The sequence below is a fragment of the Scatophagus argus genome, chromosome 1 (assembly GCF_020382885.2).
Source record: "Scatophagus argus isolate fScaArg1 chromosome 1, fScaArg1.pri, whole genome shotgun sequence".
Classification (NCBI taxonomy): Eukaryota; Metazoa; Chordata; class Actinopteri; family Scatophagidae; genus Scatophagus; species Scatophagus argus.
Window position 1 is genome coordinate 5,794,182 of NC_058493.1, and position 144,179 is coordinate 5,938,360.

Consider the following 144,179-nt stretch of genomic DNA (forward strand, 5'->3'; position numbering starts at 1 on the left):
ATGAACCTGTGACCCTTCAGTCACATGCTTTCCTCCTCTTCCTCCAGGCCAGGGCTAAAACAAATATCAATAGATCAGTTATACTGGGCTTGTGTTTGAGCTGTGTTCTTTTTGCCAGCTGAAACATCTGTTATAAATACTTTTAGTATGATGAACCAAGGTCTATATTGACCTCATTACTGCAGTATTAATACACCATGAGTTACAGTATGAGTACACAAACAGAGAAATTTAAAACGTACAGGTAGTCATATTTACACACTGACTGAAAAAGGTGCACACACTTACTTACCACACTGTAATGCATAAAAACACACATACATTACATGCACTTTATAAACACACTCATACCCATCCAGCAAGGGGGATGATCCCAGTGCACGCTCGCGCGCGCGCACACACGCAGCCCGGTGGGAGGAGCTAAACCACTCGCTGCTCTGAGTTTGTCAGTTTCCTAAATAACATAGACGAGGGTCCGTCCGTGTATGTCTGCTGGAGACGCCTGCGTAGAAAACTATCGTATTTACAGAAGCACTGGGAGGACAGAGGGGTAAGTAGAGTAAACTCACCTGTCTCAGTGTGTGAGAAAGTCTCTGTGCTGTCTGTCTCTGCTGTACAGGCTGAGAGGGAGGGGAGCCGCTAACGTTAACGTTACACTTCTCATGTTGTTGTGGCGTTCTTGTCAACACACTGGAACTCGGTCCGTTAGTTTCCTGAACAAACTAAAATAATGACAGTAATTCTCTTGTTGTGATTTGTGGCCGAGAGGCTTTACATGTTAGTACAGCAGTCTACCTACGTGTACTGTGCATGTTGTGATAAACCCAAGTGCCTTAATGGACAGCTTTTTAAAACTTTGATGAACTCTACAACGCTGCAAAATATCACTGTAGTTGGCTGTTTTTAGCCTGTTAGCTGTCTTCTCTTTGGGATTAAGTTATATCCTGTTTTTCTGAATGTAATGGAATCGACCTGGCTCTTGAACAAAGCGTAGCTGCTATTTCGATTATAATTTCTGAAAAGGATACTAGAAGGGCAGCTGTTGGCGTAACGTTGCCAAAAACACAATACAAACAAGTGCATTTCCAGTTCAGCACCGCATTCACGTTGGGCATCCCTACAGTAGTGTCACAATACCATTACAGTAACACAGAGGGCAGCAGGTATGTGAACTCCAAGAGTTTTATTCCAAAATGCTATCAGTATACCACCTCTGAAATGCCAACCTTATGTTCGCTCAAGGACCTGAGGGTCTGCACAGTATGAAACCTGAAGGAAATTACTAACAGAAGCAGGATCAGAAAGGTAAGCAACACCACAAACATCAGTTTTACAAGTAACACCAACACCACAAAATGTCCTCTTTACGTTCTGCAGTGTAATCATTGCCACAGACAGAGTGAGGGGATCAGTGTGAGAGTCACAGTAACTGCAGTCGTAGCAGTTCTGTGTTCAGATGTCACTTTGTTTTGAAATCATACAAAACAAAGTTGGATGATGATGATGATTATTTCATTCATTTGGATAAAATACTTTGGTTTTCCAGGATAGGTTCAAAGTTTTTTTCAAGCTTACCTTAACACAATACTTGAATGCTCATATGGGCTTGAAAATGACTATTGGGTGCTGTAACATTGGGTGCTAGTATATTAAATTTGCTCTAAAAAGAGGTCTTGACAGGAGGACCAATTGTTGTTGCTTTAATACAGCCTGCAAACTTACCGTCACTTAATATCCCTCTCCCCATTGGCACAAATTTTGAGTTCTTAACTTTCATGTAAATGGTTCATTTTTAAAAGTTAAAGCACTCTTTTATAATGAATCACAAGACGACGATGTCTGACTTCAAATATAACGGAAGTGCTGCTCATCAGTAACAAGCTGATGCAGGTTATGCTGCCTAATGTTGTGTAACAGTAAAGTCTCATTTTGATCTGCTGTCATTTGCCCCGTTAAACGTATTGCAGTACACAAATCAACACTTTCTGTATGTGTTTACTTCTTACAGAAATGTCTAACTAATATTAGATGACATGAGCTAACAATGGCTACCGGTCGTACGTGACAGAGTAAAACTGTAAATTCAGTGGGAACTGCTAACCAGACGAGTCTGAAGTGAAATAATTCAGAACTTGCCCTTTAAGAAGGGGAGTATTAATGCATTGCCAATATATCTCTCAATAATGAGTTTAATAAAATAAAATTCATCACTATTCTGAACAAACTCAAGACCAGTACTTTCAAAAACATTTTTCATCTGGAAGTATTTTTGAAACTCTCCACAGTCAAAAATTATTTAGTATGCTTTATAAGTTTTGTGTTCATTCCAAATCTTTCAATCTCCCTTATCTTATTTACTACAGAATGGCCCTTTTTGTTGAGCTTTTTGACAGGTGCAGGGAAATGATATGGACAGTAACAATATCAGTAATAAAGAGAGAATGAGAAAGCTCAAGGTCAAAACCACAGTTCTTTATTATATGACTGTCTATTTGGTTTGTGGTTGTTTACAAATGTTTGTTCATAAAGCCGATGGCTCACCTAATCAAATCATTAGTATAAGTGATAGGCATTTGGACAGGAACTTTTGTGAGCAAAGGATCCACATGTCTCAAGGCAAATATAGTTTTAACATTTCTGAATGTTAATCTTACAGTATAATTTAACAAAACTCATGGTTCTCAGAGAATATACCCTGTCACAGAAGGTATATTTAAAGGGCGTGGAGGTCTAACTCTGGTCTAACTTGCCCGCCAGACCTGTCGAGGCCTAGGCCTCAGGGAATTCTGTGGAAGTCGCTTTTTGGAATGAATGCCTTTATTTATTCACTTTCGCCATTTCTTGGCCTTTCTTCCTTGAGGCACTTGAGCTCTTCGATCAGTCATGGAAGATTTTAGCAGGTTGAGAAATATTCTCCAACTTTGTCTTTTAATTTAATTTGATTTCTGTTAATAGACAGTTAATTGTTAAGAACATAACCATGTTTGCTTGCTGTTGTATGGCAGCTGTCTCAGCCAGTTAGTTCATAGACCTAAAGCCACACTTTATAAGGTCCCCTCAGAATGTTATGGATGACATCACTGATGCCGGATTAATGTTTTTTTTAATAGTCTAAGCTGTAGCTGTGGAGTCAGGCGAGGCACTCTGCATTTCATCATTTTATTACAACACCCTTTTGTCTTTGATGATGATTTCAACACAGTTAAAAGTAAAACCTGAGAATTTCTATGGGAAAAAGGGTAGTCACTAAAAAAGCTATTGTGTAGGCTTACAAGGGAGGGTTAGGGTTATGTCATCATCCAGCGTAGACCAATATTTTAAATTTCTGATTGGCAGGTAGAATGAAAAGGGGCTGGTAAATAGACAGAAATTGTTCTACTCCAAAGCCCAGGCCTTGTTGGTGTCCTGCTGCCTTGTCCCTGCTCTTTGTTTTCATATTTCATTAGCGGGACTAGCAGCATGTAGCATCACCTTCAATTATCCTCCCTGTCAGCGGACTGACAGTGCCTGTCTGCTGGCTTTAGTGATTACAGGCTTCAGGGAACAGGTAATCAGGTCATGGTTACACTGTCACCCTGTCAGACTGCTGAGACCACAGGGAGCATATGGGATGGAAGAGGTCTCCCATCTCCAGTCAGGTACCCCTTAGCAGACTTAGATCTGTCAAGTCTAGAGCACATACACTTTACACTTTCATTTAGCTGCTCAAGGGTAATGGCCATTGTTCACATGTCTGTACAGTGTAAAACTTTTTGAGAGAAAAGCAACAATGGCCAACTCTGTATTGTCTGCTTGTGAAACCATTAACAAGATTGTGTGGCTGTGGATAACTTAGTAGAAAATATTTTAAACATGCATTCATGGATATTATATTCTATCTGCCCTAATAAAGCAGAACACCTCCAAAAAACCTTTGGTTCTCATACCCACTAAAGGTTGCTGGATGTTTCATATCATTTCATGAGAATGACAGTTAAAACTTCACTGGATGGAAACGTTTCTGGGAACCCGCCTGTGTAATTAACCACATTTGATTTGCTAGAGATATAGATGTGATGCCCACCATTTTGTTGCTGGTGAAGGTGTCAGTTTTGTTTTTGTCATTGTGGTTACTGATAGGTGTGAGAGTTTATGAAGTCACTCTTAAGACCTGAATTTGGCATATGAGCTCAGTTACAGAAGTGATTCATGGCAGCCAGTTGTTTGTGCAAGGTATATAATCTGAGAAGAGAAAGTAAATTCAGACAATACAGAATAAAAGAGTTAGGTGTACAAACACTAACCGTAATAGTGCAGATTTTACGTGTTAGACGCTCTATAAATAAAACAGTTCACATAGTGTTTTAATCCTATCTTTGCATTTTTTTCAGTCATACATCACCATACATGACTTCTGCCTAGTTTAAGTCAAACTAAGGTAAATGTGTCATTCTTAATGTTGAACAACACTATACAAAAAAAGACAAAAAAATACTGTACTCTTTCAAAATGCATTCTTATGCAAGCTGCATTTTTCTGAGCGTTAGCATGTAGCTGCCATCAGTGCTACTGCATGTTCAAGCATTATGCAGCTTATTTCAGCTACCAGCTGACGACACCGCTGTGTTCCTAGCTGTGCTTGCTGCTCATGCTCACTGTTGTTGTTGCTCACCATAAATTGTGCTGTTTTTCCTGTAAAAGTTACACCAAATTCTGTGTACTTATAAGTATAGCTATGAAAACTGATGACTTGGACAGAGGTTGATCAGTTAGTGACAGAGGTGATTTCATACAAGATATGAGAAAATGCCACTTTTGTCACACTTTTATGTTTATGGACACATCATTGATATTTTAGAAATAAAACCTGTAACGTGACAGTGTACCCTGTCAGTTAGGTTCCTTTGTGTGACTGTATGGAGTCCATGTGTTCCTCAGCGGTATTTCCTTTCCCTCCTCATTTCTCTAATGATAGAATATTTGGAGCCTTGTGGTAAACAGAAATAGCAACACTTCTGAAGGACAGGCTTCTCTTTTTGCACCACATGCTGAAGAAATAGAGGCTGCACTGTGTGTGTATGTGTATTTTATTGAGAGGTTATTTCAAGTCCTCCGTGACTGACTGACTTAGTCAATTACATGGCCTGCTTTAGCCCGAGCTAATGCAGGCTCCTCCTGTGTGGACTAATGCATTTCTTATCCACTTTGATTAGCTGTGGCGATGCCTGGCTAACCGAATGACATGCTGCATCTCGCACAGCAGCGAAGATGAGAGGTGTAGCTTGCTCTAGCTGGCCGTGGAGGCCTGTTGTGTACTTGTGCTGGTGCTAACATCCAGACTGATGTGATCAGGGAACAGCACAAACTCATTTTATTTTGGTCTACTGTACTGTCTTCATGCTTAAGCTTTTATGACCCACATGGAATATCCCTCTTCCATTTGGTATGATTATACCAACATCACATCTGCTTTGGAAAAATAATTCTTGTGTTTTCATTGATGGTTACATTCATTACAGGTGTGTTTTCACAATGGAAAAAGAGCAGTTACTGCCTTTAATCTCTAGAATAACAGAACTGGATCCTCACTTTCCCCCTTAAACATAAAACATCTTTGTCAGTTGCAACTACAGTTTAAATTTAAAATTTAATTGGGCACTGTTTTGCTTAGAAAGGAATACTAAGAGATATTGGGACTTTTTTCTCTTTCAGAATCTCAGAGCTAGAAGAGAATTGCTGTCTGTAATCGTGTCACCCCTGTCGCCATCCTTCAAGTTTGATATCGAAAGGAGTTTCTTCTCCTGGTGGAGGACTTGCCAAACATTTTCAGGTAATATTTGATACCACTTTACAAAGTCACCTTTTCTTAATTTTTCATGCAGCAGCATGTGTCTTTTATTGATGGGTCCACTTTTCGTCTGAGGATGACTATGACTACTAACCTTTACTTTGGGTTTTTTTCATGTTATAAAGCTATAGGTTTTTTATGTCATAATAACGCATTTTCAGTTCACTGAAATAATCCACAGTGAGCCCAGTTCCCATCATTACAATAGTTCACAGAATATTTGCTAAAATGTTCAGAATTACATTATGCAACTCTGCTTCTCCTAATTTAAATTAGCTACAGGCAGTATTGAGGGGTCAGGGGAAATATGAGATGTGTTTTAGGTGTTTCTTTATAGGGAAGTAAGATTGAAATCATGTTGACTTTGCTGAGCAATATCTAGCGGTGAAGGCTTTGGTTCCTCTCCTCTCCTCTCCTCTCCTCTCCTCTCCTCTCCTCTCCTCTCCTCTCACTGTGGTTTATGGAAGAGCTCCTAATCAGTTGAACTGATCTCCAAAGATCAGTTGGACTTGAGATCTCTTCCTGCAGGGTCACTCCAGTAATTAGGCCAGAGCTGGTCCTTCCAAATAAGCCAAACCTCTGGCTGCCTGTCGTCTGACCACTGGGCCACACAGCTGCACGTTTGATGCTAAAAATGCCGCAGAGGAGCTCGGAAATTACACTCAATAAATACAGAAATCAAATAAAACAATTTCCAAATATTAGCCTTGCAATCTACTTTCCTGCAGTCATAAAAACTGCCTTTGTTGCGCATAGTAAATAGGTTTCCCTCAGCCCTGCCAACTTAAACACTAATGTTGGGTCAATGGCAGTGTGGCTTGGCTTAATTAAACTCAGTGCTGATTTGCAGGGACAGGGTCCAGACCAGAGTGTGGTTTGGGTCTGCTTAGTGTCCTGACACTGTTCTTAATTGTGCCAACACTTCACTAATGCTGACTGAACATGAAGACGCTCGCTCTCCTTACTTAGTTGAGGACTAGGTCATACCATCAGCCTCCAAAGACTCAAGACTATGTTTAACTTAGAGCACTTCTGTCTATAGAACAACTTAAATGAGAAATTATTATGAAAATGAAAACATCCTTAAAATCAATCTTTTCGAACTACTGCAACATAACCACAGTTAGAGTCCAAGACCCTCACATCCTCAATACAATACAATATAGTAGCTAAAAGGCTGTTCTGGTTAAATCCAATCTCTGGCTTCATCTGCTCAGCTTTGACATTACTACTGGTTATTGTAGCTCTTTTGAGCTGATTTATAAGGGATTCAGATTATTTGTTTATTAAAAAATTTGAATATGATTAGGTCAATACTAACAAAGGGAGCCAATTTGGTGAAGTGAGGTTGCCACGCTGCCAGAATATCCAGTGTGATCTCACATTGGGCTTTCAGCCAGTATACACCCTAATCCCAGGTGACCCAGCTGAGCCCAGCTATAATTTCTTCTAAGTTCACATGCCAGCAATTTAGTGAAAGAGAAAGTAACAGTGTACAGATGCACCAAGTTGTGCTCAACTTTTGTCATTCTTCCCCAGAATAGTCTGCAGTCAGTGTGTAGGAAGTACAAGCTCTACTATTTGCCTACAAGTTCCAACTAATTTTGAAATTCTGCTAACATTTTCTCAAGAAAGTTTACATTATTATATCCATTGACTAATACTTAAACACTGAACAGCTGTAGGCTTGAGTCATGGTTGTTAATTTACCAAGAACAGGAGCAGTGGTAGAAGCACTAAACTGTCTATCTGTATGCTCAGTACTTTCATTTTAGTCCTCATGTTCAGCCTTATGGGAGTGTGTTCTGGCCTAACACACCTTTTCTGTTGATCAGAATAAATGGTTGTCATTTACATTATAATTTGAAGAATGAACTTTAAATGTCCAGAAGTAGCTCCACGGCTTACCATACAAATTTTCAGCCATATGAAATGTATTCTTTGAGATTGTGTCAGTTATTCATCTCCATAATCCACTCACGCACCACCTAAAGCATGTAAAATGCTTACTGGGAGAGCCACTTGCAAGGAGCAATTTTTGGCACTTCTGTAATGTATGTACTGCTGATGTGAGATACATGATGAATGCTTGTGGAAAGACTTGTATAATGGCTCCAGCTGAACTCTACTTGTCCTGTACATATACCACACTTGGAAAGGAGTTCACTGTTTAATCAGTAATCTGAGAGAAAGATGGCAGTGTTGGAGTGTGTCTGGGTGTGTATACAGTATGTGTGCAGAGGGGGCTAAGGGTGGGGGAGATAGGAAATTACATGAAAGACCCTCAGGATAGAGGACTCAGATCTACTTGCATCTCTTCACAACATTAAAAGGATGATATTACTTTGCTGAAAGCACGGAATTTCAATGAGAGTAGGAACAAACAAAAATGTTAAAGAATTCATTATAATATGATTTAGTAGATCAAAAGATTGGGCTGAGGCTAGAGGTACTTGCTAGTGATGAAGTTACTGTATGTGGCTCTGCTCAGCCATCTGCAGTGAGCTTAGAGCAGGAGGGAAGCAAAGGCTGGCTGTGCAGATCTACAGTGTATACTAGCGTTTATGTCTCTGTACTGTATGATTTGAGAGTGCTTTCTGATTCTGTTGATATTATAGTGCCATATATCTGTTACCTTGCCCTCTTGCATTGCTGTCAAGACACTTTTTTTTCTGGGGATCAGTGTTCCCAAACTGGCGTCTAGTGTTCCCCTGTTGTCCAATATATCAGTGTTTTTCAAACTGTGGGGCTTGAACCGCCGAGGGGTGTACAGACAATGTAGGGAGCCACACATGACCAGGGTGAAAAATGTCGAATGGAACTAAAGTTGAATGAATCTGTTTCATATTGAAACAATAAACAAACGAGTTCTTCCACACCAGCGGTGAAGTTAGGAAGTGGGAGGATTCGCTGCTTTAGGAAGTGCACCATTTTTTTATTTACTCATACTTTTTCAATGTTACTCTTCATAGAGACAAGGAATTCTCCTGGATAGTGTAATGACCTATGATAAGGTCACCAGTTTTAATTATTTATAACTATTTGTAATTATTAGTTTTCAATTATTTCAGCTTTGTTCTCATTAGCTGCTAAATGCTCCAGTGTGTTCACCAGTTAGTCACTGACTGTGTTTGTCCTGCCTTTTGGTGTTGAACTGGTTTTCAGAGCAGAAAACAGCTGCCTGCCGTGGCCAAAAACAACAGTGAGAGAGAAGTTGCAGCTTAACAGTGAGAAAGTCATCATAAAGCTCTGTAAAGCTGATGGAGCTGCAGATTGGAGTGATAACTCTCTGTATGTCCAGACCTTGCACATGTAAAAGTTAAAAAAAGTTGAAAGTTCAGCTGAAGACCAGTAAGTATTTTTTATGAAAGGAACAGAAAGTATGGAAGTATAACCGTACTTTACAGGGCAGCTTGTGTTTCAATCTGTGTTGCAGGAATGACATCAGTGTCTCTGTGTTGAGACAGGAAAATCTTATCCCACTGCCACTGTCATAAAAGCAACACAATAATGAAATGACATCACAGTGGGCCAGTAATTAAATGAGCAGACTGCTGTCTTGGAGTTTTTACTAGGCTGGGAGATTGTGAGTAACTGTGCAACATGCTGGAAAAAAGGAAAGGTGACAGTGAATGCAGTCCCAAAGCTATGGGCTCACTGAGTGTAAAATTCACTTCTTTATTGTCATTTTGTAAGAACATATTGTGTTGTGATCATGCTTTGACCTAAATGTGTATATACACACTCTCACATAGACCTTTCTATACCCTCATCTTCTTAATAGTGCTAACTGGCAATGGGAGTTGGGGGAGGTGGTATAGGAGATGACAGTTTAAGCCATCTAATCTTTCTGGCCTTCAGTCTGGCATTAAATGGCAAGGCTGTTGGTGGAAAGAGATGAGTTTAATTATTATATTTCAGGCAAAAACTCATTAGCTTGGTGACCTGCTAAGCAACAGAGGCCAGTGTCCGTACTCGGGCTGCATGATACCGGGCTATGTCGTGTGACTGTGGGCGATGAATTAATCACAGTCTACGTCCTGCCATGTCTGGCAGCAGACAACAGCATCACTTGGTTTCTTTGTTCGCGTCTTGCCATGAAAGGCACGTTTCTGACTCAAAAAGCCACAGAGGAGGGTGAGGTGGAGCATTTTAAGATTGACTTTTCTGAATCTCAGGTTTTGTCATTGGGCGGATTTACAAGGACATTCATTAGCAGCTGTTGTTGCTGATTGTAACATGTGCATTAACTTTTTCTTATTCAAACATTGTGCATTGTGCCAGAGCTTCATTTGCATAAGAAAATGCTAATTTCATTCATTCATTCTTTTAAGTAGCTGCAACTCTCTTATGTTTTTACATAAATTGTCATTCGCTTTCCCTACATCAAAGAAAACCCATATTCACAACTGGGCATTTGGGGAGGCTTGGCACACACAGTGCTGCTCTAAACAGGGAAGTGTTAAACACTTCAGCCAGTAAACAAGATTGCTGATCTCACTCCACCTCCCTCAGGGAGCAGGTCCAGCATGCAGCTTGTCTGTTTACCATGTATAAGTTCTCCTAAGAACTTTTATAAAAACTCCATTTATGAGAACTTCAAAGAATGTCCGGGCTCGCTGAGGGGAGGAAGAATCTTGTACCAGTCCGCCTCTTTATGCCTTGAGCAAGAGAGCCTCTCTCTTTCTCTTTTTCTCTCTCTCTCTCTCTCTCTCTCTCTCTCTCTCTCTCCCTTCTGATGGATATGATGCAAATAAGCTGCTGGAGAAAGAAGGACAAGAGTGAGCAAAGAAGGGAAGTAGGGGAGAGTGAGGAGATGAGCAGAGCTGCAGGGAAGGTAAAGACATGAATAAGGAATGTGATCTGTGTCATCAATCCTTAACACTTTTGCAAACAGTGATGAAACAGAAACTCTTTCATCTTCTACCAAGTGGCCATGAATCTCACCATGGCTGTTTCCGTGCTGAAAACCATGATCATCTCTATAACCTGCCACACCAAAATGATGTCTTGCACATACCAGAGACAGTGGTTACTTTATTCTACTGGTAGCAGAAGATTGGGGTGCTGCCTACTGGTGCATGCTGGGTAGCATCAGCTTGAAGCCTCATTGATTCACTGTTGGAGTGACTAGAGCAGAGGTCACAATGGGTTCATCGCAATTAGAGATGAACCCATGCTCTTTAATGAGGAGGAGGGATGAAAGCCTTGCCAATTACTCTGTGCTGTTTTGTACTGAAAACAACCTGGTGTTGTTAAGACCCAGCGTGATTAACCTTCTGTAGCTCTTACTTTGGTCATTCTTTACATGAGAAGACATTAAGGTGGGTTGTATTGGCTTTTATTAATTAGTGCTCATGATCTTAGAACGGCTTTGTTTTTGTTTTGTTTTTTAGAATTTGCTATTTTTACACTTTCTGTTGACCTTGTTTTTAAGGATATACTGGAGTCAGTGGGCCAATGTTATATGGGCCGTGCCATGTTCTCTTGCAGACTGCTTGCTAAAGATGTAATACATGATACCATGTGTGTACACACATGCAGTATAGGAGATAGGTGTAAGAGTAGTAAGAATAAATGAAATAGATGTAACCATTTTTGAAGACAGTTTAAAGTAGCAAAAGTGCGCTTCCTCCATTTTTTTTATCATTATATATGACAGAAACACCAGAATCAACTCTTTTGTTCGGAATTTTTTGCCATGGTAAGGCACCGCAGCAACAACAACAAAACATTGTGTTTTCACTCATCTGATCTGTTTCCTAATTGGGCAACAAACAAGGTTGTTGTTGCTGCCCAACACCTTTATTCTATTTCTAAGAGAGCCAAGCTGCCCCTCTTTCATCTGAGTGGAGGAAGAGGGAGTGAGACAGCGCCTGAACAGGGACGATAGGTGATCTATGATCCAGATTATTATAGTTTATAAAAATGCATCATAGGATACATGCATTTTATACACATACATCCATCCATATTTTAGAACACATTCTACTTGCCAGATCTATATTATAATGAGAATATTTAACCAAAGCTCACATCTTATAGTACAAAATGCCCACAAGTGCTACTGTACAGAGCACTAATAGCCATTATCTTCTGGGGTCTGTCTTCAGTGAGACAGCTGAAAAACTTTCTCTAAAACTCCTCAATGTTTTGTGTGATTGAGTCGATTTCACAAGGAATCTAAAGAAGGACTGATACATATGATAAATAGATAAAATTCCAGTAAGGAAGTGGAAACTGTAGTTTTAACAGTATTTAAACACAGCTAGAATTTTTTTACTTAGTTATTGCTTTTGTAATGTCTTGTTTCAGGAGGTTATGTTGCAGGCTGTTCATTTTCACCCGCCATAGATGGTAAAATAGTGTTCATGTGAGCCAACACTTGTGTGCATCGTCACATTATCTTACAGAGGGGGTAAAGCATTAGTGAATTTACTGAAAACTCAATTCGCTATACTATTTTTTAGCAAACATAGAAGACAATATGTTCATTTCCTACTCATCTTGCAATCAGGTACAATATTCAGTATACTTTATGTGTGGAAAAATGTAAGTTGGAAACCTTTAGGCTTCATTTACTGAAACCACAGTAAGTGACGGTGTGCTATTGTAAATTGTACGTGCATAAGAGATATAAGATCCCATGCAATCCAACCTTGGAAAAATGTATTTCACAGCCTCACAAAGTATGGTCACATTTCCAAAGATCCACAGGAATTGGATTTCATGGGTGAGATCAAGAGAAGAGCGTTTGGCTATGAGGTTTGCTCGGGGAGCTTAGCACTTCTTGTTAAGGATACAGCTTTGGGGTTGGGGGGGGGAGGTGTTGGTTGTTTGTTGAGAAGGTCAGAACAAGAAAACTACAGAGCTGTCTCATTGATTTTTGGTCATTTGGCCTTTTATAAATCATTAAAATACTAATATAAGAAATATAGAAATACAAAGAAAATATAAAAATAAGATACCAAAATAAAAATACTAAATATCCACAAAGTCTTATTTCTTCATGAGCTGGGGGCTGGAGATACCAAGAGACCCCCCAGTATTACCGGTATATATATATAGAAGTATTTAGAAGTCAGTATATAGAACTCAGACTCATGCTGTATGTGACTCATTTGTAGATTGTGTTTCAGTCTGTTGAGCTCAGTGTGAGACTGTATAACCAGTGGTTTTGTACCAAAGTGCTTCATATCTATTTTAAAAACTCCTGTGAAGACACTTGAAAATTGCTCAAAATTGTTCAAAAATATAAAGAGACCTTCAGTCCTAAATCACCATAAAAATGTTTCTAAATTGTACTTCTCAGTGATTCGTTATGACTTTTCTTTTAGAAGTAATATATTGCTCAGCCTTGTAGATTTTTGTGTGAGTGCTGGTTGGTGCGAACTGTTGGCTCATCTCCTGGCTTGTATTGATTTTCATGTCAGCCGGATAGAATTTCTGCCATAGTAACATATCACATCTGCACTGATCAGGACAACTTGTTTGGTAAGCACGTGTACAGGAGATGTAGAACAGGAAACACCATTACTTCGTAGACTCAGCAGCCTGAGACATATACTTACAGTAGTAAAGACAGAAAATAAGTCAGTTAACAGTTGGCAAAACTGTATTTTATGTGTGTGTTATGTTTTCTATACGTCTTCCATCACTTATCACTAACTAAGGGCACCATGAGGACACTAGATATATACTGTCAGTGTAAACAGTATGCATGAATCTGCATCACAAATAAAATCATGAATTAGGTGAAACCTGACTCCTGGAAATGACATTTACATACTCAGGACTGGAAATTTCTTGTCCACCTGCCTCTGTGACTGGTGGCTTCTAAAAGCAGTTGGAAAGACAAAGACAGATCAAGAAATGCACTGGCCAGCTTAGCAAGTCAGACAGACTAGAGAGACATGCACTGCAAGCTTGAACATCAACTTAACATTAGTGATATTTACTGACAACAAAGAGGAAAGAAAGAAGTTTACCTGGAGAGGAAAGAACACAAGTTTACCTGATGGCTGTTCGCACAATTCACTCTTGTGTTGTTTTTTTCCCTTTTCTAATGACCGGAACGATAGTTCTGCTCCATCCTCTCATTGACATTGTAAACACTCACAGCTGCTTTGACATGAGATGCAGACAGGACTTGTTTAGTGAGCATAGTGCTGCCCTGTTCTGCTCCTCATTAAAGTGCCAGACTGACACAAGCAGACCTGTGATTTAGTCTGTGTTGTGGTCTGTTCTAAATCACTCTGCTATGCCACCTTTATTTACCCATTATGTTTTTGTGGCTGGTAGATTCAGCAAATTTGCTATACTACACTACAAATAAATAAATAAAATCACCCACCATTCCTGAAGGGAGTTCCTAATTCCATTACTAATATACATTTTGTAAGCAATGTAATGCCACCTGGATCAGCACTTTTTATCTACATGATGAAAAATGAGAAAAAGCTGTTATTGAACATATCTGAAAAGTCACAAAATATCAGTAAAATGTTCACTGGCTGTGTTTACCGTGTCAAATTTTGCCATACGATATCCATTTGTAGCACCTCAGCATTCTAAACCTTTTTCATGGATGTTTACTCACTCACAGCTTTTGGTTAAGGTTTGGACAACAGCATACACTAAACCATTTACCGCCCATCAAGTAGGCTTGACAGGCTTTATTAGGGACATGAATTGAGTGTTTTATAGGAATTTGCATTGCATTATGTCTTCTAGCTGATCAATGGATGTTTATCGTCACAGTAACTCAGTTCTTACAACCCTACACTGATCCAAAGATTTAGCTGATTCAAACTTAGCAGTATTACATAGAAATTAAACCCAATCATCAAGACCACATGCTGAAAGAAATGTTTGTTGTTTCCTGTCTCATGGAAATACCACAGGAGATTTGTTGAAAGCTTTTTTTTTTCTCTTTTCCAAAATATTTGTGTCTTGTCATCAAATCATCCCGATTGTAAAACACATAAATCCTTGTGACCTTTAAATCCTAAATATGCAAGGAGTCTTTATCTGTTATGTTGTATACCCTGAACTGACCTGGAAGGGTCAGCTGAGATCTGGGCTGATGGTGAACTTGATGGGTTAGAGCAGAGCGTGCAGTCTGTTGTAAACTAATTGCTATTTGTTCTCCGATGTTCAAGGACAGAAAAGACATTTAGGGGCAACAGTGTATTTTCAATAGGAGGCGCTTAAACAATCACTCAAATGGAAAAGACCATAATATTGTAAATAGACTTTAGAAAATAGAAACTAGGTTCTTAATGCATTGTAAATCAACATTGGATTTTTGATTTAATTTTATTTATTCTTCATGTATCTGCTGCTGTATGGGATATTTAAGTTACTGGGATGCAATAATATTATATCAAATATAGATGCCATTTAAATCAGCAAATAAGTATGACAAATGTATTTGTCCCATCTTCTAACCCTATGAACTGGGTCTGCAGTGGGGGTTTTGGTGGCTCAGCTCTGGTATCCACATGCTGCAGTAATCCAGAGAGGGTTAGGATAAAGCCTGGCTTCGCCTCACGCTCTGCCTCCTCCCAGATCAGATGAGATTAGGAAAGAGCTAAGGAGCTCTGGGGGAAGGCAGGGCTCAGAAACACTGAAGCTGGGGAAAGGAGGGACACAGCAAGGTAGGTGGGCAATCCTGCAGGAAGAGAGAGTAGAAGAGCAGAGGCAAGTTCACTTAAGACTACCAGAATGTTCATGTTGGTATACCTGAAGGAGTGTTGCTGTCGAAAAGAGTTTGGAGCCAGCTAGACGAGGTGTCTGATGATGAGGTAGATGCACAACAATTGTCTTCATCTTTCTTAATTAATTTTCTCTTGAGTTCCTCTTGATGTCTTGAATCAGAATTCCTTTATTTACCCCAGAGGGGAAATTCTTTGAATGTAAATCCAGTGGTCACAGATCAAATTTCAAAGCTAGAGACTACTCAAGCCTAAAGGACTGTGGAAGACAGACTCTCAAGAATAGTATAGCACTACTCCGCTCCACCATGGCAGGTATACCAGTTCACTCTGGTAGGAGTGCATTTTGTTTGGTTGTGTGTTCCAACAAACACAGTTGGAAGTGCTGGTGGTTGGGGAACCGGTGAGAGATGTCCTTGTTGCTGGACTAGCAAGTCTTTGGTAGACTTTATGCCTTCCCGTTGAAGGTCCTCACTTATCAGGTGAAAAGAAGCAGCAGAGTGGGGTTTCAAGTGAAGCAGAATGGCAATACCAAATTGAGGAGGAAATTGACAAATTAAAGAAGAAATAGAGAGACTGAAGTCCCATTGCAGGAATGATCCATCGGGTCTTTCCAAGGTGACACAGGAAACGTTGTTACTCGCATAGTTGGTTGCACTTCATAGAATAATTTGAAATAGTGAGTAAAAAATGTCTTCAGCAAATAGACCATAGTAAACTGATGTACCTTGCTCATTGGTCAAGGACAAGATCCACTGTTTAGTCCACCACAGACTGCAAAGATGTTCTGTCCAAGTATCAGCTTGGATTTCTTGATGCTACCTTTCCTCTTGTGCAGAGAATCTACAACTTAAATGTAATGCATTAAAGTAATACCCTTGTGAACGTGAACTATATAATTTGTTCAAGTATTGGAATGCATTTGCTGAAGGTAACTGCTTATTTCACTGTTTGTACTGTGATAAAGTCTGTCTCTTAATAACCTTTTTTTCAGCAAGCCATGTCAAACTGATCCTGGAGTAACAGAACCGACAGCGGAACTATGTGTTAAGGGTTGTCTATTGACCTCTTAACTATCTGGAGCCCACTGTTAATCTTCTTTGGCTGTTAGAGGAAGTTCTTTTGGCAATGGGGAGGAAGAAGATCCAGATCACCCGGATTGTAGATGAGAGGAACCGCCAGGTCAGTGTTTTCTTCTGTCATTTCATTTTGCTTGTAAGTCATTTAATGGTTCACGAAATAAGGTGTCCTCAGGGTTCAGGGTCTGCTCCCACATGTAAAGAGTGTTGTAAGTGCATCCTTATAGAAGAACTATGTCTTGTTTGTTTTCTTCCCAAAGTTCTTTGGGTGAAATATCTCCCATGCACATAAGCTTCTGTATTATTTAAGCTTCTTCTCTGTGGCACTAAGTATTTTCTCAGTCTTCTGTAGTGCTACGTGCATTCATACAAAGGCAAACTTTATATCTCTGATGTGGTAAACAGCATCTTGTGGGAGCTTAGTTTTCATGGTATCTGATGTGTTGTTTGGGCCCTAAATCCTGCTCAGATTGCACTCTGTCAACTAGGGATTCACTGCCTTTATTCCAAGATATAAAGGAGCAACCAATTGAGCTCTACAGGGGGCATTATAGAAAGACCAAATATGTGGATGTGCGGGTCTTGACAAGTTCATGAACACTTCATGAAGGGATTCCTCCAGGAATCCTCTGTGGATCACCTAGGATTTCAATCCAAAGAACTCCTGAAGATTTCTCTAAGCTGTTTTACTTTTGAGAGTGGAGTGGTCACAGCTGGTGGCGAGGGCAGTAATTTGGGGTTAGCTAGGTCCGGACGGCACCCTGTCATTAGCAGGGTGGGTCAGTGTTAGGGACACACAGTGGCCTTCTCTCCTCACCGTCTCCTTGTGCAGCCACAATGCTGCCCACTGGAATCCCTCTCTGTCTGCCTCCTCTATATATATCACCCCCAACAGCACAACAAATACCAGCCTGTCTGGACGGAAGGCGCAGGCTCTGGAAATAGGGATGTGGCTGGAAAATAAATATCTGGGATGATGTTTATATTTGATGTTTGCTTGTCTTGGCCAGAGCATTTTTAGATAGACACTGCTTTAGCTGTCGGCTGTGCATCACTGGAGCCTGCTGTATATTTAGGTTCTTGTACTCTATTTTGGGAAGTTGGTTTGTATTCTCGTTTTATCTGTCAAGTGTTTTTAGCTGTTTCTTTCTCTTTTTGAATCATCACACTATTAAATATTATGCAGAATATGTACTGACCATAGAAAGATGTACCAGCGATATACCAGCAGTTAAATATTCTTAAAGGAGGATCAGTCAAAGTAGGGAACTTTTCACAGAGATCTATTTGGAAGTCAAGAAATAATGAATATAATTTCAAGGATTGTTTAATTAACTGCCTTGGAATCACAGTGAGAACTGTGGTGTCCATTTAACCGCTATCATCTAACCTAGCTACAGTAATGAGATGCACCATTTTTACTGTGACTTCTACTGTTCCAAATATTTCTGGCGTTAGTGCATATGTTCAGCTTGGCTGACCATGAACTTGGTTGGCCATCTGATGCAGTCTTCCTAACTGGAACATGTTGATGTTCCATGAACATGTTGGAACTGATGTTGCAGGAGCTCCAACATCTTGGCTGAAGACACTTTGCTCCTTGGACATTTTGAAAGCAAATTAAATTGCTCTAATGCAAAATATGACATCATATCTTTCCCACTGGGCCAATGTTAAAATTAAAAAAGTTTGGAAAAAAAAAATTTACTATATATAAAAATTTACTATACCAAATCAGAGACTATTCACTTGTAACAACACATTCCTTCTTTAAAATATAATTGAAATATAATGATGCAATAGCTCAAGACAGGCTGTGATATATTGTGGTTATATCACAAATACGTTGTTCAGCCCAACATGAAGATTTGCAATGAACTGAAATGCTTAAAGACTTACAGGATTTGATGCAGGCCTCTCTGTAAGAATTTTCAGTACCTGGCACAACAGCTTCTAATTTGATCAAGTGTACATAACCTTTACAGTTAAATGTATTTAGATAAAGAAATAGGTTCTCCTGCTGGTGCAGTGGTTAGCACTGTCGCCTCACAGTAAAAGGGTTCCAGGTTTGAATCCCAGCCTTCTGTGCAGAGTTTGTAAGTTCCCCTTGTGTGGGTTTTCAGGTACTCCGAGTTCCTCCCACAGTTCCAAAAACATGCACATTAGGTTAATTGGCTACTCTACATTGCCCCTAGGGTTGAGTGTGTGGTTATTTGTCTTTGCCGGCCCTGGGATTGACTGGTGACCAGTCTGGGATGTACCTTGCCTCGCCATAGCCAGCTGGGATAGGCTCCAACAAAAACCTTTGGAGAAACTGAAACTATGAAAACTTCTTTTCATCAATCAATTCTGGATAGAGTATGTGTCTTCTCAGAGTGCAAATTAGTGTGCTTTGCATCCATCTGTCAGTATTGAAGTTATGTAGAATGTGAATGTTTTCAGGGGTAACTGGAGCTCTTTTTAGTGTTTATATTTTAGTTTTGGGGCAAATATTGAATAAGTAAAACTCCTTCCACAACCTCTGGTACAGTGACCTTGAGCAAGTACCTGACCACAAAATTGCTCTTTTCATCCATCACTAGAAGAGTGTGTTTGAGCTGCAGAGCAGAATGTGTAGAAAAATGAGAACATGAAGCAGGCAAACAAGAACCAATCCACCTGATACTCAGCATTGCCCGGAAATCTTGGAGGTGTGAGAAGGAGTGAGAGTCAAAAGCAGCTTCTAGATATGTGGTGACATGAGTCAGGATCCCAGTGGTCACGATGGAAGGTAGACATATCCAGATAAACACACTGACTCACTGCAGGGAGTCAGCTGCACACCAAAAACAGGGATGAGAGAGTATGATCGATGTGTGACTTGCGGGTAGTGTGTGGGTTGAAATGGTCCACTCCAAACGTTTCATTTCAGCCTGATGATAGAGGTGCATTTTTTGATTAAGGGGAACATGGAGGTTTCAAGAACGACTGTTATTTTAGATGTTGCAGTACAGTGTAACATGTATCCAAGGAATATTTTTAGTGTTGTATCTCCAAGAAAGGTTTGCTGACAGTTGATAGACCTGCAAGGAATATGATTAGGCCGAACTTGATTTTAATCTTTACGGGAGGGGAAACATTGCTCACTTGCTTTCCCCACCCACAATTCCCACTCATTCAATCGGTGTCATTGAACTAGAAGCCATTATAGGCTGCTTCCACCCTGTTTTGGGAATTTGGTGTCAGCTCTCACATGGGAACCTCCCTCTTTCCACCTCCTCCTTCCTGCTGATCACACACTTTGAATCACTTTAAATTGTCTCTATAGACTACATGAGTTCTGTCAGCAGCTGAATGTGTGTTTTGGTGTCAGTTAATTTTGGGGCCATTTGATTTTTGGATGGTGATGCCACTTCTTTTTGTGGATTCAATATCCCAAGTTATGTTTACTGCTGAAAGATAACTTTATAGCAACTCGCGGTTTGCTGCATTGGGGAGGATTTTGCATAAATCCCATCACCTTCCATCTCCCATGCACATGCCCATTTAGTTTATTATTATTATTATTATGATTATTATTATTATTATTATTATTATTATTGTATGTCTTCTACCATAATGAAAAATGGCAAAAGCTTTCAAAATAATTCAAAAATGCAATTAGAGAAATACAGTTTTGCACTGCTAGAGGGATCCACTGTGTTCTCCCTGCATGTAAACTGCTTGTTTGTCTGTCCAAAAACACACTTCTGAACTTGTGTTAGACAAACTCTTTGTAGTTCTTCCCCCATCCTTGTCTGAGGACAGGATGAGATTAAAAAAACAACTAAAAAACTAAAAACTAAACTGGTCCTTGTCTTTCTAGGTGACTTTTATGAAGAGGAAATTTGGTCTGATGAAGAAGGCATATGAGCTGAGCGTTCTGTGTGACTGTGAAATCGCCCTTATCATCTTCAACAGCTCCAACAAGCTGTTCCAGTATGCCAGCACCGACATGGACAAAGTCCTACTGAAATACACGGAGTACAACGAACCCCACGAGAGCAGAACCAACTCTGACATTGTAGAGGTGAGGAACAGTGTAATTTAAATCAGATGATAATTGGCATCTTATGTCAGAATGACAGTGCTTATGTTGTCATTAATATTGTACCCAGGATGATGCAGCTACACTGTATGGACAAAAATATTGGGACAGCTTACCATTACATCAAGAGCAACCAAATGACATTTGACTCTAAATACATAGATATTAATAGGACCTGATCTCCCCTTTGCAGCTATAACAGCTTCTACTTTTCTGGGAAGGTTTTCCCACACGATTCTGGAGTGTTTCTGTGGGAATTTTTGCCCATTCATGCAGTAGAGCGTTTGTGAGGTCAGACACTGATGTTGGACTGAAAGGCCTGACTCACAATCTCTGTTCCAGTTCATCCCAAAGGTGTTGGATGGGGTTGAGGTCAGGGCTCTGGGTGGACCAGTCAAGTTCTTCCACACCAAACTCATCCAACCATGTCTTTATGGACTTTGCTTTGTGCACTGGGACACAGTCATGCTGGAATAGAAAAGGGCCTTCCCCAAACTGTTGCCACAAAGGTGGAAGCATAGCATTGTCCAAAATGTCTTGGTATGCTGAAGCATTAAGATCTCCCTTGTAAGTAAGGGGCCGAGCCCAAGCCCTGAAAAACAGCCCCACACCACACGTGAATTCAATAATAAAGAACTCTGTCCTAATATTCTTGTCTGTATAGAGTATGTATGCATGCTAACACTTGGTCAACAGTTTCCACTGCTGATACCAAATGGATATAACTAATATTTAAGACAATGTCTTGAATTTGCAGCAAACAGATAGTAGTAGTAGTACTTAGCAGAAACTGGAGACCTGTGTTTTCAGTGATAAGATCCAGCTGTTCAACCATTTTGTGGGTTCCTGCAGCGTCATCGGGTTGCTGACGTTCGTGCTGTTGCATCATGGTCCCTGAGCAGCACTGTCGTGTCTCTCACAGCACGTACTCATTGCCACTGCCATTAAAAATGAATGGTCATCGTGACTCATGTTCTTACTGTTTATGTAAGCTTCTAATGTGTGTTTGCCTTGCTGAGAGCTTGAATTTACTACTCCCACACACACACACACACACAGACAGGAGTGTTGTACCAATGCAAACTGTCAACTGAAAAAGAGTAACCGTGTTTATTTTCAAAATGCCTTGTCTCTTTTCCAGGGACAGAAATTCAAATCTGTGTTTGAGTTTGTTTCAGGAGAGTCCAGGCATGTTTTCCAACTGCTTTCTGACTTCTGTTGGTGTCATCTGTCTTACCAAAATTGTAGACTCTTAACCTCCTCAAGTAAATCTAAGAGTGTATTCATGCCAGACTCGTTTGGAGAAATTGTTGTGAAACCGGGAGCGTTTCACCCCAAAGATCGGTTAGTTTGGGTATATGTGAACGCAGCAATCACTCTTAAATGCAGGATGAAATGGCCTGCTTCCATTGGAACCCTTGAGCAGCTTGTTTGTGGTATGAAAGCAAATAGGCCAACCAGCAGTCTTCTGTGATGGTGCATGTTTCGAAAGCCAGGTATATATTTATGTTAATTTGGTGATAATGGTAACACATGCACATGTGTTCAACCTGTGTATTTTCCCAGATGAACTCTGGTAAAAGCAGGTAAAATCACTGTGCTTCTATCCTTCTCTATGTACTTTGTCAGTTCATTAAGTACTACAAAATGTGTGGCAGCAATCCCACAGTAATGAGTCCTGACTCATTACTGGACAAGATGCCTTGTTTTCTACTTGTCTATCTGTTAGCATTTAATAATAATATGTAGTCGATTTGCAGTTGAATAATACTAATAATGCTTATAATCAGTTATATCTTTGTGACACCAAAGAACGTAACAACAGATGCATAAAATTCTCAAATGTAGAGTTAGAGAAGAGTTTGATTTCCAACATTGTGATGATGCACTGATGATGGTGACAGTCACCAAAATGGTCCAATCAGTGGATTAACTGTTGGTCTGTGTAAGTTCATATTGAAGTCTCTTTGGCCGTTTGTAAAAAAATCAATGTGAAGAGGAACAGGATCAGAGATACGATGCAGCAAAATCTACTGAACTCCAAGTGTGAACACACCCTAACGTTGTTTCTGAAGGGAAATAAGACTAAATCCAGTCCAGGCTTAGGGAGGAACGGGAATGCATGTGAAACAGTAAAGCTTAATTCAGGATCTTTGTTGTTGTAATAACAGTGGTAGAGTTTGTTCATACGCATCATTAATATTGCCCGTAATGATTCTAAATGGCATAATTGTGTCTGTTCTCCTGCTGCAAACCGTAAACAGACACCTGTGTCATCTCTGTGAACTATTAGCCAGGCTTGATTTGCCTGCCTTGAGACCTTATTTGTTTTTTCCTACAAATGTCATGCAGACAGACATGATGATTGAAACAAAGCCTGGAAAGTAAGAGGTTGATATTTTACATAGTGGTCAGTCCATTTGCAACATTAAGCATGAGATTTGACTACAGGTAAAATAATACCCCACTGGCTGCAACAGACTTCCCACGTCGGGAGGGACTAGCAGAAAGCTTCTTTGGGTTCATTGTTGTTTTTCAATGGAACTTATCTGCTGATGCGCATCCCTCTGCAAGAAATACACAAAGAGCTCAGACATTTCTTTGTCTCACAGTTTTCACACCAGTATTAAGACATTCAACATGTATCTCTACTTTGTGTAAAAGTTTGAGTATCTTTTAAAGTTGAATTGAACTGGAGTTTTTGTGCAGACCTGAACCCGTATTTCCCAGTCTGTGTTCACTCAGTGGGGGAGAGCAGTTGTGCCTTCATTTGACCTTCAGCCAAAATGATTTGACTTAAAAACAATAAAGAAATAGACAGGGTTTCTAACTAACCTAAGTCAGAGGTAGGTTTAAATGCATATTGATGAGGTAGTCTGTCTGATTATGATGATGGCAGACTCAAAACACCTATTGAAATGTGGTCCTGTAACTTCAGCACTCTGTATGTTACATGGGATTCTGATCACAACATGGAGGAGAATATATGGATATTGATTTTTCTTTTTTAGCAAATTAATTTTCAACTTCAAACAATAAGCCTCTTGAAATAAACTCTGCAGATCTGTTTCCATATGGAGCAGATAAGTGTAATGTCAACCTAAAATAAAGCTGAGCCGACTTTTTTTCCTTTTTCTTTTTCTTTTTTTTTCTCTTTTTTTTTTCCAGTCTTGAAGGTTTGCCAACTAAAACAACTACAAAGTCCTAACTGGTCAGCTAATCTCACTGACAGATTACCTTTGTCATAATAATGAGGCAGGTTTGTGTGCAACAGAGTTGAATTTCAACAGCAACAGAGCAGCTGTCCAAGGTATGCAATGCAGCAATTCCAGCCCACAGAACCCAAGATGAATGAGAACCATAACAGAAAGTGAAAACTACAATACACTGAAAACTGACACTGTGGGATACAGGCGCTTGATTTGGTTTAGTTCAAGTCAAGTATGACAGGATGCCTCATAAGAAAACAATCTATTTCTGAAACTGGGTAGACCGGCCTTTGAAAATTTGTGAGCTGAGCTTATCTGCCAGTTATGCGTCAAATCACATCTCAAACACTCCCGTGCCTTCCCTATTCTTAGTCCACAGGGCAGTCACCCAACTGGAAAAGACTCACTCCAGGGAAAGGGTGGGGGGCTTTATTTTATCTTTGATTCAGCCCCAACAGCAACAAGACATCAACCTCACATGTTAAGATGTTTAACGGGGCAGCTCATGCCTCATGGTGGCAATGGGCCACATGCCTGTGGAGATCCACTAAAGCCGACTTTGACATTTGAGATGATAAGGAGGCACGCACCCTCAGATCCTCTAACAGACACTTTAAGATAGTTGTCAGTCCCCAGACATGATGTAGTGGTTTAAACCAGCATCTGTGGAGCTACAAATAGCACAATAGATCTTGGACCAAATCCCACTTAGACACACCTCTCGTAGGTCCACTCTTTGTCCCCCTGTGCCCTCATACTGTTCACTCTCCATTCCCTAAAGTAAACAACTTCTTTCATAGGATCTGGAACTCCTTCGTATTTAAAGATAACCTCTAAAGCTACCTGTCAGTGGTGTGACACATTCAGAGACATAGGAGTGATCACATGATTGGTAACAGCTGTCAGTAAGGTCAAGCAGAGTTTACACCTGAATTCAGAAATGACTGAAGAATAACAAACTCCTGATGCTGAGCAAATAAAATCTTGCTGTCGTAATTTCTCCTCGCATTATTGTTCATGATTGCTGAGTTATTATACATTCAATATCATTGAACTGGAGTGCTGGCTTTTACTCTGGGGTTACTGTAATATTTACGATATACTTTCAGAGCTTACATATGCCTTCACATGCACGTGTTTTTGCAGGTTTACGTAGATTCATTCCAGTGTATTCCAGTGTTATATATCACAGTGCTTTTCTAAGCTTGTTATGATAATATTGCAGGAGCAGCTCTCACTGGACCGTTGTAAGGAAAAAGTATTGAATGATAATGTCGGAACACCAAACGCTTGTGCCTCTACTGACTTACCATTGGCATTTGACGTGCAGTATTTTTATTGATGACAGTTTATAGAGGAGTTTGAAGACTGTAAACATGCAACATATATGTGTTTTGCATTGTCTGTTTTCTTTTACCATGTATGTCACAACATGTATCAGAGTCATGCTATTTCTAATTTACAGAACTTTCAAGTCAGTAATGGATAATTCCTTTGCCACCTGTCAGTTTGACTAATGTATATTTGCTGCCACCGCTACACGGTCACTCACATACATGCATCCCATACCATACTGTTATTATACAAAATGGAATAACAATCAAACATCTACCATACAAACTGCAAATTTAAAGTGGCCAGTTTAATGTTTACTGGAGTGTGGAAATAACTAGCCATTGAGCTGAGTGGGAATCGAGCGTGTGACTTCTTAAGTGGTCACCAGTTGTTAAAATGTAGTTTAAGGCCTGTGGTGAAAATAGACTTGTGAACGTGTGTTTAAAGCTCCCAGTAACTACCAGTGTCTGGGAATGCAGAGGACATGTGGTGGACCGACAGTCCGCTGGCTGGTGTGATGGTCTGTAGGTCTGTCCGTTTCACGCTATGACGCGTAATATAATGAGGAACAGAGATGAGATGATGGATACCAGAGAGGTGATGTCATCATCCAGGCACGCATGATGTCGGTATGATTTGATTTTAATACAATGGTCCCTCTGCCAAAGTGCAGGTGCCGTAAATTAACATCCTTCAATTTCTCTGTCCAGGTTCAAGTTCTCTAAACCTTCTGAACGATGCCAATTCCACGCTTGGCTTCATTTTCATTAACAATAAGAAATGTGTGTTTTTAAAAAGATACATTAGACTTTTAGAATTTAGATATTTAAAAAAGCTCCAATGCATTTTTTAATACACATTATATATATTATATTTACATATATTACTCTTTGGACTTAAAGCCACTGTGGTTGATGTTTTCTAAGAACAGATCACATAATGTGTAATGTGAAAGCAGTCGGTTTCACAGTTCAGCCAGCTTTCTCTCAGCTCTGTGCAAATATCACATTTGGTGCTTTTAATTAATTTGTGCTGGCAGTCTAAACACTAAAAGCCCCACCGTACACTACATCACCACCAAGGAAAGATATGCAAAATTAGTAAATAACTGTCATAGTGGGGCACTTATCATTTATCATACTGATCTTACATTCATCAATGAACAGAAACACAACTGCAAATAAATGCTAATGTTACTCTGTATCTGAATTAAAGCAAAAAATTGGCACATGTAAAAAATGATGTGTATGAAAGTTAACAGCCAGGTGGAAACAGATGGTAAAACATCCTTCCTGGGAAGTCCCTGGAAACATCCTTTATTTAGTTTTAGAAACACAGCATAAATACTGTGTAATGAACCAAACACCAACAATTTGTTAATGTTTAAAGGCAGTTTACTGGAGGGTAAATATGTGTTTCCCCATCTTTGTTGTATTAAGAACAATAGCAAAGCCCTTACCAGGAGTTCAGACTTTCAGAAATGTAAATATGGCCTCTGTGTTAGCATCTGTATACTGTGAATCTCTTGAGAATCAGATCTGGCTTCTACTAGTCATGTTAGGGGTCGGCTGTCCTTCCTGCTCTTTGACCACACATTATATGGGGAGCAAGCAGAACCATTCATATCCTGTGTTCTGCAAGACCTCAGCTTGTCAAATTGACAGATGTTATTATTAATATGCTTTAAGTTTAAACTGATCAGTCTCAGCTTGATTTCTAAACTGATGTGTTGTAAAGCCTGTACATGCTGTGTAACTTGTACTGTATTTTAGACATTGTGGTTTGTAATGCGAGACTTTTCCATCAGGAAGAATTAATAAAAAAAAAATTCCATTAGATATGTAAATCATTTTTAACAGACTCACCCCTCTCTCTGGGACAATGTGGTTTTATTATGAATGTCAGCTGCAGGCCACTGTAAGCCTTGCCAAATCCATTGCTGTAGTTGCATTTTCTACTTGTTGCCAATACTATTTAATCAGCCTTTCTAAACGTAATGCCTCCCCCCCGTGCTTGTTTTACCCACAGGCCCTGAATAAGAAGGAGCACAGAGGCTGTGACAGCCCCGACGCTGATGCCTCCTACGTCCTCACCCCCAACACCGAGGAGAAATACAAGAAGATTAATGAAGAGTTTGACAACATGATGAAAAGTCACAAAATTGTGAGTTGCATTATAGTCTTTTGTTGATTTTCCTCAGCTCCATTATTTTTCAAATTGATACAGTTACATAGATTCAGTATGCCACTGTACCAGATCAGAGCATTGCAACTATGTCTGATGTCTGTTAAAAGACCCATTGGCTACTCCCACCCACATTTGCTCAGCAGGAACATCAACAGAAGAACTTCCACTCAGTATGCTGTCTTTTGTTATAAGATTTTTTTTCGCTTTCTCTTTGTTTCTACAGCACATGTGGAGCAAAATGTCACTTTTATGTCAGTCAGTCTGTTATTGACCATATGCTTGACCCCAATAAAGTTCATCTTATCTTTACAGACACAACAACAGGGCAAAATAAAAGACAAAAAAAAAACAGTGTGTCTTACAGCAAGTATTGTATTCTGTTATGAAACTGATGTTGACTTGTCTCTATCTGTCACTTCCTCTCCAGTCCACAGGACTTCCACAGCAGAACTTCATGCATGTGGCACCAGGCAGTGTGTCGTACAGCTCTGGTGTAGGAGGGGCAACCTCCCAGGCGCTGGCTGCAGCCACAGCAGCTCTGGCTGACAGTGGGATCCTCTCCTCGTCTCACACACACCTCCACAGGAACATAAACTCTCCTCAAAGACCCCCCAGCACTGGAAACACAGGTTGGTGCATACATGTGTGTGCTTGATAGTCCAGGGGGAAATGCAGATAATAAGATATTTGTCTTACCTTGTGGTCACTCATTGTGTGCTCACTGAGGTGAACAACCCTTGCTGTGCATGTAAATGTAGAGATTCACCTTTTGTCTGGATGGGACTTATGAGAGGCCCAGTGCTGAAAAAAACTCAGTCGACAAATCAGACTTATGACGATTAGGAGAAAGTGAAGACCAGCAAACAAATGATGACCAGTAAATACATTTGTTTGGACACAAGCCAGTTTTTGTGGAACAGAAACTGGTGGGAAATGTCATCAACTAACAATGTATGTTTCTGCATGTGTGTGTGTATCTTCAGGTGGCCTGCAGGGTAGTTCTGATCTGGCTCTGCAAAATGGGTCTGGACCAGTCGGTATGTGTCTCTCAGGAGTCATACAGAAACACTTAGACAGAGCTCCTGGTCTAAGGGCCCAAGCTATCCCCTTGAGTCACACACATCAACATAAGTAAATCTGTCATTCATATTATTGTGGTCTCAAGAACTTCTAGAGACAACATAATTATTCAGAGAGAATATATAAATATATAGATGAGATGAAATCATTTCTCATAATTTTCTACATGAATGTATTATATTTTCATGTATGGCTTTTTAAGTTTTTTCTGCAAGGTCCTTCATTACCAGTGTATTACCACTGCACAGCTCATCTACGGTTATTTTTTTGCTGTATGCAGGTAGTTTAGTTCATTATTCTGCTGTGGCTTCCAGTCTACCTTTACGTTCAGTGACAGATCGGCCTGGTCATTGTCTTTTCATAACCATATACAATCCAGCAGCATGCCTGACAGTTTTGTAAATGTTTCACATTTATCATACTGTTTTTCACATTCTGAAGTGTTGAATGATTATTGAGTGAATTCAAAAAATGAGCAACAGGGGGAGGATATAAACACTCAACATGATTTAATGTTTGTTTAGTTCCTGTGCTGTTAGTCATTTTATGACCCCTCGCATTAATTTTGTGAACCCCCAGGTTGGAAACCACTGATCTAGAGGGTCTGCTCTATAAATTTCTTACGTTTCAGCCAAACATTTTAGTAAGGTATTTGCTGATATTTCATTGTCACATCAAAGTCACTATTTCGCAGAGTATTTGAATGGTTTCAGTTTAAGTGCTTGCTGAGGCGTCTTTGTTATCCCAGGAGTTGGGATGCACCCCAGCTTCATTTTTACTGATTTATGTCAGCCGTATTTCTCTTAACTGATGAATCTTCAATCCTCACTACAAACTGTCCTCCTTTCAGGCTGTCCTCACTGTCATTTTGATACTCTCCCTCCCAGAACATCTTGTCTCATATGAACACTGCCATTATGTAATGTCAAGAGCAAGAAAAGATCAATAATTCATTATTATCTCTTGTATAATATATGGCTGTACTTTCACCATTCTAACCATATAACCTCCCCCACGTTTTAACGCATGCTCCAAATCTTCAAATACTTCTGCATTGTGTTGTGCTTTTCATCCAAGGTAAAATTCTGTCCAAGGCTCTGAAATTAGTCCTGGCAGAATATTTATTTGAGCAGATTGCACATACGGTGCTCCTGGCCCAGTCAGCCTGTCAGTCAGTCCTGAAGGGAAAGCGAGGGTTTCCTCACCATCACTTATCAAATGTCTTTGTATTTCATGTCTGTGTTCAGTGAACGGTTTTGTGGGCTCACCTGGTGGAAGCAGCTTGGGGAAGATCATACCACCCAAATCTCCTCCTCCTCCTCCTCCTCTTCCACCTCCTGCGAACAGTGTGATCCCTACCAGCCGCAAAACGGACCTCCGTGTAGTCATCCCTCAGTCCAAGGGAATGATGCAAACACTGGTAAGTGTGTATATGTGTTGTTAACAGCAGCCTGAAAACAATACACAGCTACTGCCTTACAGCCAGCTTATGAAGGTGTTGCCCTTCACAGCTGCTTGTGCACAGCTCTGTAAAAACACAGGCCTTAAGCCTTTCAGTGCCTGAGTTTTTTAGGAAACAAAACCATATATGGTGTTTTTTTTTAAAACAACAACAAGGAGCTTGTTTTGTGTTTGGTGTTGATTTTAGTGGCCCCTGTGGACAAAAGCGTTAGTGTTATTATAAAGATCTTGATGCTGCCAGTCTGTTTTGCAGGATGCATAGTGATAATATATCTGTTTTATACAATGATGATGATACAAAGATTAGTAACTGTAATTCGATGATGGTGACACAAAATAAACTTTGTTTTAGCTGATCATAATTATCCTTTTCAGTTTCTCTTCCCTGTGTACTTTTGCTTTTTCATGCCTCTTTAATTTCAGTATTTATGTGTTGTTTTTCGGGAAACACTACAACTTTATATGAAGTAATATTTTTCATCTTAGAAATCTACATAATGACTGATGTGGCTAAATATAATGTTCACAGCACTAAACAGTGGCCTAATGTTCAAGACACAGGGCTGATAATTCTTCTAATCGTTAGCACAGAAGAGATTTAATGTTTTATAACAATGTGGCATTTAAAAAAATAATTTTGGCAGATTGTGAAGTCAAGGTTTACATTGCCATTGGTAATCATGAAGGTGTCCTGTGTATTGTCTTATAAATAATGGAGGAATTTAGGTCCTCACAACTGAAATTGAGACAAATCAGCCATCAGAAGAAGCTTGAGTGCAAAACATCTAAGAGAGTTTATGGTTTGTAAAGAGGTACATCGTGGAGGGGGTCTTCAGAGCTTCTTGAGTCCGCCTGTCTTCCTTCAGATAGTGTATTCACCATCTGTGCTTTGTTACTAAAGTTATTGATTTGCCCTCAACTCCCTTACTGTTGCCCTTCCCTCCCACACTATGCTCAAACATGATGTAACGATTAGCAAACAATGGAAACTGAGACATTTTTTTTTCTCTTTTATGGTGGCCAGGCGGCTTCAGTATTCTGCTGGCTGTGAGATTCAGCAAAGTTTTACGTTCAGCAGTGATCCATCGGTAGAAGGACAGCGTTTCAGGAGATGTGGCATAATTACTTGAATAGAGTTGATCAAAAAATAAAAAACTTTTTTCACAGCTGTTTCAGAAAGTGAGGGGAGAATTTTGTTGCTTTTTTGAAAATTTAGAGACAAGAAGTTAGAAATGGATTACAAATTGAAAGGACTTTATGGGTTACCTTTAAAGCCTTTTGTTAACACTCATTGAGGGGTAGCCGTTAGTATTAATAAAATAGTGTCTGAATAAAATTCAGGTGATGAAATGACATACAATAATAATAAAAACAATAATTTGTTGTCATCATTAATCGTTAGTATGGCCTTTTTCAGTGGCCCGAGAGTGTTCAATAGCAGCTATTATGGGCTGATACTAGCATGCAGTTGAAAGAACCACAAAACTGTAAACAATAGCGTGCTAATATTTCCGCAGTGTTTGAACCCGCAGAGGACAAGATCTGTACTTTTCAACCTCTCACTCACTGCAGTAAAAGATGTTGAGTTGTGGTCAGATAGCAGCTCCTCCACTTGATCATTTTGAAACTGCCTTTCACTTCCTCCTGTGTGCACATGTGTGCATGTAAGTGTGTACAGTTCGCTTTGTGAACTGTGTGTGTTTTGCACAGACAAAAACAACTCAAGCTGGAGATTTTTTTTTTTTTTTTTTTGCTTGTGTTCCTTTAGTGCAGCATCTATAAAGAAGCGAGCATGTCTGCCTCTCTTCACAGGCCACGTTTGCTAACCATCACCATTACTGGATCACGTCACTGAATTTTCTAGTTCAGCATTTATCGCTCATAGTGACATTCACACCACAGATAATACAAGGAAAGAGGACCGAAACTCAGTGCAAGTCACACTGGGTTATCTTTGATGACATAGTAATTCTGGGCCTGTATCAGTTTGTTAACCCACTGTTTGTGTGGATTTGTGTGTGTGTGTGTGCATGTTTAGCAGTGAGTGACTTCATTTAGGGTGATGTCATTGCTGACATTATCAAGTTGGAATGCCAACACCCAGAGAGGAACAACACTAAACTTCTAATTACTGTTAGAAATATGTCAAGTTAAACTGACACCAGTTTGAATTACGAGCAGCTTTAACATCCAGGCATGAAGTGTGCCAAACCAACTTGAATAATAGATTGCCCGCTTAATTGTTAAAACATGCAATCAAGTAAATTAAGACTGAGTTTGTCGCAGTAGGCCTGATTACGATTTCTTAACAAGACTGTTACTACATTCAGAACACTTAATCTTGCAAAACAGCTCAAAATTTAACCATGCAATTTAGTGGATAAGAAGTATTTTAATTGAAGCTCTGTTTTACAGACTAGGCTTTCGGTTTTAGGGGTACTGAGTAAAGACTGAGGTCTTTTATGTTTTAAAAGTGGGTTTCTAGATTGCATTTAGAATTAGATTTAATTTTACATTATCTTAAGGCGTTGGTGAATTTCTGGTTGACTTTTAATGCAGGTGAATAAAAAATGGACACGCCAGAAGGTCAGTTTTACATAATGCCTACAATGCAGTGTCGGAGTGTTAGAGCTTGGAGTTTTAATACACTCACTGCTGAAAGACGTTATGGGAAAATGAATTTATACTGACATCATGTGGTTGAATTTTGGCATCACAAGCTGTGATCATCTGTTGCACTGTTCACCATAACTGTAGTCTGAGCACAGACAGAGAAAAGACTTGTGACTGTTTTTATTTTATGTATTTATTTTCAGAGTAACCAGAGGTTGAGTGGAAGTCAGTCCAGCCAGCCTTTGTCCACTCCAGTGGTCTCCATCACCACACCCAGTCTGCCTCACCAGAGCCTGGTCTACTCTGGCATCAGCTCTGTGTACAATAACGGTACCTGATGATTATTAGTGTTTGTACTGTGTTGCTGTTCTTAGCCTAGCTCCTGAGGACACAGAGCGTAATAGTAAGAATAGAGTAAAATAAAACATTGAAATGTTGCTGTTTTTCTTTCTTTTTGTTTTTACATCATTTAATGGATAGGTAACATTATCATTTATATACTGTTAAAATTTCAATTGAGAGAACCGTTCAACCAGAATAACACTAGTTATTAGTATAGCTTATTACCCGAAGAGCCCTGCGATTGACTGTCGACCAGTCCAGGGCGACCCCGCCTCTCGCCCATAGTCAGCTGGGATAGGCTCCAGCCCCCAACCCCACCCCCCAACCTGCGACCCTGACGATTTAAGCGATATAGAAAATGGATAGATGGGTGGATGGATGGAAGCTCATTGATGTATCAGTCTCATGTGTCTTTTCTCTATCAGATTTCTCTCTGAACAGTGCAGAGCTGTCAGGCTTCAGCTCCCCTGCAGGCCCCTCCTTAGGCTCCATGGCAGCATGGCAGCAACACCAGCTGGGCTCGCTGGGGTAAGTACCTGACAGTTAACCTTTCTCTCTTCATGACTGATAACAGGCTTTACTCTTTCACAGTTTGTTCACGCAGTTTTGATAACTGACAACTTTGTTCACAGAACAGGAAGAGTAATAAGTATACTAAATGCCCCTCAGGAGTTTTTCAGAATCTGTTGAGTGTGTGTGTGTCTGTGTTTTTTGGACTTAACTTGGTAATGAAAAATGAGGCTAATGAATGAAGTAATAACACTTACAGCAGGTTAAGTATGACCAAGTAAATTTTGCATGGTCATGAACCAGAAGGTTCATTAGCGCCAGTTTAAAGTCCTGAATTCAACATTAACATTTATGTAGGTAAATATAAAATGTGCTTATAGTATCTAAAGTAAATGCACCAAATGGAAAAAACTATGTCCTGTGTGTGTGTTTCATTTCTTTAATTTAATGTATTAATTTAAGTTGTATTTTATTGTTGTATTAGGTTGAAGAGGGTTGTTAAATCTCTAAAATATATCATATTTCAAAAACCCCTCGTTTGTTTAATATGTAATATGTTATACTACTGTTATAATATGTTGTCGAATAACTGGAGGAAAAAGTACAATATTTGCATCTTAATTCTTGTGGAAGCAAGTTTCATTAAATTAAAATTTTTTAGTTAAGTACAAGTACCTTATGCTGTACTTTAGTAAACATACTTAAGTTCCTCCAAAGCACTTGTTTCAGTACTACTTCTGTCCACATACTTTATAGTTTCACCACTAGGTGGAGCCTTCACTCCAGAGTTCCAGTTACAAGATAGTCTCCTCCTCTGTTCTCTCTGCAGGTCATTGAGCTCCAGTCTCTCCGTCAGCACCGACCACAACATAAACATCAAATCAGAGCCAATCTCCCCACCCCGTGACCACCTCAGCCAATCAGGGTACATGACCCAGGCTCATGTCCCCCCACATCATCACTCCTCCACCTCCTCATCCACCCGAGCAGAGCTGGGAAGGTCTCCTGCAGACAGCATCAGCTCTTCCTGCAGCTCCCACGAGGGTGGCAGCGACCGAGACGAGCAGCAGCGGCAGGAGTTCCACTCGCTCCCTGTGAGTCGTTCAGAGAGTCCGACGGTCAAACGAATGCGAATGGACAGCTGGGTGACATAAACCCTACAGTCACATGACCAGACCACACCAGGGCAAACACAGGAAGGACACTGTTATGCAAACAAAATGTGGATTTTTAATAATGTGTTATTTTTAATTAAGCTATCTATTTGTTTTTTTATGGTGGTCAGACTTTTGACAAAAGTTGAGCAATCTTAGTCTGAACATTCGGAACCTAGTCTGATCATCTCAACCTTCAGTGGTACTTAAAACACAGCAGACTGTCATGTTAAAGTATAAATCATTTAAACGTCACAGACTGATAATGTGGGTCCAATTGCAGCACTATCTGTCATGTTCCTATCCAGTGGGATGCAGTACAGTACACAGAAGAATCAAAAAAAGGTGAGATTAATGTTGTCTTTAAGCCTTGTGGCTTCTTGATTTGGTTAGTAAAGCAGTGAAGTGCTTCTGGATGTCTCCCACTGCGTGTCACCCGGTTAATTTCTGATCTTCTCAGGGTTTGAAACATTGAATGAGTCCAACATGAAAGCAATACTCCGTCTACATGATCCCTGTTACTCCTCTTTTAAAAACACTTATTTATATCAGCCAAAGCAGTATGCTGTTTTTATGTTGTTTGTGTGTGTTTTTCTATTGTGCACGGAATACGACAATATTTTGTTCAGATTTAAGACTGAAAGCCATGGACACTTGTTTTGTGTGTACTACCGAAATATATTGCTATGATTTTGTATATACTATCTTTAATATATATCATTTTTTGGTGTAAATCTACATTGTTAATCTGTTGTATGTGAAACATGACAACTCCACCATATTTTACAAAAGTATATTTTTGTCGATGACTGCCATATTTGCAAGGCATCGTCCTTTCTCATCAAGTGTCTGTTGGATAAATCTGTTTTGTGAAGTAGGCCATGTTGCACTATCTTGAAACCGGGTTTCCAAAAATATACTGAAAGGTACATGCACTCTGGAAATCATATCTTAATGAACAAAACAAATCTAGCTCCTCAGACGCTGCAACAAAGATGCACATATGAAAGAAAAACAGTCTGATTTTGCCTGATATCCTCGGTGGGAATAAATCTAGCTAAACTGATTCGGTGAGAATTGCACAGTGAAACTTAACTGACATTTAACCACAGAAAAATACACACCTAGTAAGTACGAATGTTGTTCTTAATGTGGTGTGCATGTCTGTGTGTGTTTGTGTATTTGTACAGGAGGTAATTTCCTCTAGCGTGTGTTTAAAGGTACAAGAGCAGATGGAAGGAAATTCAATGGGAAGTCATACCGTGATGAATATTTACAGGTATTTGCAAGGTTTTTATCTTATTTTATGAGTTGAATACATTGTTTTTATAAAAGAAAAGTTTATGTACACCTTGGTGTTAACTAATCACAGATAAAGGTGGTAAACTGAAATACATAAATACATAAAACACAGATTCTTTTGTCATACAGGTTGATGTTTATTAATATGGCAGTGAATCATTTTATATTTACAAGAGTATTCAGGAGTAGGTTGAAGAAAGTTTTTTTTGATGTTCTTGGATATGAACAGTTGAGTGACTGAGCATTAAAATGATTAATGTTGAGAAAATGGAACATGTGGGTGAGTACAACATAGCAGTTGTGGTGAGGAGTGCAAAAGCTGCAAGAGTAACCACAGGGGTTCATCTGAATGATAGCGTGGATGGGAAATATAGCAGTGAGGGGCTTGAACAGAGCGAGACAATGTCTGAATGTCTGATAACCTTTACATGAAGAAATAAAACATATTTGGGGTTCATTGTAATGGTAACAGCCTTATGGAAAAGGCATGTGGTTTATGAAATGCAGAAGCTAACCATAAATGAAAAATGTGACCACAAATCACAACATGATCATTGTGTTTGGTTTACTAAAATGAAAGAATGGGGAAAAATAGAGAAAAAATAGTAATTTAAGCTGTTCTAAACACAGAAACAGCAGAAAGCCTGGGTAGCATGAGTACATACTGATGGATTTGGGCAGTTATGATCATTAGACTACAATAGCCTGCTGGAAACAGACAGGAACTAAACAGCTCACAGAGGATGTTTTGGGTAAGTTGGACATTGTCTGTGTAAAGCAGACCTGGCTTAAACCATGAGTGTTACATGGAAGAGAACTGGAACAAGAACAAAGGTTGAATAGTTCTGTTAGACAACTGGACGTGAAGTTTTTCTAGAAAACATTTCGCCTCCCATCCAAGAAGTTTCTTCAGAACTGAAGCTTCTTGGATCAGAGGCGAACTGTCTTCTAAAAAAACTTCACGTCCCCTTGCCTGATGGAACTTTTCAACCTTGACCATGACCTGGATGGCTGGGAATCTCCATAAACAAGAATGAAGTGACTACAGTCCATCACAAGGTAATACGAGGCAGAGGGATGATTAGATGTTGTTGATGTTACTTGGGAGTCAATAAAAGGACAGGATTTAGTCTTAAAGCAACACAGCTGATAAAAGAAATAGTTTCAGTTTAATTTGCTACCATTTTATAAACACACATTTAAAATATTTCATGTTAGACTGATTTTCTCGATTAACCACACACGCTGTTTAGTCAAATGAGCAGCACTCACGGTGTACAGAATGGCCTTAGTGCAGTAAACACACAGCTCAGGTAAAACAAACCAAACACATGGACTAATCACAGCTAGTGTTTTAAAACTCTCTGCTTGTATGAAAGAGAGGAGCAACAAGATTGTACAAGCTGTGATGAAGGGTAAACCATCAAGGCCTCACACACCCAGTACACCGAGGTGGAGGACTGGAGGGTGGAGGGATTAAATGTACCAAGGTTAATAGTGATGAGAGCAAACAGCTGTTTGAGAAAGGGATTAGGTTTATGTGAGCCACATGAGATTGCTCTAGACGTAGAGCAAGTCGTTGTTTTTCACATTTCTGGTGGAACAGGACTGGTTGACATGTGACATGTTGACAAATTTGGACATGGGGTCCAAAACTTGCATGAGTCGTTTAAAACGATTCAGTTGTTGAGTTTGTTGCTGCTCGATGATACGACAGACATAAGTAACCGAGTTCCTTCTGCTTGGCTGGAGCTACAAATCATCACCCCGCTGTTTCTGCAAAATGTAGTTTTCACAAAATTCACTAACGTTTCAGTCCTAAATCTGTATAGTGAGACAAAGAAGTGAAGTCGAGGGAAAATGTATTTGATTTAAAGTACTCTACGGAACAAGAATCAGTTCACCCCAAACATATCATAGGGTCTTGGTTCGCTTTGAGATTTAACAAATGTGCTGCTGTCAAGTTAGCTGGAGTGATAGCATACCGGAAATTAAGTACTTTTATATTTATTTGGGGTTGGTAGATTTTAGTACAGAACAAGCATAAAATCATAGCCCACAGTGGATTACTACCATAATTTTATGATACGCTAATTATACTTGATCATTTGCTATATTTGTGTATGAAGGCTATTTGACTGCTAAAAGGTACGTCAACTAGATAAAACACAAAAAACAGGTTTAACCAACACACAGATTTATACTCACAGATATCTAGATCAATTCTGAGATTGTGCTAAATACTTTCAGTTTGCTTATTTAATATTCGCTCTGTGTGCAGTCCATTTAGACGTTTCTTTTTTTAGCAGTCGCCGGAAAAGCTTTTATTTTGAAAGTCCTGTTCAAAGAGATGTTTGTTGTGTGCAGATTGATATTTGGTTCTCAAACACTGAGGAGGAAGTCTGCGCGGATGGGCTACATAATACAATCGATGTCCTGGGCTGCTGCTGTCGTTTTTCTCCACCCCCAATGTTTAGCAATCATGATTTGAATTAGAGACACTCGTCGGAGGATATTAGCAGCGGAAAAAGGTAAAAATTCACTCATTAATTCCGTCTCCAAGGGGGAAATAGCAAGCTACCAAGTTTAGTTACCTGTGGGGGTCTATCAGGTGGGGCCGGTCAGGTGAGGTGCGTCCTTCCTGCCCGGAACTTTTTTTTTTTTTTTCCGGAGACCAGGTGAAAAGTCTCCTTCTTTAATCTCCTGTAACTCGTGGGAATTTTCCGTTTCCGTATGCTCCGACATCTGCATAGAAGGAGGCTGAGGTCGAACTCTGTTCAAACATCTGGCAGTGTACTTTTTTGTGCATCTCGTTTTAAAAAGTTTCTAGAAGAGTCGATCGCCAAGGCGGCTCAGACATCAAATACACCAAACGTGTTTACATTAAAGTGCTATTGAGCATTGATCACACTGCCCCTGTGAAGCCTGCCGTCCGTTTAAACGCCTGCTGCGTGCTGCCCAGTATGTGCCGAATAAAAGCAGCCCTCATCTACTCACTGGAGGTTTTGACACACCGCATTACAATTTCTCTCTTCTGATAGGCGGCTAATATCATTTGCAAGTGTGTTTTTTCAAAGGAGACTGGTGTGGCCTTTTCTCAGAGGGCAGTGAGTGGAGAGCGTTACTGTGGCTTCCTCAGGTATCGGCCAACTGGACTCATGTTTGGAGAAGTACGCTACTTTTACTGATAGGCTACTTTCACTAACTCTGGATGTAAGCTGGAACCTCTGAGTTCATAGTTTGAGTCTTAAAATGGCAATATATATATAATATATATATATATATTATATATCCTACGCAGAGAATCTCAAGCCTGTTGTAGACTCAGAGGCTTTAGGATCTCGTATATTTTTACATACAAAAGCTTGTAGCTGAAAAGTAAGTACAAGGAAAATCGAAAACCCCTGGAACTGCAGTTTTTTTTGTTCATGCATGAGTTATTATATTTTTGTTCTAGTGTGTTTTCTGTTGAAAACTTTAGTCTTTCCACATATCAGAGTGTGAAGTAGTTTCAGGAAATAGCGTTTTGTGCTGTTCAGGCAGGGCTGCTTAGCGGTTGCACAACTCGACCCAACAAATGAGGAAAAAAAAAAATCATAAAAGTGCTTTCAGGAAAGATAAGGTTAGTGTGCAGTTTGTATTTAAAAATGAGGACCTGTTTCCTTATGATGCACAGCTAGTATCCGCTATAAGAATGAAAATTCATCTAGAGATTGTTTTAAAAATTAGACATTTGCTTTTATTATTTGTCCAAGGGCTGCCCGAAGGGGGCCCAGGGGGCCCACGGGCTGCCAGGTGTTCTTTACGAATGATAAAATGAATTGCTGTTTGTGGTGTTTATTTAATTTATTTATTTATTGTGAGTTAAAAATGCTCTTTAAATATGAAGGAACCCTGATTCATAATTGTTATTATTCTGAGCATCGTCACATGTAAGTCAGTCAAGGGAGCTTTGGATCCCAGTACCATTTTGCACCGTAAAAAAACAAGAAGTAAATGTTGCTCACACAATGTAATGGCTATAGATGTAATGACAATTCCATCTAAACCTTCCTTTCAATATGTAATGGTGCTCTGCCACTGCAAACTGCCACTTAAATGCGATACAGTAAGTACAAGAGGTGTTCACTTTTGATCAAGCTGATCAAGTGTTAAGTTTTGTTTTGTCTATTTGTACATGCGAAATCACTACTTGTTCATCATTCAGATGACCAAAGTTTAGAAGATCCAGTCTGTAAAAGTGCTTTCATGTTTAACAACGGATTAACCCAGAATCATTTTCCGATGCTGTCATCTGCTATTTGTTTTCTGTCAGGAATTACGTAAAATCAGTGTCCTTTTTTTTTTTTTCTCTCCAAATGGTCGTGACCTCATTTGGGAATGAAAGTAGAAATATGTGAGCGTGTTTCTAACAGTCATCACAGAACATGCATAAGCCTGTTGCAGCACCACAGTGGCTGAGGCTTACGATCTTGTGAATTCAGCCTGGGTTTAATTTGAAAAAAGGGCATCTTGTATGTACTTTTTTCCAGCTTCCTATCCTTCACAGCATTTCATCCGTTTGTAGCTCTTTTATAGTGTCCTCTCAGCTTTGTGGGGGTCACCCTTCAGTGTATCAATATATCAAGGTTGATTGATTTGCACAGTGAAAAGTCAGTAGTAGCTTCTTCATGCTTCTCATACACAGAACATGTACTTTTCTCTTTTCTCAGTAGGAACATCAGCTAATGTGTGTTCTAATGACATGCACACCATAATATTAATCTGAATATTTGTTTTTTAAAATTGTTTTCAATGAAATAGAACTTATGAACTTTTATATAATTATTTTGTATTTTGTTTTAATTTACTTTTAAAGGAACTAAACTTTTAATTTACTTAAAGTCTTGATCATTTTGTGTTTTGCTCGTAATGTCTGTCATCCATATTGTTTATGTTTAGTTGTTTAATTGTGATCTATGACACAAATTCTGTTTTTGTTGGCCATCCCTCACTGAATTTGTCTTTACGTAAGAGAGGCAGATAAATGACTAAAATGTGTTGGGAGTAAGGTTAGAGAGACAGGTTGTCGGACAGGACGGATGCATCGTCTGTGTCACCTTGAACTGGGCTGGCTTTGGTCCTACAGTCTTCCTGTGTCCACAGATTGGGCTGGCACTAGACATGTACTTTTCCATTTAAACATGAACAGGTCATATTTTTAAATCGAGCTTTGATGAAAGTGTTGTTCTCCCTTAGGTAGCTCGAGTCAAGGCTGGAATCCGGCTGTGCTTTTAGACTGTGTCTGTTTAGTCCAGGTTGAGTCTGGCTGAATCCTCTGGCTCGACTGGCAGTCAGAATGAAACGAATGAATTTTTTTGTGGCCACACAGCTGGTTGTATATCTCAGTTTATTACTGGACTGTTGCTTTGTTGGGACCGCATTTGCACTTGTACGCTTAACTCACTTTATAGTCAAATGCCAAGCCTCCATATCCTGCTCATGGAGTCGCTGTATCTGTGAAAACCAGTGAATTCCTCTGGCTGTTGTAAGGGGTTATCAGTGGGCTTTAAGGTTATTGGGACTATTCAGAGTTAATTATTTATTATTGATATCGTTGATTATTGATATTGTTAACTGATATTGTTGTCTCATTGTCATCAGACAGTCTTTGTTTTAAGACATCAGAATGCAGTGTACAGAGCACAGCTCAGGTCGAAGTGAGTATTTTGGATGCCTGTCAGCAACCAAAGTGCGCACCTGAACAGCTCTGTCATGTAGATGATGGGTAGGACTGACTGTGCAGTAAGCATACACATGATTGGCATGATTGTTTGGCTAAAGGTGCTAAATCTCTCCAGTATATGAACTTTTTCTCCATGTCAATAGGTTTGTGGACTTTTTACATGGTCCTCCTGCGCTCAGAGACATAGTCAGTGTGCACCATCTGTGGTGATTGATGAATTGATAGATCAATAGATTTGACACTGTAGAGAGACTGATGATTACTCTTTAATGTCTGTGACAGTGAGCCGTGTCGCCAGGTATTACTACAAATGAGTTCTCTGTGTTAAGATGTGAGTTTATTTTTCTGTAAGTTAAAGGAATTAGCCTAAGTATATGAAAGCCATCAGTAATGCAGTTCAGTATTGATGGCCTGAAAAGGACACACCTCAAAGGAAATAGCAACATTTGTTATTTCCTTTTCTGTCGGTTTCTTATGAAGTTGTTGAAAACGCAGTGACCGCTAAAGAGATGCAGGCTGTTAACCCTGTTAGTGTCATACAGGGGAACTTGTTTGACTGCTGTGACCAGCACCAATAGTAGATAAAATCCATTCCAGTTTCCTGTTTTCAGACTGATACTACAGACTGGTGCTTTCTGAGGGCTCTTTCTACAGATTAACAGGACTCACTGTGCAAGTCCATCATTATGAGTTTAGTTTTAACAGAAACATTAAAGAATCTGCAATAATGTGTTTAGATTAAAAAGCTCAAATAACAGCAGAATGCTCCAACCTTAACCGCTCATTATTCCACTCACTTTCGGCTGCATTTAAACTTTTAATTTCTTTAAGAAAGTAGACTGACCTTTCATTTTGTCAAAATCTAATGAACGGTTCAACAAAACAGGACGTGCACTTTTATGAAACACAGAAAGATTCCTTGCTTTTAGAGCAAACGACAGTGATGATCTTCAACCTCCAACGTCCTCCTTATTGGTATTATTATTTTTATTGTTGTTGTTGTTTTTGCCACGTGGATGCAGCAGAACCAAACTATAAAAGCACAATGTTGACATTAAATGTTATTAATGTTATTTGTTATTTTGTTGAACCTGTCAGTAAAGAGCTGCAGCATCAATAGAGCAACATTAGCATGATAATTCTTTGTGGGTTTGTGACCACTTGCATTTCACACACACACACACACACACCCACACACGTATGTCTATATATATATATGCGTGTGTCTATATATATATATATGTGTGTGTGTGTGTGTGTGTATACATATATATGTATATATAGAGAGAGGGATAGACAGACAGATCAGTATAATGGTGATATCACAATAAAATGTTTCTACACAGCAAAGCAAACAGGTAGTTAGAGCATCTTAAGCTATGTAATGTGGTCAGTACTCTTAAAAGTACAGATTTTGGTATGCAACTCTAACCTCATACTAAGAGATTACTCCTAAACTCAAGTGTGTTTTTATATAATTTGTGGGGTTTAGCTTGTTGCCCCAGATCACATTTGATATGATGAATTTATGTAACTGCTGTTACTGGTATTGATAAGCAGTATTGATAAGAGTAGTAGTACCATTAAGATCTCAAAGATACTATCCCTTATTAGCATGTGTCAAGTGTGATTAACACAAAGAAACAGGATTTGGATGTTTCCGTTTCACTGTGGCTTTCAAGTTTCAAGTCATCTCAAACCTTCTTGTTTTTTGATGTTTTCAACATGATGCATCCACTGGAAAACTAGCAGTCCAGTAGATTATGACAAAATTGTATTGTGTTCTTTTCAGTCTATATTCTTTCTTTCAGTAGCCATCATCGTTTTCCTCTGCTTGCTGTCAGTCTCCCTGTTCGTTCTAATCCCTGTATGTGGGTCACGAGGGGGAATCCTGAATCTAGCCTACATATATCTGAGCCATTTGTTTGCTTATTTTGAGTCTGATAAGTGATTGTAGACAAACTCATTTTTTAGGAAAACTACTTCAACTCGCTTTTCGCTGTAACTGTTTGTACTAATATCCTGTTTTGAAAAAAATACCATGTCATAGTCTGACAAGTTTAACGTAAGTTGTCACATTTTAAAATACGTTTAAAATCTGTCACTTCCCTTCCCGGTCCTCTTCTTTTTAGCTGGTAACATAACATGTCACCAGTCGCAATTAATGACAATACAAAGTGTGAAGTTAGTACAGCCTTCAGTAGTAAGAGGCTTATGGGACTGTTGTTTTACAAAATCAGGTTTTGTCAGAAGCAGCTGCAGCAGCAGCTCTGTGCAGGTACGGCTGCTGATTGTATTGCAGAAGTAATTTTGAGAGATGACAGCTTAAAGCAAGCATTAATGACACATCACAGTATGCGTCACTAACGCCGCTTTGTCTACCTGAGGCCTGCTCTTTTAACGCGAAAAGGAGATCTTGTTTTACAGAACAATAGTGACTTTGCATTGGGTAAACTGTGATTGCATGATAAGTGACTCAGCCAGATGCACGCATGCGCACATGTACGCACGCACACACGCGCGCACACACACACAGCTTCAGGAACAAGTCATTAAGCAGTGGCTGCATTCCAAAAAATAAGATTAGACCGTAATCACCATGCTCTCCTGACAAACACATTGGACAACCCAAGGTCGAAGGTGCAAAGAATACCTGTCCGGTATGACACTTACTGTTTAGTGGCATTTCATAAAACAACTTGTTGCCCCAGTCAAAGTTGTGGATTCTATTGTATGCTAATTTTTCAGGACACAGTTATTTATGATTGGATTTTGGATTGGATTGTGAGATGACGAGCAGTAGTAGTAAATTGTACCCCACTCTACCCTCACAGTATGCATACTTTGTATAAATGTAGTAATCACAATACATAATGAAAAGCAGGTGTCTAGTTTTCCCCCGCACATGTTTTATATTTTTACTGTGTTTCTAATTTAAATGGCTCCTTTGAGTTAAAGCACTGATTTCAGGAGCAAGTAGGTAGACTTCTGAGTTTATGTTATTTCCCCTAAGGTCACAAAGCATATGGAAGTTGCACTATATAGACAAAACTATTGAGACACCTTACCAGTGTGCCAACAGGGACTTCACATTCACATTCTAAATACATAGACAGCTTTGCGGCTATAACAGCTTCCACTCTTCTCTGAAGGCTTTGAGTGTTTTTGTGGGAATTTTTGTCCATTTGTGCAGCAATAGTGAGGTCAGACACTGATGTTGTGATGAAAAGGCCTGGCTCACAATCTCTGTTCCAGTTCATCCCAAAGGTGTTGGATGGGGTTGAGGTCAGGACTGTGGGCCAGTCAAGTTCTTCCACAACAAACTCATCCAGCCATGTCTTTATGGGCTTTGCTTTGTGCACTGGGACACAGTCATGCTGGAATAGAAAAGGACCTTCCCCAAACTGTTGCCACAAAGTAGGAAGCATAGCATTGTCCAAAATGTCTTGGTATGCTGAAGCATTAAGATCTCCCTTCACTGAAAGCCCATTCTCTGAAAAACAGCCCCACACCACGTGTGAATTCAGTAATAAAGAGGGGTCTCCCAATACTTTTGTCTACATAGTGTATATCTGATGAAGGGACATGTGGAAAAAATACAACATTATTGTGTCATACACATTTTCTCACATTCCTGTTCACCTCAGTCTCTGCAAAATCTCAGTATATGATTATAATTGTAATTTGTGAACTGGACCTGCGGTACTACACATGCTAAGCTTGTTATTTCAGGCGTTTTGAGAATTAGGAATGTCTTTGTTGATGTGTCATTTCATTTTGATTGATTGTTCATGGAGCCATTTCTATGTAGTATGTCTACATATTGACTTTTTGTTTTTTGTTTTTTGTTTTTATTGTTGAATAAGGGTACATTATATGAGCATTTCTAGTCTGATTTGTGGCATACTGTAAGGCCTTTTTGCACAAGAAAGTCAAAGTTTTGAGTATCTTTGGTTTGGTGTTTCATTTAAAAAAAACTATGTCTACAAGTAGTGTTTTCAGGGTTTTATTTATTCATTTATATATGTATTGTATGTTGTTGTGGGTAAACATTTCTGTTTTCGAGGGGTGTAAACAACACACAGTCTTTGGAAACAAATTTCCTCTTTGGGAACAATAACATCTATCTGTTATCATTGTGTTAATGCAGGCACACAAATAAAAAAAGAACATGACAGCAGTAAGTCATTTTGCATTACCTTTATTGTTACAGATAAGTTCAGCATGTGGGGGTCACATATTTTGTTGTCTGAACACTTGAAATAATACGGTGAAAGAAAGCATAATCTTTAGCACTGATTCATAGGTTATCGAAAAAGGAGAAGGGTGAAATTGTTGCATTTATCATCAGTGTTGTTGTTAGCAGCCGTACAGCAGGTTGATCCTCATGATGTCCCAGTAGGACATGCCCTGCCTCTGGCCGATCTGGACGTTGGGGTCGGGGATGGGGGTGATGGAGTCCCTCCCGTACTGGATGGAGAAAGCTGTTCTTCCGTAGTGCATGATGGAGGAGTAGTCGTAGGGAGTGTTCAGGTTGTTGGTGGACTGCTTGTAAAAGTTGTAGGCCATCTGCGGGTCGATGTTCTCCCAGTTGATCCTGACGTAGTAGTCGCGGTCGCTCCTGGTCTGCTCGTGCTGGAAGCCCAGAGCGTGGTTGATCTCGTGCTGGATGATGCCGTGGTAGAGGCAGCCCTGCCTGTTGAGAGAGAGCACCTGTCTGCCTCCCTCTTTGCCCAGAGAGGAGAAACATCCGGCTTTGTTCTCCACGCTGATGTAGTCGTACTGGTTCTGACGGGGGACGAAGCGGAGGCAGGTGCTGCTGTGGTAGGCCTGCATGGCGTACTCGATCTTCTGCCTCTCCCAGCTGGTGAACTCAGCGCTCACGGTGTAGGGGATCATCACCAAGCCGTTGGAAGCTTTGCTCCACAGGCAGCTCTGGGACCAGCACATCATGGCGTTTCTGGTTCTGGGAGCCAGCAGGTCTCCTTCCAGCAGGATCTCGTTGGTGGCGTTGTTGGAGGTCAGAATCCTGGTGGTGATGTCCATGGTGTCTGGGACTTCTTCTTCTGCACCTCCTTCCTCCTGGAGAGGATGTGCCTGACAGAGGCCAAGCAGGAGCAGCAGCAGCAGGCTGGCAGAGGGAGTCATCTTCAGGGTCGGTCTGGAGGCTGTGGAGCTTCTGTGGAGAGCTGCTGAGGAGAGACTCCTTGAGGCTGGATGTCTGAGTCAGTTCAGTCCAGGGTCTTTATACTCTCCTGTACAGGTGTGTCTGAAGGAGGATTATGGGTTGGGGTCCACACTGCTAGGCCTAAACAAAGCTCTGAAGGGAGGACTCCACAGTCAAACCTACTTCATAAACATAGAGTCTAATCCCCCCTTTGTGTGCCACATTAGTCCTTAGATATTCAAAGTTCAGCTGCTTTTATTTTTAATTGTTTTACAAACCGTTTTTAGCAACATTAACCAAAGAATATATGTTAAAATTAAATTTATGTGTAATTTTCTAGGGTAACATGAGTTCTTGGGGGGTAGCTGTGGCCTAGAGGTTTGTGGCCGAGGGTCGCTGGTTCGATTCCTTCCCCGGACTGGCAGGAAAAATTTGGCTGTGGTGGGGTGATTAATAATTCTCCCCTTGATGTGCCCTTGAGCATGGCAATTAACCCCTTTATTTGCTCCCCGGGCACCTGAAATGGCAGCACACTGCTCTTGTCTGTTTCACTGCATGTTGCATGTGTGTGTTCAATCAGTCATGTGTAAAATGCAGAGAAGAATTTTGGTGTATGTAAAAAAATAAACTGTCAATAACGGTTTGAAGTTTAAGTTTCTTTCTTTTCTCTTTTGGTTCTAGTCAAAGAGACGATGATGTGGTATCTACTGTTTCTATACAGTGGTTTCTTACATTGCAGTTGACCTCAGATGTTTAAATATGTCTCTTTTTTTTTTAAGAATTTCTCATTTAAGCATTTGTTCCTGAGTTGAGAACTGCTGTGATTGCTTAAACGATGAGATGCTGTATTTTCTCTCAATAGGCTGTGAGAGTTGACGTTACTGTAAAGGTCCCGACTGAGTATTGATTTGGTTACGCACTGAGTGATGACCATGTCTTAAGAATGGTTTACATGAATTACAGGACTTAAAGAAATAGTTAAGTTAAAAACATTTTAGGAATTATGCTTATTCACTTCACTAGAGTCAGGTCATGAGATTGATGCCGCTGTCATATTTCCACACAGCAGAGTGTTAGCTTTCATTTTCATTGCAAATATTTGTTAATTGCAGCTTAATGTCAGCCGTAGATGACGACAGTGACTGACTCCACTCTGTCTCTGTTTGTTTTTTACTCTAGCTGTCAGTGATGTCCAGTTCTTAGACACAGGCTAAACCTCCTTCCCATCATGGACTCCAAGAAGCCAGGTGTGCTGCGGCATTTCCGCCAGAAGGTGCTACCACACTTTCGGCGAGGCAAGACGAGCGCAAGCAAGTCGCCCGTCCTGCTCGAACACACCATGGACCATCGGATGAGTTCCTCCGTTCCAGACATGAGATACATGAGGCAGGAGTACACTCACGTCTCCTCCAGCACACGGCTCCAGCAGTACAACTCCCCCAGCTACAGCAGCCCCTCCTCACCGTTAGTCAAGCCTGCTCGAGGCCTGGCAGGAGGTGGGAGTGGCCTGAAGGTGGGACCCGTTGGTGGAGGAGCTGAGAGGAGTGAGCACAGACTAAGCGTGCCTGTAGACTCTACAGACTGGGCTTCCTCCCAGGAGTCATTCAACAGTCTCTGCGAGGAGGAGAAGAGCTCCTCGGAGTCAAACTACAGAATCGTCAGAGGCATGGAGCCTGAGGAGCTGGCCCTGCCAGAGATGATGACCGTCTACAGTCCAGATGTCCCTTCCTTGGAAGTTTCCCAGGATGACTCACAGGTACAGACACTGCATGTGAAATGTTAACTCAGCATAAAGTTGTGTCTTATGCTTTGACTTGATATACCATAATCAACCCTCTTGGCCAGGCACATGTACACATACAAGGGTCTTGATTCCAGTTCATTTATCCATTTTATTTTTAATGAATAAGGAGCATAGCACTAGAATAAGCTTGTATTGTATTTTGTTTCCCTGTGACACAGCGGTAAAGAGATAAAGAACCTGGTGTGTTTGTTGTACATTGGCGGGGGTGTCAGGTGTCAGGTGGATTTGAACAGGACGGACAAAGTTTAACTTGGAGGGGCTGGATGAAATTGAAATTGGACTTCCTTCCAAAATCAATATTCCACAGCAGCACTTGGCAAACTTTGGTTGTGTGTGTTTTTACACATCCAAGGCATGAGATTTAATGACTCACATCTTTGAAACAGTGACAAGGATGTGGTTTTTAGTGCAGGTGTCACACTGGTATGGTCACATTTAGCATTTGGCCCTCCTTAGTCTTACAGAAATGATTTAAGAAATAGATTCAAAGACTTGTGTCAGGGGCAGACAATGCTTTTGCTGCCAAGTCCACTTCCAGTGAGTATTTACTGAGTCTAATATAACTTTGTGTGTGAATAAATTTGCATTATAACGTATTAATCTTTTTGGTCATTCCTGAAATCTTCTAAAAAAATGAGTAATATGAGTCATGTTATGAGCTCTGTATATATTTCTCATTTTTACAAGCTTGCCTCAAAGTCAGAGTATGTAAACCTTTGTGATGTAGTACTGCCTGTTTTATATACAGAACAAAGTCGAGAGACACACCTGTGAAATCGTAGTTGTGTCTTTTCTCAGTCACAAGCTCATCGTTCAGTAAATACTTTCTTCAGTGCAGAATACTGTGAGCAAAGGAAAACAACTGTTCCTCCAGCTACATTACATTCCACTTGTCGCTTGTCTACGCTGTTCGCTTCATAGCTTTCCTTACTTTGTGAAAAAAAATCTATCCGAGTGATGAATCTTGTAAAAAGTGTCACAGTACATTTTTGTCTTATCTTTTCTTCTGACTGTGCATGAAGTATTTTTTGTCCAGGTTCATTGCCGAGATGTGGTCACAGTGCAGTGAGACACCTAACACGCTGATTGTTCACAGATGAAAGTGACTGAGCCGTGGACGGCAAATAGGGAATGTTGTCTAATGACTTTGTACCACACCCTTGACAGTCTTACCATCATGACATTTGGTTGCAGCAAGCTCTTAAGTTGACACAAAAGCTTTGCTTCACTGTTGAAACCTTTTTAACAAAATGAAGAAACGTAAACTCAGCCATCATCAGCAGGTAGCTTCGGCACCCACCAGATGGATTTAGTTTTGCAGAAAAATCTCAACAGAAGTTTGTCCAGACATTAATTCATCTATTACAAGCAGGAGAAGGCAAATAGGTTTGACTTGATTTGACTTACTGTACACAAATGTATCGTACACAGTGTAGAGAAGCAGGAGGATTAACAGGTGCACAGCAGTTTGTTTTTTCCCCCTGGAGCACCAGAGCAGGTTAATCCACCATTTGTCTCTTAAACTCTGTGCCCTTAAGAATTTCAAACAAAAATAAAACACACAACAAACCAGAAAGTCACCATTCTTATCATAATTCCTCAAATGTTAACTGTTCACATATTTTTTTGGCCAAAATCCACAAGCATGTTCTGGTAGTTACCAGTCCATAGTAATAGTAAATAGTGTTAAATATATAGGATAAAGCTCAGTTGCTTGTGGTTTAACCCTAGAACACTAACGTTAAAATTAGTAACACCATCACTAACGTTGGGTATATTTTACCCGATATAATATCTCGGATAAAATACAGTTTATCACACCAGCGTTCATCATGCCATATAGGACACACAGTGGCCACCTCTTGGTTTTTCTTTCACAGCTGTACTGAGCACACATTTGGTCGAAAGTATCAACACATCCCTTCATTTGGTTGTAAAATTCGATCACTTCAAAATTGTGTGGGTGAAAATCACCCGACGTTAGTGTTCTAGGGTTAAAGTCCACAGGTGGGACAAGACTTCCCTTTTTCCAGTACTGCCATGTGCTCTGAGGTGTAATGCCTTTCAGCTCCCAGGATGCAGGAATTTTTAATAAATGCTCAGGGGATTTCTGCTGGTGGTAGAAATGCCAAAGCAAGATCAGCTGCTGAACCTTTTACTTATCAGAAGACTGAAATGTTCCTCTTTCATAGTTTGGGACTTTCCTTATCACATGATAGATTTCTTAAATGCATTTATCTTTGCCTCTGCAGTACGATAATCATGATTTCAACGTCCACGTGTTGAAAGACGGGGACAACCAAAACGTAAGTGCTGCTGTCTTGTGTGGGTATGTGTTAATTTGTAGTTCAGCGTTGTTGAACAGATATAATTTCGATATTATTTACAACATTATCCTTTGTGTCACAAATGATCAGATCATGTTGAAAAGGTGAGTGTAGGAGCTTTTATCTCTGGTTGCTGTCAAGCGGCTTTGTTTGTGTCGGGCACCATTCTGATCAGCATTGGGCTTTGACTGACACACATTTGTGTCAAAGTTTAATTCCAGATTATTGGGTGTGTTGTGTTCAGGACATGACGGTGGGTAGTTCAGCAGAAAGTGTGCGTCATCCTGGCTTTTGTGGCCGGTCAGAGTTGGGATGCTGAGCAGGGTGATTCCAGGCTACTGGGGTTTATTCTCTGAAAGATGCTTGGTTGGTGGAGAGGCTTAATAGTGATTAAATAATCCACTGGAAGGACATGAAGCATAAACAGCATACAGCTGCACAAAGCCTTCCTCTGAGTGTACTTTTTGTACCGTTTCAAAAACAGCATCAAAAATGCTCAAAGCAATAGAAGCAAAAAAGTATTTCACAAAATAAAGAGTAAGAGACATAACAAGTAAATTCTAATATGTGAAGAACATGTGATGTAACTTTCAACTAAATAAATTAAAGAAAGCAGAACAAAAGACTTCAGCTCTATGTCACAGTGTTGTAAGAAGAGCATTCATTTGCCGGGCTGGGTTGTGTTGCGGTTGTTGTGGAAATGCACAATTTCGACTGCACAATTTCTCTTGCATTTTTATATCATTTTATAGTGTTATTATTCAATAAGCTATAAACAGCTTATTGTGAGTTTGCACATTAGTAGCAAAAATGAGACAAAGGAAATCTAGCAAAAATGTGATGATACTGTATGACTGAATGATGATTTATAATAAAATCAAAAGGAGCAGTTTTTGAGTCAGTTATTTACTCACCCCCATACCAATGGAAAGTCGACAAAACATTTCTCACAGCAGTAACAGTGTTTCAGCTTTCTTAACGCTAAAGCGTAAAAAAGATAGTTAAAACTTAAAAAATAGCTCTGTAATGCTTCCCAAACTTATTTGAAAAGACGTTATTCACACCCAAATCTTCACTGTAGCCACTAAACTGTAAGTGTTAGCAGGCACCCTGTCAAAAGTGAATGCACAAGCTCAAACGTGTGTATGTGTGGCGTGATTATAATCTACAAATCATTTGGGATCTTCGGATCCACCTATCTTTCCACTGTCATGTACTGTAAGTAATGATAACTTTATGATAATGATGTCATTATGATAATAATGACTAAATTTTCGTTTTTATGTGAACTGTTCCTCTAAACATGTCAAATTTAGGAACAGAAAGCTAGCATCAATTGTCCAGCCAGAATTGCAATCTGTCTCATTTCTCTTTTGATCAGAGTTCCTGATTGAAGTCTTCATATTCTTTGTGTAAAAAAAAAAAAGAAGACAACTTTTTAGATCTTTTATTTTTTTGAGATATAGTTTGGCATTTTAAAAAAAAGTACAGTTTGAGTATTTCTGCTGATATTGTATGTAACACAACCCCTTGTATAAGTTACGTCATATTCACATACAGCTGTAGACTTGCTCAGAAAATCCAAATGTAACCAGTGATAATGGTAATAATGTGTGTGTGTGTGTGTGTGTGTGTCCAGAGTGAAATGAACAACGAGATCCCAAATGTATCGGAGAACACCAGGTTTCCTTCCAGGTCCTTCCTGCTCACCATCAACCTGAAGGAAGGACGCAACCTGGTCATCAGGGACCGCTGTGGTAAGAACCTCATCTTACCACTGCTACTACACATACTACATGACACAACAGTGAGGCACCACAAAGGACGCGTGTCATTTTACATATGGGCAATAGAACATATGCAGCAGTATAACTATAGTGTCTCTCTTTGTGTATTATTCATGTAGTGCACACAAAAGTGGCAGCTGTGCCATATGGACCGACTTAGTGTAGGAAGAATGGCAGGATGTTTTAAAAAAACTGGGATGTATTCTGGGTCTGATACACAGACATGTAAATAGTGATGATTTGTAGCAGTGGGTCGTTGAACTGGACCATAACCTCCAGCAAGGGACAGGAAGGGAAAGACCAGGTAGCACAAAACTACAGCAGAGAGAAGACATAGAGTCGGTAACATGTAGTATTGGAAGAATTCATACAGATTTCGAGGTAGAGGAGGAGAGAGGAGCTCAGTGCATCGTGGGAAAGACCCTGGCATTATAGGCCTGTAGCAGCATAACTAAGAGATGGTTTAGGGCTCACGTGAGCCAGCCCTAACTAAAGATTTATCAAAAAGGAATGTTTTAAGCCAACTCTTAAATGGAGAGAGGGTGTTTGAATCCTGAACTGAGACTGGAGATTCTAGGAACCACAAGTAACCCATGCAGGGTTACTTGTGGTTCCTAGAATCTCCAGTTCCTAGAATCTCCTCATAGAGTTTCAGTCAGGTAACGGATACTATGTGGTCTTAGTCGATGTGAGGGTCGCAGGGCAGAGGATGTTGCTATGATGTCATGTAAAGCTCTTTGAGACTGTACAAATAAAGTTGTCTTGTCTTGTCTTTTGGTTAAGATGGTGTCTGACCATGAAGCGCTTCATTAAGGACTTTATATGTGAGAAGAATTTGATTTTACATCAACTTCTGGGCTGTATTGTACAGGGAGCCAGGACAGGGAAGGCAGGATGGGAGAAATATGATCTCTTATATTAGTTCTTGTCAGTATACGTGCAGCAGCTTTCTGGATAATCCAGCCTGGAAGTGGGGAAACGCGTGGTCTTATTTTTCTGTCTCCTTTTGAGACAGAAAGTTTCAGATTTTTGCAATGTTATGTAGGTGCAGCAGCACATTAGGAAGATAGTAACTTTAATAACTTCACCTTGCTGCCCAAAAAAATACCCCCTGAAAAATCAGTGTTTGGTAAGAATTTCAAGTTCTTCCTTGCTAGTTGGTGAACTTTATCTGTCAATGTGTTTTGTCTACCTTGACATTTACTGACGTCTGCTGCTAGTAATGCATATGCTATACTCAGTACTGCATTCCTCTCAGGTCTGACAGCCACAGCAGACACTGTGTCCTCTTTAGGTATTTTTTCAGTAGTTCAGTAAGTGTAGTATGTATTGTGTGCTTTGTTTTTCACAGTGGTCTTATTCTTATATTCCTGTTACCTCTGACACATGGTTTCACTGTTCATCACCAATGTCCTCGTTTAACGACTACCTGTGCTTTCTGTCCCAGTGAGTAAGTGCTACTACTGCTATTCATTTATTCTTTCAGTTGTGTTCTTACGCTCAGTGGGGCTTGATTTGATCTTGCTGTCCTGTCTTTCATTGCCAATATGTTGTGTCAGTTGTGAAACACCAAAGGGATCTCTGAAGTGCTATCAGAGCTCATCTTTGTTTTCCCTTACATCCTGAAACTTTCAGATTATTTGTGCCCAGAAGAGTGTTCTCATGGTTAAACGTACCAGAAGAGCTCCGTCATCTGCCTGTGTGTGTTTAACTTTCTTTAGTTAATAACAACCCTGACTGTCTGTTTACACTCTAATGTTATTGATTCGAGGGACACTGAAGACATGTTAGCTATGAAGCTCCTATAACAGCCAGGGCAGGATTCCACACAGCATATTGGAACCTGTCTGAGCCACACCCACTATTCATTGCAGCCAGCCTTTAACTCTGGGCATGTATTTGGATTACATATTTTCTTTTGTGTGCCTTCATATTTACACAGCCAGGCTCTGGGGAAAGATAATGCAGAGAATAAAAGGAAGGAACAAGTGGCAGGAGGATTTGGTTTCACTGCACTATTGTTGAGTCCGTATTGTCCTTTAAAAGCGGCACATAAATAACCTCTTATTTTTGTCTGTTTGATCAGATTATAAACTCTTCGTGTGGAGCATATGCTGACAGCTGTTTACTGATGGACACCAGGGGTTTGTTGTGTAACAGGATTGTAATGTAATGCCTGTATTGTAACAGCTGAACCTTACAGAGCCGGGAACGATCAGATGAATGCAGAGGCGTGCAAGCTGTGGTGAGCTCACTGCTGCCCTCAGCTGGTCAACTGACTTAATAGTTACAAGTCACGGATTGTTACCTTGGAATGAAAACGATTTGACACAGCAGCAAAGATATAAACATATCAACACACTTTCATTGATGTTAGTAGTAAACAAAAGGGAATGTAGTATTCTGAGTCTGATGAAACACACACAAATGAAGTTGTCAGCTGTTGTCATTTTTCACAGTGGAAACCAAAATGTGATTGGCTTTTAATTCAGGAAGTTGCGGTCCCATCGGTTGGGGAGGAAAGAAACCACATCCTTCGTATAGATGCATGAGAGATTACATTGTGAGCAGGCCCCTCTCTGCCTCTTACTGGAATCCAGTGCATTTCCCCAGACATTAAGAAACATAGCTATATGGCTGTTTAGAAATCTAGCATAGAAATTAGAAGAAGGCTGATTTACTGCAGTCAGCCATTAGGACAAGTCAACCTTGCTCCCAAAAGGTGAAGCTAAACTTTTGAAACAGTTTGCTGGCTATATATATTAAGTTAGGACTGATTAATCCTTACAGTTTGTTACATTTAAATTAACATTTCCATTGTTTTCTTTTAATCAATCTTTAATCCCCAGTCGTTGAAACTCCATCAACAAACCACATACACTGGTGAGGTGTCATTTAGCAACACACCAACCCCCCCATCAACACACCAACCCCCCATCTTATCGGTATAAGCAACGTCAGTAAGTAATCCAACCTGCATTTTTTTATGTTCTCTGTCATTTCAGGTACCAGCGACCCTTATGTGAAATTCAAATTGGATGGGAAAACTTTCTACAAAAGTAAAGTGGTTTATAAAGACCTCAACCCCAAGTGGTATGAGACTTTCTCCCTACCTGTGAAGGATCTGAACCAGAAACTGTACATCAAGGTAACTCATTGTCTTACATGTTATATGCATTATTTGATGGTTTAAGTATGTAATGTAACCATGGGAGAATGACAGGAAGAGCACAGCAGTAAATATGTTAAATATGTTAGATTTATCATGTGGTCAGTCAGAGTTTCTTCATGGAGTATTGCTCAGTGTATCCACTCATTTTATTTAACAGCTCTCTCACTGGGAATTTAACTACCCCAACAACTTGAGAACATTTCAGTTTTGAAAGACATTTCATATGAAAATTTGTGTTGTGTCAAAGTCCATACAGTTTCTGCTGATGGTGGTGTATGATGCTCCACTGATAGTAGTGCAGTCAGCCACTATTAACCATACCTGTGTCTGTGATGCCCTCTGTAACGGTCTCTATGTCTTTGACGTGACACAGGTATATGACCGTGATCTTACAACTGATGACTTCATGGGCTCTGCAAGTGTCACCCTGAGTGATCTGGGGATTGACAAGTGAGTGCATCAGTGATAGTGGTAAGCTCTGATGTATGTGCTGGAAACCGTGTGTGTTAATTAATGGGCAGCTTCTGTCCTGTTAATTATCTCACAAAACCTCAGAATGCATACATGGTATAGACATAAGTATTGGGACGAGGATGTTCTTCAGGGCTTGGGCTCAGCCCCTTACTTCCAGTGAAGACATTTTGGACAATGCTATGCTTCCTACTTTGTGGCAACAGTTTGGCAAAGTACTTTTGTCCATATAGTATATGTGGCCCATCTAGACCCGTTTAATCTCATTAAAATGAAGATGAAATTTGCTGCTTCTGTGTTTTTTTTTTTTTTTAGAGTCAATGAGATGTCTTTGCCTTTGGAGGACCCAAACAGCCTTGAGGAGGACATGGGGGTTGTTCTGGTGGACATGAGCCTGTCACTCAGAGATGGAAGCAGCAAAAGAGGCCACGTATGGCAAGCTTCCTTATACATTTACTGCATGTTAACAAGAAGTAGGGATATTTGTGATGCATTGCACTTTTTGCACATTTATGTTTTCATCCATTATTGCTGTCCATTTCCCACTAACCACTGTGTCATTTTGTTTTGCACCTAACATGCATGCTCCTGCTGACAGAGGTGGCCTCAAAAACGAAAACGAAGTATTAGGGTAAGGCATGATGAAGGGAACACATTGGAGAAACACTAAGCAACGTTTGCTTTGGATAGTGTTCTACAGATATATGCCAAATTTCACAAAAGATGAAAACTATAGTGAAATCTAGAAAGAGAACCATAAAGCTTCCACTCAGCGTTGACATTCCATCGTGCTCAGTGTCCGGCCTCCCTCTGCGCAGTTCACAGTAGTCAAACTGGTACCACAATGTGCAGTGAAGCTGACCTGGCGTCTCCTAACATCTTATTCAGACCATTATTTTGGCAGTTACCTGTGCTAAAGATAATCTGAATCATTGTTGTTTCTTTACACCTACACTAGAGGACAGCAAATCACCACATTCATTTCTTTTGTAGGAAATGTTTGAGACAAATGTATGATGTAACTATAAACCGAGTACTTCTGAGATTAACCGTTAAGAGTAATGAACAGTCAGAGGTCACTGTGGTGTTCTGTAAAGCTACCTAAAATGCCTAATTATACACTTCTTGCTGAAAACAGCCTAAAGTCTTTGCAATATTCATTGAACAAAGTGCTTTCTTTCCATGCTGAATAGATACACAGCTCGATTAGTTATGCATTTCGAGTCACCCCTTGACACAGTACTGCTGGGCCTTGTGTACCTGTGGCCTTAATGATACCTAATAGAATAAATTTGATGTTTTTCTTTTTCTCAATACATGACAGGAAAAAACAACAATGAATTGATCCTATTAAGTATTGTCAGTGCCTTTAAAGCTTGACATACATTACTCACATACATTTATGAGAAGAATATTTTACCTTTTTTCCAAAGTTATGCAATATCTCTATTTAAAAAAAATCAAAGAGAATTTTTAAGGATTTACACTGTGGGATCCAGTCGGCCACGGATTGAGTAGGGACATTCAGACGTACTGAGAGACAGACAAATCCACAGCGCTGTTTTTTTTTTCCCCATGGAATTTGTTGACAGGAACGAAAACTAGAATATTGGCAGTGTTTTCCATTAAACGACTCTGGTCATTGTGTTCTGACTTCTTCCTGACAAGGTGTTTTCACCCACACAGAAGATGCTGAATGCATGCTTTTTTTTCTTTTTTCTTTTTGTATTGCTTGGCATGCCGTTCTCTGCACACACTCCACACACTGCACGACTCTATGAATGTGAGTGGGGCAGATCATTTTCAGATGCTTAAACCATCACATCTGTCATCCTTGCTCATTCCATCCTGTCTGTGTCTGCATGTTTATGGATTGAGCTGCAGCCACTTGATTCTGTGTTTGGACGTTGTTTGCATGACTGAACAGGTGTACGATGTGAAGTAGTCATTGAGTGCATGTTGCCCTATTCTTCAGATACTTGCTGTACTCTGCCAAGTGCATTCGGTGTGGTCTGTTAATTGCAATAGGATTTTCTGCCTGTGCATGTTGCAGAGCATATTCAGACAGGATATCAGTGTCAGCTTGGTCTGCATTAATTGAATCTGGCTTGAACATATGTCCCCACAGTGCTGTGACTTCATGTAAGCCCTGTTAATTATCTTGGAAGAGGGCTCCCTATTACATATGGACGAGGCATGCTGCTCTGCATTGTAGCTACTGTAGACCCTGCATAATCTCTCAGTGAAATAAAATGACTCTCTTTTCACTGGAGAACAGAGATGATGTGGTTTCATGCTGCTGTCTTCCGAGAGTGCTTGTTGTAATGTCCAAAATGCTGATTTGGATCATGTTGCCCTCTGATTTAAGCTTTATATAGTATAGATGTCAGTTTTGACATAAAATCCCCACCCACCCGTGTTCACAGCTTTTCCATATCTGTCTTTGATTTGACTGAAGTATTAGATATCCTAGTACCGCCTGCCACTTTTCTACTAGAATTCCAAATTGTTCTTTTTCCCTCCTTCTTTCCTTGTTTCTTATCCCTCTCTTGAAGGCGGGAGGCTCTTCTCAGAGCTTTCGCCTGTCAGAGACACTGAGGAAGAGTCAGCTGTGGACTTCTGTTGTGTCGGTGACTCTGGTCGAGGGTCAGGAGCTGCTGCTGGACGCTCAGGGAGGTCAGCTCTTTGTTCGCTTCAGGCTGGGAGAGCAGACATACAAAAGCAAGGTACTGGATTGTGGACTGATGCTTTTCATCTCCTCTGCTCCCCTCCTTCTCCTCCTCCTCCTCCTCCTCCTCAACTGTTTTTGTTATTCTTAGCATCCCTTTATTCCCGTTCCTACTTGTGCTCTTTTCTTCTGCTCACACTCCCCTTCCTCTGCTCCTTTTCAGTGTTTTCTAATTCAGTCCCTTTCTTTAATCAGTAAACTTGTCATTTCCCTCTCTTTTCACAAGTGTATTTCGCAAAATATGAATTTTTGTTTCATGTGTTTATCAGTATTATGTTATATTAAGATTAGATTGACATTTTACATTAGAATGTTTTTAATGCAGCCGATCTCTTGAGTGTAATAATGAGAACAACAGTACAATAATCCACCCAGAAGTGCAATAAAAAACTTCTCATGTAAAAGAGAAGTTTGAGGAAAATAAATGGAGTAAGAAAAAGTGGATTTGTGGTGTGTGCCATGAAATGCCTGAGCTCTAATCAGTGCTCATCCTGGCAGCTGGATGATGTCTGATGCTCACTTTCTCGTGCTTCTGGCTCTGTGGGTACTGTCAATGATGATTATCTCACTATTCTGCAGCATCATCCATTACACATCAAAGCTGCACTCTAATGAGAAGCAGTTTTTCTTATATACAGGTTCAAAGTGACAGTAGTTACTTTTCATGCCTTCATGTGTGGTGGGAACTTTTGATGCTGATTTCTGTAGCCGAAACAACAAAACATTTACACACTAAGTTGTTGTAAAATCATATTATAAAAAAAAAATTAAAAATCTGCAAAAGAATCTATAAAAACCTGAACACACTGCCACTGATTATTTTCCAAAGCTCATGTAGATGACTTTGAACATGTTGTAAAAGTCCATGTTCCCTGAGATATGACTGGCACAAAGATGACTATAACGGCAGAATAGTAGACAAAAGTTAATTATCATTGTAACATAACAGGAAAATTAGCATGCATCAGCATTGAATGTAGATGCCTTTCTGATTTAGAATCACTGCAAAGTGTCCAAACCCCAGTGGAGAGAGAGGTTCACTCTAAACCAGTACTTGGACAGTCCCAACATCCTGGAGGTGGAGCTCTGGTCCAAGGAAGGACGAAGGAATGAGGAGTGTTTGGGAACGTGAGTCTGTATTCAGAATGTGCGCTTGTGTGTGTGTGTGCCCTTCAAATTTGGTGTGGGCTTCTTCAGTGTGATTGGCCTTGCCGCAAAACACCTGAACCCTGTGAACAATAAAAAACTGACTTTTTAAGAAGAGATTTGACGTCCTTAGGAGTCTCAGGAGTTGCCTTGATTTTCCATTTGATAATTTAGAAGCAAAGACCAATCAGCCCAGTGAGTGATGTGTTCGTGCAGTCAAGTGTTAGTGTGCGGCCTTCATAATGGCCAACTTGAGGCCTATGTGTAAAATATAGGCTGCTGTTCCTGTCAGGATTGTGTACTTTTTTGGTATGTTGTTTATCTTGTGTTGTTGTGTGCACGTGTGGTTTCCTTTATACCTCTATGTGTGCACACTGTGCATGTGTGTGCCTGCATGCATGAGCATACGGTGTGTGTTTGTGTGTATGTATGTTTGTGTTTATAGGTGTGAGGTTGACCTGTCCAGGATCCCTGTCAGTCAGAGGCAGCTGTTCACACAAACCTTGGACCATGGCAGAGGACGCTTGGTCTTCCTGCTTACAGTGAACACGTGCAGCGGCGTCTCCATCTCTGACCTCTGTGCTGCGCCACTTGACGAACCTCACGAGCGGAAGAACCAGCTGGATAACTACGTCAGTATCTGTACTGTTGTATCTATACTGTGTGATCCCATCAGTTCCAGCTGACACTTCAACTGGATTGTTATCAGATATCCATCCATCCATTTTCTATACCGCTTATCCGTCAGGGTCGCGGGGGAGCTGGAGCCTATCCCAGCTGACTACGGGTGAGAGGCGGGGTACACCCTGGACTGGTTGCCAGTCAATCGCAGGGCCAACACACAAAGACAGACAACCACACACTCTCACACTCACACCTAAGGGCAATGTAGAGTAGCCAATTAACCTAATGTGCATGTTTTTGGTATTGTGGGAGGAAGCCGGAGTACCCGGAGAAAGCCCACGCAGGCACAGGGAGAACATGCAAACTCCACATAGAAGGGCCCAGACCGGGATTCGAACCTGGAACCCTCTTGCTATGAGGTGACAGCTAACAACTGCACCACCGTGCCGCCCCGTTATCAGATATCAGTGATATCAGCTGTAAAACAGCTTGTGATAAGCCGAGCTCTAGAGAGAATCGGGGTCAGTCTAAACTTTGGCAATTAAGGCAAGTAACAACCCAGTCTCAGTGACTAGAAAGTGAGCATTCCATGCAATAACTTTATAGTCTTAACAGACATGTTTTGAACAGACACTGCATGGTGGGCATGCCAGTGAAAAGAAAAGAAAACAGATCCACCATGAACCGTAGTCAATGATGTACAGAGAGAGGAAGCAAATAAATATTTAGCACTGCATTGGAGTTACCATCATTGCAGTGTTCTGCGGGGAAACTTTGGGTTGTGGAAATCACGTGGAATCCCCCCCCCCGCACACACACACACTCACACACTTGAATAAGCTGGACCCGCCCTCCCACCTGGTGGAGCTTCCCATTTGGAGGCCCCACCCTCAATGCACAGGACCCACAACGGGAACCTGCAAAATATCAAGCAGGTGGTTTTAATGTTGCGGCTGACAGATGTGTACACACACAAATACAAACACAAACATATACATGTACGTATATATGTATGTTTTACCATAATTCAACTTTTTAGCTGTTATGTCCCATTATGTCATATTTGTCTTGTAGCCACTGGTTTCAGTTCGTGCTAGAAAAGTATGAAAATAAACTTGCAGTGACTTGAAACATAAGATGGGTAATCCATCATGATGAACGTTTATTTGGATTAGCTGTCAGAGCTGGATTGGCATTGACATTGCAAGAACGGACTGTTTGAGAACATGTCTTGTTGGTGTTTCTAAGTTAATGCGGAAACTACTGACATATGAGATGTTCCGGTCAGCCGCTTTCTAATGCAGGATGAAAAATGTCACCTGAAAATGATCTAAACCTTCTGAAATGCTATTTTTGGTTAACCGAAGAAGGAAAATAGCGTGAATTCATTTCTTCTTCTGTGTGCACTGCCTCTCAAATCCCAGATGTCCCATAAATCTTTCCAAACTCTTGTGTTTTCTGCCTCCACAGAGTTTGAAAAGGTCCCTGAAAAGCCTCCGTGATGTTGGTTTCCTTCAAGTCAAAGTTATCAAGGCTACAGACCTGCTGGCTGCTGATTTAAATGGTATGCCGTCTGTTCGGATTTAACTTCTTTCTTTGTGCTGTCACACTTAACAAAACGTGTCCAGCGTGAAAGTGTTTTTGTTGTGTTCTGCAGGCAAGAGTGATCCTTTCTGCGTGTTGGAACTGGGGAACGACAGACTGCAGACCCACACAGTCTATAAGACCCTCCACCCAGAGTGGAATAAAGTCTTTACACTGTCAGTTTGAGTCTCTTCTCTTCTCATTAATCCTGCATTATGTATGTAGATTCACGTGTTGTGTGCTGTTTCACAGCCAATTGGGACATGCAGTAATGTGTGTGGGTTTGTGATGCATCTCTGACCTCCTTGTTTGTCTCTGCAGCCCTGTCAAAGACATTCATGATGTTCTAGTGGTGACTATCTTTGATGAGGATGGAGACAAGGCGCCAGACTTCCTGGGAAAAGTTGCCATTCCCCTGCTCTCGGTACTCACTACCTCTCTAAGAGTCCGCCATGCAGACAATAGACTAATCTATTTACACTCAGGGTCTAAATTAAAGTGAAGAAGTGATAACACTCCAACGGACTGAAGACTTGCTAAGATGTAATCCAGCATGACTGATGGTCAGGTTCATGGCGTAGTTCAGCACCTGATGCCCTTTCTGTCCCACAGATCCGCAGGGGACAACAGATCGCCTTCCCGCTGAAGAAAGAAGACTTAGGTGGGCTGTCGAAGGGAAGCATCACTCTGGAGCTGGAGGTTATTTTTAACCCCGTAAGTTAAAGTTCAGCTTGTGAATAGGACATGAGTACATGTTGGATGTGTAAAATGGGCCTGATTCTGTCTGCTTTTCATGGATTCTTTTTTGTCATCAGGTCAGAGCAAGTTTAAGAACCTTCCAGCCAAAGCAGAGAAGATTCATGGAGGATAATCCCAAATTTTCCAAAAAGGTTTGACACAACCTTGATTCATTTACTATTCAGAGTTTAGGAATGATCATTTTACTGTGTGTAACTCACATGATACATTAAACTTTAACTGTAGTTCTTTAGTTCATTTTTATTGATCTTAAATGCAAAGAGTAGAAAATCCTTCAACTTCATTGGCACTGAAATGCTTAGGTGATAAATCATCAGACTTTCCCACTTACTTTGTCTTATTTGATGTTAGAATGAATATGTTTGGGTTTTACTGTTGGAAAAACAAAACGTTGATTGAAATATATCAGATTTTAGGACATTTTTCAGATATTTTGTAGACCAAACAACCCTTCCATCATGCGTTATCAGTAAACACTTAGCTTGGCTGAAATTGTGTGAGAGGTGAGGGACACCCAGGACAGGACTAGACCAAACAAAGAATGATTTAATCAAGAAGATTTTTGGCACATTAAACGATAATGAAATGATATTTTGTTCCAGCTCTAGGACCCATACGATTAAACATTACAAGCAACCAACTGTAAAGAGGGCAAGGGTCAAAGGTCACTGCACTTGTGACAATGGTCCTGTGATGCTTGGATAATTGAAATTTCAAAGAAAAGATAGGCACTAAGAGTAAGAGGGAGAGAGGGAGAAGACAGATTGTACAAATTTTTACTGTTTTTATTATGAAGTGGATGTCAGTAGTTTTTACTTTGCTCCAAAAAGCAACAACTGAAACAGCAGAGACTTTGAGTTAGTTGAATCGAGCTTTAATTGACCCCAACTGTGACTGAGTTCTTGTCCACTGTTCTGGTACATTAGTTTGATATGCAGTGTGCAAGACAGGGTGCGAGACAAGGTGCCTGACTGTCTGTACTTCCCACAAAGACTCATTGTTGTCAGACAATGCGTTGCTCACTAACGCCAAAATTGGCTTACGCGCTAACGACTTGGATAGTAACATGCAGGGTTTCCTTCTGTCTTGATGCTTAAAGTCTCAGTTGACAAAATCAGGTCAGGTTACAGACATATTTTCACCCACTGACCACACTGGCTCATTCCAAAACATACTCTCACTAATTCACTAGCTGTGAAGTAACTTCTTAGAAACATCATTTAGAGCAAGTTTAACCATCATTTAATCCCAACAGCTGTAATATTAATGTATTTTTCATGTGCATAATGTGATTCTTTCAGGCTCTGGCCAGGAACGTGCTGCGTGTTCAGACACTGTACAGGGCTATCGTGTCGACTCTGCAGTACATCAAAAGCTGTTTCCAGTGGGAGAGCGTTCAGAGGAGCCTGCTAGCCTTCCTGGTGAATTGCTTTAACTGCTTATCAACACGCTATCTGCATTTCCCTCTGTTTTCCCTCCAAGCTGCGGAAAACGACCGCAGTCTGGCCAGCCCCTTACTTGAACTCTCATAGCGCGAATCTTAATCAGTGCGGTGGTGGGCTCAGCAGAAAATGCAGGCTTGGCCCCGTCTCCCGTGTTGGAGTGGACGCTTTCAGCGCTGCGTGTCTCGTGGATGCAGAGTTAAGCCTCAGCTGGAGAGAGTAGAGTCCCAGTGGAATCGAGATAGAGTCTATTTTTGTTCTACTTCCCTGACAACTCATTAACCCTCTGTCCAATCTGTGTTCGGTTTGATTTAGACTCCATTATGCCGACAGAAGTCCAATTAAAAGACTCTTCAGAGATAAGGCTTATTCTCCCTCCTGCCATTGTTTAATACAAGTGTTAAGCAAGTGTGAGGACAGAAACACAGGAGAAGCCTCTCAGCCTTGTGTTTAAACTGCAAAGTGGAGTGGGCGCTGATCTTTTGACATTATTCTCTCCAAGATCTAACTTGCTTGAAATGCTATGCGGCAAGTTGTGCATTAAGTATGCAGACAATCAAGGTCATGGAAAGTTCTTTTTGTTTTTGCAATTTGTGTCCTGTAGATGGCACTAAAGTTTTGCTCAGCAACCCCAGGGATTTCTTTTGAGACTGGTAAGGAGATACTGTATGCCGGCCAATAGTACAGTTTGTTCAATTTGTTGTGAAAAATGGGAGCTGCAGCACAGAGCTGTTAACTGAGCAGACTCTTGAGTCAGAGTCTCGGAGTCGTGCATTTAGCTCTGTAATTTGGGATCACACAACACGAAACCTGTCATCCAGGATGGGGTCGAGGGTCATGGCACATAGTAAATGCATACTGAAATGCTGCTTTTTGATGGCAATAGATTACATATGGTGCTAATTGTTCAGGTTAATATTTTTGTTTTGTCTGACAGTTCAGAAACACTCTGTCAAGCACAAATTCAAGCATGAACAAGCGCACAACATAGACACACATCCTCCCTCTGCGTGTCAGTGTTTGAAAGGCAGTGCCATCTGTACTTGTGTTTTCACACTAACGCTCCCTGCCTTTTCAAGCCTCAGTGAGAGGAAATAATGCCTGCTTAATATGCCACATGTGAGAGTAATGATTCATATCTTCACTCAACATGTCAGGATGGACGATGGAACTACATGCAGCCACTGTCAGACATCGTCATGCAGCTTTATAAAAGAATGCTTACATTTTATTTAGAAATTTAACATGAGTTCTATAAGTTTAAAATACAGCCTATTTCCGAGCAGAACTTTCAACAGAACCCCAATTTCTCATTTCCACCTTACCAAAACACTGAAACAGGAGGAGCCTCCGGAAATACAAAGCAAATTTCCTTGAAATTAAGCAACAGCATCAACAACAATAAGAAGAATAAGAATAATTCTGAGAGAAGGTGCAAAACCTCCACTTCCCCATTGAAATCAATGTCGTCAGTGTTCTTCCGCCTCCTCCATATTTTCACTTTATTAAAGAAATATGCCTTTTGTGCCCTCACTTGAGGAAGTATTTTTTTCTTTCATATGCACCATCTGCATTGAACTCTGTCACCTCGGCCTGAAAAGGAGGCTCATGTAAATAATTCATCATTCCGTTCTTCTCACCTTCAATAATCACTAAAGATCAGACAACTCCTCCTGAAATGTGAGGTTTTGGACAGAATACAAACTGCACATGTGAACAGCACAGTGAAGCTTCATCCAAAAATGTGGACAAGTCTCCAGTGCTTGCACCAGTGTAGCATTTCTACAAGGTTACATGTTCTGTGAGTGTACAGTGGAGGTCCAGTTGTAACTGATACATTTTAGAATGTATGGCTGCTGATTTAAGTGTTGTAACAAGTACCTGTAAGTCATACTTGAGTAAAAACATCGTGCTGAAATATTGGTAAAAATGAAAGCAATGCTTATGGCTAGCATTTGAGTGAAAGTCATAAGACATCTATAATTCAATTTACCGAACCACCAAAAGCACAAGAAAAGTAATTTGAAGTTAATTCAGTCTGTAAAGTAACTAGGAACTAAAATGACCAAATAATTTTGGTGGAGTACAAAATACAACGTTTGTCTTCGAAATGTACTGTAGTGTAAGTGGAAAACAAAAAAAGGAAGTGGTCACTTTTTTAAAGAAGTTGCACATTATTCCTCTCCCAAACAAAAAGATGAAAACACCATTGCTCAGTTTAGTACACTCAGGGGCTTTGCTGCTATGCTTTATCTGCTAAGACCATTATGCTTCTGGTCATAAGCCTATGGCTGATGTTTGCTAACGCTAGCCAGCTCTGGGTGGATATTATAGTTCTCTGACTCTTCTCCACTTGTGCTACAGTCATGCTACGTTTTAACAGTTGCCATTATCGCATAATTGTTACTTGTTGCCACGGTGGCTGCTGTTCAGCAAAGCTTAGATCGTTGCATTTCTATAAAATAATGAATGGAGTAAATGATGTCGGTGATTTCTGTGCTCTCGGTTTACGGCTCTGCCACACATACCCTTTCCTGAAAATCTGGCTACATTCTGAAAATGTGAAACCCTCCAGTTCAGTAGCGCTCCTGACGTTAGGTAGCCTTTCATTTTTTTTTTCCCTCTCTCTGATCTGGATTGTATTTCCAGAACCCCTTTTGCTGTTGAAGACTGTGTAATGCCTCTCACGCTGAAATGGGCTGCAATTATCACAATCTTTATAGCTCAAGTATACATTTCCACCAAAGCGTGACTTGGCTTTCCCCCGTCTCAGCTCTCCCAGTCATTACAAAGTCCTCACTAATAAAACATAACCCTTTCAGTGAGGAATTGGTTTCATCTCCTCTCCCAGGCCCTGTTTTGGCTTGTGATAGCACTGACAAGAGCATGCTTGGCTTTTTGCACATTAAAGCTGATGGTGGTAGCAGTGGTGGTGGGGGGGGGATTTGTCATCTTTTATGTCAGTTGGTGCCTCAGAGGAGAGTGATGTCTTTACCAGATGTTCACTTCTATTTTTATTAGCATATAAAAACCGGTAAACCCGTCCCCACGCCTTGTGGCTCGCTGCCACTTTGGCCGGCGCTGCCTTTCTGACAGGATTATTTTATGGTTGCATTTAGCCGTGCAATTGAGACATCAAAAGCCATATTTTCTTTATCCTCTCATCCATTTTTACCTGAAGCACGCACAGGTGGAACGTGCATTACAAGTGGATGTTAATGACATATTCACACACAGGCTCCCTGTGGCTGCAGCAAATCGCACATTCAGCTTTAATGCACACAGGTTGAGAGAGGCAGAGCAATTAGACTTGTGTGGTTAATGTCAGTGCATATGCAGGGGGTGGAGGGATAGTCAGTCTGGCTGAGCAGAGTGGTCACCCGGCACGGCGTATGTGCAGGAAATGTACGTAGGCAGCAAGGCTTTGATAATGGCAGGGTAGCCTTCGTCAGCTTGACCAGTGCTTATGTAATCAATGACAGATCAGATGAGCCCTTTGCTTGCGGGGATTCACGTACGATTGAAAATGTCTTTGGACTTAATGAAAGGCAGTGTGTTTCACCCTTGTGTCTGCCCTCTCTGACGTCTGACCTCTGTGGACCTCTGCCTGCAGGTGTTTGTGGTGACAGTGTGGTACTGGGAGTTTTACATGCTGCCCTTCTTCCTGGTCCTGCTCATCTTGTGGAACTACCTCCAGGTCCGCTCCGGCCGTGTCAGTCAGGACCTGGTGAGTCCAGAGCAGCTCAGTCTGCCTCTTCTGTCTCCTTCTCCTTCAGCCTGATGACCTGCCATTCGCACTTCTTTCTCTATTTTGTAGAATAAAAAACAGCTACCTCAACCACAGTTTGTTCACATAAGTAAAAAGCTGGTTTGTTTCCATAGCAACCAGCTGCACTTAGCTACATGATACATAATAATAAAATAACACATAATAAATAAGTATAGAAAACTCGATGAATAGACTAATGAAACATGTCATTATAGCCTAAGCTAATTTGCAGTTCTTGTCCCTCGCTAACACAGCTTTCTTTTTTTTCCAATCTGGTTCTAGTTATTGTCCTGAAATATGCCTCTTCATCACTGTAATTGGTCTGTTGCCCCCTTCTTGTTGTGACTGGTCAAATTAGAAGAAGTTTTCAGGCCTCCGCTCTGAAAAGGTCACAATTCACACAATTCACGGTGCTTTTTTCCCCCCGCTCTCACCGCTCTGTGTCACAGAAAAAGTGGATGTTGTGTCTTGTCTGTGCTCAGTGTGCAATAGCAGCTGTATTTACTGAATACAGTAATGGTAGTTCAACTCAGACTATAGGTTATAGCAAATTACATACACAGAGCACTCTGCAGACAACAATGTAATTCATTATGCTATGAAATATGTGCTTATTTACAACCATGTAGGGCAGCAACTAACAACATACACATGTTAGAAAATTGTGTAAAATACCCATTCAGTAACATCTTCCACCAGAACGAAACAACAATGACATTACATTTAATATGATACAAAATAACGATAAATTTTCAACTTTAACGTTGAATCAGTTACTGAAATAGTTGGCTCATTTTGGTTCATTGGTTCAAACAACTGAATGAATAACTCACTGATTGTTTCTGCACTACAGCCGTGTTAGTGAATACACTGTACAGAATCTTGCACCAGACCATATAAAATAACAGATCCAGATGTACACTCTCCTGTCATGTGACACTGAGATCCTTTTACATGCCTAACAGGTAAGGTCGGAAATAAAATTAGGCTAAGATGTGAAGATTTATAGAGTAAATTTTATTGACTGAATGTGTAACAACTTTGAGGAGCAAAAAAATATATATATATTATTTATTATTATTATTATTATTATTAAGACTCTAAGGCTAATCAACTCCATCAGGACTGTGTGGGTAATGTTTGATTAAATTTGATTCACAGAGCTGCACACAACCTCACAAGAGCCATCGGTTTTTGATTCACAAGTTTCACAATCCCAATTGGTACTGTCACACAGCGGTGAGGTATTGTCTCGTTTTGGTTTTATGTCTCGTCATTTCCTGTTTTATTTTGAAAAGTAACTCTCCTCTCGTTTCAGGTCACTTGCCCTTCCTCTTGTGTCTCCGGTCTGATTGTCTACCCGATTACCTGATTGTGTCCACCTGTTCCCTATTATCCCCTGTGTTCAAATAGTCTGCGTTTCCCTTGTCTTGTGCCTGTGTGTTTCGTCCTCGTGCGTTCACCCTAGCATTTCCTCGCCATAGCCACAGCCACAGTCTTGATAATTTTCTCTATTTGCCTTATGATTCTAGCCTCTGTTCAGAGTGACTTTTTGTTGTTAAGTTTTCATAGTATAGAGTTTTTGCCCAAAGTTTTGAGTCAGGGATTTTGAGTTCTGCTTTCTTTTTCCTCGTGAAGAGTGATTTTTAGTTCCATAGTAGTTTTTCCTCCTTGTGAGTGATTTTTTGTTTCTCAGATAGATCTTTACCCTTAGTTATTCTCTCCTCCTTTGGGAGCGCTTTCATTTGTAGACAGAGCAGATATTCACCACGGTAAGTTTGATAGCTCTTTTGTTTCTACCCCTGGTAAGTTTTTATAGTCGCGCATCGTCTTCGGACGAATCTCAGGTAATTTGATAGCCACTTGATTTATTCACTCTGTAGTGTATTTCTTTACGGAGCTATAATAAAGACTGCTGTTGCGAACCTTACTCTGCATCTGAGTCCTATTCTGCCGGATCCTGACAGTACACACAGGCCAGCATGGACTCAGCAGAGACCCCGCCCGATCGCTCGGAAATGCCGCAGATGGCAGCTGCTCTGCGGGAACAGGAGGCTCGTTTAAGTCGCCAGGAGGAGTTCCAGATAGCGATGGCATCTCACGTAAACAACCTAGCAAACCGAGTACAGGATCTCCTCGATCAAATGGCCAAGCCATCGGCTCCTCCGCAGGCTCCTGTCCCTCCTGCAGTCACCGCACCTGCTCCGGCCTTTCCTACAGTTGGAACGGGTGCCAGACTGGCTTCTCCGGAGCGATACTCGGGAGAAGCTAAGAAGTGTAAGCCGTTTCTTATTGACTGCTCGATTCATTTTGAACATTCTCCGTACTCTTTTCCCACTGACAGATCTAAGATCGCGTTCATGATCTCCCACCTGGCGGGGCGCGCTAGAGCTTGGGCTACGGCGGAGTGGGCACGAGACTCTGCGCTCTGCAGTTCTCTCTCTGACTTCCAGGACGCTCTTCTGAAGATCTTCGACCCCGTCTCCGGAGATCGCGAAAAGGCTCGAGAGCTGAGCAACGTTAGACAAGGTGCCGAACCGGTGAGCGATTATGCCATCCGCTTCCGTACCCTGGCAGCGGAGAGTGGATGGAACAGCACCGCGCTGTACGACGTTTTCCTGAAGGGTCTAGCGCCTCCCATTCAGGAGAGAATGATTCCGCTGGACCTGCCTCCTGATCTGGACTCGCTCATCGCTCTCGCCATCCGGACAGATAATCGTCTCCGGGAGTTAAAATCTCAGCATCGGAGCGGATTCACGGAGAGAATGAGCGTTCCTCCCTTACAGTCTGCTGGTGGTCGTTTTGACCGCCGACCGCCTTCGCACTCCTATTCCCTCTCTCCCGCAAGGGAAGGGGATGAACCTATGCAGTTAGGCCGAGCTAAACTCACGCAGGAGGAGCGGCTTCGTCGGCAGCAGGAGGGCCGATGCTTCTACTGTGGAGAATTGGGTCATCTTATTGCTGCCTGTCGGGCTAGGAAACCCACAGCGGTGAGTCATGTCTCGGCTGTCGGTCCTGTCCAGCGCCTCCTCACACCAGTCAGGTTAGTTCACCACGACTATAATTCGAAGCTCCCTGCTCTCGTTGATTCAGGAGCAGACGAGAGCTTGATGGATGAAGATCTGGTTATGAAGGTTGGTCTCCAAACTGAACTTCTGGCTAGACCATTCAGGGCCAGTGCTCTGGATGGGAAGGAACTTTTCACTATCACGCATAGAACAGAGCCTCTGGAACTAATAATCCAGGGGCATAGAGAACTCTTGACTTTTTATGTGTTCAAGTCTCCTTCTCAGGCTCTGGTTTTAGGCTATCCCTGGCTGAAAAAACACAACCCGCATGTCGATTGGAGGTCTGGACAGATTCTAAGTTGGGGGAAAGATTGTGAGGGAATATGTTTGGTCACGCAGAAGCCTAAGATCACTGAGAGTATGACTAATGTTGTTTCCTTTGATTCCGCCACAGACCCTGAGTACCCAGACCTAGGATCCGTACCCACCTGCTACCACCACCTCAAGGAGGTTTTCAATAAATCTAAGGCGCTGTCCCTACCTCCGCATCGACCCTATGATTGTGCCATAGACTTGGTTCCGGGGTTTACAATTCCCAAGGGGCGTCTATACTCCGTTTCCGGGCCAGAAAGAGCAGCTATGAACGATTATATCCAGACCTCTCTTAAGGCTGGTCTCATCCGCCCATCCTCCTCTCCAGCTGGAGCTGGATTTTTCTTTGTAGAAAAGAAAGATGGATCGTTAAGGCCCTGTATTGACTACAGCCCTTTAAATGATATGACAATAAAGAACCGGTATCCCTTACCTCTGATGACCTCTGTGTTTGATCAAATTCAACAAGCTAGCATATTCACAAAGCTAGACCTACGAAACGCCTATCATTTGATCCGGATCAAAGAGGGTGACGAGTGGAAGACAGGCTTCAATACACCCAGCGGTCATTACGAATACCTGGTCATGCCATTCGGGCTAACTAACGCGCCTGCAGTATTTCAGGCTATGATTAACGATGTTCTTCGTGACTTTCTAGACCAATTCGTTTTTGTATATCTAGATGACATCCTGATTTATTCAACTGATCTGGAAACTCATAAGGTTCATGTGTCAAAAGTATTGAAGAGACTCCTAGAGAATAAATTATTTGTCAAAGCAGAAAAAAGTGAGTTTCACGCCGACACCATCTCCTTCCTGGGCTTCATTGTAGCCCCTGGTAAGGTGCAGATGGATCCGGCTAAGATTAGCGCGGTCGCTGACTGGCCCACACCCGATAGCCGCAAGAAGGTTCAGCAATTCCTCGGCTTTGCGAACTTCTACCGGCGGTTTATCAGAGGCTTCAGCGCCATAGCCGCTCCGCTTCACGCCCTGACGTCCCCCAAGGCTCACTTCCGGTGGACTCCTGAAGCGGAGTCGGCATTCCAGCTCCTCAAGCGGCGCTTTACCTCAGCACCCATCCTCACCCTGCCAGACCCGCAACGACAGTTCGTGGTGGAGGTGGATGCCTCCAATGAAGGCGTTGGGGCAGTGCTCTCCCAGAGGTCAGAGCACGACGACAAGATGCATCCCTGCGCGTTCCTTTCCCGGCGGCTGACCAATGCGGAGAGGAATTACGACGTGGGCAACAGGGAACTGCTGGCGGTCAAGTTGGCGTTGGAGGAGTGGAGGCATTGGTTGGAGGGAGCCAGCCACCCGTTCATAGTTTGGACGGACCATAAGAATTTAGAGTATATACGCAAAGCCAAGAGGCTTAATTCCCGCCAGGCCAGGTGGGCGCTGTTTTTTAATAGGTTTAACTTTTCTCTGTCTTACAGGCCGGGGTCCCAAAACATCAAACCTGACGCCTTGTCTCGGCTATACGACCCCGAACCTGTTGCCAAGGAACCTGACTCCATCCTTCCGCGTTCCTGTGTGGTTGGATCGGTGACTTGGCAGATAGAAAAGGAGGTAGAGCAGGCTAATGGTGTGGCTCCACCACCTAGTGATTGTCCAGATAACAAGCTGTTTGTCCCAGCAGAACTACGATCACGGGTGATTCATTGGGCTCACACCTCTTTGCTCTCCTGCCACCCGGGAGTTCGACGGACGTTGTTCGTCATCTCCCGGAGGTTCTGGTGGCCATCCATGGGAGCGGAGGTCCGGGAGTACGTGGGAGCCTGCTCGGTCTGCGCCCGCAACAAAGCTTCGACCGGACCTCGTATGGGACTACTACAGCCATTACCTATCCCTTCTAGACCATGGGCCGAAATATCATTGGACTTTGTCACAGGACTCCCGCTCTCCCAAGGCAACACCACCGTGCTCACAGTAGTGGACAGGTTTTCCAAGATGGTCAGGTTCATAGCTTTGCCCAAGCTTCCTTCAGCTAAGGAAACGGCTGAAATTATGATGGCAAATGTCTTTAGGATCCACGGGTTCCCACGGGACATAGTGTCAGACCGGGGGCCCCAGTTTGTGTCAAGCTTTTGGAGGGAGTTTTGCCGGCTCATCGGAGCTACAGCCAGTCTGACCTCGGGATACCACCCGGAGGCTAACGGCCAGACCGAGCGCCTTAACCAGGAGCTGGAAACCGGCCTCCGCTGCCTAGTGTCCCAGAACCCGTCAACATGGAGCAAACACCTGGTCTGGGTAGAGTATGCCCACAATTCCCTTCCTACATCGGCAACAGGTCTGACGCCTTTTAAATGTGTGTTTGGCTATGACCCCCCTCTCTTCCCAGACAGTGAACCAGAGAGCTCGGTTCCTTCCGCCTATGCTCTGCTACGCCGCTGCCGGCGAATCTGGGCAGCCGCCAAGCAAGTTTTGATCCGCCAGGGGAATCGGGTCAAGACAGCTGCTGACCGCAGGAGGAGGCCAGCTCCGGTCTACCAGCCAGGCCAGAGGGTCTGGCTATCTGCCAAGGACCTCAACCTCAAGGTCTCCTCTAGGAAGCTGGCACCGCGCTTCGTGGGTCCTTTTCCTATCACCCAGGTTGTTAATCCCGCCGCTGTTCGTCTTCGCCTGCCTCGTTCTCTCAAAGTTCACCCCACGTTCCATGTCAGCCAGGTCAAACCCGTCCGGGAAAGTTCCTTGGTCCCTGCGGTCCCTCGGCCTCCTCCTCCGGAGATGGTGGATGGGGGGCCAGTGTACAAGGTTAAGCGGTTGCTGGCTGTACGGAACCGGGGCCGTGGTAAACAGTATTTGGTGGATTGGGAGGGTTATGGCCCGGAAGATCGCCTATGGGTCCCCTCTCGCCACATTATAGACAGGACTCTTATCGTGGACTTTCACCGAGACCATCCAGGTCAGCCTGGGCCGTCAGGTGTCGGCCCTAGAGGGGGGGGTACTGTCACACAGCGGTGAGGTATTGTCTCGTTTTGGTTTTATGTCTCGTCATTTCCTGTTTTATTTTGAAAAGTAACTCTCCTCTCGTTTCAGGTCACTTGCCCTTCCTCTTGTGTCTCCGGTCTGATTGTCTACCCGATTACCTGATTGTGTCCACCTGTTCCCTATTATCCCCTGTGTTCAAATAGTCTGCGTTTCCCTTGTCTTGTGCCTGTGTGTTTCGTCCTCGTGCGTTCACCCTAGCATTTCCTCGCCATAGCCACAGCCACAGTCTTGATAATTTTCTCTATTTGCCTTATGATTCTAGCCTCTGTTCAGAGTGACTTTTTGTTGTTAAGTTTTCATAGTATAGAGTTTTTGCCCAAAGTTTTGAGTCAGGGATTTTGAGTTCTGCTTTCTTTTTCCTCGTGAAGAGTGATTTTTAGTTCCATAGTAGTTTTTCCTCCTTGTGAGTGATTTTTTGTTTCTCAGATAGATCTTTACCCTTAGTTATTCTCTCCTCCTTTGGGAGCGCTTTCATTTGTAGACAGAGCAGATATTCACCACGGTAAGTTTGATAGCTCTTTTGTTTCTACCCCTGGTAAGTTTTTATAGTCGCGCATCGTCTTCGGACGAATCTCAGGTAATTTGATAGCCACTTGATTTATTCACTCTGTAGTGTATTTCTTTACGGAGCTATAATAAAGACTGCTGTTGCGAACCTTACTCTGCATCTGAGTCCTATTCTGCCGGATCCTGACAGGTACAGACAAAACAAAATGTTTTCATATGATATGAGCTTGAGCTTTGGCTGAAATTGGTGTGTTCATGCGTCCCATTACTCCCAATCAGATTGAGAAAAGGGTTTTCAAGGTCTTCAGTTGTGTAGTAACTGACAAAATGCAACAATAGACCCATCAGAACACATTTTTGATTCATTTGGAGTCATATTTCTTGTTTCACTAGGCACAACAAACCTGCATGTGTGTGCTAATTTTGGTGTAAAATTGGTAAATGTTAAAACTAATGCACTCTAATAAAACGGTCTCAACCAAAACTGAACCTTCATGAAGGTACGACTTGTTGCAATACTGTTGTATTAGACTGCATTAGATTTTTCCTTTTAGCTAGCTGTTTTTGGTGCCAGCCAACTCCTGGAAAAACAAAACAACAACAAAAAAATAAAACACTTCTCTTACCTGCTTAATGTTCCACTATGCTGAGCAGTTAGTTGCTAACTGTGTCTGCTGCTTGGTGCTGGGCAGGTGGTGTACACAGCTGCCTGCTGCAGTCTAACACTAAACTGTGACAGCGATGACACTGAACAGAAACAGGAAAGTTTTGCCAACACTCAACAGAGCTCACTTTCCTGTCGCATGTAATCCACTGTTGACAGAAAAATATTGATGAGTGACACTTTAACATGTTCGGGTGTGGACCACCAGTTGCTTCGGCTTACGGTAAAAACAGCCGACACGTCCTATCAGTCAGCTGTCCCACGGTGCTGATTGGCTCTGCAGGCTGACCTCAGGGTCGCGGCTAATCCCTGCACTTTGTCAGATGACAACTCCATGAGCTGCGCTGCAGTTAATACAGAGTCCCGTTGTTTGTTTGTTTCTCGAAGCCATTGGAATCTCACCTCTGTAATAATGTCCTTTTTTTTTCAGGACAATATGGATTTGGCTGATGAGGATGAGGATGATGAAAAGGTATGTACCTGTTGTGGCTGTTATTTTTTTCTTTGTTGACTGAGAATATGTATTTCTATATGCTGATGAACAGAAAAGAATCAGCTTTATTTTAACATGTTTACAAGGATGATCTATGATTTTATGCTGTTAAGCTCTTTATTCAGTGCTAAGTCTCCTGATGCATTTTGATTCCTGCCAACCACGAGTTGTATTTTTTGTAAACTTACCGAAAGACACTTGGGCTTAATGAAGACCTCACCAACCCGTTTCCACATGTCACAAGACATTCATATGCTAATGGTGGGGCGGGGAAAAAGGTTCTGCTGCATTTTGGAAAGTCCCTGAGCTTAACACACCATATAATACCATCAGTATGGAACTAATGACAGCACTTAGACATGCTTTTTCAAGGCTCATTTTGTGCGTTTGTGTTCAAAGTGTTACAATGCTTTTAGGCAATGAGATATTTCTTCAGAATGACAGAAGTTTATTTTAGATGTTTTGAATGGCCTGCGTCGGTCTGATGTAAAGGAGCTCTCATACTGGTTCCAGTGGGAACATGACCTTGAAAAATTGTGCTTAGTGCTTTAGTGCATAATGGATATTTGACTGAGGTGAACATAAATTGTCTTGCATGTGGTTTTTGAGACTGATAGTCACTGTTCGTCTGGAATATCCCAGATTTGATCCCCTCAGCAGCTCTTTTCCCAGGCTCATCCCCACCGTCTGGCTGGCACCGAGCCAGCAATCACTCGCGGTTTTTCAGAGCAGAAGGAAACATTTATCACAGAGATCGCGTAGTGACAAAGACCATGACTCTACCAGTAAACAGCCGCCCAAAAATCACCACTGCCACCCCAGAGAGGATCCTCACGGCACCTCTCTTTAGTCCTCTGACCCTCCTTCAGTCTGCCTGTGTCTGATGTGGACATGTGGCCGACTCTCTGTCTGAAGTCTGGCTTTCGCTCCAAAGATCTTCCAAGAGCCTGGTCTGCTTTGTTTACTTTAAAGCCATCCGTCCCTCCAGGGATCTGGACTAGCCTGAGAACGGCATCTCGTCTCATTCATAACGTGAAGTCCACTCCTACTCTGAGGAGCTTTCACTTCAAAAAGCCATTTTCAAACTTGCTCTGAAGTGTCAGTCTGGTGTCTTTCTCTGAGACCCTTAGAGATTTAGTCAAGTCTTGTCAGGATCAGACCCGAGGCCTCCAATATATGTCAGATGTGTTGAACTAGATAAACCTATAAGAAGCAAATTTTGTTGTTTTTTTTTTTAGGTATAGTTTTTGTCTTTTTTTTTTTTTTTAAACCCTTTAAGGGTACAAACAAAAATAAAAACATTTTCTTATATTCAGATTTAATCTACTGTATGACAAAAACAAAATGAGACCTGAGTCCTTTTATTAGATTTCTGAACACGCAGTCTTTTATTTCTCAAATTTATACTTTTGTTGAAATTTTAATACAGTTTTCTGTGGAAAATGATCTGCTTTTCCCCGCCAGTACATATCAAAATAACAATAAGATAAGCGCACACATCCTTGACTGTTTGGCTACTTTCTGTTTTCCGGTTCTTCTTTCCATCTTTTTGTTTTGTTTTCTGCTGTAGGAGTCAGAGAGAAAAGGGCTGATGGAGAAAATCCACATGGTCCAAGACACCATCATCACCCTGCAAAACCTGCTGGATGAGATCGCCTCTTTTGGAGAGAGGATTAAAAAGTAAGAATAAAACATCCAGCTCACTACAGATGAATATCCACTTGCATTTCAACCTGAGGGGTCTCAAATGTTTATGATCAAAGTATTAAATTAATTGTTATTATGCTACATTTTCCTGAAATGTACAGTGTCCTGAATATTTTAACATGTTATTACAATTGTCTCATCCTGTAGTTATCCAGTATGAAAGAAAAATGTCTGCATTAGAGGACCCTTAGTTACACTTTTATGTATTTTTGTTTACGGTCGGTGAACAAAACATGCTAACTGATGTTTATGGTCTGAATTTGTCAGTACTTTTAACTGGTCGGTGCCGTTCCTGTCCAGCCTGGCTTTCCTGGTCTTTACATTTGCAGCAATCCTAACATACTACATTCCTGTACGCTATGTAGTTTTAATATGGGGTGAGTGTCTAAAACTGTTTGTTATGTCATCTGTTTTGTGTTTGTTTGTGTTTGCTTCCATCACTCCATGAAATCCCCGTCCGCCAACTTCAGTACTGTCTTCATGTCTTTTCCAAGCATCTTTCTGTTATCCACGAGATAAACAAGGCCCCGTATTTTCTGACTCACAGCTCATAATGTAGAGGCATGTCCTGCTTTTTAAAGTCATACTGGATAGGATTATGGTCTGAATGACCAGAGTGTCAACTGTTGCAACTCTTCCAGCCTAAAAAGTGAAAGTAAAACAACACACTGTACACACTGTAGTATAATATTTCTTGGACAGCATGTGTCTCCTGTGCAGGTAATTGTTTGTGTGGAAACAAAGAGCGCAGCCATAAGAGACTACTGTTAATGATATGTTGGTGTGAATTTCTGTTTTAGGTATCAATAAATTCACCAAGAAATTACGGAACCCGTACAGCATTGACAACAATGAAGTGCTTGATTTCCTGTCGAGGGTGCCTTCAGATGTGCAGAAGGTAAGCCCCGCTGGATCAGCCGGCCAGGAAGCCCAAAATCCCAGAGCCCGCTAGCTTTGCATTTCACTAAAACAGCTCCCAGGCATTCATCGCTCTTGTCTGTATAATTAGCTCCATATCTATAATTATGTGGCCCTGTATAATTTCTGTTGTGTTTTGGTCATGATACATCCCTGGTGGAGGTCTGCTGCTTAGCAGCTTTGCAGCGCAGGCTGTTCCCAGGCTGGGACAAGAGACGCTGCTGCAGGTGTCTCCTGCATGAACTCACCAGCCTCAGCAACAGCAAAATATCAGTCCGCAAGCTGTGTCTCCTCCAACTCACATCAGACAAAATAAAATTGTAAATTTAGCTGGTTAGGTAGAATAATTTACAACGTTTACTGATAGTAAAAATAACCACACCTTTTCTATCAAAGTTATTATTGGGGATGCAGGATTTTGCGTTATTGGTCCAAAAAGAATTTCCCTCCAGGGATTAATAAAGGAATTCTGATTCTGAAAAAGAGCAGCCTTATGTCCATAAAGGAGACACCTTTTTAAGCACAAACTATTCACAGGAAAGTGATTGGCCTTTCTTTTTTCCCCCAGCCCTTCTCTTCCATTTGTGTTCTGCTATCCTGGCCTCTCTTCTTCCTTTATTCCCTCTCTTGCCTGTGTCTTCTCTCTTTTCACCCAGCGTCGTCTCTCCTCCTCACCCTCTCTGTCTCCGTCCCTCACTCTCTAAGCTGTTTGACCCCATTTGCCTCCTCCCTCTCCTTCAATGCCCTTGGGCCTCTGGGTTTAGTGACGGTGACTCTCTGTTTTCTCTGCTGACCGCTCTTGCTCTGTCCATACAGTTGCTGTGGTATCCTGCCGAGTTATTGCAGTTGTTTGTCATACACATGTGAAAATGTTATTTCGTAGAAATAGTAAATTAATAAAAGCACACAATTTGCGCAGAATGTTATGCATCAGTAGTGAAAATGCTAATAGCTTCATGATTTCGTTGCTCCGGTTCTTATTTCCTGCAGGTTCAGTACAGTGAGGTGAGGGGCAGCAGGAAGAAGAAAATCATGTAGAAAATAGAAGGAGGGCGGTATGTAAACTGGACTTCATGCTGCTGTTTGTGGGCTTCCTTCCTAAAAACTGTTTCCAGACAGTCTGCTGAATCTTCCCTTTTGTCAGTTTTGGGGTGCGTGGAAGGTTTGAATCTTAATTCGCTGTGTCGATGCACGGCTCAGCACCGCTCATTCTGACCAGAACCACAGGACTTTTCAACCAACAAAAGTTCATACTGGGGACCCTGCAGAGATCACTTTCCACATTTTGAACAGATTTTACTATGATGTCTATCTGCTCATTTCTGGTACAATTTCCAAAGATTGTAATTGTTTTATTGTATGTACAGTTTATTCTTTAAGATAATCAATTAGAAGCTGCTTTCTTATATATTCCTGACCCCCAGGTTGCTGAAACCAGCTGAAATATGATTTTATATTCTACTGAATGTACATGTTTGGTGTGTAACATTTATAATTATATTTTTACACAATTTACATTTACAGAAGTAAAGATAAGTTAATTCCAAAATGGATTACCCACTGTTTGAAACAAATGGGTAACTTTAGTGAGTGCAAGTCGTCATGAGGTGTTTTCTTAGAAAATGGTTATATTTTTATGTAAAAGGTACTGGTTTTAAATATTAATGCTGAATGTCAGGTAACCATTGCTTCTTCCAACTGGGCCTTTCATGTGTCCAGCATATGTCCAGCAGCATATCAAATATTATGCATGATAATCCTTTGTCTCTTACATTTGCCTTTGTAAATGGATAAAGAGCTCTGTGCATACAATATTGACTCATTTTACTTAAGCATGAATATGGGCATATTTTTACATGCAAAGATAAGTGCCTACATTTTCATTTTCATTTATCCTACATGCAGGATGTATGTACTATTTATAGTAGTCTCTGTAGAATAAGGTCAGACTGAACTCAAAATTGTATTTATTAATGACAATAACTGATGAAGACTTTGTGTCTGTCATTGCTAACAACAATAAATGCACACAATCACGCAGTTATATGTTCTGCCTCTCAGCTCAAAGCTTCGTCTCTTTGAATTCCCCTGCACGCCGCATTCATCCTCTCTGTGCTCCTGTGCTGCAGGATTGTGGGCTTCTAACAGAACAGTTTCTGAGCCTCCTGTCTTCATTAGGCTTTCATGAAGCGAGGCGAGGCTGTGTGAGACCTCGCCAGCACCCGGGCTCCCCGCTGTGTTGATGGCCCTTGGGCGTCGCTACGAGCGGGAGGACCTTGGTGACCTCCTCTCAGCTGCTGTGACGAGATGCCTGCAGCCAGCATCCTATCAGGCACAGCAGCCAGACAAACCTCCGGTACCGGGCTGCACACCGCTCAGGAGCAGGAGGAGGATTTTAAAACCAGCCACAAGCAACAACAACCACACCAATTTAGGGATTGTAGAATCGGAGTAGTTAAGATGTTGGCGTTCAGAGTAATACCCTGGGATTTCTGGCTTTTAAGTCAGAGCGCGTGGGCTCTCAGTCAGCAGCCTCTTAAATGAGAAAAGAGGAAAATTAGAGGAAAACTGCTCTCACGAAATGTAATAAGAACCTTATCACTTTTGTATCAAATCCTGTACATCACTATCAAATTTCATGATTAAAGTATTTCATGATTAAAATTATTAGATACTTATAATAGCATTTTGAGCAAAGTCAGTGTCTATTAACCCTGTTATGTTTGAGAAATACATGAAATAACACCTCCTCTGGAGAAATAAACTAAATGTCATGGCCAGTGAAACATCCATGTGATTGAGAGCCTACACAGTGCTACGCCATATGCAATAATTTGATGATTTGCTCAAGTGTCTTGAGGACAGAAGATGTGGAGAATGTGGCAGACGATGACCTATATATCTCTTCATCTAGTTATAATGTTGACTTAGATATCAATATTAATAACCCACTGTCAAGGACGCTGGAAGGACATCTCAATCTGACACTTATAGGCTCAGCATGAATATGTATAGGCAGTGAGACGCTTCAGAATTACCAAGTAAAATCACGGTTCACACGTGGGGACTAATGTAATGTGGCACATGCATTCTGATGAGCCACAAATACAGCAGCTGATCGGTCTCCAAAGACTTGTTATAACTCAGTGTTGGACCTGAGAATGTTCAGCTGCATGTGTGCAGACAGAGGCGCTGCATTTAAAGCTCTGTAGAGGGTGTGAATGTGCATTATTGCCATTGACGGTGTTTATTAACACATTTATAACTGCATCAAGCATGGCACCTTTGTGTCTGTGTGGAGGTGGAATAAAGGTTTCTAACAGACAACATAGTGTTTAACTGGTTCCCAACATAAAACATTGCCAGAGAGCGGAGTACTGGGAAGCTGTTTTCACACTCACAGCAAGCCTGATTGGTTGGTCTGAGGCTCATTTTGTCTCTATTTCTATGGCACTTCACCTTCAAATTCTGGCTGCTGGTGGAAGCTGTATGGACATTGAATTCTAAGTATGATTATATAGTAATTTTCACCAACAAAGGGTACAGAGCATGGCATAAAAACACAAATTTCTTTAACCTTCAAACTGAAAGCTGATTGGTTCAGATCACAGCATTGTCCTGAACACGTTGAGCAGCTCAGTTAGGTTTTCAATAGCTTGCAGAATGTTAGGATGGTATGTGTTCATGTCCTTCTCTTCCTAAACATCACCACTCATCATAAGAGGTGAATAATTATCGTTAAATATTTCTGATAATGAGAATCATTATCATTACCATGGTTGCTGTTAACCTCTCGCTAGTGTCTATTAAACTGTTAATATTTTAATTAAGTAGGGCTTTTCAGACTGCTTAGTTCAAATGAGAGTGTTCAGCAAGAATGAAGTGAATAAAACTACTTCCCAAAGTGTTTGATTATTTCTTTAAAAAAAAACCCCAAAGTTCTAATTTACTCAACATATTGCATTGTCTGCAATCCTACAGCAGAGATGTTTGAGCACATCTATGATCAATCATTTTGTCATAAATTTCCATTTTTGAAAACGCTAGACTTTCACAATTGTCATTCAAAAATTACTTTCAGTAATGAGCTTGATCCATGAGGACAGTTCACATGCTCACCCACTACTCCCCACAGTGTTAACAATCCTTCAGGGAGGCTGGGTCCAGGTAAATCACAGGCACACAGTGTAGCTGTGCTGCTGCCCAGAGGCTGTGAGGGGACCGTGTTGTCCCGGAGCGGGCCAACATCAAAGCCCTTGATCCAGAAGAGCCTGGGGCTACGAACAGCTGACAGATCTGACTGACAGAGGAGACTGACACACTGATATTAAGTTGGTCTTTTGTTTGGTGTTTTGTTTTATCCCTTTAAATCTACAACATTAGAATTTGGTAGTCGTAAATAAAAGCTTATAGAAGAAGATAGATACAAGCTAAACATATTGTATATTTAGTTGTTTAATCTTAAGGTAAAGCTGACAAAAATGTATAGTTTTTGTGATGGTCAACAAATCCCCCGAAAATACTAAAACCATCTCTCAGTACCTACTTCTCAGTGCAGTCAGTAGACTTCCTCAGCCTGTCGGCCTCATTCAGCCCCAAATGCATTTGTTCCTAATGAAAATGTACATTTTTGAAAAACTGGTCTGACACATAGTTTCTGCTTTAAAAAAATCAATTTAATGAAATTATTTCCTAAAGCAGTTGGGCTCTGATTTGTAGCAAACATCACTCAAACTGGAGTAGCATAGATATAGTGCATTTATTATTACTTAGTCATGGATAATTGCACATTTGGTCCTCTTGTGGTTTCTAACCGAAAGTGTTAATGTCCTAATAAACCACTTCCTTTCACTGCATGAAAGGAAAAATATCAAAATATCCCGGATACAAGCACTGCCATATTGTGCTGATGATGTCATCTGGAGCCAGAGTCTGTGTAGTAGTGATCATCTGGTGAAGCAACAGAATCAAGTCATATATATATATATATATATATATGTGTGTGTGTGTTTGTATGTATGTATGTATACATATATTTATATGTACCCATCTGACCTAGTTGCGAACACCTCTCAGCTGTCAATCGTGATGTTTGAGCCCCCTTTTCTTATAGCATCAAATTACCACTTAAAAGCAAACTTCAAAAAAATGAATACCTGAACATACATTAGTATGATAAGAGCCACCTAAAATGACAGAAACCATCTTTGGAAAAAATTTGCCGGATATGAAATTTTTAGTTTGGCTCACGTCCCCTCTGCTAACATGGAGGGAGAGGGTTTATGACCTATACTGGAACCAGCCACCAGGGGGCAACTGAGATGCTTTGGCTTCACTTTATGGGAGCTGTCATGTTGTCAGGCTTTACATACAGTCAATAGTTTTCGTACACTTTACATTACAATACGTGATGTTCAGGTGTTAGAACTGACACCATACTGTACGTGGAAAAAATATGTTTTGTTTACATTGCTATTTACATGTTGTCAAATGATTTGCCCTAGGCTACTCCTAATATTTAAATACTGTACAACCCAGTAAATGCATAGGTACCCCTTTGGTACAGAAACCCTCGTGTGGGAATCACAGATCTGTAAGGCCTGTTCATGGTATAGCAGGACAGTGAATGTGGGATTGACTGTATTGAACTACAGTGTCTATGCTCAAGAACTCAGTGCACCAGTGTGGTTCACTGATGTGTTTTACTAGCTACTAGAACTTGACATTTTGCAACTCTGCAAATGTTCTAGTGTGAGCTAGTTTATATTAGCAACATAAGTTGTGTTAGTAGTAATAGGGGCAACAGACACAAAACTTGAGCGCATGCTTAAATTTTATTATGTAAAGAGGTTTCACATAGAAATTGATTTAAGCTTAGATTTTATTGTCTACTTATTTTGATCATCAATGTTGTTGTTAGCAGCCGTACAGCAGGTTGATCCTCATGATGTCCCAGTAGGACATGCCCTGCCTCTGGCCGATCTGGACGTTGGGGTCGGGGATGGGGGTGATGGAGTCCCTCCCGTACTGGATGGAGAAAGCTGTTCTTCCGTAGTGCATGATGGAGGAGTAGTCGTAGGGAGTGTTCAGGTTGTTGGTGGACTGCTTGTAGAAGTTGTAGGCCATCTGCGGGTCGATGTTCTCCCAGTTGATCCTGACGTAGTAGTCGCGGTCGCTCCTGGTCTGCTCGTGCTGGAAGCCCAGAGCGTGGTTGATCTCGTGCTGGATGATGCCGTGGTAGAGGCAGCCCTGCCTGTTGAGAGAGAGCACCTGTCTGCCTCCCTCTTTGCCCAGAGAGGAGAAACATCCGGCTTTGTTCTCCACGCTGATGTAGTCGTACTGGTTCTGACGGGGGACGAAGCGGAGGCAGGTGCTGCTGTGGTAGGCCTGCATGGCGTACTCGATCTTCTGCCTCTCCCAGCTGGTGAACTCAGCGCTCACGGTGTAGGGGATCATCACCAAGCCGTTGGAAGCTTTGCTCCACAGGCAGCTCTGGGACCAGCACATCATGGCGTTTCTGGTTCTGGGAGCCAGCAGGTCTCCTTCCAGCAGGATCTCGTTGGTGGCGTTGTTGGAGGTCAGAATCCTGGTGGTGATGTCCATGGTGTCTGGGACTTCTTCTTCTGCACCTCCTTCCTCCTGGAGAGGATGTGCCTGACAGAGGCCAAGCAGGAGCAGCAGCAGCAGGCTGGCAGAGGGAGTCATCTTCAGGGTCGGTCTGGAGGCTGTGGAGCTTCTGTGGAGAGCTGCTGAGGAGAGACTCCTTGAAGCTGGATGTCTGAGTCAGTTCAGTCCAGGGTCTTTATACTCTCCTGTACAGGTGTGTCTGCAGGAGGATTATGGGTTGGGGTCCACACTGCTAGGCCTAAACAAAGCTCTGAAGGGAGGACTCCACAGTCAAACCTACTTCATAAACATAGAGTCTAATCCCCCAAAAGTCTCTGTCCATTTCTTCCCCTTTGTGTGCCACATTAGTCCTTAGATATTCAAAGTTCAGTTGGTTTAATTTTTAATTGTTTTACAAATCACTTTTTAGCAACATTAACCAAAGAATATATGTTAAAATTACATTTGTGTGACCCAAATATTGTTTCTTCACTTGCTGATGAGCTGTGTAATTGACATCCCCTGTGTGCATTTTATGACAAGCTGTAGAAGTTGTAGCAAAAGCTGCATGTCCCTTTGTGAGGATGATAGACGGCCTATTGAAACTCTTGCATATGCAGAGGATGTTAATAGGTTCCTGTGGGATATGTTGCTGTGGTCATGCCCGAGACAGCTCTCCAGTCAAAAAAAAAAAAAAAAAAAGAATACTAAATTGTATGAAATAAACCAAGCTATTTTACAAAAGCATCATGGCTGCCTGTCCAACAGGAAAACTCAGACAACACGGCAGTCAAATTTGTCTACTGATGAATGCAAGCTAACTTATTGTGTATTTTCATTGAATTTGATTACTATTATTATGTTGCACCTTTCAATACATTTTAACATGGCTTTTTTGTTTTGTTTTGTACTTTTGTTAATGTTTTCTTCTTTTAAAAATGAATGGTCAAATAAATGGTTTTGACTTTAGCTGAGATACTTCCAGCCCTTGAAAACAGCTAATACATTTAAAACATAACAAGATATTGTTGTTTATTAGTTTTTAACTATGTACCCAGGATGTGATTTGTCTTCTTGTCTTGTGAAAATATGGACTCTAATTTGTTCAATTTAATTATCACATATAAACCTACTACACCTCCCTTGAATCCTGGCCTCATATAAAGTGTAAAGATGAATTGTGAAAAGAATGTGTGTTTTCTCTCAAACCCCCTCCCCTTCAATCTCATCAGCCACCGTGATTAAGGTTTGGCATTGGGGATTGTGCTGTCTTTTTGGAGAGATATTTCAGCTGCATTTCTGACACTCTGAAAGGAGAGGAAGATAAAGGAGGCGTCGGGGAAAAAACTCCTTCCCGTTGTGTGAGTCCTAGAGAGGGCCTTGAACCCTGCCATTCACGCCTTTCTCTGCATCAGCTGAGTCTAATTGCCAGAGAGGACAGGAGACCCCAGGCCTGATCGTTCCTTATCCTCTTTAGCGCTTTCAGGCGAGTGAAAGGCGAGCTTCTGCTTTTGATCTTTTCTCTGATTCTCTTTTTCTTCTCTGTCATCCCTACCATCCTCTCCTCAGGAGTGACACCAGCTCCTTTCAGTGCCTGCCCCCGTCTCCATCTGCCCAAAATAATGACCAAGGCCTGGGTATTATTAAGCAGAGGTGGAGAAGGGAGGTCAGCACTGGGAGAGGGAGAGGGAGGTCTGGATGGGGACTCTAAACTTGTCTAGGGAGGGGTGCTCCTATTCCACATCTACTCGGTAGCCTCTCTGTGCTCCCCTAGATTCATCTCTTACAGTTGTCATGGCCTTAGCCTGGAGAAAGCCCATTCTTTAAGAGACCACGGATGGAAGGCTCGTCCTTTCCCAGAGACTCTGCTACAATAAGACCCCAGGCTGCTTGAGACAATGGGCCTGTGTGATCTCTCAGCCAGACTCGGGATGAGACGATGCCTTCCTTGCCAGTCCCATGGGAGGGTAAGCCCAGTGGTCATTGTTGACAGCTAATGGACAGCATCTTTCCACTGGCAGGCCCCCCTGCAGACTGTGTCATTTCGGGTTGCTTAATAACAACACTCAGACTGGACCGTCTGAGGAATTCTACCAAGAGCAGCAGTTTGTTTGCAGATGAAAATCGTTCCCCTCACAAATCTCAAAAGCTAACACTGGGGGGTGATTGGATGAATGCAGCGACGAGCAAAGACAGCATTCAGTGGGGGGGAAATTCGATATAACTTATGAAAAAGAAACTGCTTATATGTCTGAAAAGACCAGAATTAGAATCACTTCATTCAACTAGAACAATAAAATAAAATTACTTGCATTTATTTTTCTTAAGCCAGAGTAGAGACATACTGACAACTAATAATACAACCATACATGCTGACATACAAGATGCAGGACAATGCAAGACATCAGGAAGTATTGCAGTGTATTGCACTCTTATCATTTTGGAAGCGGGTTATGTTCAGCACATATAGCAGATGTTAATGTAGTGCGTTTGGCATGAGTCATAGATAGAGATAGATATTTGCACTGTTAAAGCTACTGTGGACTGTGTTGTTGTCCTTGGTGCACCTTTCAGATGTTCATCATTAACACTGATGGGGTGTGTGCCGTAAAGGACACATAACAAGTCTGAAGGGCAAATATGTGGCATCATTTCTATTTTATGCAGCCAAAATCCCAGTTAAACAGAGAACAGCAACAATCCTGTCAAAGTTTTGTAATAAACAACAGCATAAATTTCATGTCACTTTATGTATTTATAGCATTAAGCATTGCTGGTACATTGTAAGATAATAGTCATTAATGTTTGCAGTTACTCAGACGTGATCAGGCTTCATAAAAGGCATGCTCTTTGATTTTCCTCTGTGTCTCTACTCCGAGCAGAAAACCCGGCTGATAAACAGTTTTACATTTGTCCCTGTATCTATTTCACTTTGCTAGAAGCGTGAAATACCATCACATTTATCGAACTGAACTACTGTGCTGGAATCACTCTGATAGTCTTAATATTCTAATGTTTAGCAGGTACAACATAATGTCACCATTCACCATGATAATATATTTGTTAATTAACACTAAACTTTATAATGGACAAGACAAAAAAAATCAGTATCAGAAAAGTTATTATAATTTATTTTGAACATGTATTTATGGCACTCAAGCTAACAGTGGTGCAGATATTTCATTTTGTTTATCTGCAGAGCAATGCTGCTGGCATTGCTAAAAAACACATTTTTTTAATTCTTTTTAAGTCTGTCCACATCTGACAGTGAAGTAATGGATGAATGAGTGCTAATTTAGTATTTTATAAATCCCTCACTGGGAAAATATCATTTTTTTAAAAAATGAGCTTGATATGAGTTAAATGTCCCCTTCTGGATTTAAACACATCATAGCTACATAATACCACAGGGATGCCCTGGAATTACCTCTTGGAAATGTTTCTCTGAGTTGGGAAAGAGAGTGGACTTATCTAAATTACTGTCAAGTGCTGGAGGCAGTAAAGTGTTTATTTCATTTGCTGCATGCTGGAGAGGAAAAAATATTTTTCTTACTGTATGGGTTTTTTTCCCCCTTTAATTTTTTTAATTCAGCAGCTCAGACCAGAGTGTGATGGATCCTGGGGTGTAGGAGGAGGAGAGGAGATGGAGGGATGGAGGGAGTGAGGGAGGGAGAAAAAGGGCAGAGTGTTAGGTCAGCCTGATAGAGATGTCAGCGCTGCTTCAGTAATCTTGTGACGCCTAAGAGAGCGGCGAGAAGAAAAAAAAAGGCGAGGAAGGGAGCAAGACGGCTGAAAGACCAGCGGCTTGGTGACAGCAGAAGCAGAGACCACCCTTACAACAGCAGCAGGGGATGCCGGGAGGGGAGGGAGGGCTGGGCGGGATGGGGGAGGAGGGAGGGGTGGCAGGGTGCGAGGAGTGAAGCTGGAGGGGGAAGCTGATCTTCAGTTACACATTATGGCTGATAGTTAACCCTCCTCTTAGGAGCAGTGTGTTAGAAAGAGAGATAGAGTGGTGAGCCAGTTATCAACACAGCGGAGGATTTAAGCCCTGTCCACCTCATTTAACATCTCCAGCAGGCTGCAGTTATTCCTTGTAGTGCTGAATGCAATGCACCTAATGGAAAACACTAGTACACACACACACACACACACACACACACATACACACAAACTGGTAGAGACTTGACAGAGAATCCTTAAAAACGAGTGAAATTTGTTTTTAGTTCAATAATGGATCACCATTCTTGTTTACTGCCTTTGTGATTTTTGATTTGCTTACTATCCATAAGTGTAATATGAATATATTTCACTAGTTAACTAGTTTCTTTCATAGTACAACTAGTTTCACATACTACACAAGCTTATACACATTGTCTTACTTTCTTCTTACACGCACATACACAATTTCTATGTTGCCTAATATCATATAGCGAGACTATTAAAGGATTCTTATCTTATCTACCTATATGTTAATTCTACAACAGAACCAATGCTATGTTTGGAATTAGGCTGTAAAAGGGGAGCTTTAGGAGTCCACCATTCTGTTTAATGGGTAACCCAGTAATGAAATGTGATTCAGGTGGTAGATGGATATCTACAGTGAAGTATCGCTCCCTGCTCACTGGCTGCAGCCCAGACGTCGCCTTCTGCTCACTCCTGCTGTAAAGTGTGATTTGCTGTGTTTGGCCTTTTGTCTCGGACAATTATGTTCACCATTAACAAGCTTTCTTCTGTTATTGTTCATATCAATTAGAGGTGGATGGTAATTTGAGCTGATGGTGGAGACGGTGTTGAGAGATTTCATGGCATGGTTGTGGGGTATATGGTAGGCAATTAATGCCACAAACAAGTTGGACACTTTTTTTTTCTAGCTTTTTTAAATTTATTTATTTCTTTTGCAGCCCTTCCTCTCTTGCATCCGACCAATGTCTGAACTGTATCATTCTAAGAGTTTATTTAAATGACAGTATGTAGTAATGCATAAAAAAGTGATAGGTTTGTCCTGTGGGGAAACTGACCCTTCCTTAACTTTTGTTGCAAAGCAAGGCAGTGACAAATACATGCAAGTCCTAATTTTATTGTTCAGCTTGCGACCATAAAGATGGAGGATGATACAATTTTAGCTGAGGAAATTTCACAGAGTTCTAAAATTCTGTGTCATTATAATGTGATTTGGATAATTTGTCATACTCATGAGTTTGGGGCATAGTGTAAATAATATAAATAAAATTTATATATGAATAAACAAATTTATGAAATCAAATGCTATTTTCTGAATCTACATTTATATCAATCTATTAAGTAACAAACTAATCTGGTGACAATGGTTTCTGTACTCTCAATACAAAATGTAGTATTTGGTAAGCACTAAATAATATTTTTATTACAATATTAATGCACTAACTCTATAATCACTCTTAGTTTACTTGACAGAGCCCAGATGATTTATCCTAAATAATGTTGTATATCCATCCTTACAACACAGCACATTGACCTGCACTGCATTACCTCTGATGTTCAATTCTAACCATTGTTATAGAAGATTTTTTTAACTATTAAAAATCAGTTAAATGGCATTCGTTCTCAAAAAAATAAATAAATAAATAATAAAAAAAACATGCAGAAAAGACTGACGTACTTTTAAAACCTTATGTAGTGTTTGTATGTGGCCCCACATGAGAGAAGGTAGACTTTAAGGTTTTCAGCCAGAAAGCTTTCTGGTAAAAAGCCTGTAGACTGACAAAATCAGAGAGGCCAGCACAGTGCAGTGGGTGATCTGTGGCTCGTGTTTCTTGAAATGTTGTCCTTTGTTTTCCCTTAAAAATAAATATCTTAACTTTTCAGACACAGTTTGGTTAGGTTTCTTCATCGAAACTACTTGGTTACATTCAAGAAAACATCATGGCTTGGCTTAAAAATACACCCTTTCACAACATTAAACATGGAGTGGTGGTAATGGTGCTCATGCTGCTCTGTGGCATGAATAACACCTCATACATGGGCAGCATTCCAGCGCTAAAACCTACTCCGTACTCTTTGTCTGAGCAGCAGAGAGGGCTGCAGGATGCCCATCAGTGGCATGGCTCACATAATGACTTATTGATAGAAAAGGATGCTGGCTGCCCTGTGCATATTAGCATGACGCCAAATGGTCGCAGTGCTGCTGCTTCATCACCCAGAGACTAATGCAATTACCTGTACAGATCCTGTACACAGAGGTCAATATGCTGTCATTTTATATCTCTTAATCTTCCCATGCAATAGCTTTGTCGGTTTAGTTAAGCTACAGAGCACCCTGTATTTTGTTTTGTTTTTTGCAACACTATAATGCAGCTCATGATTAACAATGTAATGTAGTAGTATGAATCAGACCCCACAAGAATACTTATCAGCTCTCACTAGTACTTGCATGTATGCAGAGTTGAGGAAATCTAAACAGTGAACAATGGAGTGACAATTGGACAGTTTTGTAAATTTAAACTGGGGGAATAAAACAACAAACCGAAATGGAAATTGGGGAAATGGTGTTTTGTTCCTGAATATTTCTGAAAATACTTGCATACAACAATGTAGTTTTGGGGTTATGGTTAGCTCTAAGGAAAGGAGTATGAATAATAAGGGACATGTCAATCATTTATAAAGCCTCAATGGAATTATTGTGGTTAACCCACTGCTACCCACTAAAACTGTTTTAGATATACTTTAGAGCTTTATGTAGGTGTTATGGAGGAGAACCTTGGCCAGACACAATATAACTATACAATAAAGAACAAAAAATGTACATTGTGCTTCCACTTATTAGCCAGCTGTGATCTTTCTTTAAATGTAACCAAGTAATTATTTTGCCTGAATCTAACCAAGCCTTACAGTATGGTCAGTCAAGCATCTTTTGCCCAGTAGGATTCAAATAACAAAATTAGACATGAGCTGCATTATAAAGTGCTATCTTGTTTTCTCAGAGACTTCAATTACTTAAACTGCAAGGCAAAAGCAAAGTAGAGCCCACCATCATCAAAATGGAAAATATCTTAAATAAAGAACATGGCTAGCACATCAAATAGTGGTCTACATTCTCTGCTTTAAACTCATATGATAAGCTATGGTGCTTTTGATACATCTTTGAGTGTGAATAAGGCATTGTGTAAATACTGTGCAGCCTGTGCCTCAGCAGCGTGCAGCCAAAATGTACAAACCTGCTCATCTGATGCCTGCAGACTGACAAGATGTTGTCATTTGGTCAGTGTTAAAAATTAAATTCATTATTAATGAGTTATCAGACTAGACTTGCAAAACAAGCTTAGAGGGAACATTGTTGCATCTACAGTATCTATATCTAAGATATCTATAATTTTTAATATTTTTTATATGCATTTCTAAGTATATTCAGCTTAGAAATACATCGTTAATCTTTTCTCACTCACATAATAAGACAAGGAGAAAAACACCAGCAGCAGCAATGGATGCTCTATTGCTAAACAATAGAAAATTCCCACGTTACCCCGTTGACATCCTTATACAAGGAGATGGAAAAAAAGTTTCTAGCACAGCCAGAGAAATGATTCTGGTGTATCAGGGGAGTTTGGGAGAGGGGAGAGAGAGGAGAGATGGTTACTAGATTCTCAGCATGTCCACATATGACAGTCCTTCGCCCAGGGCTGGCCGGCGCAGCGACATTGTGTGCCTGTCATAGCTGCCCTTCAACAGCAGATGAAGCTGTCAGCAGGACGATGACTTTATTCTGACAGCCGCTCCACCCTCTCTCTTCAGAGCGTTGCAAATAAATATGTTGGGTTTCAAAGCTGCCAAGGCAGACGTTGGACAGTGGGTCAGCAGGCCAAACGCAGAGCAAAAGCATTCCCTTCCCCTCGTAACCTGTTCTCAATGAGCCTGGTCACCTCGCCAGGGCACCCATTCAGCAGGAGCCATCCAAAGGGCCCCAGGGCCCCAGATCTCACACACTGCCTGCCGGGGGAGTTCTGTGAGCCTCTCTCTCTCTCTCTCTCTCTCTCTCTCTCTTTCTCTCTCTCTCTGACAGCCGTCACTCTCTCTCTCCCTCACTCTCTGTGCATCTCTGTGTTTGCCACCATTGAAGAGCCAAAAATATTCTCAGCAGAGAGAAACAGTGAGAACACCAGGCAGTTCAAACCATTTATGACAGAAAGTGATGGAATGACCCCTCCTCACTGACTCAGCGACAAAAAAGAGACATTTATTCATGAAGTTTCTCTGGATAGTAAATTCAAAATTTCATCCTCAGAGCAACATGCAGGTACAAGAAAAAGCACTGGTTTGTATTTTGTTGTTTGAATGGAAGTGACAGACCATCTGCAGTGTGAGAGCTTCTCTTCCTTCTCCTCTCACCTCCTTTTTTTCCTCTTGTGTAAGACACAAAATCATGACCCTCTTTTCAGCTCACTTCATATTCATTTTGAGAAATAACAAATACAAAAACAAAAAGAGATCAGTTATGTTGAACTATTTAATGAGGGTTTTCACATGTATTTACAGTAATTTGTGCATATTGATCTGTAAACTTTTAGTATGATTGATCAAGAAAACTGTTTTGATTTTCTCTTTGATTTTGACAGTAAACTTTTGGTTTTGGACTTTTGGAATTTGAAAGCCATTAGTTTAAGAAGTATAAGAAAGAAAAATAACAGATCGGGTTATCAGTTAACTTATTTAATCAGTAAACATCATTTAAACGTATACCTACAGTCTAAACTTTTTATTTGAGAAGCTGCAGTTCAAGGTATGGTCATCACTTCGGTCCAAAAACCAGTTTAATGCACTAGTTCCGTTAATTGTAGCTAATGAATTATATTCTGTAAACCTGCTCATTCATTGCATCACTTGGACTCCATAATGAGTCTGTGTATGTGTGTCACTGTGTTAGTATGTTAGTGCCACCAGTTGAGAGGGAAAGCACAGAGACTGATGGAGGAAAACGAAAGTGAGGCAGTATCCTGTTTGTTTACAACGCTGAGATCCTTTTGCCTTAGTGAATGTATTTGGGGCATTTTTGTCTTTATTTGATAGCAGCAGTGGGATAATTGTGTCAAAATGAAGTACAACCACTGTGACCCAAATCTTACATGATGCACTCTGCTACAGCTCTTCTACACCGTTAAGGGTTAAACACTGTGTAAAGCAATACTTCATTTGAACTTTATTTTTAGGGTGTCTTACAGATGTTAAAGAGAACAATCATTTCAAGCTGTGAGATGAAAACAAATTCTGGGACCCACCAATTTAAATACAGTACATTTCACTTACTCTGTTATTACATAACAGATTACAGCCTCCAGTTACATAACACAGCTAAAAGGACAGACTCTCTTTGCACGCAACCAAATGCAAAACAGCTAGTTTTTGGATTAAGATTCATTTCCTCCATTTGTTTGACATCATGGACATTGTGGGGACTTTCTGACAAATTTATATTTAGATTATTAAATCAAACATCATCAGTATGCCTTCATTATTATTACTAAATGATAGAAAGTGAGACATAGTCACACAGAAACTTTACTTTAAATACAAACTATTAAACAACTTTGTAAGGAGACATTATGTAAACTAAATTAATTATAATTCAGCTGAATTTGCCCTCAGGCTAATTTCCTTCCTCACAAAAGGAACCATAACATTTCAACCTTGAAGCAAACAAGCATTTCCTGTGCAAATCCATAAATAAGCAGCTGCAGCAGACAGGACAGTCCATTCCCAATAAAACCCTGCACCACATGCCAAGTGATGACTTAAGGTTTACAGGAGAAGACCAGTGTCATTTAGGCACTTTTGTTTTTCATTGCATGTGGTGTGCAAGTTACAGGTTTTTTTTGTTTTGTTTTTTTATAAATGAATCTGCGTGTCATTACCTTAATAAAAAGACATGAAGCACAGAGGCAACAGACCGTGTTCATCCAATCTGAGATCTCCTCCAGTCCAATAAAAGGTTTCAGACACAATGAGGTAATGATAAAATCAGGAAGTTTGACTAAACCAAATGAGGGCTCCATGCTCACTGTGATGAATAATCAGCTTTGTGAAACATGCTCTCAGAGAACTAATGGCTGCAAATGGTTTCCTGGGAATGGATAAATGAACCATCACACCTGTGGCCGTGCTGACTGTTTGTCAGTAAAAATGTAAAGCAGGAGGAGAATCTGAACCATTGATTCAAAGTCAAAACAGAACAAAACAATCTGGATCTGGTTTCTCCAGTTCTGGGCTTATTGTTTGATATTTTTATTATCATTATCTAAAACAAATGGCTTTCACTGGGGAGTAATCATGCACATTTTTAAAAACTATTTTAATTGTCATATTTTCAGCCTGTTGCTTGCAGTTCCATGTACCCAGAGCCCCACCCCCTCACCCCACATGCCTCCAAATAATAGGTCTATTCCTTAGAAAAGAGAGAGAAATAAAAGAACAAAACTAAAAACTTTTGAACTGAAAGAGGTTGAGGGATGTGATTGGTTCTCTGATCTACCGTCATCACAGATCCTCGATCAGCCTGATTACAGACAACCCCTATAGTCAGGAGAGGTGAAAGGTCACAGCACACAGACAATGTTCCTGTGACCCGTGAATGATCACTGACGATTAAGAAGTGCTAAGACGGGAATCAAAGTCTCTCCGTCTTTGTGAGGAACAATGCTGCGCGATAGGCAACAGCAAACATTGGAGTAAAATGTATCCTAGAATTCCCCTGTGTTGACACTGTGCTGACATGCCAGTGTTATCTCATATCACTGCAGGCACTGTAGACATCACAAATGTCTACATGTATCATTGTTCCGTGCCACTGAGAGGCTACAACATATAGTTATATACAGAAGATCAGTGACAGCTTTTAACAGGTCTGCAAGATAGGCAGATTCTGTACTTTTCTGACTCAATGAAGTGCTTGTTTGACAAGCGATTAAATGCAGAGGGTTACACTGTGCTATAGTACAGACAGTGTGGGTTCCTGTGACCCAATGATTATGATATATGTAGGTCTATATTGTCATATATATCATATATCATATATATATGTATATATATATATATGAAACATGACAAGGGGCCCCAACTGGACAGCATTTTTTTGTGAGAGGCCAAAAAAAAATAGCAACTAGTACCTATACCTGTTAGATGAATGTAGTGGAGCAATACACAATGTACATAATATTTCCCTCCAGCTTCTACGTAATAAGATAAAATGGACGTACTCAAGTAAAATGCAAGTAACTCAAAATTGCACTTGAGGACAGCACTCACACATACGCTGAAGCTGATGTTCCACTAACTTTCTTTGTATAAGCAGTTTTAAACAGGAATCTGCCTGTAATAAAGGTTACTAACACAAAAAACAGTGATTGACTTAAATGTTTTGGACTTTCATTTCATCATTTCATACTTTGATATTTATGACAAGCACAGAGACTTAACTGTGGCCTACTTCTGTCTCTGGTCTGGTTTGACTTTACCATAAAATCTAGTTTAAGTGCTCGCACAATTTTCTTCATCCCAGTATGATTTCCCCTTTTGCCCCAAATGCCTTTTCTAAAAGGAACATTTGCATCTTAATGGATCTTAGCAACAGCAGAGGCCCTCTCAGCACTGTGCTTTTCAGAGTCACATGTACGGTTGCAACAGTTTGTATTAACAAACAAACAAACAAAAAATACTATTTCACATGTCAGATTAATACCAGTTCCAGGAAGCTTGTTTCGATTGTGTTGTAAAAACAGATCACTGATAGCAATGTATTAGCAGGGGATTAACATGACTTTCGCCCTGCTTTCTGTGCACAATAAAGCTTTAATCTAGACCCTGACTGGGAGGCCGGGCTACAAGGCCGGGCCAATGAGGGGCCTTGGTGCGCGTAGCATACCTCCGCCCATGGGTGTATCCTTCAGTGGTGGTGGTGGTGCAGCCGGGTCTGGCAACAGACGCAGTGACAGACGCGCCCCTGGGATTCCACCTGTCAGCCGCAAACGTACTAATCGACAGGCCTCGTATAAGCTGAACTCTCTGTCACCTCTCTGTCAAATCTTCATCCTCTCATTCGTCTGACAGATTCCCTCTGCGCACCCCCACATTCTTCTTATCCATCCCAAACTCCGCCCAACCACCAGCCTGCATAACACACACCAACATCAACATTTCATGTCTGCTGCACCCAAGCTAGATTCATTTTCTCATGTAAAAAAGGAAACGAAAATTTTTCTGCGCGGCTTCTTCCTGCTACTGAAACAAACCCCAGGCCCCCCTCCAACTCCCTGCCTTTCAGCTTTAATGTGACAGAGGTGGGCTTTAATGTTTGGTAGTAATTGGGTAGAAGAGGGAGAGACTGTTTGGGAGGAGGAGGAGGAGCAGGAGGAAGGGTCATGGTCAGGTTTCTCATGGAGGTTATTCTGCATCTGTCTCTTAGCAACGACAGGCCACTCTTTGTACAGTCCTCGAGTTGATTGGTGCGTTTTTTTTCCCCCTCCTTGGTGTCTGAAATGTTTTGCGAGGGGGGGTCCTCGGCAGACAGGCTTCCTCCAACATTCTTTTGAGAATTTGTTTCCACAAGCATCAGATGGGCTCGCTGAGGCGTGGCACACGCTGCAGCCTCCCTCTGAGTAAGTGTCTCTTATTCAGAAAATGAAAAAATTCAGATCAGTGGTCCTTTAAAGATAACTGGTCTATGATTGGTAATTACAGTTTTTTAATCTTTAGGTTATGAAGTTTGGTTAAATGACATGAAGTCAGGTGACTGCACTTGTTCATCCTTGAGCATCTCACCACTATCTTATCCCCTTTTCCTAAGCCAGTGTCACTGAAAGGGCAGCCAGGGGTCAAAGGTCACTGGAAGGAGCCAGGGGAACCTCTTGATTCACACCGTCAGCTTGAAGACATCAGCGCAGGGAGCCACAGTGGCATGATGTCAGTCAGACACATAGAACAGGATTAAAAGGGCAATCTGGGGACAAGGAAGAGAAATAAAGGAAAGACCTTGTCCTCTTTTCCCAGCAGCTTGAATTTGCACATATAGACAGACAGACAGACAGATAAACCTCTCCTAATTCACACACTATACTGAAGCGGACTGAAACAATATGTTTCCAATAACTAAATGACAAAAAATGGACTGGTCAAGTGGAGCTATTGATCAGCCTAAATAAGAGTTTTCTTTGATCTGATGAAGGTTCTGTGTTAGATGTGGATGAGATTTATAGCTTTTGAACGGGGTTTCCACACAAAATGTGAAATTGGTTCTCAGATGTTTTCGCCCGCAGGTCCGTTAAATGCCAGCTTCCAGACAGATGGAGCGTCATTTCAGCCATGAAAGTGCTTTTAATTCTCCTGATTGTAGAGAACGCCGCAGTAACGCCACATTTAAATCAATGAAGTTGCTCAGAGACTTCAGAGCAACTGCACTTTTATTGACTTGTAACATGTTTAATATGTAACGTCTGGTGGTGAAAGCCTATCAGCAGTATATAAGTTCATGTGTTTTTGAGAAAAGAGGATTCTGGTTGTTTCGGCTTCATTCTAATCTTAAGCCTGAAAAAAAGCGTTAAGCCAATATACAGTGTTTATTATTTTATGTAATTATTATCTGAATAGGACAAACTTCAGGGCTGAGGCTAACCTTTACATTTATCACAATAAAAGCACAGGATAGCAAATAACTAGGCTACCTAAATAAATAAGTGAGTAAGGCAATCAGTAACAAACAAACAAATAAATAAATAATTTGAAGAGATGCAATATTGGAAACCTTAAATAAAACTGAAGAATACAAAAGATGAAAAAGATATGTAATCAAATATAATTTTGCTGTATAAACATCAAGGGATTTATGGAGATAAAATACCACAAAGTAGGATTAAGCTTTTTTCCATCTCAAACGCTTACACTGCGTGATTGTATGAATATTTATTGTTTATTGTTGTTGTTGTTTTTCCACTTTGAAACTAATGTTGCTTTTTAAAATTCATAAATTCCCAACATTGCATTTTGTTGTTAACAGTTAGTGAAAATATTTCTGCACAGATCTGATCTCTTATGCTTTTAAATGGAATGTGTTTCACTATGAAAATGAAATTGTTTTTCCATCCAGACTTACTTTTTCTCAAGAGTAGCTTGAGAAATACATGTTTAAAGAAAATAATAAGACTAATTCCTAAAGAATCATAAACTTTAAAAAAGAACAAGTAGTGGAAACGCACGAAGGAAGAATTGAAATGTTTATGTCGGATATCACAAAGTCAAGTTCGTTCCATTGTTTCTTCTGAGAAATCTAATAATATTGACTGATTGAACCGTTCGGTGTGAAACTTACATTAATGTGCAGCAATAAAAAAAATGTCTCTGAGTTATTAAATGTTAAATGCTTGAAATAGAAAGTATGAAATGTTATTCAACAGCGCTTATCAGTCAGACTATCGCCTACAGGCTGCGCTTCCGGTTGGGCTGATTAACAAACACGACTCAAGCAGAGAGACTTTTACCTCAACCAAACCAATGAAACATGTTAGAAAACTACAGGAGCACAGGGGGAAATGAGGCCTGGAGATGTGGACTTTCAGCGTTCACCGACTGCTTTTGAATGAGAAGTTAGACAGCAACAACAAACGTTACTGATGTGACGTTTATCAGTCCGGACGGGACTGAGTCGTGTGGTGGCTTCGTATGAGAGCTTTGCTTTGTGTGTACGCATCTATATATCTATATCTATATCTATATCTATCTATCTATCTGTATAGATAGATAGATAGATATTCTGACAACACACATTCGTGTGCGCAAAACAGAGTCGCTTTCCCCACCGTTTCATTTCAAACCAACAGGCCTAATTATCCCAAACCTTTTCTTTTTCCTTTGAAAATCTTCAGAATATCTATAATGACGATTTTTTTATGACGGTGAAATATTTCTAAACATTTAAAAAAAATTATATACACAGGCCAAATAATAGTGTTGAAATTAGATTTTGTGGAGGGCTGTGAACCAGTTAGGCATCATTATAGATTTGAGAGTTACAGTTATTATGGTTATTGCTTTAAAGCGTGTCACTGAAACGGCTTCACAAGCCGCAGTCAGCACTTATTTCACATCACAAACAAACTACAGCAGGACAGCCGGTAACCACACTAAATTGCCTGTTTCATTCATTAACATATGTAGGCCTAATTCATGGGCATAATTAGATATGATGGATTTAATTTCATAACTCTTATTGTAATAGGTACAAGGTGACAAAGGTGAAATAACACAAAAAGCCTGCCTTTGCGGATAACAGACAGCTGGGAAGCGATGCAGCTGTGATGCTCTATTGCAAAACAAATGACTGCAACTATAGCTTATAGATTCGACGTCTTTTTCAAAGCCCACGATATCATTTTTTTCTGGAAACTTATAACAGTAGTTAACAGGGTAAAATTAATTTTAGCCTAAGTGTTTTTAGCACCATTTCAACTTTTCCAAAAACTTGCCAGGAGCGCCTTGGCCTGCCTCATAAAGCTAGCTAATAAATGAAATATCAGTGACTGCTATACTCGGTTACGTTCACACAAAAGGTTTGATTTGCATCGTAAATAAGCTAAATTTCATTAATCTACACAAAAAAACTGAAGGATGACATTTGGGTGGGCCATTATCAGATTGTGAAGATTATTTTATTTGACAAATATATTTTCAGTGTGTTGAGTGTATGATATTGCTTATATTCTTATAATATTCTTCTTCCACACACACACGCACACACACACACGCTGATACATTCATACATACAAGAAAAATGATCTGATTGGCTCTGCGTTTTCATTCCCGGAAGCTGATTGGCTAAGTCCACACCGTACTGCGTAAATACTGAGTTACCCACGAAGAAGCAGAGAGACGATGAGAGTCTTTGCTCCCTGGTTTGCGACTCGGACCAATCTCAGAAAAGTGACGCAAATACGGAAGCAAATGAAAAATTCATTGAGCAACAGTGGCGCTAACTGTCCTGCCAGTCTGAACTGCACGGATTTTCCCCCGCCATTGCACCATACACTGAGCCTATTCCTTGGCATTTTCTTCTTTTGGACCTGTACGTGTGTGGGAAAATGCTCCATTGTTTTATGTTGGCCCTTTGGCCCAGAACACCCAGGGGCCGTCGAGCGCCCAGCTTCATCCTCCTCAGGGTAAACTGTTGTGACAGAGCACTCAGGGGCCCCTCATTAGCTCTCTGTCCACTAAGAAGCAAAGAAGCTGCTTTAATCCTCTCTGTCCTCCTCAATCTGGCAACACAGGCGCGATTATGATTCCATTTTCGTTCTGCTCTCTTCATTATGCAGAGTTTAACCACCTTTATGAATTAATATAATCCTCAATAGCAAAAAAAAAAACAAAACAAAACAAAACAAAAGTTTGTTAAGAGATATTAACTTAGTTATGAAGTATTAGCTGGCTGGTTTAACTCAGGTGAAGAGAAACGTATGTATTTTATAGTAGGTTATGGGTGTTTTTATGCCTGTTCAACTATTTTTATACACTTTGAATTGTGATTAATATGTACAAAATCAGTTTGGTCCAAAAATTGTTAGTAAGACGTCACAGTGAAATACAAAATCATCTGTTTTAAATTAAAATTGGGTGAACAGTGTGTGTGTGTGTGTGCTGTGGTATTGTGGGTTTTGTCAGTGTTCCTAAAATATTTCAGCCGGTCATCTATCCGATCAAGCTCAGTTTAGCGTGACTGCAAGACAAAAGTTCCTTCTGCAGGTCTACGAATAAGTCAGCTGCAAATAAGTCTTGACAAACACACAAGGCCTGTTGACAGCAAGCAATTAGTTTGATTAAAATGTCTGATTAGTGACAATATTGACAATATTACAGTCAAACAGGCTCCAGAACACCACACAGCTCTGCTTGGCTTTCAGCTTTGGTACAGAAACCCATGTGCTCGCTCACACACACACACACACACACGTATAAACACACGTTTTGTCTTGTTTTGAGAGTGGGGGTAGTCATAAACAACACTGAATTGAAATGGCAAAATAAACCAAATACACTTTATTTATAAATCTTGAGTTATAATTTAATACGGTACCAATATGTTAACCAATATGCTTTCACAGTACATCAGAGTGGTTGTCAAAAAGAAGTAAACACAAATACACACACTCTGTCTCTCTCTCTCTCTCTCACACACACACACACACATAGATGCACACACTCACTTTCAGTTACCCTGCAGTGGTCTATTGTGCCATTAAGCAGCATGGGCTCATAAATGCATGAATTATAATGAAACAGATTTGTACACTTGACCTGGGATGTTGCGTACAGTTTGTTTATCTCATGTAGAAACTGTAGTTATGGTATACATCAGGCCCAGTGCTCTTAAATCTCTCTGAGACAGTCAGTGTAAAAGACCTGGAAATATAAATGAATCAGAAGTGTTTGGTAATGCATTCATCGTTAATCCAGTAAAGTAATGTCATTACTTTTCCTTGCAAAAAAGTTAGCAGTCAAAAGAAAAAAAAAAACAACTTTGACCTTAACCACGCTGCATATAAAAATGGCAGATCAACGTACAGCTATCTAACATTCAGCCTCTTTTCCCCTTATCGGTTTAGCCTTATCATCATCAGCTCCATTTTGATAAAAAAATAACCGAAAAGTTCAATTGCTCACAGTGGACAAATTTACAAATTTGATGAGAAATAAATATAACGCTCTTGAGTTTCTGACCATTCATAAGAGAAAACAACTTACTGTTGAAGTGTGGGCAGCAAAAAGAGTAAAATGAAGCAGTACTGCAAGAGAAAATTATTATTTCTGCCAGGAATTATTGACTAAAACATTCAGGAAATATTCATGTAAGAAAGTAATGATATTACCCATGCTTTACTCAGCGCAACCTAACTCTGATCACGAGAAGTGCATTTTCCAAACATTTTTCTTCTATTTTTCTTCTCCTTCTTTGTATGTCATTGATGCAAAAAGAACAAGAATCCAAAGTAACTCAAACAGAGCATCATCTCTCCATTCTGTTTGTACACAATTGACCAAAGAGGTTTAAATCAGATGATGTTGGGTTTCAAACACCTGCGTTAAATCTTTCTGAAATGTTCCTTAATTCCAAAGTGCCATGTCTGGAAGGTTTGAAAGAAAAACTAAAACAAAACAAAACAAAAACAAGACAAATAAAAACAAAATGACACAAGACAATCCCTGCAGTTTTCTCACTGGCCGGGGAAAAATACGTAAAACATTTGAAAAAGGAGCCAAAACATAATTTACAAGCACGATAAATATACACACAGGGTCCAATAAATATTGTTTGTTATCCCAAAAACCATAGACAGTCAGTGTTCACCACACTACAAAAAATGTCCATCATAACCAGTCATTTCATGTAATGAAATATAGTTTGTCTTTGAACAAGAAAGATATTCTGCCAGTGAGTCCAAATCGTTTAGCATCAGCAAAAGGGTTAATTTGCTTCAGGAAGCAGACTAACAGGGACGTAGTGCAGAATAAGGCAGATCTCTCCCCTGGTATCAAGAAAATGGTGGTTGGTACAGGAAAAATTATGAATTTGAGATTTTTTTTTTTTTTTTTTACATTGAAGATGTAAATGTCTCGTTCCCATGGCAGTTTTTGTCCCTTGTTCGAAGCAACAGTAATTTTATACCACATGGAAATGACTTGATTTGAGGTGTGGAGTCTTTCCTGACCTTAGTGGCAATGCTGTAGCTTTCTCCTCTATTGAATAGGCATGTAGGGCCAGTTGAAGCTGCTTCCAGACAGCAGCATGTCCCTTATCAGAGTCTCTATGGGGGTTTTGCCCACCAGACGGACGAAGAAAAGCTGCTCTATGACAGAAGAAGAGACGGTGCGCAGGGAAGGCAAGCGGAGCAGCAGCTTCCCAAACCTGTTAGGCTGGTTGGGATATTGGCTCCTCACGTACTCCTCTAAAGCACACTGGGATTTCTCCTGCAGACCCTCCACATGGGCAACGTCCGACAGACCACAAGCATCTACAGACAGACAGCAAGGAAAAACACAGAGAGGAGAAGAAGCGGTCAAGACCAGGAGTTGAACCAGGCACTGAAAGGAAGGCCAGCAAAGTGAGGAACAGTTTAATGCAGCAGCTGTGTCACTATGTTAGCACAGACTGACTACAGCACACGGCAGCATAGGAAGGACACAACAAAGTTGGTGGTTGATGGAGTCTTATATGAATATAGGTGATCTATGAACATCCCAGGCAAAAAAAAACAAAAAAAAAAACACTAGAAACAAACAAGCAAGGAAAAAAAAACAGAAAAGAAAAACAAACGTTTTGCTGCTGAAAGTGAAATTGTTTTTCACCTACTTTGTCAGTGATCAACGCATTAATGTAAAAAGCAGAATTACAGACTACTCAAATCGTTAATTATTCTATAAGCAGATCAAAGTAATTCTGGGTAAGATAGTAACAGAAAATTGAAGAAAGCCCCTCACCCCACCCATTTATTTAAGAATATATGAATCAGTTAGTCAGACATGGTCAAGTAATCATGTATGATATCTCATCTCGTCTTATGGCATCTGGGATCACAGAGCTATCGCTTGCATTAAAATCAAAAACCTGATGTTCAGAACTAGAAATAAGCAATCTATCACAGCACATCAGCTGAGTGTCTATTGTTTTACTGTGAAAGACCTTTACACACACAGTGTGTGTAGTATTTCTACACACGGCAGTGCCCTCAGTTTGCACTGTAACGCTGCAGGCCGGGTGGCAGCAGGAGTTAAAGACTGGTCTCTGTGTCCCAGTTTAAAGACACGTGTTCAGACGTGCTCATGGGGACTAAAACGCTCCTGCATAGACCTACGTAGGCCTGCCCTGCATACTACCTACATTTTCTTTGGTTTAGCCATCAATACTATCCTGACTGCTGCTAAAAAGCTCTGAATTAACTAGTGTGCATTTTTCAACATGGTGAGGACCCACAGTTTCACTTATTTAAGTAAAGGTCTTTCATAAAAGACCTCACCTTATTATGTAGACAGCAATGGCAAGAATTAGACAGAAAAATTGGCATTTTTCCTATTTATTTTAATTAACAATTTGATAAGAAATAAATACATTTAAAACCTCGAAATTAACTTCTCTTAATTTAACCGCTTACTATTTGGGGCTTAAAATAAATAATAAATAGATAACTAGATAAAAAAGGTCTTTGATAAAGTGTTATTTTGTCAATTTCAAGCAACAATGGAAAGAAATATCTGATGCTTTCAAATGTTTTCATTTCATTTGTTTTCATTTGGCTTGATGATTGATACAACAGATTTTATATTTTAGGTGTTGCAGGGATTTGATGCAGTGCATAAACCAACAAAAATCCACTTATAACATCTTAAATGTTAAAATAAAAATAAACATAAACATAACCTTCATCATACTGATAAACTTGATACTCTGGAGGCTGATAAACTTTGCAGATTAACGTCATTATAGAAATTTCATGTTACAGGACATTTCGAAAGGAAAAAAGATTTTCTTCTCTTTTTTTCTTTTCTTACCTTCTTTATTGACTTTTTTATCGTGATGGTGGAGGTCTGAGTTATGATAAAACTGAAATTTGTAGGAATAAATCTATTTTGTATCTAATATTTTTTTCTTATTAAGTAAAATGAAGAAGACTATAAACGAATCTTTACGCTAGTTTTAGCGTATTTTTATTTTTGCGTATTTCACGAAAATACACATTTACATAATGTTCTGAAACAAAGGGCATTCGTGGTTTTCGGAGAAAAAAAAACTAATTTCTGTGAATGTGAGCTATATTTAGAGGATTTAACAAGCTTATCATTTCTCGCTACACCGATGTTCACATCGGCATCATTACCATCAAAATATTCGTTTTCTAAATATATTTTTTGGGGGTTATTTTTGGCCGTTTCCTTCGGAACAGAACGGTCGTAACGCTTTTTAAATAAAAATCTAATGGTCATGGTTCATCCACCTTTTATTTTCCACTTCTCTACAATAATGTCTCTTGAATCAAAATCTCCTTTTGTTCATATTGCTGGCTTGGATTTTCTTTTCTTTTCTTTTTTTCTTTTCTTTTTTTTTGCACACTTCTGAACTTCAGTGTACCCAAGTGAAAAGCTTTGGCTAATAACACGTCTCAGCCATCCGGGCTCCCGTGTTTGGGGTGTAGAGAAGGAAAGTTTACCTGTGGTGAACAGCACGATGGCCTTAATGCAGCTGTACTCTGCCGAATCCACGTGCAGCACCTTCAGCTTCTCCACCTGCTCCTGGAAGACCCGGATGTGGTCCATGAAGGCCACCACCCGGTCCGCGGACATCGGGGAGGCGTGGAGGCCGGCGGCGGCCAGCAGCGGGGCGACATGAACGGGCATGGAGCACTGGGCGGCGTTCAGGACGAACAGTTCGCTCCAGGTGAGGCGGAGCAGAGCCACCTGGTCCGTTACCTGCAGGTCCGGGAAGAAAGGGATGTTGCGAGCCCACTCCACGGCGCTGAAGAGCATCCGGGCCGCTAGCTCACAGATGTTCTCTATGCCCATGATGTTGTTGCTCTGCAGGCACTGGGAGCCGAACCTGGAGGTCGGGTAGGGCTCGGCCCGCAGGAGGAGTGAGATGTATCCCGACAGGTATGAATGACACTGTAGAGGGTCTCCGTTCGTCAGAGCAAACTGGCCGTGGTAAGACTGGGTAGGAAGCCTGCCCCTCTGAACAGCTGTAACGAAAAACAGCAGAAATACATATCAAGTCCAGCTGGAAAGCGACTAATGGGGCCTACAACACAGATTATATTTACAGAAAAAAACGGTAAAATGCACGAGACGCCTTGAAAGATCTTGAAAACTCCCACACATTGTTGCCTTTTAACCATTTGAGTTCATTTTTGCGGTCAGTGGTAGCCTATGGCATGAATAAGTGTTTTAGACACTTCCTGGAGAAACGTCCCAATCAGCTCAGCGCTCGTGAATCACGGCCTGCAGGTAACGGCATGCAAGATTTTTCAAATATTCTGCGCAGTTATTCAAAATTGTTTAAATTCAAGAAGTGTCTTGTTTGCACCTTGAACTCATTTCCTCTGATATTAGCTACTGTCTGGCGAGTACCTAGCTTGTAGCCTGTTCTAATGGTAGCCTGTGTTTTTTACTCATTAATTTTTGATGGTGAAATATGCATTCAGTTGTATTTGAATTTACAACAAAACTGTTCTTATAACCCTCAAATACCACTGAGTCATTTTGGATGCGCATTAAGGCCACAGTAGGCTACGCTGGGCCTGTGCTACCGGCACGCATTATGAATACGAGTACACACACACAGACACACACACACACACACACAGTGCACAGTCCACATGCAAACTCAGAAACGACCAAAAACGTCACAGACACAAGCGTTGCAATTTAAACAAAGTAATATTAAAAAAGAAAAAAAAAACATGTTAAACGCAGCAAAATTACTGAACACGTGACACTTAAAGAAGCTTCGGGTTGTCTCGGCCACACAGTGGACACGTAAGACGGACATAAAGCGCACCAAAATATAGCCGACTACACATGCTACAAGATGCTAGCTGGAACACGCTAATCTCTGTAATATCACTGGCTAGACAGTGGAGACAATGTAAGCAGCGGTATTGGAGACAATAGTGTAATATGCATAGAATATGAACTAGCGGATAAAATCTCTTCACTGTCGTAGACTAGACAAAGGCAACACAAATGGCCGTGTCCACCAAGAAATTAGACACAAGCTATAGCTACATATGTAGCATGCACAACATTTAAAGCAGTTTATAAGAGAGACGTGTGGTCAAAGAAAATAATGTAGATAAATACAGAGAACTGCGTGAAACTGGTCCCGAGTCATCTACTCCTGGGTAATATGATGTGATAATACCGATACTAACAACAGCAGGATGCCAGCCCGTACCTTCCCTCCTCATGCCGACTTTGAGGCATTTCTTGAGGCGACAGTACTGGCACTGGTTGCGGTGGTGCTGGTCTACGGGACAGTTCCTGTTGGCCCTGCAGGTGTAGGTCAGGTTCCTCCTCACGCTGCGTTTAAAGAAGCTCTTACATCCCTCGCATGTGAACTGTCCGTAGTGCTTCCCGCTGGATTTATCCCCGCACACGATGCACTCGATCTGCTGGCTCTGCTGTTTGTCCATGGACGAGGAGGAGGAGGAGGAAGAGGTGGTGTTGCTGTTATTGTTGGTCGCGGTGGTGGTGCTGGACGGATTGGGCGGCGGTACACCCTGGGGTGCTGCTGCTGCTGCCGGGGGTATTTCCAGAGAGGGCGCCGGGTTCATGTGTCCCGTCAGCTCCCCGGGCAGAGACAGTGGTGCGACCTGGGACACCGGGGAGGACAGGGTCCCAGGAGTGTCCCCGACGCCCTCGGTGTTTCTCCACGCCACCATGGCCATGTCGACTGTCCAAAACTTTGCGCGCCCAACTTTCCTGTTTTTAAGCGATAATTAACGCGCACGATTTGTCTGTGTGAATCACTAATACACACTCAAGGAAACTGCGACATTGTCTGATAAAATAAAATACAAGTTACGCCTTAAAATTCGGATATAGCTCATAAAATAACGGAAATATAATTATAACGCGCGGCTTCACAACATTAAGAATGGGCAGTCACCCAGAAGCAGCTTCGGCACGCTGCAAATCCAAAAAGAAAGCTTCATTCAGACCGAGATAACATCCACAAAGGGTAAGATAAAGACAGACAACACTGAGCCAAAATCCACGGAGGAATGCAACGTGATCCCCAAAAAAAATCTACAATCTGATCCTTTTTGTCTTGTGTGTCCAGCTTTAAACACAACACCTTGCCAGCGGATCCTGCGCCAGAGATGGAGTCGCCGGACCAGGCTTTCCAGACGCTCCCTGCTCTCCCGATCAGAAGTTACATTAAAAAGACAACGGAGAGAGAGAGAGAGCGGGGGAAAGAGAGGGTGATGGATGATGATTTTTATGATGCTTTGCTCCGGGACGGAGGAGGAGAGTGGTGCGTCCACACGTCACGGGCTGTGACTCGGTTACGTCAGTGTTGGGGGCGGAGTTTACGGGTAAGCTGGTCTGAGAGCAGCAGCGTGGGGATCCAGCTAGATTTCTGTTGATACACACACTGCTGAGTGTAGTGTATAGAGTTTTTTACCTCCCCCTTCATGTGATCTTTTCCGGGTGTCATCTCGCTCTGTCTTTGTGTGCGTGCATGCATGTATGCATGCGTGCTCGCGCGCGCGCATGTGCGTGCGTGTTGCACCTCTTACTTGACTTCAACGCTGATAGTGATTCTGTCAGACCATCGTCTCTCACTTCTAAACCCTTAAATGTAAGGAGAGGACATAGGCCTACTTTAGCTCACACTTCATTAGTCACACATCAGGAGCGCAACTGACAGCGGCAGCAGCCGATCGTAACTGCAGAAATGTGACGCCACCTAGTGTCACCACTAAATTACACAGAAAATCACTCATGACTGTAGGATGCAGTCGGCTTAACATGGCTTGAGGGCGTAAAGTGTCAGTTGACATATATAATATAGTTGACATATATGGACAGTATGTTTCCCTCACAGCTCTGTTGGTGTATTTCAACCCCAGCTGTAATTCTACTTGAGTAGACGGCCTTTGCTCAGTCCACACAGGTTAACAGGTGAGGAATAACAAACTTTACTGAATGAACTGTTTTTTAATTACAAGGTTGTAATCTGAGCATAGTCCCCTTTTTTGATTTGCATGTGAAAGATTGTTTGCAAAATGATGCAAAATAACTTTGATTTTTAGTAATTGAAGAAGTTGTTACTTTGACTTTAAATGATTTTTGTATTGATGCTATATTTCCTAGAAAAGAAAAAAACAGCTATGATATTGTGTTGCTGTTTTTCATCCACTACTGTAGCCACCATGGTGTCATTTCTCATTGTTATAACCAAAGATATTTATAATCACCAACAATACATAAATATTTAAAAAATGTACAGAAAACCAAAGGCTCTTCCATTCCTGTACTGTCACAGAAATAATATTCACTCACACTGTCCTGATTCAGCACACACATTATGTTTTATCTTTTTTAAGATTTCATATGCATATGTAAATATGTGTTCTACTAGCTCTAATGTTCCTAATTGGTACAGCTAATATCTAATAAACTATATAAGAAAAATAGATGAAACTTAATGTATGTCACACTGCATGATCGTACATAGAAATGAATATCCAAAACATGTACAGTGTTGTCTTACTGTACCGGCCATGTTGCCAGAATTAAATGCTAGATCTCTATGTTTCTGTAAATGACAGATATCTTTTCTGTCTTTCATGTGTATCACTTCAACATTTTCAGAATTTTTGAAATAGCATGTTAGCTGTATATGAGATGAATTTCTCATCAGGAGGTGGAGGGGTTGGCAGTAGGATGACTCCTTTGCATGATGGCTATATGAAGAGACAGATTGCCAGACTGACAGATTTAGTGACCACTGGAAATTTTTGTTGCACCAGCAGCCGATATTTTGAAGGTAATGTTGTGAGATTTTTCAGTCAAGTGGATTTTATCAATAAGAGAGTATGTTTGGGGGGGATCAAAACCAGGTATTTTAAGGCAAAACATGATCTTTTCCTAAACTTAACTCAATGTATTTTGTACCTTGGCCTAATCAGACCTTAAGCACAGATTTGTCACATACAAGTAGTACACTAAAGACATGTAAGATTTTCACATATCAAACAAAAAGTTTGATATCATGCCTGGTTTTCAGAAGTGTACCGTGCTAACACTAATTCTGGTGACTGGACTGCTTTTAGCTACACACACACACACACACACACACACACAAAACAAGATCTGCTCTGCCTGATAACAAAACACATGGCTGACGTTCAAGACCAATCAAAAGTGGAAGGTCAAGGCTAAAGTGTTTACTACGCTGCATTACTCCACAGTTCAATGCACTGAACTGTCCCCTCCACACCCTATTTAGTGACAAGTCCAGTTAACATTAATCACAGGTTTAGGAGTTTGAAGATGATAAATCCCCTCTCTTTTGGGTGATCTGATGCCCTATAAGACATATCGCATGTGGGACCTGAAAGGTAGCCAATTGGAGACAAAGTGAGGGAGAGTATGGACAGGAGCGACCTGCTGTGTGTGAGCAAGACCACCTGCATGTGAGGCCGTTTACAGAACAGTGAGAGGCAGCGCTGACTTGCTGCTCAGAGGAGACCTGCAGCGTTTTCTTGTTTTTTTTGGGGATTTTTTTTGGTTTCAAGGTGCCGATGTAAACATACATGGTTGAATTACAGCTCCCTCCCAGCAAGCTCTTTACCCCTTACAACCACCATATGGTTATCTGTTTAATCCACCAAGTGTTTATTAATAGGACAGATACAGTAGAAGAACAAGTCTGCTCGAGGTGAGAAAGATGGGTCAGTGACAGGCTCTGTGTTCATCCACTGGAAACCTAGAGGACGCACACACATACACACACATGTATATATATACACACACACACACAAGGGTCAAAAGTACCACAGAATAATGTAATTTTTCTGAAAATCTTGAGATTGCTAAAAAAGTGGCAGTATTTCAGTTAAAAGATACTCCAGAATTAAAGTTTTTTTAGAACAGTGCACATTATGGTCCTCTAGGAAAATGTAGTAGTATGTAGTATGTATGTAAGTGTAGTAGTAGACTATTCTTGGTATTCTGAGTAAATGGCCTTGGTGTAAGCTTATTATGTTAATGAGATTAATGGTTGTATACTAAAAGTATCCTGCAGCCTCTCTCAAACCCTCCAGCAGATATCGCCTGCTGGTGTTTCAGCTCAGTGAGCGTGCAGAAATGGGAATGTCATGAACGTCACCAAAGATAATGGAAACATATGGTTGTATGGTAAAAATCAAATGACCAGCATTAGGTAGGCCTTTTGCAGAACGTAGTGTGCCAAGCAACCAAAAAAAGTTTTTTCATTTAACAAACAGTAAGCTGTGTTCTATGCTCTCATATGACAGCAAACCGTATCTGCAAATCATATCTGTTCTATTAGGTGTGCTTATATTCATTTATCTTTGTTTGTGTGTGTGTTTCCAAATGAATCTGCTCACTACAAGGTCAGGGGATTGTCTTGCTATACTGCTGTTGAGTTTTTTGGAGCTTTGAGCACCACAAGCAAAGTGCTGTCTAGTTCCATTACATTCAAGAGAAGACAGACATATTTGTAGTCTCCAGTACTCAGTAACTCACACCAAAACAATCTAAATGAACAAAAAAGGCCTAAAACACTTGTGTACATTGACTCTAGCAGGATTCAAAATGAAGAATGAAGAGCGTGTATACTGAGTGACGTTAAACAGTTGTTGATCGGTATTTCCGTCATGCTCTTAAGTTCAGAGATCTGACAATGGATGCTGGACATTAAACTTTGCCTCCATGGTCCCCTCCTAGCAGCCACTGAAACAAAGCTGTACTCTCTTAGGTTGCTAAGCGGGGTCAAATCCTGGAAGAAGAGTAGCAATAACTTGTCATTTACATGAGCGCACCTCGGTCACTGCTTCACTTAAAACCACTTGATGGCCTCTCACCTTTGATTAAATCCCAGACAGCTGACCCCTGACTCCCGTTGTAGCATTCATCATGAAGTAAATTTCATGCTTGAGAGACACAAGTCGGTGTGCAATGATAACGCATCACCAACAGTCTTAGCAGAGCCATCCTGGCAAAGTGTAGGGATCCTCATTAGGACGTGTACAGAGCGCTACTTAACCTTTGACCTCAGACAAGAACTCGTTATCTGGCTCAAGATTAACCCACGGAGCTGATTAGATGATCAAAATGCATATAATTCAACTTTGAACTGAGACAAAATCTTTACAGTTAAATAATCCAGATTTTTTGAAGAATCTGCTGTCCTTAACAAGTGACACTATTGCTGTGTTTATAGCACCAAACGTACTTCAGTCATTTTGCTTGTGTTAACGTCCTCACATTCTTCTGGAGTGCATAGTAAGATAATTCCATTCAGAAATTGGAGAAGCGTATTAATTGCATTTATACTTACAAAGAGGAGAATACTAGCTATTTAAAAATACAGGTTGTTCTGTGTAATGTGTTGTTATTGGTGCTCTTTTAATGACTGATACAGACAGTAACAGCTTTATGTGAGGAAAATGCAAATGTTCTAAATCCTGTTTAGGTGGAATGAAGATTATCCACCTTCTTATCTGTTACTTTTGTCAGCTACAGTATACAGTATAGATGTTTTACCTAACATTTACAATTATGAAAGAGTATCTTCTATTGCTGTATATTAAAATTACACTACAGTAGATGTGGATGAGTTTGGCTCACTTAGTAGCTATAGTAGTATCACTTGGAGAGACAACTACAATCTGCAGTATTGATAATAATCGATCATGACATTACAACTATTTACTAAGAAGAATCGCTTTATTGGCAGTATATATATTTTTAAGAATTCTTCTTCTGCATTTGACCCATCCTTAGTTGAACACACATGCAACACCCAGCAAATTACATGCAGTGAAACACACAGGAGCAGTGGGCTGCATCAAGCGCCTGGGGAGCAAATAGTTGGTTAAGCACCTTAAATAATGTGTAAATAAAATAATAAAAATAGTAATAATGATAAGTGTCATGTTTGACCCACCTATTGAAGAGTAGAGGTTTCTATCACCTATCCATCTAAGAGTTTATGAAACGTTTCAGCAATTGCTAGGTGTCACTTACTCAAGTGGTTTGCTTCAGTTGGTGAGCAGCAGTGAAACTCTTGAAGTATGACTGTAAGGAGGGCAGAATTTGGTGCTTCTGGGAAGTTTCCGTGTTGTCCTTGATCTGTCCATTGGTGGCCACTGCAGGGAGGTGATGCTGGGATGCTGTGATGTACTGAGTGTTACATTGGTTCAGACGGCTTGGCGAAGGCCAGGAGGGACATGAACAGTTGGAGGCTTGTCTGAATGACACAAAATCTCAAAAGCAGATTCTTTCTTGGTACTTTTCAAGGTCAGGTGGCATAAATGACAGTAATTCAGAGAGACTGTCCCTTTGCATCTGTCTGCATTTGGAGTAGAGGATGAGGGTACAGGTTGCATGTGCATAGTCCTTTTAAACAAGCAATATGCATTATTACATGTGGAAAGTAGGAGATAGTGTAATGGTTTTACCTTTTTATATACACCATCCTTTCCATCCTCTTAACACTGACTTGTTTCTACATTTTTGTAGGCAAAAAGACTCTCCCTTTCACTTTTCTACCACAGGACCAAATGTCATTTGAAGCAAAGACACTTCTTTTGTCCTTCACAGCGGCACATTTCCTCAGACTAAGAACACCATCCAGTGTTTTGATTGATCATGTATTTGTATCTATTCATAGAGGCCAGATTCATCATTCCAATTTGTCAAGTTGCTGGAGTGCTGAGTTAATTATGTGCAGGAGAGCCTGAAAAAGAGGACAACCTCCTGTTTAGACTCATCTGAGGTTTCTCCACCTCACCTTGGCTCCAAACGAGCAGCCAGAGCTTCACTGGTCTGCAGGAGCTGCTTGGCACCATGGGTAATTAGTGTGATGAATGCTTTAGCGGAACAAATAGTGGCAGTCGCCTGTCTCGCTCATCGTGTGGCTGTGCTGTCGTAGCTTAGGGACTGCAGGCTCATCAGGGTAATGGATGATTCTGCAACAGGGCTATCCCTCAACTAACAGTGCCACTACTGAGCAGGAAGCATGGAGTTTTACTTTTTTTTTTCCCTTACTGAAATTGTGTTTTTACATTCCTGAAGACATCTGTGTTTGTTATGGATGGCAAGTGCATGTTTGGCAGGTTACTAACAACCAATAACTGTCTGGAATCATGTAATAAAGAGTGTGTTGTAAAAAGTACTGTAATAAAAAGTGTTTTTCAAGATCTTGACACACAGAAAATGCTTGCTGATGGGGGAATGTTGAGCTCTCTGTACTACAAAATTGAAGCATGGTCTAGACCTGCCCCTAATTGGAAAGTGTTATGAGATAACTTTTGTTGTGAATTGGCGCTATATAAATAAACTGAATTGAATTGAATGACTTGACACAAATCTAAATATGTTTTTTTTTTGTGCGTGTGTGTGATTTTCTTTCCATGCAGCCTCTCAGGACTTCTCACATGGATATGCAAACATCTTCATACTAATCCTCTGTGGGATTCCTTTTCATGCCTGGGCTGTAGAGCCAGCACTGCTGAAATGATGGATCACATTATTAGATTAGAGGACAGCAAAGACTGTGAGCAACTGGATTTGCAATTCACGGCCTCTTTTGTATGTAGACCTTTTCTGCATGAAAGGGATAATTGGGCCGTTGTCACAGAGTCAGAGATTGTTTTTTTAACAATGCGAGGAACCTTGCAATAAATCAGGTCAGCTGTCAGAATCACGTCACAAGACAAGGCATTAGTCAAATATGCAGAATAATCCTTTTGCATACCATGTAAAGAGGAATATATCATCATTTATTTGAAGTCAGGCAAGTCCATATATCCTAATTTTTCCAACAAATGAAGGGCATATGCTTATTTTGTCTTCTGGATGAACATGAGGGCAGAGGCAGCCATGAAGGTCTGGCTCTTTGTGCTGTCATTTCAGTATCAGTAATGGCCTGTGCTTACTCTGTGCCTTGACTTCTCAACCCACTGTGACAGTGAATAATATGCTGCACATAAGGCTGAATTCTCAGCCATGTCATGCGTGTAGTGGAAGCTGAAATGGTTGACTGCCACAGACAGGTAATCCATAGCTTTATCAGTTAAAAAACAAAAAAAACACCCAAGTTCAGTGAAATGTTTCGATAGCAGCCAGGCCCACAGCTAACAGGGCATGAAAGACAGGCGAGGTTGTGGAAAGGTTGTTTTGGGGTCCAGGAGGTGAGACTTTGGGGATGTGGACACGTCAGTCCAGCAGAGTCTGCGGGTCAATGTGAAGACAAGTGGAAGACACATTTCTCTGTCAGCACGCAGAGAGCCTACACGGGTTCAGGCTTTTGTCGTGAAGTCCCAAGTCATTGAGTCAATAGCCAAGGAGCATGACACAACCTCTCACAGTCACTCGGCATCAAGCGAAACAGGGAATGGCATGCTTTCCATTTCACTGCACTGTGGCCCCGGCAAGACCCCATCTGCACTTGAGAAACAGGAGGGCTCTCAGCTTCAGCTCTCGCATAAAAGCAACGCTGCAACCTGGCCCTGAACACATATATCGTTCCTTCAAAGCGGCGGAACAAGGTGATCCACTGGTCAATCCATAACCCCGGCTATTATCTCCGCTGGCTGTCAGCGGGGAGGCCGGGGGATAACCAGAGGGCTTGGATGACAGGAAATTAGATCAAGGCATAGCACAAGCACATTTCGATTAAACTGATGTCAGGATTTATCTTCTTCTAGTGCATCTAGATGAGAAATGAAAATGTGACCTTTTACTATATCTGACCAAGCATTGAACAAGGGAATACAGCCCTTTATCACAAGCAATGACACTATATGTCAAATAGAAAACTATATTATGCATTTAAAAATGTCTAAACAAATTAAAATGAAGTATTCCCTATTCTGCAAATCACCATCTACTGCACTAGTTACCAACCTTTTTGCTTGTGACTCTTACAACCAACACATTGAATTTCTAATGACCCCAAGTTAGACACCATATGAACAGTATATGACAGCTGTGAGCACTTCAGCCAAAGAGTGATGACCCCTTCTCAGATCGGTTGTAATCATAGTCCTACAAAGGTAAAACTATATGTTGTTTCACAATGTAAAAGCAAAGATTTGAAAAAATAGATATAATTTGAAATATATATTCTATCTATATTTCTCTATCATCTCAGGGCCCCTAAGATTTATTGCATGACCCCTTTGTGGAGTGCCAACTCCCAGGTTTGGAATATCTATCTAATGCATGAAGCATACACAGAGACACAAATTAATTTTCCTTTAGCTAAATACTGATATTTTGTGAGTGTATTTCACATATTTTCCAGTGTTGCAACTAAGGAAGGCCATGAAATTTGCTATATCTGTAGATTCATGGTCCTGCAGAGAATGAATCCTACTGACTTTTTCCTCAGTGTTGTCCTGAGGTTGATTATCATGAAATTTGGGGCAAACACTAATGTTCAGATTAGAATTTATTATAAAAACTTGGGCAACATCGTTGGGTCAAAATTTTAATCTGTCAGGTTTTTTGGTTTATAACTAAATACCTGCGCACCTAATGATGTACATGCTAATGTTACCATACTAAAACATTAAACTATGATAGTGATGGACAATACCTGCTTGTCTTTATAGTCACTGTGGGTGTGTTAGCATGCTAATATTAGCATTTAGCTGAAAGCACGGGTGTGCCTAAGCACAGCCTTCTACACCACTAATCATTCAAACACGTAAACATTATCTGGTGAAACATTTCTCCAGTTGCTTAATGGTGCCAATGTTTGCTGGATGGAGAGTTGATGTTATTCTGGCATACTGGATATGAAAACTGATATTACGGTGATGTGAAAACCACCTCAGAGTGACAGTGAGATGTGATTAAAATCATCATAGGTTTGTCGATAATAGTCAGGCAGGAAAGGTCATGTTAAAAACAAAAATAGCATATTTAATGTATTTACAATAAACATACAATCATGTAATCTTTTCCAAGAAATCTACAGAACATAAAACTTTTAATATAAATTCATATAATTTAAAGATAAAACAAATCAATGAAGCAATCGAGCATATCTAAAAATCTTTAGTGATGCTTTGAAAATATAGGTGATATTTTCCTGTTTCAATGCCCTTTTCTTCTCAAAGGTCCACCTGCAAAGAGCCATGAAATTCACACATTGAATACCACCCACAACATTAGCAAACACACCACTCTAAAACCATCACTAACATGGTTAGCACAAGGTTTCACTTTAATCAAAGGCAACATGCTGCCTAAAGGCTCAAACCAAAGGATTATCTATCTACATACGAAGAGTTTGCTTCCATAACTGTCCATTGGTGTCAATGATGTGAATGGTAAACCTCACAACTTTTTTGACCAAAAATGTTGTATTTTGGTAGTAAACTCTTCATATGTCAAAACTTCTGTCACTAAAGATCCGCTATAAAAATCAGCCTGCTGTTATTACAAGGCGAGGTCATCAAAAGAGAGTAATGAAAAAAATAGGATGTAAAAAAAAGATTTATGCTCCAAAGTTATTTTCTCATTACAAGGCAAAACAGTCCTGTCGCCGCAGGTGAATACAAGGACAAGCAAGTGCTGTCACACTTGCCAGTGCATTAGACAGACCTAGAATATGTTGGCTTCTTCTTTGTGAGTGATCAATGTTACAGTGCACAGGTTGATATGGCACAACATAGGCTCCCATCAGAAAGTCTCAGAGTAGAGCTTAATATCCAGGCACAGGTGCAGGACTGCCATCAGTGAAGTTTGGCTGATTTTCTACCTTATCTACTGTACAATGTCAGGCTGTAGCTTAACATTGGTGCCACTGATTTCAAGCAAAGTACTGTTTTTGTGTTTTTGGTTTTTTTTTTTGGACCAAAGCAACAAACAGTTATCAGTTTTGCCACCGATGGAAAGAGAGATTAATCTAAATTAGACGATACCTTCACTAGTAGAAAAGTCCTACATATTAACAGTTATTACATCCTAAATAATACTGTTTTCTAGACCCATATACAATATTTCATAGGCAATATGTTTTTGGGACACTTTTGTATGATATGGTGGAAGTAAGTGGAGGGATATCACAGAGAGGCTACATACAGCTGGAGGATCTGCTTTGAGCTCCAGCGTGGAGAAACAAAGTTCTCTGCAGGACATTACAGAACACTTCTATGGTGTCACTTTGGCACTTACATGGCACTACTATGTACAGAGGAGTGAGCACTACGACATACTGGCTCTTACAGTTATCAAAGACAGCACCACCTGTTGGGGTTTGCTGAGGAGGATATGGTGGCCAGCTGGTAACACCCTCCTCCCTGTCAGAGGCTTCCCGTTTAATTGATTTCACATCTCAGCATAATATTTGGCTGCCCTGAATGTCCTGCTAACAGCCCATCCTCCCATTAGGGACAGTCAAATCTGGAGCTTGAAAAATGTTTCAGACACTACTGAATCTGTGCCCCAGAATTATGCAGCTGAAGAATTTAACTGTCACTGCAGTACTAAAAATCTGTATTTATTCTCTTGTAGCTTTATATCAAACCAAGCACACATTAGTTTAGTCTGGTCTGGTTTGGCATGGCTCTTTGATGAGAGTAGGTCCATTGCTGGTCTCCAAAAATCTCAAAAAATCCATCTGATATATTATCTATATTCTTTATGATGCTGAAGCATCATCAACGTATAGTTTAAATCTTAAATCTTATACTGTTCATTGCAAGTGCTAAACTAAATATATCGTATGAGTGGATCCAAAATCATTTTCACCATTTTCAAAAAAGTTACTCATATACATGAGTGGAAGCATAAAATGACTGAATCGTGGATCTTTATACCTGGCTTTAACCAACTTAAAAGGACATTTTATGAGACACACTCATTTGCTTTCCTGCTGATAGTTGCAAAAGAAGATTGACTCCTCTATCATGCCTTCATATTTACCAGGTCTGGTAAATATGTGGCTAGTGTCAGCTGCCTGTTAGCTGAATTTAGCACAATGATGGAAACCAGGAGGAAACAGCTGCCCTGGTTCCCTTAACAAAATCCGTCGCTGAGGTCTTCTAAATGCCATATGTCTTATTGTTTGTTTAAAATAGACAAGTTTACTTTTTACAGGGGGGTTGTGTGCAGGACTATTTACTGGCAGGGTGCCGTGACTTTGTGGGGTCTTGTCATCACTGTGTAGTTGCCAGGACACAACTCATCTTTACACTTTGGTTTGTGTATGGATTAAACAAATGAGACGTAACATGTTAATAAATGTGACAGTCTATAGATTTTTTTTAACATTAAGATAGCTGCTTCCACCTATTTCCTGTCATTATGCTGAGCTGATTGGCCGCTGGCTCCAGCTTCATATTTACACATGAGAGTGGTACTGATTTTCTACTCTAATCTTGGCAAGAAAGTAAATAAGTTTATTTGGCAAAAATGTTGAAGTATTCTTTTAAGCGCACCTCCAAATATTTTGGAAATGAAATCTATAGTGAGTGGCTGGACAAAGTTTCATATTTTTGATGCAAAACATTAAATACTTACAAAGTAAGCTAGGAAAAACAATATATTCTCTATATAAACTTGATATGTCAGAAATCAGAATCCCACAGAAAAAAAAAATCTGTGTTTAAACAATCACTGCAGTGTGAGTGATTATGAGTCAGCTGAGGTTTGCTAAAAACTGTCAACATCACAATGCAGTATGCATTATAAAGCTTTTCAGTGGTGTAACATAGACTTAGAGACCATTCAAGTTAAATGAGCATTTAACCATTACCATCATCACCAAACCACAGAGTCTGTGAGGCTCAGTGACATACTGAATATGTCTTTTTTATTACTGCATGCATTACTAGCATACGTTTAAATAAACTAATTCTGACTGAACCCTTTCAGTCATACTATACTATGTCTGCTGACAATTAACCCCACACAGTCATCTCCCTGCTTTGACTTGGTCTCCTCTTGAAATGCTTTCACACTCTCACTCTGTCCACTCACATGAGCTTTGCTGCTGTTACTGACTGTATTAGTGAAGGCCTCCTCCTCCACAGCCTCCACTGGCTTCAGCCCCACTGCACACATATAACCTATTATTTGCTTCTTATTAATCATGCTGCTGTGTGCTCCATCCATTGCTGTTGCACGGGGTGTCCCCAACAGTAGAGTTACACCACCAAGTCAAACTGTATTTCTATCTCAATTTTCTCTTAACATGAAGCAGATCAGTGATTAGAGATCAGTGTAAATCAGCTCATGTGTAGCTTGCCACCATTTGCAGGTTGGTCAAGTAATTCCTATCTTATATCCTCTATCCTCCATCTATTGTGGTCTGTTGGTAAGACCACCAGCTAAACGCATTGCAGGTTATTTTGTAGAAGTTAGGTTGCACCTAATTTGTGAAAAAGATTGAATTGCCAAAAACAACAACAACAACAAAAAAAAACATTTCTTTCAGCCTTAGAGTCTCATCCAGCATTCATAACAAAGCTCCACACTATGACACCGTAAAGGGATAATTATTACATACAAGCTCAACACTCCTTCACTTACAACAAATGTTCTTAAATGCCCTCTAGAACAGGAATGGGCCAATGACACTGAAAGCTACTGAGAAAGGGTTTGGTTCCAACATGGGATGTCAACCCTTTGTGACCTCTGCTCTTGCAAAAATGACTAGTAGAACAAAATAAGTAATAAAATCCATGTCTTATGAATGTTGTTCATTTTTAGAAGATACTGAAGAACAAACTCACCAATATGACTTATTTTCAAAACTTCTTCTATTAATTTTCCTCTCCTGTTACTGGCTTTGGGTTACTACAATTAAATTTTAAAGAAAACTGAAGCTGTTGTATAATAATTTGGAAATAATTAAACTCCATCCTGTCCTCTGACCTCTAGGAAAGAGGCCAGGAAAGAGTTGTAAACTCTACAGCATTTATTATTATTTTCATCGACTGAAATTATTATTAAATTATTCATGTTCCTGGGCCTGTATTCTTAATTGCAGGAACTCTGTAGTCAATGCATCTGTTTTCTCTGACTCATTCAGTTAAATTAAAATGTTTTAAATAAAACTGATTGAGGGAACACATAAGTTAACAAATCTGTAGAGCGGTAACATTTACAACTGCATGTTCTGGATGTCTAGAAAAGAGCTCCAACCATGAGCTTAAATATGAATCATCTAATGATGAACAGCCATGTTAACTCTCATTGTTTCTATAAGACATCTGGACCTGAGAAGTACTTCCTTCTAAAGGAAAATAAATTATACAACAACAAAGCTAATGGATAACCAAAATTTCAGACTTCTGCTTCTCAATGAGTTCCGCACTCATAATTAATCTAACCCTAAAAGAACTGCAAAACTGAACTATTAATGAAGCTGGACTAAAGAAGATCATTGCAGGGGTGTCCCGGTGGATTAGTGGTGTGGTGCATTACATGCATTGCCCCGACTTCATATATGGCTGCAGACATTCATTCCATATCACTCCTCGTTTCTTTTCGGATGTTTGCTGATTTCTGATTTTGATCAATTATTTTTTAAAAAAACAAAAAGATGTATGGTGTGGGATTTTTTTCATCATGTCTATTTTTTTGGGGTGATAAGAAGATAAGACCTTTACTGAAAACATTCTTCTGGCCTGACACAGTATCAGGCATATCAGATCAGTAGCACAATAACAGCCTCAGCTCTAGTCTGCAGGCTCAGTGCAGACCACCACTATAAAACAGACTCCATGTTGTCACACATCTCGTGGTCCTCCAGGTTGTATATGAACTTTGTCCTGTTGGCTGGGTTCTGAGTGATCTCCTTGCCCAAATTGTCCAGAGTCACATTGGAGGCAAAGAGTTCGGTGGGTGTGAGGTAACCCTCGCTGTTCTTGATGTATTTCCTGTAGTTCTTTCTCAAACACTGCCACGTGGTGGTGTACAGGAGGAAGGCTGACGACTTGAGCACGATGGCAATGCTGACGTACAGGTGCCTGTAGGCCACGTTGTCGTACAGCATGCAGGCTCCCTTCTCGCCACACACAGTGCTCCAGAAAAGACAGGTGGAGTCGATGCCCATGCCGAAGATCAGAGGAGGAGGAATAAAGCCTGGAGCAGCAGAAGATTGTGGACATACAGCAGGTTAAAAGGTCAACAACTGACCAGTTCAAGTTTGCGTTTCCTTTACGTCTCTGCAGACATACCAATGAAGTTCATTTCAGCCGAAACGAAAAATTGAATAGCAGTATGAGACTTATTACAGTGTGTAACCATACAAATCAAGAGCAACGCATTGTTTTTCTGTGGATATAAATCCGTGACAGTAAAGCATCTGAAGTAAATATGTTAAACTGCTTACCTATCAGCCTCAGGAGCAGGAACAGCACTCCAAGGGCATAAGATTTAAGCTCTGGACTTACAGTTCTGAAATAAAAACAGAAGTGGCATAAATGGTGGGAGAGTGGTTGAGTTTCATTGCCTGTATAATACATGGTTAGAATAACTCTGTTTTACTTAAGTGGGTCTGATTTTTCATTTCATTTCATTTCTGATTTTCCTTCCTTTCAGTTGTGATAACATTCTTCACACCAGAGTAGCTGCTATGATCTGGGAATGTGGGGACAATGCAACAACAAAACAACATACTTCCTAATGTTTTAGAAAATTCACGTATTTACTTTCTTGTTGAGACTTAGATATATCGATGCCATTCTCACATCATATCATTACAATAAATATGAAGTTGCAGCCAGTAAATAGTTAGCTTAGCTTAGCATTAAGATGGGAAAGGCCGGGGGTTGGGGTGGGGTAGTCTGGCTCCAAAGCTCAAAAATCCACAGTGTAACCACTTTCACTGTGCTTAGCACTTTCCAGTCAACTTCACAGTAATGACAAAACAAATACTCCTGTACACTTCACAATAAACTTGTAATTTTTGAGTTTTCCATTCAGAATTAACAAACAAAGTATAATGTGCTTGTTCTTCAGAGGTGTTGGCAGAGGGATTTTGTTATCTTGGAATGAGCCAGGCTTGCTCTTTCTCCCTGTTTCTGGTCTTACACTAAGAAAAGCTAACCAGCTAATCACCTACTCCAGTTTTATATTCACAAGGAATGGTATCAGTTTCCTAATCCAATTCTCAGGAGCAAAACAAACAAACATATTTCCCGAATTGGGAAACATTTTTTTAAAAAACAAGAATAATTCTGTGACTGTTTGTGCTCTCGCCCCCTTCTTTCTAGTTGTGTAACCATGTTCCCAAATTACAGCAACTTACTTAGTACAATGTAATAATGTGTAACTATAAATAAATATAATATCTGTAATATACATGCATGTATATGTAATCTACCTGTAATAATAACATCATCTAGTCAAATATGGCCACAAGTTTGAAAATAAGCTCAAGTTCGTTAGAAATGCAAGGTATTCTTCAGTATTTCTTGGAGAGGAATGCCATAATTCCATAATTTGGCATCTCCCCTAGGCTTAAATACCCACAGCTCCCTCTTGTGGACAGTCTATGTAAAGCAGCAGGTCTCCTCACCGGATGAGGATGATGACAGAGGGTGTCTGGGCCATGGCTCCGATCATGCTGCACACACAGATGACACACAGGAAGGTGAGGAAGGCCTGCTGACAGCCTGGACTGGGACACTTCCCTGGTAAAGCCACTGCATCTTCACTGGTGCTGGATATGCACATGCAGTTGGTCAGGTTCTGACACAAAGACAAGAAAGGAGATCAAAATGCTGTTATCCCAGCATGAATACAGAGATCTAAAGCAGGACTGCTGTGCTGTTTGGATGTATGAATGTTTCTTGCCCTCAGTTTGAGTCAGTGTTAACTTGTTTACTCACAGGTTTGGTGCAGCCAGCGAAGCAGGCTGAGAGGTAGGTAACTCCATTGGAACCACAGACAGGGCTCACTGACGAGGTGTAGCAGTTACAGTTACTGATGCATGATGATTCAGGTCGCTGCCAGGACAGCAATGTCCTATAAAGGAGGTCAAAGGTCATGTCAGGAGGTATAGTCTATGTACAGTGATCAAATGAAAACAACCATAGAATCTATCTATGATCACAGAGGGCACTCTGTGAGCTGAATATTCAACCACTGTACTCTAACGGCACAATGTAATCAGAAAAGTACAAGCCAATATTTCTGACAGCTGCCAATGCAGAGTTACACTCAAGTTACGACATGATTAAAAGTTTCAAAGTGGCCCTGAGTTGGGGTGGTGGCCTCAACATGTTAACTCCACAGCATGTGATTGGATATATGCATGGTGTAATCGTATTTCTGTTTCCTCTGACAGTCACGGAATGAAGACATCATGGTTTTGGTTAAAAGAGCACAGCTTCACACACATACTGAAATATTAACAGTTGTTTTCCCAGAAACTATGATCTTTTCTTATTTCTTACAACCCTAGCAATGATGGAACCTGACCTAACCAGTCCCAAAAACATGCACATCAGGTTAACTGGCTATTCTACATTTCCCCTAGGTGTGAGTGTGTGTCTGCCCTATGATTGACTGGTGACCAGTCCATGGTGAACCCCATTTCTCATCAGCTGGGATAGGCTGCAGCCCCCCCACCCACGACCCTGCACAGATAAGCGGTATAGAAAATGGATGGATGGTTCCTGCATTGTCATACACAGGCATACTTTTTTCCATTTAGCGTATTTGGCAAATCACGGAAGACTAGAATATGATGTTTCTTGAAAAGCAGCGTACAAGTAATTCAATTAAAAAAACTGCAACGGAAGAACCCATATAAGAATTTGCTAGACATTTTTGAAAAGACTTCTTATTCACATCAGGAGGTTTCCTTGCTTACTCATTGCTGTAGGCGACCGTGACCCCGGCTACAGGGCCAGTGTCACAGCCCAAGAACAGAAAAGACACGTAGCACGCAGTGGACACGAGGTTGACCAGCATGGCCATACGGACAGCGCCCAGAGCTGACAGATTCAGCTTCTTCACCAGCAGCCCCCCGAGGAAGATACCCAGACAGGCACAGGGGATGGCCGTCATACCTGGGGAGGAAAAGACAACCTTGTCCAATGTTTCCCAACATTTTTCACTGCCATTTTCCTCAGCAGAGATTTCTGCAATTGTAATTTTATTTCATTTTTGCAACTTTAACCTGCTTATCCTGTTCTGATGGTCTAATGGTACAGCACTGTGGTTATAAAACACTGCAGCATCTCAAAAGATTAGTCTTCATGATCCACCTACCTAATAGCTGATTAGCTGAGGAGGTTGTAAGGTTGAACTGCTGCTCCAAGTATTTCCCCAGAAACGCAGCAAAGCCAGCAACCACAGCAATCTCCATACAGGCTGCCAGCGTAATGCAGCTGAAGACCGGATTAGAGAGAAGGTGCCTAGTAACCCGGGGGATTACTGGGCCAATGGAGATGAAAACGTTGAAAAAGAAAAGGATAAGAGACACAGAAAAGAAGAGAGAAAATTGATAATTTGTGAGAATTTTTTCAAACAAACCATCAAGACTAATGCTGTATTCTGAAATTTCCCACATCTCTTCAGCCCTTTATTTCTCAGGATCTCCTTCTGTGCTCCTCCTTACCTCTGAGATGCTCACAAACTGAGAGTCCACTGTTTATATCAAAGCCATGAATGGCCACGTTGGGTTTAGAGCCCTGGTACTCCAGGGTCAGGGAAGAAGGCAGCATGGCCTGCTCACTCTCCCCTCCAACATCCATGTCCTGCTCGTCCAGCGCCTGGGGGAAGCCGAACATGAAGAGGGCCGACAGGAAGAGTAAGGCACCACAGAGAAGAAAGCCGCCCCACCAAGCCCCGATCCAGCGAGGGTCATCTGGAGTGATGTCCAGCTTACCTGGGCAAGAGGTAGGGAAGGTTAGGGTAGATGTTGAATGATGTTGTAGGTCTTAATTTCACAGATCAATGTGAGGAAACTGAATGAAAGTAAATCCTACCTGTTAAATTAATGTTTCTAGTGTGGTATATTACTGTGACTTTCTTCCTTTTCCCATTAGAGTCAAAACAAATACAATTACTGTAATGAAAATGATCAAAAATAAAGGCTGTATCTCAAGAAATGCAAAGAAAAAAACTCACTGGTGTCGATGAAGACAGCATCAACGTAGACTTTGGTACAGACAGAACCTAAGATGAAGCCGCAGGCAGGGCCAAACACTAATGTCGAAAATAAAATACCTGCAAGACAGAATGAGAGAGGGACAATAGGAGAGAAATAAATTAGTTATTTTAAGTGGAAGCAGCAACAGCAAAATTGAACAATATTTCAATGTGAATGTCATAAAAAAAAATTTATTTTTGCAGTAAGTTTACTCTAGCGCACCGTAATTGTACTCTGTAAAGAAAACTACTATACTATGTACTTCATACTAATATAATAATACTCTACAAATTCCCTTATCTATCAGCAGAGGGCAGCATTGTATCAAGATTGTAAAGTGTCTAGTACTAAGACCATGTCATTAAATAAGTGGTAAAATGGCACTTTCTACCACAGAGAAGGCTGCTGTTGCTAAATCCACTGCACGAGTGAGAAATGTAAAACGTGTACAATGGCCTTACAATTTCATCAAACGTCTTCCACTGACCGATTTATTCACTGTCACTATAATATGCAGCTCATAGGTTGCACAGCGCAATTGATCGAAGACTAGATCACCCTGCCGGATCATAAATAATCAAGCAGGAAATTGGTTCTTGGTTTAGGAGCTGTGGGGAAGCACTGATGCAGTAGCTCTCGTTTATTTTCTCTTGAAAGCGATGCTGACTTGTTTTGGCCGAGAGGCTGAGAGGTTTCAAGCAACAGCAGACTGTGCAGGACTGTATGTATGGAAGTGAAACTCAGTTGTCCATACTGGCTGTAAGTAGTGCTATGGCTCCAATAGGCTGACTGTTAATAACTGAGTCCAGAACAGAGAGAGCGACAGTCAGTTTTTCTGTGAGGAAAGTACTGCTTATAGTGCTGCAGTTATCACGAGTGATAAATCTGAAAGAAGAACTGTGGCTTTATTTTATTTATCAGTGTATTTCTAAACATAAAGCTGTGCATAATTCCTTTAAAAGTATTTCTGGGCATTTTTATTCCCCTACAAGGGATACACAATAGATAGATGACAAGAAATGAGGGACATTGTGGGTCAAGATCGGCACCTTGAATATCCAGGTCAGCACAAAGACTCATCCATAATACTTCTAGCAGAGTTTAGGCTTGCCACACAAATATTTATGGTATGCAAGTCTAATTAGTAAAGTAAGAAGCTTTTATTCTATCAACTAACAGTTTTGTAAATACACTATATGGACAAAAGTATTGGGACACCTGGCCATTACACCAACAGGGAATTTGGTATCTTGGCATCAATCTTGGTATGCTGAAGCATTAAGATCTCCCTTCACTGGAAGTAAGGGGCCGAGCCCAACCTCTGAAAAGCAGCCCATTCCCAATACTTTCGTCTATCCCAATATCATCAATCAAGAAGTGAAGTATACAAATATACAAAACCAAATCCCACATTTTTCAGTTTTCACATGAATGTTTTCCATAAAACAGAACTTAGTATTATAGTTATTATAAGTATTACAAGAAGTGATACTCTGCATTATATGTATGTTGCATTTTACTGCTGTAGATGTAGAAAATTGTAATCAGTAAAGCAGCTAGTATCTGGAGCTGTCAGACAAATATAGTGAATTAAAAAGTACAATATTTAAGTCTGTAATGTAGTGAAGTGGAGTATAAGTCTTCATAAAGTGGACATAGTCAATCAAAGTTAAAGTATCTTAAATTTGTGCAGCATTTGAGTAAATGCACTTAGTTATAATCACACAACTAACTGTGTGAACACACTCCCTACTCCCACTCTCTTTCTCCGTCAGGCAGATGCCTTCATGTTCATTTCAGCAGCATCACTGAAGCCAGAGGGGCTGAAGCCACATGACAAAGTTGGTCTGGGGTAAAGGCAGACACAGTCGACCAGTGAACAACCTCACACCTCTAACACTGGCTTCCCCTCGGACCAAATCACGGATAAAGGTAGGATGACACAGCCAATCAATAATGTAGGCCTATGTGATACAGGGATGCTGGAAAATACACACACACACAACAGTGAACCAGTGGAAACTGCTGAGTCCCAGCCAGCCTTAATTATAATACACCAAAGCTTCATATTGTCTAAATGTCCCTGTGGGCACAACCAGCTTTACTGTGTCCCGTCTACACTGGAATAACATCAGAGCCTGGAGTGGCCTTCAGAATGAAACAGCTGAACACCATAGCAGCAATATACATGATGACAGAGAATTACCGGTAAGCTTTGTTATGGCGTGAGAAAACACAGAGAGCTCTTAATCCTAAAGCAACAGCTGCTGGACACCCGTCAGGAGAAACATTCAGGACTGATGCCAGTCTGCTGTTTGAACTCAACACTTGGTACATTTCCTCAGAGGCCGACCGATGGCTCATAGCAGTAAGTATGTTGTGAGGGGCTGGAGCTTCAACCATACAATTTTTTTTTTTTTTAATTATATGGGATTATATTTTTATGTGACTGTAGGGTGTTCAAACTTATCTAAACCTGTAACGTTAGAGAAACCTTTAACACTTCTCAAAAGAATCTGAAGAATCTGATTAAAAGAATTTAATCAAATTTAAGAAATGCAAATGAAGTTACTGCACTGTGGTTTTGCAAATGATGGAAAGAGCAACCGCTGCAATAATGGTCGAGTTATGATGTGCGCACATTGTTTAATTAAAAAAATCGATGCCTGTGAGGTTAATATTTAAAGGATTGGTTTAACATCTGATTGTTCATTACAGGCAGAATGTAAATCCTTCAGGACTTATTGACTTTGCACTGACTGCAGCGCTGCCTCAGTGTGCTTGTAGATGAAAGCTGCAGGTGCTTCCAGTTGAGCTACAGTGTAGTATGGCTGTGCATTGGCAAGAGTCTGCCAGTACAGAGGTTTTGATGCAATACAATGCAATACATTACATATTTTTAAAATCTAATTTTAGGAAAACTATCTAAATAATTAAACTTTTTTTTTATGCAATCACAACAGTGGGATCTGCATTTGAATTCAAGAATTCAAGTAAATCAAGAATTGCCTGTATCAGTAAAAAAAACTTAATTAACAGCAGTATTTTTGTGGTAAATAAATCAAGAAAATAAAAAATTGTAACAGTGAATGAATGAATCTTTGCAAGTGTTGCAATGTTTGCAATGTTTTTTTGAAAAGCAATCCTGCATCACAAAGGATAACAGCAACAGCAGCAGCACACATCAAAGGACTGCTGGCTTTGGAAAATGCACTGAGTAGAATAAAATACAGCGAAATGATCCTAACTGTGAAACTATCCTTGCAAAGTGATCATTCTGACAAAAAATATTTTAGCAATTATCTTATTTTGCTGAAAACATATAATGGAGTTTCTAATGCTGCAAGCCTCTCTTTTAAAACAAAAGACAAAGTTTCAAGTAGCGTGGGGATTATGGGAATTGTTTTCTTTATTGTTAAACAACCACCACTGCTGATGAAAATCTATCTGACGTGTCTCAGGCAGACATTTTTATGGATGAGGTAACATTTTAAAATTATATTCACCTTACGTTGAGTCATATTCGCCACATTCGCTGACTTCATTGCTCATTCTCTCCAGGTAACCCAATGAAACACACAGTTACCTTGAACAAAATTACAGATTTCTGTGCGTTTGAACATTGTTGAAAACATATATAACAAAGGCCTAGTCATTTTTAGACAACTTAATGCAAAACTGCTACAGATTACATATAAACATGACAGCAGGCATGTGTTTAATTATCAACTATCAACAACAATAGTCTACTCTAAGTAACTAAATAAATTTAAGCAGTTTATAAACCTGGATATTTATTGGTCAAGAATTGTTTTTTTAAGCTCAAATCATCATAGCCAATGTAACACAAGATAAATCTATAGCAAAAGGTTTGTGCAAATGCCATAAAAGGGTGGAGAAGGCTGTTGTTTGACATGGGGGAAATAGATCTGACACCCATCAGACACACATGCTGTGCTGTTCGAGCTGTACATGCTGTGCCCTGGAGATGCTGCGCACGCTAAAATATCATATCCAGAGAGAGAAGCTTAATGGATTTCCTTTGTTTTGATGCCAAAAAAAAAATAAATAAAAGGCTGCTGTCATATCTCTCTCATACCTGCTGTCTCTGAGCTTTGAGACAATGACAATGTCATGTGAACCTGTATGACTGAGAATGTACAACTCACATACGGACGCTCTGGGAGGCCTTGGAGCTTTGGCAGCTTGTTTGACCCAGTCATTTGGAAATGACAGGTAGAGACTCCACTTGAGTCAAGAGCTCGTGAGCATTCGATGGCCCCTTCTTTCTGTGACGTTGTTTAGCTAAGTGAGTTTAATACTGTATGTAATGTAAGACTAAAAGTGATATGAATACTAATATCAATATTGTTAGGTATTTTACAGTACCATGCAATCAAATGTAACATCAATACAAAACACAGTGCCAAAAAGAGTTCAAGTTTCATTGATCCTGGGGATCAATAATGTTGCAGCCTATCTTACGTAATTTATTCACTGACCTGAAAATAGTTACATTTAAATATACTGAGCAGAAATACTACAATCAGCCTACAAAATACAATCACGTGTATGTTTCAAGTTATAGAATGTACAGTAAACCTCGCCCAGGAAGCCAACCCCTTAGTTTTGTCCTCAACATCCTCAACAGCCCCCATTATGATGAATATGTTTAATTTAGGTTTAATTTTAGTGAGAACTCAGTGTACATTTAAAATCAGGAATGTAATAGAGGAAGGGTAACTCAGTTCACCCACTTTTACTGCAACAAGCACTACCAAACACATTTGTATAGGTTTCTTATAGAACAATAACATAAATCACTGGCAGTCACTTGGCAATTTGCGCCAACATTGTTACATTTGGTCGAATAAATAGCGAAATCATAAAAATCTGGTTTAACATGATGATAACACCAGTCCCCTCACCTGCATTCTCCATCCAGCTGTAATGAATGCAGCAGAGCGTAGTGTATGAGACAGCGCTGGCTGCTCCACCTGCTCACACAGCCGCCACATGAATCATTTCTCACTCAGGCTCACATTATGGCATGGTTCAGTTATTGGCACTTTGTATCTTGGCAAAGGTGCTCTTGAGAGATGCACATATAAAACAACCTGGGATGGTCTGAACAGACAGCGTGTGCTGAGTCATCATCCATACCTTCCTCTGCTGTCCTGCAGTGGAAGACTAATAACTCGGCTGGAGTAAAAACATTTTTGCTGCAGTGGACTCTCCACTTGCGGCCTCACATCGCTTCATTACACACATTACAGCGATGAATAGAGGCTAAGATATGAGGCAGGAAGAGAGAAGCTGGCCTAGCGGCTGCAGAGCAGGTCCCCTCAGGCTCTGACTGCTCTTTTACTTTCAGGTATTATTATGTAGAAGTCACTTTTCTTTACACTCCTTTACTTTAACATATTATATTGTTGGTGCAGACCGTTAAGCTTCCTGTTGTCCATCCTACTCTGAGCCACTTTTGTGCAATCACTTAATAATGGGATGGCGCAACTGGCATGTGCTGAACAGCAAGTCATATGTGGGTTTGTCAAAGATTTTAACAGCTTAACTCCAAATTACAGTCGAAGTTGATGGGAATGTCTTTACATGTCTTTACACTACAGGTGTTGCAGTTTTTATTAGCAACCAGAGCAGCTTTGTTCCAAGGATGATAGTGTTGGTTGGACAGTCCACCACATTTGTTCTCCCTGAAATATCTCAGCAACTACTGGGTGGTACACATATCTATAGTGTCCAGAGGATGAATGATTATGATATTGGTCATTTCCTGACTTTTTCTGTAGCATTGACAGTAACATTAGTTTTTTAGCCATTGCTTGACTGCTATGGGAGACAGATTTGGTTGTCCCAAGTGTTGTTTACTTGCTTTGGTTTTTGAACAAGCCTGCAAACTCAGCTTTAATTTGTGTTCATTAGCAAATGTTAGGATGCTAAACTGATATGTTGAACGCTGTAAACATGATAGCTGCTCTATGTCAGCAAAAGTGTCTTTGAGTTCATGGTAACATCTGTTCAGTACTTGAGGAAGAGGCTGCAGTACTGACACAAAACAGATACAGGACAGGGGCATGCTGGGGGATATGTACCATGGCAACAGGGAAATGTTTCTTGGTTTGCTCTTGAGTATTCCTAGTGTCCTCAATCTCTAATTCAGGCAATATTGATCCATGTTTTGGTGAAGATATGGCCACAGAAGAGCAGCCTCTCCCTCAATCACCTGGTTAGTTGGCGAGACTCCGGAGAGCCTCTGTTTAAATATTTTATCATATGGTTAGATGTCTGCTAAACAATTAACTGCTTCTCTGTCACACTGCATTATTCAGAGGTTTTCTTAGAATGTTAGTGTTTCTTCACATTTCTTCACAAGTTCATCAAACAATGTAACTGCCTAGAGACAGTGAAAAGGAAGCAGCAGAAATACTACTAAGCAGCACACAACACATACTACATAAAGACTGGGCTCCACAACAGACAACTCAGCAGTCACACTGTAGGAGGTAACCATGGCAATCAATATGCCTGGATTGTCAAAAAAATCAAGAACAGAGAGGGGGTGGTGGAGACAAAAGAATAATGGATTATCTGTAAGTGTCAACAGAAGAAGCTTGGGGGATGTTATGAAAGAAACCTTACGGACTGTCAGAGGTTGCTATGCACTCAGCTGGGACATAAAGCCGTGGTCATTCTACCAAATCAGAGTCAAAATTTCTGTCCAAAATGCAATGTATGTGATTGTACAAACTCATTGACAGTTGAATAGTGAGAAAAGAGCAGCACATGGTGGTACGTTTTTAAGGTTGCAGTTAAGAGATGTCCTTGGTTGACTGACTGGACTGTCAGATCCAGTCCATCACAGGGCTAACATAAACAGACAAACGCAATCGGTTTCATGCTTCCAGGCACCTCTGACTCTTAGAGTCCAACCGAAATCATAGTTAGTCATTCCTTTGTGATGTCAAAAATCATACTAGAGCACTTATTAAATTGTTAATATTTTGTCAGGGTCATTCTTGAATTTCCCTTAGGATCATTAAAGTATCTATCTATCTATCTATCGATCGATCGATCTTCAGTGTGATGATGGCTGGTCAATAAACATTTTAGAGACAATATAATCATGATCCCAAGACTATGAATCTTTTACATTAAAACATTTACACTGAAACATTTACTCTTACCATTATGTGCTTATGAGGGAAATGAGTAACCATAGTCGAATGAGTTGCCATTGAGTGTTTCATTTTCTTGCATTTTCACGCAAGCAGGTGTTTTATGGTAGTGCCATAAATTCTCATAGTACAAACCTCTGTTACACCATCACAAAGACTCTTTTCTGGTTGGCTAAGATCCACAGGCACAATCGACACACATCACTTACACTCAGTCACACACTTTACATTTTCATCTTCTCTGCAGATGGCCTGAAGCCACAAGCCTCTTCTTTTGCTATCCTTTGTTCTTTGTGGAGATCCAGAAATTTGCAAACTGAATTTTTTATTGTTTGCCATTTTGAACCTGATCCAGTGACATTACACACACATGTGCCATATAATCCATCCATCATAGTCATACTAATGTCAGCTCATATTGCATTTATCATTACGCACTGGTCATGTTTTCTGAAACTTACCACTGATTATATTGTTATATTGTTTCACTGGTTCATTCTTCTGAAACAATGAAAATCATTGGTGATTTTCATGTTCATTGGTCTTATCTTTTTATCTACTTGCTATATCCTTTCCATTATATAGTTAGATTCATATTTTTTCTACTTATCTATTCTTAGACCCTTCTGGAGCTAGGCGTCTGTGAATTTAACTATGCATTGTACTGTATATGATTGCGTATATGACAATAAAATGTGATTTAATTTGCAAAAGCATTGAAGAGATTTTAAATTCTCTCATTATAACAAAGCAAAGAATAACATATGCGCATCATATTCAATAAGTTCAGAAAATTCTGCTAAATTTTCGAAAATAGCACAAAAAAAGTCAGGCATCTGGTATGGGTTGGCCTCTAGCCAAGCAGGCGGGTGGGGGGTTGCTGTGCTAGCCTTGTTTGCCCTCCCCTCTCTCCTCTCTTTCCACCCTCTTCTCCATCCACCCTCATCTCCTGCACTCACAGTGCTGCTGGCAGAGACTGTACAGATCAATGCACAGAACAAACCGCAGGCCTTCTCACCCTGCAAGAGGCCTGCACTGAAACGCGAGCTGGGACAACGCAACTCGCTAAGGACCTAGCAGAGAATCCTGTGAGGGGGAGTAACTAGCCACATGGTAGCCAGCAATACTGTATTTCCCTTTTCTCTTAGTGTCTTTGCTGCACCCATTCAAACTGATGAATCAAGAACAGAAGCTATGAACATCACAACAGCTCTTGCAGAACGACAACTAACTACAATTGTGTTTACTGTCTTTAAGGTTTGATCGGATGGTGATGTTACTGGTACAAATTATCATACAACAACTGAATCTTTGTAAAATTTGCAAGAAAAGACAAATTAATATGAAGTGTGTGGGTCAGTAACATTTACAGATAATTACCAATACAATAAACAATGTTGAATATTTGCAAACATGTGAAGAAGACAGTAAAAGATTACTTTATTTTACCTGGACTGACCAGCATATTTTCCTGTTGTCAGTGATTAACTGTAGGCAAGTAAAACAGCTGCATTTTACTTGCATTTTTTGTACTTGCATTGTTAGATTACATTATTACATAATTATCGTCCTTTGTCTCATTTTCTTCATCTCCCCAGAAGGAGCTCTGCTACTCGGAGGTCGCTGAGCAGTGAGAAGAACAGGAACATACTGTAGCCTCAGTGTCTGTTTCTGGACTGTTGCCTTGGCAACTTTGGCAGACAAACTGTAATGTGTGTTATGTCGACCTCTTAGTTTCTGCTGTTAGTGTTACTGCAGTCCCCTGCTGCTGGCCACTGAATGTTTGGAATACGTTAGGAATAAGATTGGGAATAAAGTGCTTTGGTCAAGGACGCTTATGTGACAGAGAACAGGATCAGACCAGTAATTTCCCTTTGAACCTTGAAAATAAAGGAAATATTGGACCTGGATTATTAGTCAGTAATCTAAGCAGTTGTCTAACTCACACACATCCTCCTTGATTAAGCTGTCTCAAAACCTCAGTAATGTGTGGGACAATTTAGGTGCTGTAATAATATAAAGGACTGCAACATTTAAAATCGTATTTATTGTTGCATAATAATACACAAATGAATCACTAAACTCTTAGTATGATGGTTGTGTATGACTCCAAAGTAGCACAAGCACTGATGGACTAACATGTTTAATAACCAGGGCTTCCGTCCACTGACCAAAGTAATTATCGGGGTAGGACGAAAAGTAAATCAATACTGTAGAGTGCAGTGTCCCTCATCTCCTAACATCACATACAGTGATCGTAGAGGATCAAATTCTTTTTTTTTTTTTTTTTTAATTGAAAAATAAAATTGTTAATAAAAATGTTAAATCATAACTTGTAATGTTAGATGTACATGTGCACTGCAGTGACAGATATTCTTATTTTGTAGTCTGTACATCTGATTTACTAAACAAAATGATTGCAATAGGACACACCCCGACGTGTACACTGCCTCACACACAATAGGTCTTGTTGTGGGCTGGCTAGTGGAGATGAAAGGACATGCTGACCAGAAAGTATAGATGACTTTTATTAGGCTGTGCCAACACTACTGACCAAAATGGCAACTACTGTTCGTCATTCCAGTCACCCTGCCTTCTGTCAGCAGGGTTCAGCTAAGGAAATTTCAAAACATTTGAGTAATTTTAAAGAAATTTGTTAAACTGATTCAAGGATTCAAGGAGCTTTATTGTCATTTCACACACGTAGGACATGAGTGGAACGAAATTAGTTTCCCCGGTCCCAGTATAAGCCCAATTACCTAACAAAATAAATATAAATATAATCTCGCATATCTTGCATTTGTGTTTTGTTTAAAATGAACTGAGTATTTGGAATGAGCAAAGCATGTCTGTACAGCCTCAGAATAAAAACCTGATTGGTTTTGTTTTCTTTCTTTTAAATAGCTTTGGTACTTTCAATTCTATCAAATTCAGATATCATATTACTTCAAACACACAATGCAGGACACAAATGTCCATACTGCCCCTTGAGCAAAGCCCTTATCTCTAACAGTTCCAGTGGAGCTGCCCAGCACAACCTTATCTGTGAATGTGATCACGGTGTTCATGAAAAGAGAGCAAAGAAATTAATTTTTGCCCGCATCATTGTTCAAATGCACAGCATTCAAGAAGTTGTTTGGCCTTTTGGGGGATATGCTTACTCACTTCCTCAAATTGCCATGAAACTATAATACCAAAACAAGACAATAAGCTTACAGTAGCTCAGTGCTACTCACCTATATAGAGTGAGGAGTCCTTCCTGTGGACATGGTCATCGATGTAGGACACTCCTAGAGGCTGGACAGGTGTGGCTCCGATACCCAGCAGAACCTGGGCTCCAATCAGAAGGAGGTACATCATGTTGGTGTTGGCTCTGTTGCCACATCTTAACCCAGAGTCTCGGTTCTCTGTCCTGGAGTTGTTGGAGCAGACATCCCTTCCGTCTTCAGCGTGCCACGACTCACCGGCCTCGTACTCATACTGATGAGTCAAGAACTCCGGTAGTGCTGACAGCAGTGCTCCTAAGGCCATGACAATCCCACCACAGCCAATCAGGCGGGGTCTGTGGGCCTTAGCACCAAAGTAGCTGACAAACAATATCAAGGCCAGGTTACCGATTTCGAAGCTGCTGGCTATGACACCAACGTCGGCACTCTGGAGGTTGAAGCGCCTCTCCAGAGTGGTCAAAACACTTACCTGGTATAGAGAGAGAGAGAGACAGAGAGATAAAGTGTTTTTACAACTTGCAGCCACTTAGGACTCTCAGTGACACACTTGATTTCGGATTTAGCAAATATAGCACCCCTTTCAACACCATTAATTGCTGTCAGAAGTATAGAATTGATGTATTTTTCATTCCAAATAATAATGCAGGGCAACTGAGCTTCAGATGTTATTTCGGTAACAGCAGGTGTGAGACAACCATCAGCAACAGCAACCTCTTAATGACACAAAGTGTCTGAGCTGCTCTGCAGGATGCGCTGCCTCCAACATCTTCATCCGCAAAAACCTCCTCCTCCACCCATAACAAGCCTGAGGCTAACCTCATGCCAACCTGGGGAAAAGGAATATGTGCATGTGTGTCGCTTCAGGCAAGGAACCACCTTTGCACCTTTTCTAATTATCGAACAGACACAAACACATCGCACCAGCTGTGTTTTGGGTTTGTGTTAGTAATGAAATGGCACCTTGCTTCAAATGTCTGCTGAATCATCTACAGGACTGATGATAAAGGGTCGGCATGAAGTTTATTAATAATGCGTCCACAGCGAAGGGCAGAATGAGCCTCAAAACTTCGTAAAGCAACTCCAGATATAGAGGAGACTGTAGCTATGACCACGGACGTGAGATCAGGTGGCTCACAACCGAGACGGCCTGACAATTATTTAACATGTACCGAACATTCAGTCTGCTGCTCACTTAGAGTAGTTCCGAACATTACAATGTGGGAGGACACAGAATCTAAACAGCAGGCTTAGATTTACTTATGGGGCCCCTGGAAGATTTATGTGTATCCTCATACTGGAAGCTGATGGAGAACAGCCGCTTTTCACCCTTTACATTCCAGATTTAGACATTTTATCCCAATACGCTGCGCTTTTTACTCACAATGTAAACTGTCGTAGAGCTTTACAGAACAGAACTAAGAGAAAACCTGCCCATTTCAGTTTGATGAATATAGACCAAGCCATGGAAAGCTGTTATGCAGGTGCTGCTTGACTGACTGTGATCATCCTCTGCCATTATAGCTCTGTCCTCTTCTGAAGGTTCACTCTCATTTATTTGTAAAAGGTAATGTGCTACTGAAAAAAGAGGAGAAATATATCCCCATTGTGAACCAAGCAGGCGGCTGAATTAAAAGGAGACAGAGAATGAAAGATGACGACAACAGCGATATTTTACACAGGAGAGGAAATGCTTGTCTGCAGCAGGATTTGCCAAAGGTACACTTTCAGTCTGGGATGCTGTTTAAAAGGTGGAAGTTCCACTGCAGTCTTCAAGGTAAACGCTGATGCACTTTAAATTTGTGACTGCTGCAAAACACATTAAAACCAGCTCTGTCATGTTTCTGCCAAGCTGCAGTTTTCACCGCACGAGAGGCAAGTTCTTGCGTAATCTTCTAAAAAGGGCCTCCTTTTCAACATCTGTAATGGCAAATGTGCTCATACGGGCTCCAGGATGACTGGACCCTGGAGATCAGCTTATGTTGTTTATTTCCAAACAGTTTATCCCTTTTGTTGTTTTTCTGCTTCAAACCATCAAGTAAAAGCTGCACCAATATAAGGGCCAGAGTCAGGCTACTGACCTTCAATCTGTCCCATTTTAAAAAGCCTGTCAGGACTGCGTTGATATGACTGAATTAAGATGTTCTGTCTGTCTTTTCTGTGATGGTTCTTTCCCTCAAGAAAAATCAAAAGAAGCCCCAACCTGCATGTGCAATTATTTATAGCAGGCCTATCAAGACTGCAGACACCTGGGGAATTGACTTTAATTGAGTTACAAGTGGCATCATTTATATTCATACAGATTTACACTTGGTGGTTGGGCCAACTCTGGCTAATGTTGGTAGACATCACCACACAAACACATCAACAGCTGCTATGGTTGGCTTTGGCCACAACATAAACAGCTGCCAGTACTCCCATTGCACACCTAAACAGTGCATTGGTTTGGCTGTTAAGGAAGATGCTTTTCACCTCTGCATCACTGTGTTCTTTAAGCCAACTCATTTTTATCTGTTCATCTGACAAACACATGTTATCACCAATATAATCAAACCAATGCATAATATAATACAGCACCTCAAACTGTCAGTGGAAATGCCATGGAAGTGAAAAGACAATATAAGCTACTGCTGTGGAGCATTTCCAAGGCCTATGTGCTCCAGTGTCAAAGGCCTTACTGAGGCATACGGGTGCAGGATGTGGCAAAGCCGGACGGAGCTCCTGACCATCGTTTCGTAACCTCCTCTCCATCCATACACGCATATAAAATTCTCCAACAACAACGTGGAGTCTACGACCGCTGTGACGCGCTTTGTGTCATGCAGATGGTGCATAGGCCTGATGGATAATACGCAGCAAGTCATCAATCAGCCCCATGGTTGCTGGAGGATGTGATTACTCTAGAATCAGAATAATGTGATTATTAAGCAGCTGAAGCGCCGTGTCATTACTTACTGTGTGCCTGCGCCGGTTTGAAGGGCGCTGCGTTAACCCGATGTTACCTGATAACCTGAGATACGACGTTCCCTCACACTCACACTGTGTGTTGTGTAGAAACTCACCAGATAAGCGCCCACGGTGCCCTGTGCCAACATGAGCGCACATTCCGACACCAGGAAAATCTTAATGTTCGAAAAACACGAGGTCTTTTTCTGGCTGTCATCCTGCTCCGGATCATCGGTGCTGTTCCGCTCTGTGCAGATCTGGTTTTTAACCTGCATCCTTCGGCTCAGGCTCCGGTCGGGTTGGACGGCATGAAATTGAACGGGTCTGGTCCGGCGGAGAGCATCTGGTTATAATGACGAGCTGCACTGCAGACGAAGTGAGAATCTATTCGTCAATAGCCTCTCTAGGCTTGGATGTACAACGAGAAATACTGCTGTCCACTCAGCATTGCGCACAGTCCGTCTGCGACCTCTCTTCCAACCGTCCAGCCAGTGCGTATCGGCTACATCATATTTAAATACGTAGGCTACGCGTGTAGCTGTATGTATTACGGCTTCTAATACCCGACGTAGAACTACAGGACGTAGTTTGCCCACATCCGGGATGTTGCATCTCCACCCAGTACCGGTATCGACTGGATATGATTTCTCAGCCCGGTTCCGAGTCACAGCTCTGCGTCCTTCAGGCTGTGTTATGACGCTCCTCCTCCTCCCATCCGTGGACCAAACACGACGTGGAAGGTGCAATCTCTCTCTCTCTCTCTCTGTCTCTGTCTCTCTCGATGTGTGTGTGTGTGTTCCTCCTCATCACCATTTTTTTACCTGTGCAGACGTTCAGCTAAATCACTGCCATAAAAACTGCAGCATTTCATCAGAGCAGTCGATGAGACCTCCCCATAAGCACACAAAGGCAGTTCATCTTGACACAAAATGACAAAGCACATCTTTAATTGTTACATTATATTAACTTGCAGGTTGATAAACTGATATCATCACACACCACTGCTGTAGGCCTTATAGGACTGGGCAAGGAGCTTTCAGTTTTTTGTTCCACAGCATGTTGTGTTTTGGCACTTGTTCCCTCGCAGTTTACACCCCTGTTGCACAAGATCAGCCACACTGCTGAAAATTCTGCTGTTTTCTATATGCCTTCAATAAAACCTAAATCACCAGAAGATATCCTAGTTAGCTAAGGTCACCAGATCCTGCACTCAATGCTCCAGACCCAAAGGATCCAACATTTCAATGCCAGTGGCCAAATACCCCCAGAGCTCCTGAGTCCCTTCCCCTGACAGGTCAGAGCTGTTTTGGCAACACAAATGGGACGTACAAAATATCAAGCAGGTGGTTTGGTGTTGCAACTGATCGGTGTCTTCATGCTTGACTGAAATGCACTCAGCAAACTTCAGGGTGGTTAAAAATTCACCACTTGCCACATAAGAGCTCTGTTACACACATCAGCAGCCCACTGCATTGTACTGCTGTAGCTGTTCTACATGAGCACAAGGTGAAGCGCCGTGGTATCATTGTGGACTAATACTTAGGGACCATTACAGTCTACAAAATATTTATTTTATGATTCTCAGTGTGTACTTAAAGCTTTAATCTGCTGCATTTTGACACATCATGTGGTATGATTCACTTCCTTCGAGTGACTACATGATGAGAAGATGTGTGTATCTTTGTTAATGGCTATATTCACTCAATGCTTAATGGCTGTTCTGAGAAATGCTCTCATCTGGTGTTGCTGGTGTAATGTAAGCTATGTAGTTACCATTCAAGTGGATGTAATATAACTCTCCTTAAGCTATTTCTAGTTCGAACCTTCTGGGAATCTACATGTGATGGTTGAATTACAGCAGCAGCACATTCAAAAAGGCTCTGGTCTGTAATAATCCCACCAACAGCACTATGATTTTTAGTTTTATGTTAATATTATAGTTTATTTAATCATGTTTCACCTGATATAAAAGACAAACACTCACTTTCAGCCTGAGTAACATGTTTTAATCCAAAGAGAGTCTTGTCTGGTTTGTATCAGGGATCAGAATAATGAAGTTCATCCACACTGAAGTTTGTCATGTGGAAGAAATGAAAATGACAGCAGAGGACAGAGTGCCACAGAGACACCAGGAATAATCCCCCATCATAGCTGAAATAAAAGCACTGAGTGCCAAGGTCACTCACCATTCACAGCTTTTGGCTTAGAGTTCTTCTCAGACCATTCAGGTGCTCTGAAGACCACTTCAATAGCATTTGAAGCCACACAATCTATCAGGAAAACTGTGGACTCAGCAGGAGGAGCGTCCATTTATCATGGAGTCAGTCAGAGAACTCGAGGTGATTTAAGATCAACCACAGTGACTGCTGATGCAGTGCAAAGCCAGCTGAGGACATTATTTTAGTATGCCTCTTAATCACAAGGTCCACAAGGTCCAAGAAAAACAAGTTCATGCATTTATCCTGTAGCAAACAAATTACCAGAACACAGATGTAAATGAGTTTTCAGTTCAATTCAGTTTGTTTATATAATGCCAGATCACAACATTTTCAGAGTTTATATTTAATTTGTAGGTTCAAACATGCTGAAACTGCGCTACTGTTCTACTCTTGACCTCACTGGACATTTCAGTAATTAAAAGCACCATTACAATGACTTGAGAGAATCAATATTCAGTTAGGTAGATTTGAAATTTATGAATCTGTATGCTGCACCAGCTTCTAGTTTAAACAGCTAAATTCATTTTTATGAGAACAGCAGGCTGTCGAACAGCTCCCAGGAGATCTGTAGACAAAAGCTTTACAATACAGTGCCTTGCAAAAGTATTCACCCCCCCCTGGCATTTTTTGTGTTTTCTGGCCCTGGAATTAAAATGAATTGATGGAAGGTTTGCCTCATTTCATTTACAGAATATGCCTACAATTTTGAAAATGTGATTTTTTTTTTTTATTATTGTGAAGCAGCTAACAAATAGGACAAAATAACAGAAAACTTCAACGTGTATAACTACTCAACCAAGAATATCCCTGTATTTAGCACCATCCGTCTTTCCCTTGATTCTGACCAGTTTCCCGGTCCCTGCTGCTGAAAAACATCCACCACCATGTTTCACTGTGGGGACGGTGTTCTTGGGGTGATAACATGTTTGCACTAGACGTAGTGTTTTCATTTATGGTCAAAAAGTTCAATTTTAGTCTCATCTGACCAGAGCACCTTCCTCCACACATTTGGCAAACTTTTTTTTTTTATCTCTGAGTAATGGCTTTTTCTGGCAACTCTTCCTTAAAGCCCA

The 144,179-nt window shown here is 40.8% G+C and overlaps 7 protein-coding genes across 13 annotated transcripts in view; 3 read left to right on the forward strand and 4 right to left on the reverse strand.

Moving 5' to 3' along the window:
- The first annotated feature begins 394 nt into the window (after window positions 1-394).
- On the forward strand, window positions 395-35,596 carry LOC124066570 (myocyte-specific enhancer factor 2A-like). Of its 2 annotated transcripts, XM_046403100.1 has the most exons (11): window positions 395-550; window positions 5,692-5,809; window positions 16,538-16,725; window positions 20,467-20,670; window positions 27,261-27,395; window positions 27,847-28,048; window positions 28,403-28,456; window positions 29,747-29,919; window positions 32,777-32,903; window positions 33,341-33,443; window positions 34,255-35,596. In XM_046403100.1, the coding sequence occupies exons 3-11, from the start codon at window positions 16,672-16,674 to the stop codon at window positions 34,577-34,579; spliced, it is 1,377 nt and encodes a 458-aa protein (XP_046259056.1). In that variant the 5' UTR covers window positions 395-550; window positions 5,692-5,809; window positions 16,538-16,671; the 3' UTR covers window positions 34,580-35,596. The 2 variants fall into 2 exon arrangements, with proteins under 2 accessions (XP_046259056.1, XP_046259149.1); XM_046403193.1 differs by lacking the exon at window positions 28,403-28,456.
- A 2,647-nt stretch (window positions 35,597-38,243) lies between these two features.
- mctp2b (multiple C2 domains, transmembrane 2b) lies at window positions 38,244-81,113 on the forward strand. 5 transcript variants are annotated; one of them, XM_046402663.1, is made up of 23 exons: window positions 38,245-38,412; window positions 47,953-48,529; window positions 50,830-50,883; window positions 52,544-52,661; window positions 55,697-55,839; window positions 56,237-56,313; window positions 56,650-56,764; window positions 56,933-56,965; window positions 58,890-59,060; window positions 60,060-60,190; window positions 60,654-60,840; window positions 62,303-62,396; window positions 62,490-62,592; window positions 62,738-62,840; window positions 63,029-63,130; window positions 63,232-63,306; window positions 64,477-64,596; window positions 68,231-68,344; window positions 76,359-76,400; window positions 77,992-78,101; window positions 78,396-78,505; window positions 78,929-79,026; window positions 80,037-81,113. In XM_046402663.1, the coding sequence occupies exons 2-23, from the start codon at window positions 48,002-48,004 to the stop codon at window positions 80,082-80,084; spliced, it is 2,676 nt and encodes an 891-aa protein (XP_046258619.1). In that variant the 5' UTR covers window positions 38,245-38,412; window positions 47,953-48,001; the 3' UTR covers window positions 80,085-81,113. The 5 variants fall into 5 exon arrangements, with proteins under 5 accessions (XP_046258932.1, XP_046258619.1, XP_046258857.1 ...); XM_046402815.1 differs by lacking the exon at window positions 38,245-38,412 and adding an exon at window positions 39,004-39,051; XM_046402745.1 differs by lacking the exon at window positions 38,245-38,412 and adding an exon at window positions 46,846-46,869.
- LOC124066669 (high choriolytic enzyme 1-like) lies at window positions 45,852-46,801 on the reverse strand. The gene has a single exon (XM_046403327.1). It carries the CDS (start codon window positions 46,752-46,754, stop codon window positions 45,966-45,968), a length of 789 nt encoding a protein of 262 aa, XP_046259283.1. The 5' UTR covers window positions 46,755-46,801; the 3' UTR covers window positions 45,852-45,965.
- A 3,849-nt stretch (window positions 81,114-84,962) lies between the features above and the next one.
- LOC124066719 (high choriolytic enzyme 1-like) lies at window positions 84,963-85,914 on the reverse strand. Its single transcript, XM_046403464.1, has one exon. It carries the CDS (start codon window positions 85,749-85,751, stop codon window positions 84,963-84,965), a length of 789 nt encoding a protein of 262 aa, XP_046259420.1. The 5' UTR covers window positions 85,752-85,914.
- Window positions 85,915-102,702: 16,788 nt separating this feature from the next.
- On the reverse strand, window positions 102,703-109,501 carry LOC124066782 (COUP transcription factor 2-like). Its single transcript, XM_046403585.1, has 3 exons — window positions 108,598-109,501; window positions 106,859-107,383; window positions 102,703-104,668 (listed from the first exon to the last, which is right to left on the reverse strand). Exons 1-3 carry the CDS (start codon window positions 109,088-109,090, stop codon window positions 104,394-104,396), a joined length of 1,293 nt encoding a protein of 430 aa, XP_046259541.1. The 5' UTR covers window positions 109,091-109,501; the 3' UTR covers window positions 102,703-104,393.
- A 12,322-nt stretch (window positions 109,502-121,823) lies between these two features.
- LOC124066856 (solute carrier organic anion transporter family member 3A1-like) lies at window positions 121,824-141,571 on the reverse strand. 2 transcript variants are annotated; one of them, XM_046403795.1, is made up of 11 exons: window positions 141,004-141,571; window positions 138,332-138,413; window positions 137,954-138,238; window positions 127,503-127,601; window positions 126,991-127,260; window positions 126,642-126,806; window positions 126,241-126,439; window positions 125,255-125,390; window positions 124,942-125,114; window positions 123,754-123,818; window positions 121,824-123,503 (listed from the first exon to the last, which is right to left on the reverse strand). In XM_046403795.1, the coding sequence occupies exons 1-11, from the start codon at window positions 141,160-141,162 to the stop codon at window positions 123,127-123,129; spliced, it is 2,010 nt and encodes a 669-aa protein (XP_046259751.1). In that variant the 5' UTR covers window positions 141,163-141,571; the 3' UTR covers window positions 121,824-123,126. The 2 variants fall into 2 exon arrangements, with proteins under 2 accessions (XP_046259751.1, XP_046259665.1); XM_046403709.1 differs by having other exon boundaries at window positions 137,954-138,413; window positions 141,004-141,570.
- The window catches only part of LOC124066961 (high choriolytic enzyme 1-like), a 5,156-nt gene continuing 2,498 nt past the window's right edge, over window positions 141,522-144,179 (forward strand). Inside the window, exon 1 of the mRNA XM_046403928.1 lies at window positions 141,522-141,627. The gene's annotated coding sequence lies outside the window, so the exon portion shown is untranslated. The remainder of the gene's footprint in view (window positions 141,628-144,179) is intronic.

What these genes read in the sequence shown, in the direction of transcription:
- LOC124066570 (XM_046403100.1), top strand. Translation starts at nt 16,672, where the DNA reads ATGGGGAGGAAGAAGATCCAGATCACCCGGATTGTAGATGAGAGGAAC. An exon ending in TAGATGAGAGGAACCGCCAG is followed by an intron (nt 16,726 to 20,466) that starts GTCAGTGTTTTC and finishes TTGTCTTTCTAG; the next exon opens with GTGACTTTTATGAAGAGGAA. An exon ending in CCAACTCTGACATTGTAGAG is followed by an intron (nt 20,671 to 27,260) that starts GTGAGGAACAGT and finishes TTTTACCCACAG; the next exon opens with GCCCTGAATAAGAAGGAGCA.
- LOC124066669 (XM_046403327.1), bottom strand. Translation starts at nt 46,754, where the DNA reads ATGACTCCCTCTGCCAGCCTGCTGCTGCTGCTCCTGCTTGGCCTCTGT.
- mctp2b (XM_046402663.1), top strand. Translation starts at nt 48,002, where the DNA reads ATGGACTCCAAGAAGCCAGGTGTGCTGCGGCATTTCCGCCAGAAGGTG. An exon ending in TGGAGGTTATTTTTAACCCC is followed by an intron (nt 63,131 to 63,231) that starts GTAAGTTAAAGT and finishes TTTTGTCATCAG; the next exon opens with GTCAGAGCAAGTTTAAGAAC. An exon ending in AGGATGAGGATGATGAAAAG is followed by an intron (nt 76,401 to 77,991) that starts GTATGTACCTGT and finishes TTTCTGCTGTAG; the next exon opens with GAGTCAGAGAGAAAAGGGCT.
- LOC124066719 (XM_046403464.1), bottom strand. Translation starts at nt 85,751, where the DNA reads ATGACTCCCTCTGCCAGCCTGCTGCTGCTGCTCCTGCTTGGCCTCTGT.
- LOC124066782 (XM_046403585.1), bottom strand. Translation starts at nt 109,090, where the DNA reads ATGGCCATGGTGGCGTGGAGAAACACCGAGGGCGTCGGGGACACTCCT. An exon ending in AGTCGGCATGAGGAGGGAAG is followed by an intron (nt 107,384 to 108,597) that starts GTACGGGCTGGC and finishes TTTTCGTTACAG; the next exon opens with CTGTTCAGAGGGGCAGGCTT. An exon ending in CATCGTGCTGTTCACCACAG is followed by an intron (nt 104,669 to 106,858) that starts GTAAACTTTCCT and finishes GTCTGTCTGTAG; the next exon opens with ATGCTTGTGGTCTGTCGGAC.
- LOC124066856 (XM_046403709.1), bottom strand. Translation starts at nt 141,162, where the DNA reads ATGCAGGTTAAAAACCAGATCTGCACAGAGCGGAACAGCACCGATGAT. An exon ending in GCACCGTGGGCGCTTATCTG is followed by an intron (nt 138,414 to 141,003) that starts GTGAGTTTCTAC and finishes TCTCTATACCAG; the next exon opens with GTAAGTGTTTTGACCACTCT. An exon ending in TCGCTGGCTGCACCAAACCT is followed by an intron (nt 125,115 to 125,254) that starts GTGAGTAAACAA and finishes TCTTTGTGTCAG; the next exon opens with AACCTGACCAACTGCATGTG.